This window comes from Ictidomys tridecemlineatus, chromosome 1 (assembly GCF_052094955.1).
Source record: "Ictidomys tridecemlineatus isolate mIctTri1 chromosome 1, mIctTri1.hap1, whole genome shotgun sequence".
Classification (NCBI taxonomy): Eukaryota; Metazoa; Chordata; class Mammalia; order Rodentia; family Sciuridae; genus Ictidomys; species Ictidomys tridecemlineatus.
The window spans coordinates 154,101,420-154,223,315 of NC_135477.1; the positions used below are offsets into that span (position 1 = coordinate 154,101,420).

The 121,896-nt window shown below is 37.1% G+C and overlaps 1 protein-coding gene and 1 pseudogene across 7 annotated transcripts; both read left to right on the plus strand.

Moving 5' to 3' along the window:
• Positions 1–8,805: 8,805 nt before the first annotated feature.
• LOC101977971 (aspartate aminotransferase, mitochondrial pseudogene) lies at positions 8,806–10,165 on the plus strand (annotated as a pseudogene).
• Positions 10,166–44,649: 34,484 nt separating this feature from the next.
• Cnot6 (CCR4-NOT transcription complex subunit 6) lies at positions 44,650–121,595 on the plus strand. 7 transcript variants are annotated; one of them, XM_021735978.3, is made up of 12 exons: positions 44,653–45,070; positions 71,762–71,875; positions 98,183–98,369; positions 100,343–100,428; positions 108,408–108,497; positions 108,596–108,664; positions 109,949–110,106; positions 110,656–110,810; positions 111,405–111,559; positions 112,658–112,888; positions 114,998–115,200; positions 117,129–121,595. In XM_021735978.3, exons 2-12 carry the CDS (start codon positions 71,764–71,766, stop codon positions 117,339–117,341), a joined length of 1,659 nt encoding a protein of 552 aa, XP_021591653.1. In that variant the 5' UTR covers positions 44,653–45,070; positions 71,762–71,763; the 3' UTR covers positions 117,342–121,595. The 7 variants fall into 7 exon arrangements, with proteins under 7 accessions (XP_077906273.1, XP_077906261.1, XP_021591653.1 ...); XM_005339333.5 differs by having other exon boundaries at positions 44,654–45,070; positions 108,408–108,512; XM_040271956.2 differs by lacking the exon at positions 44,653–45,070 and adding an exon at positions 95,917–96,002 and having other exon boundaries at positions 108,408–108,512.
• Positions 121,596–121,896: the final 301 nt, after the last annotated feature.

Here is a 121,896-nt window from a genome sequence, read left to right on the forward strand (position 1 = left end):
ATGTGATATTTCAAATGTCCAACAGCAAACGTGATTATTTGACACGTGAAGAGCTAGGAAAATATTTTAAATTTTAAATAATTTAACTGATACAGAAAAGCATAAAGATTATACATAATAATGGAATACTATTGAATATTGCAATTTGGGTCTAATTGTTTTAATGTTCTTTTCTAATGCAAATGTTGGTCTGGGTCAGTCTCAATTGTCTGATTATTTTTCTCTTTGTGGTTGTGTTTGTGTGCTCCATTGCATGCCTGATAATCTTTGACTATATGCTAGATATTGTGAATTTTGTCTTGTTGTGTCCTGGAAATTTTTGTATTCCCATAAAATAATTTTGAGTTTGATTCTGGTAGGCAGTTAAGTTACTCCTAAGGAAATAATTTGCTCCTTGTCTTGCTTTTATAACTTGTTATGCAAGTCTAAAGTAATGTTGTTAGGATAATTATTTCCTCCTCTTCAGGCAAGATATTCCTGAACAATCTACTCAGTAGCTCATGAATCTTTACAGTAGGACTATTAGGAAAACACAGAATTCCCTTCATTGATGAGCTGTGTCCCCTCCAAACCTTTCATGAGGCTCTTTCCCTGGTCTTGGGTAGTTTTCTTATATTCATATACTGACCAGTACTCTGGTGAAACTCCAGGAGGACCCTCTCCAGTCTCCTGAGTTCTTTTTTGTGATGTTCTCTTCTTTCTGCTACTCTGTCCCTTGACCTTTAGTTGCCTGGTCTTTCACTCCTAACTACATCTCTTAAACTCAGGGAGTCTACTGGCCCCAGTTCTCCCTCTTGCCCCTTGGCTTGGAAATAATCTCAATACAAACTGGTGTCATTGTAGGACTCATCTTGTTTGCTCCCCATTTTTTCAGGGATTATAATCCCGTGTTGACTGATGTCCTGTGTCTTGAAAACTATTGTTTCATAATTTTTCCTAATTTTGTTTGTTTGTGGTTGTTTTCAAAAAAAGGTAAATCTAGTCTTTATACATTCTTCTTGGCCAGACGTAGATGTCCACAACATTTTACTTTAAGATGTATTATAAAGGTACAATAATCAAGACTGTGTTATAGAAGAAGGGGCAGACACAGAAAAGATGAAAGCCCAGGGATAGAACTAAACAATTATGGTCGACTGATCTTTTACAAACATGCAAAGGTAATTTGATAGAGAATGGATAATATTGTCAATAACTCTGTTGTAAAAATTAGAAACCCATATCTTAAAAAAAGAACCTTGATCTGAACCTCACAGTATACAAAAATTAAGTCAAAATGGACCATAGATCTAAATGTAAAACAATGTTTCTTATTAGAATAAGTTATATTCCATGTATGTATAATGTCAAAATACACTCTACTGTCATGCGTATCTAAAAAGAGCAAATAATAAAAAAATTTAAAAAGAAAACATAGGAGAAAACGTTCATGGCCTAGGTTAGGTTAGACAGAGTTCTTAGATAGGTTATCAAATACATAATCAATAAAAATAAAATCATATGTTAACATGTAAAACTTGCTCTGAAAATTAAAACCATAAGATACCATCCCATACCTTTGTGAGTATCTAGAATGAAACAAACAACAAACCAAACAAAATCTTGCCAGTACCGAGTTCTGGAAATGAAATAACTGGAACTCTCATTCATTGCTGGTGTAGATGCAAAATGGCACACAGCTTAGTAATTTCTTATAAAGTTAAACATATAATAACATATGACCCACCAATTCCACTTCTAGAGAAATAAAAATGTACGGTCACACACAATCTTATACATATGCTCACGGCAGCTCAATTAATAATTTCTAAAAACTAGAAATAACCCTTATGCTCATCAACAAGTGAATGGATAAACAGTTCATTCATAAAATGAAAGACTACTCAGCAATAAAAAAAAAATGAACTGTGTCTTTCTACCAAAGGGTAGCATGAGGAGGACATTTTTTTTTTTTTTTGCGTCGGGGGTGGGGAGGGGTGGGGTGCCAGTTGTGGGGCTCCAGACATAAGCAAGAGGAGAGGCAGGGCACAAATCCCAAGTCAGAGGCATGAATGTTGTGACTCCATTTTTGGTGGCTTGTGTTGATCTCTGACCCAAGATCAGAATCCTTGTCAAACCACTCTTAGAGACTTCTATCCAATTCTATGATTTCTCAATCACTTTCTGATTGAAAATCAGTTAATTCAAACTTCTCCCCTCTCTTCTCACAAGGTGGTATCTAATTTCTAGGGGTGCAGAGGTGAAGGGAAGGAACTTGTTTGGAAGGTACCCAGCAGTGGGTGGCTCTCCAGAGTTGGTGCCTCTCACAGATACTAGGATGCCCATGCTCCCACTGGACCCAGCCATATCCTATTGTTCACCTACACTGAGGGGAGACTCAGTCTGCTTTTTCCTCTCACCACTACTGGCACCCCAAAACTCTGGATGATCATCTTCCTGGATAAGCCCTTAGTCCAACTGCACTCTGGTCTGTGGTGTTAGGCCTGACTTTTCTAGTGGGCTCCTGATCACCTGGGAGTCAAAGCTGAGTATTTTGTCTTCTGGGCTCCTTCTCTATGTTCTAGCCTTCCTTCACCCTCTGAGAGTTGACAGAAACTGAAAAAAAGGTCTCTTCTCAAAGAGTCTCTTCTCAAAGGCTCAAGTAAGATGGTTTCAATGTTATTTGTCCCCATCCTAAGAAAACTTCATGCCTGGTGAAACCTAGATCTAATCATACCAAACAAGGTCTCTATATTTGTCTATTTTGTATCGTGATAACAAAATACCTGAAGTGGAGTGTATTGGTTGGCTTTCTGTTACTGTAACAAAATGCCTGACACAGGGTACTAATAAAGAGAAAATACTTGTTTGGCTCATGGTTCTGGAGTTTCCAGTTCAAAATTGGGCAGCCCCCTTGATTTGAGCCTCTGGTGAAGGACCAGATGGCTAAGGTGAAGAGCAAATACATCATGAACCAGGGAGCAAAGACAGCTACTAAAAGATTAGAGTCAGTCCCACATTCCCTTTTGAGGACATAATCTCAAGGAGGTAAGGACCTTCCATAAGGCCTCACCTCCCAAGTTCTAACACCTCCCAATAATGCTACACTGGGATTCAAGCCTTTAACACATGGTCTTTGGGGCAAGACTGTCTCTATTCAAACCATAGCACTGGTTGACTTAAAAAGGTTTATTTGTCTTGATGATTCTGGTGGTTGGAAGGTACAAACAGCCTGGCACCAATATCCTGATGAGAGCCCCCTGGCTGCGTTATGGCCATGTATAGGAGGAACATGATTGTAAATAAGGAAGCAAGAAAGTGGGAGGGGTCCAGGCTTACTCTTTTTTGCCTGTTCTCATGGGAACTAATCCACTCCTACAAGACCTGCCCCACTCCCATGAGTTAATATTAATCCATTCATAAGGGTAGAACACCCATGACCTAATTTACCTTCCATCACCTCTTAAAGTTTCTATCACCTCCACATGCCAGGTGGGGCCCAAGCTTCTAGTAAATGAGTTTCTGGAGGACAAACCACCAACTCCAAATCATAGCAGGCTCACATTCTCTACTTTGGAAGTCAATATTCCCCATTTTTTGCACCCAAAAGCCTTTCTTCTATAGACTTTATATATATATGAAGAGCAAATACATCATGAACCTCCACTGAGGGGAGACTCAGTCTTATATATATAAAGACAATTGGAAATGGGTTTAAATAATACCTTATGGACCTCCTAACCATGTGATCTTGGCAACTTCTTAATCCCCAGCAATTGTTCCCTTAGCCATAAACTGGGAATGCAGACAGAGATGGCTCTAGGGACTGATGTGAGGAGCCAGAGATGAGGTGATGTGTCACTTGGTGACACACTTAGCACATGGTGGCATGAGCAGGGCATGTCATGATGGCCGTCTCAGGCAGTAAGGATCTCAATAGGAGACACACTACAGGGGTCTTAAATGGTTATCAAGTACTGGGTAAATGGGACCCATCGATAGTGGCAAGCCTGAGCCTGAATCTGCCTATCTTTGTCTTACACTTTGCATGGTTCGCAGCCCAAGACGAGGCCCTTGCTGCTCCCATCTGTGGAAGCCTAGGCCCTAGGATCAAAGGTGCCATGAGGACAGACCATGGAGCATGGTGATTCTCCCAAATAAAAAATGGAGTATAGAAACCCAAAGCAGGACAAATTAACACTGGGGCACCAGTACTCATGATTATTCCCCCTTTACAGAGGAGTTGCTAATGTCTGGTAGGCAAATCTTTGTTGGGCTCCATAGAAACAGACTCTGAGAGATGGAAGTACGTGAAAGTGGTTAACTGGGTGCCAAAATTAGACTACTTAGGTACAAGTTCCCAAGAAGCACTCTGAAGGAAGGTTGAAGTCAAGTGAGGGAGGAAGAGATGCCAATAAGAGTGTGTAAATGAGAAGATTGCTTCTGGGACAATGACTTTAATTCCCTGGGGCCTTCTCAGAGAATTGGAGGCAAATGATTTGGGGTCACCAAGAGGCAAGGAACCTATGATATTACCTACTGCTATGGTTTGAGTGAGGATTGTCCCTGCTAAAACTCAGGTTGAGGCTTAATACTCCATTGCAACTCAATTGAAGTGGTCGAGCATTTAAGGGAGATAATTAGCATCACTGTCATGAGAGATTAATGCCCATATCCAAGAGGTCAGTTAGGTCTTTTTTAGGACTGGATTAATTACCAAAAGTGTGGGTTGTTATAAAAGAGGAAGGAAGGATGGTCCTCCTTGTTTCTTCTCTTCCATGGGATCTCTTCCATGTGTACTGTTCATTGTTCTGCCAAGTTGTCACATAGTCAGAAGGTCCTCACCAGATGCTGAACAGGTTGGGCCCTCTGATTTTGGACCTCTAACCTCCAAAATCTCTTTTCTTATATAGTTCCAGGTATTTTGTAATAAGGAACGTAATAAGGAACCCACCCACTTCCTTCCTGGGGCATCAGTTTTCTAGCACTTTGGGCCTACCCTTGGGCAGAGAGATTCATGAGTGTTGTGTGACCTTAGGGTAATGTAGGGTAAACCTCCGGATGGGCATGCACCACAAAAGAGGTATGCCAGGGGGTCCTTGACAGCTTTTGACCTTATTCCTTTTATGATTTCCTGCTCACCCTTTTGTCAAGTGTGTTAGACAGAGCCATTCCTCAGGGGAGATTATGAGGATTCGGACATGCCCATGAATTGCTGGTGGGGTTTAAGCTGGCGCTGCCTTTTCTGCAGGGCAGTTTGGCAATGGCCCCCTCTGGTTGTGAGGAACAGGATGCCCGCCATTCATGACTCAAACCATTGTAGGGAGTGGACATAGAATCTCAGTAACAGAGCTGAGGACCCAGGCTCTCTTCCCTTTTAATTTCCTCTTTTAATCTAGTTTATTGTCCCCAAGACAGCATTCCAGAGACCCCCCTCCCCAGCCAAAGTCTAGTGTTTCCAGAGCATGATGTAGGAAGAAATGACCTCACAGGAATATCTCCTTTGTGTTGGGCAGGAAAGTCTCTCCTCAGATCTTCCCACCCCCTTTCCGTAAATATCTCTTCCATCCCCAGATCCAGGTTTGTTCTGACCAACCTGGTGGAATAAGATTAGGTAGCACTTCTCTATTCCGCACTTCAACCTTGAGGGGATCTGGAGCTTGGGAGGTGATGATAGATCAGGCCAAGAGGATCATAGACTGCCAGTAGCAACCAGTGCCCCACACCACCAGCCCAGCTCAGGGTCAGTCTTAGGTTCAAGATAATCTACTTTCTGTTGCTGTAACAAATTAACGGATGCAGGTACTTTATACAAAAAAACTCATAGTTTTGGAGTTGCAAGAGCATGGCACTGGCATCTATTTTGGTTCTGGTAAGGGACTTCTTGCTATACCACAATTGGCAGAATGGCATCATGGTGGGAGTGCATACAAAAGGGAGCAAGACAGGAAGCCTGCAAGAAAAAAGTAGCAGTCAAACTTTCTCTACAATACAACCCATTCTTATGAGAACTAAACCACTCTAAGGGGCCAACCTTAATCCCTTCTGACTGTAGAGTTCCCATGACCTAATTATCTCGTACTAGGGACCAACCTTCCAGTACATAAAACTTTGGAGGATCCTTACAAACTATATCCAAACAATAGCCATAACTCGGGATTTAATTTTGAGCACACACCTAGCTAGAATTCAGCTTCTGAATTCCATCTTGACCCCACCTTCTTCTGGAGGAAGACCAGAGAGAGTGTGCCTGGGACAATGGCCCCAGCACATGAGGGTCTGCTACAGGCTTGGTCCAGTGCTGGGGTGCATACATTTCCACTCCTATATTCTTCAGTGCTTGCAGTAGCTGCAGAGTGAGTCCCAGGCATCCATCCATCCCAGCTTCCCTCTGTGCCTGGAGTATCCCTGAACCTTGGCAGCCTCCAAATTGAGATAATGGCAGCCACCACATTATCTCTGAACAGCTTTCCCATTCACAGTCTTCCTTTGGTAACCATGGGGGAGTGGTTCCAGGACTCCCTAGGGATACAAGATTCTGCAGATGCTAATATCCCTCTTAGAACATGATACATCCCTTTTAAAAAATGATTTTATTTGCATAAAAGCCATGCATATAATCTCCCATATTCCTTATCTCTAGTTTCAGCCTGATAACTAATACAATGTAAATGCTGTATAAATAGTTGTTACACTGTATAGTTTTTTATTTGCATTATTTTTATTGACATGTTATTATTCTTTATTGATTTACCCACATATTTTCAATGTACAGTTGGTTAAATCTGCTGATTCAGAACCTACAAATATGGAGGGATGACTGTGTATTGTTACATTAATTTCAAACACTCAGATAATGCATGACCATATTTTTCTTATACGAATGAAATTACTTCAATAATACTAAGAAACCCTCGACTGCTTCCTCCTTCCTAAACTCCTTCTAAGGAAGGTCTCTCCTTGAAGAATTTTCCTGTGCATTTACACCCACCTGTAGCATATATGAAGCATTTCCATGTGTGTGTGTCATAAACAGCATAATCTGTCCATATTGTTTTGCAGCTTGATTCTTCTCACCAGACACCTGTCTTGTTGAGTGAAGCATATGTTGGCATGTGGCCCTCTGCCATTCTTTTACTGGCTGTTGTGTTTCCCAGTATGAACAGACAAGCTGGTGTAGTCTTTCTCCTATTGGTGGATATTTGGATTCTGGGTATAATTCTGCAGTTTCTTTCTGCTACAGAGTGAAGGTTTGTGTTCCCTCCATATGTTGATATGGAATTCCCAATGAGATGGTGTTAGGAGATAGGGGCATTGGGAGGTGATTAAAGCATGAAGGTGGAGCCCTCACGAATAGGATTAGTGCCCTCATAAAAGGAACACCAGAGAGTTCCCATGCCCCTTCTGCCATATAAGGATATAGTAAGAAGTCTGCTGTGTGAGAGCCAGGAAGAGAACCCTCACTAGACAACAGGTCTGTTGGTATCTTGAACTTGGACTTTGCTGCTACCAGAACTGTCAGAAAAAAAAATTTTGTAGTTTAAAGAAATGTATTTATTTACCCAGTTTATGCTGTTTTGTTTTAGCAGACTGAATGAACTTAGACGTGTTCCTTAAGTTAGAATAATGGAGGCATTAGACCCCATTGACCCTTCACTCTCCATAAAGCATGGCTATCTCTTCCAATGCCCAGCCTCAACTCTTATCTCTGTGCGGGGTGACCTTCACCTGGCCACCTCTACTGGATGGCCCTATAAAGAGGTCGTTTTGTTTCACAGGAACAGGGATTGTGGCCAGTATCCATTTGCTGAATCAAGGATCTTGTTGATCATGTTTATTTCTTTATAGAAGAAACATCTAAGGGCAGCCTTAGGGGAGCATGTATATGCACTGACCCTGTTTCTGTGTTACTACTGTCTACAAGCAGCCAACACAGGGCTGGCTATGATCCAACACAACCTCAACTGAGAGAAGGAAAATGCCAGTGTATTAGTACGCGCTCAATAAATGCTGGCTTCTTTTCTTTCCAGATTTGTCTTTAACTGGAAAGAATTAATGAATGAGTAAACACTGAGTCACTCCCCCCGCCCCCCGCCCCGCCATGGCATAGAGCTGATGAATGGATCCTTACTGACTGCTGAGCCACAGGAAGCAAGCATTTACCTATAGAAATCAATGATGTTATTATTGACAGAGAAGCATCCAAATGGGATATAATAGGAAGTTCCCATTCCTGCCTGAAAAGTTTTATGCCAAAAATGTTGAGCCTACTTCCAGTTTTGAGGAGGAAGAGGAGATGGAGAATCTGGTTAAAGGGCACCTCAAGGTAGCCCAGATGAAGTGGGAAGCAGGAACATTTATTTATAAAACCTCTGACTTGGCTCATGAAGCAAATCCAAGGCAAGAAGGGAAGAGGCAGGGTGTGTGCATGTATATGTGTGTGTGGGTGGGGGGGTGACACTCAGATTAAAAGAGAATTAAAAAGCATAATGCCTAAATATCATGTGTGGTCTTTATTTGGATCCTATCTGAGCAGAATACACCAAAAGATTTATTTTTGAGATAACGGTAACATGACTATAGATGGGGCTTAGATGACACCAAAGACTTCTTGGTCATTTAGTGTCATAATGGCATTAAGATGATGTGGAAGAAATGTCCTTACAGTGTATGTAGGAGTAAGATAGGATTTCCACCCCCCCCTCCTTTTTTTTTTTTGAGAGTACTATGATGGCAGACTGAAAAATTGGTTATTTTGTGTAGGATATCTGCTTATCAGTGACCTGTTTATAGTATAAGAATATTTGAGGTTCAGGAGCCCGCGCCTCTGTGTCTGCGGCCACTTGCCCTCTGCTCCGTCTTGCGCTATCTACTGCCCTCTTGCCATCCACCATGGCCTTGCTGCACTCAGGCCTCATCCTCTCCGGGGCCGCTGGCGCCTTCCACCAGGGCCTTGCCGCCGCAGCCTTTGCCAGAGCCAGCTCTTGGTGGGCCCATGTAGAAATTGGACCCCCAGATCCCATCCTGGAAGTCACTGAAGCCTACAAGAGAGACACCAACAGCAAAAAGATGAACCTGGGAGTTGGTGCCTACCGAGATGATAATGGAAAGCCTTATGTGCTCCCTAGCGTTCGCAAGGCAGAGGCCCAGATTGCTGCAAAAAATCTGGACAAGGAATACCTGCCCATTGGTGGACTGGCTGAATTTTGTAAGGCATCTGCAGAACTAGTCCTGGGTGAGAACAGTGAGGTGTTGAAAAATGGCTGGTTTGTCACCGTGCAGACCATTTCTGGAACTGGCGCCTTAAGGGTCAGAGCCAATTTTATGGAAAGATTTTTTTAAGTTCAGCCGAGATGTCTTTCTACCCAAACCGTCCTGGGGAAATCACCCACCCATTTTCAGGGATGCTAGCCTGAAGCTACAGGTTATCTGTACTATGACCCAAAGACTTGTGATTTTGACTTCACAGGCGCCATAGAAGACATTTCGAAAATGCCAGAGCAGAGTGTTCTTCTCCTGCATGCCTGTGCCCACAGTCCCACAGGAGTGGACCCTCGTCCTGAGCAGTAGAAGGAAATAGCATCTGTGGTAAAGAAAAAGAATCTCTTTGCATTCTTTGACGTGGCCTACCAAGGCTTTGCCAGTGGTGATGGTAACAGGGATGCCAGGGCTGTGCGCCACTTCATCGAACAGGGCATTAATGTTTGTCTCTGCCAATCATATGCCAAGAACATGGGCTTATATGGTGAGCGTGTGAGAGCCTTCACCATAGTCTGCAAAGACGCTGATGACGCCAAAAGGGTGGAGTCATAGCTGAAGATTGTGATTCGCCCCTTGTATTCCAACCCTCCTCTCAACGGGGCTCCGGATCGCCTCTACCATCCTGACTTCCCCAGATTTGCGAAAGCAGTGGTTGCAGGAAGTGAAAGGCATGGCGGACCGCATCATTAGCATGAGGACCCAACTAGTCTCTAACCTCAAGAAGGAGGGATCCTCCCACAACTGGCAGCACATCACCGACCAGATCGGCATGTTTTGTTTCACAGGCCTAAAGCCTGAACAGGTAGAGCGACTGACCAAGGAGTTCTCCATCAACATGACAAAGGATGGCCGCATCTCTGTGGCAGGGGTCACCTCCAACAACGTGGCCTACCTTGCCCCTGCCATCCACCAGGTCACCAAATAATTTCCTGGTGCAAGAACAGAGACAACCTTTCTGTCGTCAGCCACATCCACATGCAGGATGAGGGAGGGTGGGTGGTGGAGAGGGTCATTTCTTTCAACCACAGTGCATAACACTTAGTGATTGGATGTGTTTCTCAGAAAACAACATGTAGTAAGATAGGGCAGAGGCATCCATGGCTGGTGTCTGGAACTCTGTGGCTTTAAACCAAACTCCCCCATCATCCTTTTATCTCCAACTTTTTTGAAAGAGTTTACCTGTATAAGAAAGTTACAGCACCAAAAACTTGTCAGATGTTGCAATATTTCAGAAGCTTTAATGAAGCACTATGTGGTGGAAAAGGGGTTCCTCTGCAGATCCAGCTTGAGACATAGCTCATGCTATAGGCTGAGTTGTCATTAACAGTCCACTTCACATTTGTCCCCCCATGGTGGAGCATCCTATCAACAGACCATATTGCACAAATTGTGCTTTACAAAAACCAATGAGTCTGTTGCCACTGCAGCAAGAAAAATAATAGATGTTGTTTCCTGTCTTATTTAAGAAAATAAGGAAATGTCTGTCTCTTCTTACCATTGCTGTTCTTTTTTTTAACACAAAGATCTATAACTAGCCTAGATTTCCATCCCATTCTATTGCTTGATTAACCATGAACCCCATCGTATCAGGATCTATTTAAGAACAGAGAACATAATTTTCTGCTCATGCCATACCCTCTTTCTTGGTGAAGAATAGTGGAGGGCAAGTGACTGCACTTTATGCCGGCATCCTCATCAGTGACTAATTGTCTCCTCCTGGGGTGCTGCCTCTGCCGGCTGGACCTCTTCCTTCATTCCATGTGGTTGTGCAGCCACTAACTTCACTTCTTGAGTCAGGCAACACAGGTTAGGATCAGAAAGGAGATAGTCTGGGATTTGTGTGCTGCCAGCCAGGCTTAGGCTTCACTCTTGGAACGATAACCACCATCTGCTCTAATCATGTAGACTTACTACAGCTTGGTTTCTCTGTTACAATAAAATTACTGTAGATCCAAAAAAAAAAAAAAAAGAATATTTGACAAGCAATTGTTTTTAATTTATAAAAACAAAAGAGTAAAAATATTTTCAAAAATTTCCAGAAGTTAAGGATAAAAATCAAGGCCAGTAATGCCGTAGTGAAACAAATATATTCACTTATTGATAGCCAAAATATATAAGCACATGGGGAAATGATTTGGCAATAAGCATCCCAAACCATAAAAATATTCATATTTTCTAGCTTAAGAAGCTGACTGCTGGGAATTTACTCGGATGCAATAATTTGAAAGAAGGGGAAAACCTCTCACTGCAAGGGCGCGGCTCTGTGAGTTACATGTTTTGGCTTGATGGTATTAGAAAGCAAAGTTCCGAGGACTATGTTGCAACTTGGAAGCTTGAACTAGAAGCTGGGATGTGCGCTGTGATTACAGCCACGAGAAGGCATGTGTGCTTGGGGCCCCTGCCAGCAGAGTCTGGAAATGTGAGGGTAGGTCTTCCAGGAAGCAGGTTTGGGGCGGGGAGGGGGAGTTGGTGTAGGGGGTGTTTTCATGCTTTTTGCAAAATTTCAAGCTGGTACCATACTGCTATGGCCACGTGTGCAAACTGGGTGGAAGTAAAGTGAAAACTTAGAAACTCAACCAGCCTCACACTGGAGCAAAATTGCACTTTTAGAAGCCTGGGGAGGTCTTGGTCACCCCATTTTTCTTTGCCAGTCTTGGGGCCCTGTGCTTACAAATCGAATCCAGAATATTGAGTATGAAAGGCTTCATCATATGGTATGATGTGTATTTTTTTTTTTTGGTGTAATACACATAACACACAGGCTTCTCCCAATAGGATGGGATTGTCAGACCTTTTCCTGAAACCTCCGGTGGGGAAGGATGTGGTCATGATGGAAGGTATGGAAGGAAGGGCTGTGGAAGAGAGATGGAACAGAACTGAAAGATTTAGGAGATTTATCGGTACTGTGTTCCTTATATACTTATGTTGCTGCCTCAAATGTGGAATGAGGCACAGTATAAACTCTTCACTATTTCTTCTCCATAGTCTATGGTGAATATATTATTATTCCCATTTTACAAATGAGGAAACTGCAGTTCCAAGGGATTGATAATTTCATGAAGGTTTTCTTGGCTTTTAGGTGTAAAATTGATACTAACCTGGATCAGGTGTTGGGGCCAGAATCTTGGGAGCAGGTAATGAAGAAAACCAGGGACACAAAGAACCAGTCCTGGGCTGGGGTTGTGGCTCAGTGGTAGAGCATTTGCCTAGCACATCTGAGGCCCTGGGTTCGATCCTCAGCACCACATATAAATAAATTTCTAAAAACGAAGGTATTGTGTCCAACTATAACTAAAAACTAAATATTTAAAAAATGTGTATATATAAAAAAAGAACCAGTCCTTCACCAGTTCTCTTTGTTTTCCTTTTTCCCTGATGTCTCTAGACAATTACTGTACAGGAAAGTGAGGCTGAACACTTACAGGCTTGAACAGGTGACTGAACTTCCAGCCCCAAGATCTGATTCCAAATCCCACCCTCAGAATGCTGGTTCCTCAAGTTCCATTGTATTATGTCCCTAAAGGCTGATGGAGCTTTCTCTTCCCAAGCAGGTGCTTAGTCCACTCCACTAGATCCCTCAGAGAGAATGCTCAGAAAAGAGACAGAGACAGGATGTGCCCAGGTTCCCACAAAGAAGTGAAGGAACCAGAAGTTGAATCCAGTCCATGGAATATAAAAATGGATGTATCATATGGTATAATGCTTCTTTTTTCCTTTTTCTTTTTGCTGTGGTGAAATACAAATAACAAAGCTTACCACTTAAAGCATATATTTCAGTGGCACTTAGTATATTCACAATGTTTGTTCAACCATATAATTCCTAAGCTTTTTCATCATATTAAATGAAAACCTCATACCCATTAAGCAGTTTCTCCCCATCTTTCTCTCTCCACAACCCCAGGCAACTATCTGCTTTCCTTCTCTATGCATTTGTCTGTTCTGGATAGTTCATATAAATGGAATCATAGAATATGATGCTCTTTGTATCTGACTTCTACTTAGAATAGTGTTTTCCAGATTTACCCAAGTGGTAGTATGTGCTAGCATTTCATTCCTTTTTATGGCCAAATCATATTCTACTGTATTTATACACTACCTTTTGCTTTTCTACGTATTGAAAAACATTTGGATTGTTTGGGCTATCATGATTAATGCTGCTATGAACATTTATATGCAAGTTATGGTTTGCCTGTTTTCAATTCTTTTGAGTATACATACCTAGGAGTAGAATTGCTGGGTCAGATGATAATTCTATGTTTAACTTATCAAGGAACTGCCAAACTATTTTGCACAGTGACCTCACATTTTACATTCCCACCAGCAATGTGCAAAGGTTTCAATTTCTCTGTATCATTATCAACATTTGTTATTTTCCACGGCTGCTGCTGCTGCTATTGTTAGTATTGCCACCCTAGTGAGTGTGAAGTGGTATCTCATTGTGGTTTTGATTTGCATTTCCCTAATGATTAAGGATATCTTTTCATGTGCTTGTTGACCCTTTGTATATCTCCTTTGAAAATATATACATTCCAGTTCTTTGTTTTTTAATTGAGTGGCCTTTGTTGTTGACTTATAAGAGTTCTTATTTAGCCCAAATACTAGATCCATCTCAGATATATGATTTGCAAATACTTTCTCCCATTCAGTGAATTGTCTTTTCACTTTTTTATAATGTCCTTTGATGCAACAAGGCATTAATCTTCATTAAGTACAATTTATTTTTCCTCTTATTGCAAATGCTTTTGGTTGTTTCTAAGAATCCATTGATAATGTCATGAAAATCTGAACCAGTGTTTTCTTCTAAGAATTTTATAGTTTGGGTTGTTACATTTAGGTTTGATTAATTTTGAGTTAACTTTTGTATATGGTGTGAGGTAAAGCTCTGAATTCATTCTTTTGGACATGAACATCCAGTTGTTCTAGCACCATTTGTTAAAAAGAGTGTTTTCACATTGAATGATTTGGGCACCTTGTTGAAAATCATTGACCCTGATGTATAGGTTTATTTTAGACCTTCAGTTCTATTCAATTGATCTATATATCTATCTGCCCCAGTACCATATTCCCTTGCTCACTGTAGTTTTACAGTTAGTGTTGGTATTGAGAAGTATAAGTCTTCTGACTTTGTTATACTTTTTCAAGATTGTTTTTGTTATTTATGGTATCTTTAAAATTCCTTTGAGCTTTAAGTTGGTTTTTCTTTTTGTGCAAAAAAAATGTGATTTTGATAGGATTTATATTAAATCTGTAGATCATTTTTAAAGTATTACTATCTGAACAATATTAAGTCTTCCAACTCATGAACACATATGACCCTCTCTTTATGACTTCTTTAAACTTTTCAGCAATGTTTTATAGTTTTCAGAATACAAGTTAAATTTATTCCTACTACAAATAAAATTATTTTCTTCATTTCCTTTTGGATTGCTCATGATATAGAAATGCAACTGACTTCTGTGTGTTGATCTTTTATCCTCATACTTTTCTCAATTCTGCCCTTTGAGATAGGTGTTCACTAAGTTCCCAGGCTGATCTCAAACTCTTGGGCTGAAGGAATCCTCCCACTTCAGTCTCCAACTAGCTGGGACTACTGTCACATACAACACTGTGCCTGGGTTCTGAACTGTTTTTTGAGTTCTAGTAGTTTTTTCCTTGATGCTTTATAATTTTGTACATTTAAGATCATGTTATCTGTGAATAGAGATAATTTAACTCCTTTTACTCCTGGATGTCTTTCAGTTCTTTTTTTTTTACATCATTCTCCAACCACAACTTCCAGTAAAATGTTTACTAGAAGGTACAAAAACAAACATCCTTATCTTGTTTTTGATCTTAGGGGAAATACATTTGGTCTTTCACCAAACCTGTTAACTGCAAATTCTCCATTTCTGATTTTTCATTATGTCAAGAAAGTTTCAACCTATTTCTACTATTTTTTTCATGGTGTGGTCAGCATTTTTATCACAAAAGTGTGTTACATTTTATCAAAACTTTGTCTTCTACTAATGTGGTGTATTATGTTGTTTAATTTTTATATGATGACCCATCCATATATTTATTTCTGGGATAAATTCCACTTGGAATGACATATAATCTTTTTAACATTCTGTTTGATTTGGTTTGATAGTATTTTGTTAAGAATTTCACATTTATATTCATAACAGATGTTGGTGTACAATTTTTTTTTCTTAAAATAAAGACTCATCTCGCTTTGGTATCAGGGTAATGATGGCCTGATACAATGAGTTATGATGTGTTTTGTCTTCTTACAATTTTTGAAGGACTTTGAGAAGGGTTGATGTTAAATCTTCCTTAAACGATTGGTAGGACCAGTGAAGCCACCTAGTCCTGGACTTTTCTTTATTGGGAAGTTTTTGATTACTAATTCAATCTTAACTTGTTTTAGGTCTATTCAGATTTTTTTATTTCTTAAGACAGATTTTTGTTTTCTAGTAATTTGTCCATCTAATTTATTAGTATACATAGTATCCACTTATAATATTTTCAGTTTCTGTAATTTCAGTGATAATGTTCTTACTTTCATTTATAATTTTAATAATTTCAATCTTATATTGCTTTTAGTCAATTTAGCTAAAGCTTTATGAATTGTGTAAACTTTTTTTGAAGAATTACCTGTTGGTTTTACTTTTTCATATTGTCTTTGCATTCTCTATTATATTCATTTATCTCCACCCTAATCTTTATTTCTTCTGCTAGCTTTAATTTTACTCTTTTGCAGATTTTGTTTGGACACTCCTTCCATGCTTAGCTAGGCCATTTACAACTCTGCCTTAGTCTTCACTTTCTGCTAGTATGATGACTGAAAGTCAGCAAATGGCAAAAGTTTAGGAGTGTATGTGTGTGTGTGTGTGTGAGAGAGAGAGAGAGAGAGAGAGCGCGCGAGAGAGAGCGCTCATGAATCCTTCCTTCAGCATGCATGATTTTTTAGATTAAGTTTCATACCTTAGAGCTTCTCAAATCCTTTATCCCCCAAAACTTTTCTCCCAAATTATTACCATGCCTATTGTTTGCACCAAATATTATCCTCCTCCTCCTTCTGTAGCAGTAGTTTGTTCAATTGCCTTCCATCATGTTTTAGAAATATTCTCTATAATTACCTCATGCCTGAGAGTCCCAAAGACAAGCCCCTTGCATTGGTTTCTTGCATTCCTCCAGGAAACCCTCATATGGGTCAAAGCAAACACAAATCCTTAGGAAGAATGTCCAGTTTGGTCCACCCTGAGAATGTGGACTGTCACTTTTGAAACTGCTGCTGGAGTTAACTGACACAAGGCTCTCCTATCATGTTTCAGCAGTCTTTATTCCAGTTAAACATTTACTAGTTGCTGTAAGTCTTTGACTATCTTCTAGAGTACTTATAAAGTTGCCTCTGACCATTTTTAACAAGCTTTTTCAATTTTTATGGGGAATAAGGGCCCCAAGAGTCCCCTACTCCACCTTTTTTAGTGATGCCACACATATTTTACTTTTTTAGAAAATGCCAAATTGTTTTTCAAAATTGATGTATCACTTAATATTTCTACTAACGGTGTTGAGAGTTTCAGTGTCTCTACAAACTTCTTTGTCAATACTTGGTATGGTCAGTCTTTTTAAATTTTAGTCATTTATCATGATTTTGCGCCCATTCATCCAGTTGGCGAGGATGAGTTCCTACATAGTGTGTGAAAACTCAATATCTGACACTGAATAGACAAGATTAATAGCAGTTTATTAGTCACATATACAACCCAAGTGAAGGGGACAATGTATATCCTGCAGGGCCACATAAGAGTTGCACTCAGGAGAAGAATGAAACAACAGGGTCTAGGAGAGGCAAGCTTTACAGTGACAAGAGGGTGAAGTGAACATTAGTTCCTGTGGGAGGAAGTGATTAGTTTATTTGAATAATTTTGTGAGCTAATAGGGAAAAGCCATAGGTTGAAGACCAGGTGGGATGTAGCTGTTCCCCTGATAGGAAACCATCTGGTTGGGAATCCTTCCATTCTGGATGGCAGCATAACTGTCAGGGGAACCCTTGGTCTTTGGGGCCCTGTGAGGCTCAAAGATGTCAAGAAAGCATGTGGAATTCTGGGCCTTACAACATGCCATGCTAACAGGGAATAGTGGCATCTCTTATTGGTTTTAACTTACATTTTCCTTGTGACTAAAGTTACTGAGCATTTGTTTCTTTGCTTTTTTGCCATGTGTGTATTTTAGTGTGATATCTGATTAAATGGATCAACTTGGGGGAAATTGACATCTTAAAATTATTGAATCTTTCTATCAATGAACAAGGTATATCTTTCCATTTATTAAAATGTCACCCAGCAATGTATTGTTGTTTATAGTGTACATGTGCTATGCTTTCCCCAGTGCATTTATCAGGGTAACTGCTAATGTTAACCTTGATCATTTGGTTAAGGTGGTCTCTGCCAGCCTTCTCCATCAGAAAGCTACTACGTTCTCCTTTGTAATTAATAGGAATCTTATGGAGGAATATTTTGAGATTATGAATTTTTAGTATTCATTAATGGCTCTTACCTGCAATACTTGTTATAGTTGTACTTTCCAAGTAGTGATTTTCTTTTTCCAACATTCTTTCTACATTATGAATTAGAATTCTACTATAAAATATTTTCTTTCTCCTCCACTTAATAATCTATTTAAATATGTATATCAATAAGGGTCCATGGCTACTTATTTTATCATACAGTTTAAAATCCATTATTTATTTTGTTGCTCAAATGTTCCCACATTTGGCCATTCTGGTTGACTCCTTCACCAGAGGACCATCTTTTGATTTATTGATTTCCTCTGCTGTGTATGTAATTTGCCATTTTATTGGTTTCTGCAGTCAGCAATGACCTCCTTTCCTTCTAATTTAAATTGTTCTTTTTTCTATTTTTTTTCATATAATCCTTTAATTCCTTGAATTTCTTGTGGTAGCTGTCTAAAAACCAATTCCAGCATGTTTGTCATCTCTGGGACTTTCCATTATTTTTTATGTCTAATAATAATATGCTAGGCATTATTATGCAACATTATTGTGGGACGAGATTATGTGGTTTCATTTAAAAGTGCTGTGTTTTGTTTTCTTTTATGGTTATCTTATCTGAATATTTTACATTCAGTAACTTTCTAGTTTGGCTGTTTGGAACTGCAGTTTCTTCTAAAACTGACCTCAGGAATTTCAATTCAGCTCAGTCTCTAGGTAGCTTTTCTCTGATTTGCCTCATAAGGTCTTATCTAAGCACTGCAATCTAACACTTGGCCAAAGACTAAAGGGAACCACTATGCAGATTTCTAAGTGTCTTCTTTACACTATTCCGTCCTATATGTGATTGTACTTCACAAATTCTAGCTGTTGCAGCACTCTAAACTGTAATCTCCATTTCTTCTACTCAATAAGACGAATGCATGATATTTCAAACATTTTGTTGTTTGAAAAGTGCCCCTAGGCAGAGAGCTGGAATGAAACCACATGTGTTTCTCTTCTCTTAAAATCATTTCTTTGTAGTATTTCTGAATATATTTTCCACAGTGTTATTGTTGTCTAAGACAGAAGGGTAAATCCAATACTTATTTCTCTGTCATGAAAGAATCTAAAAATCCTTATTCTTCTTTTCCCCATTAAATATAAATGAGTAATCAAGGATTATCATTTATATGAGAAAAGCTTTTTACATTAAGTCCAGAGAACAAAACTAACAAGTAAGCAAGTCAACAAATAACTAAAAGGAGTCAGAAAACATGCTTGGAAAGGCATGGAAACCTAGTATTAATATCCCCAGAGAGACACCGAATCCTTGATCCAAGAACAGAACTTTATATTTTAAAATAATGTGAAACCATTCAGAGAAAAATTGCTTTTAGACAATGGAAATATGATTCCAGAATACAAAGTTTAACAAAGAGATGGAAAATATGAGGGAAACAAATATTTAAAATTTATGACCCTTCCCAAGAAGTCTAACATGAAGAATAGAGTTTTCAGAGAGAATAAAGAATGCAAAAAAGGACAGATATAATAACACAACAACAATCATTCTATAAGTAGCCCCCCCCCAAAAAAAAGCCTCTAGAACATCCAGAATGAAAAGAATATGCTCCTCATGACGAATGCTCTGCACAATAGAGGAAAATACACTAGCACCAAAGGGCATGAATATAAAACTTTAGCACACCAAAAAAAGCATGTATTTTAAAAGCTCCAGATAGAAAGGGAAAACAACAACAACAACAAAGAAACCAACAAAAAACAGGCTCCCTTAAAAATCATCAATGAGGGGCTGGGGTTGTAGGTCAGCAGTAGAGTGCTTGCCTAGCACATGAGAGGCACTGGTTCCATCCTCGGCACCACATTAAAAATAAAATAAAAATATTGTGTCCACCTATAACTAAAAAAAAATTTGAAAAAAATAAATTAATAATAATAATAAAATAAATAAAGGTTAAAAAATTATCAATGATAATGCTTCATATGTCTCAATAGTATCTCTGGAAGAAAACAGACATCTTTAGAATAAGGGGAAAATATGCTTCCAACTTAGATATCTATATTCAAGAAAGCCACTAGCCACATATAAAGGTAGATTAAAGACATTTGAAGACATACAAGTTATCAAAATAATTATCTCTCATGCTTTTGACTTCTAGAAACTATTATAGAATGTGCTTGTAATATAAGGAAGAGACTCAGAAAAGAGGAATGCTTGGGGTTCAGGAAAAAGAGACCCTGACTTAGGAGAGAGGCAGAGGAGATCCCTGGAGTGATGGTGAAGGGAGGCTGGTGGGTGAAAGCCATATATCACAAGGGCTGCCCTTCCAGACTGGAACACATCAGGAACCTCTGGGAGAAGAGTTCATCGAGAAGTTTAAGCCACAAAGACATCTAATGTGTTTTTACACAATCCAAAGTACATTTATCTAATGGGGAAGGTTTGAGGATAAAATTAGTGACAAGTACTTACAGAAATAGATGATAGTCATTACCTCTAGTGCTAACAAAAAGCTGTTCTAGGAAAGGAAAAGTAATTATGGTACCACATGGTTCAGCTGTGAATAGCATTGACATAGTCACTCTGATATTATTCCTGAATAGCAATCTAACTAAAATGACAATAAAAGTGGAGAGATGAGGGATTAAAAGTGGATGTGGGGAAAAAAAAAAGTGGATATGGGGAAAAAATGTAGATGTGGGGGTTGGGGATGGAGGGGGAAGTCAAAAGCTATATTTTCATCTTACATTGTGGAAACACAACAAATGAATCTTAAAAGAAAACAGTCAAGACATAGCAATATAAGCATGCTGTTTAAAGACATGAAAGTTCATTCCAAAAGAATTGAATAGGAAATGAAGGGACTGCTGTTCTTGATATGATTCTTGCAGTTTCTTAAGTCTTTTCATTGTATGCATGCACAGCTTAATGAACAGTATTAAAATTAAAATGAGGAATACTGGGAAGAGCACTTTTAGGCAGAAAATTTAGTGTTTCTTTATGTTTATTTATTTTATTTTATTTTTGGTGCTGGGATTGAACTCAGGGCTTCATGCATGGTAGGCAAGTGCTCTACCATTGAGCTACACTCTCAGCCCTTTTTTAAAAATTAGCATTTCCTTCAAAGAGTGGATTCCTGGAAGTGGAAGCATTGGGCCAATGGTAGACCCTTTTTAAAGTTTTTGCCACATTTGCATGCTTTTCTCTAAAAGGTTGCATCAACTCCATTCTATGAGCGATCTACTCTGATTTGGAGTTTCAAAGCACTTCTTGAATTTTGCACTGAGCTCTAGGAGACACTTAGCATTGGGCATCTCTGCTCCAAAGGCTGAGATGATTAAGGCAGAGGAATATTGCTGCCTGGGGTGCGCAGGCCAGAGAGAGGAGACAGAGCTCTGGTTAGTGTGCATATTGAAGACATGCTTCTGACTGAGCCTTTTCTAACCTCTAAGAATGGGCTGAAACCAAGAAAGTCTCTTCCAGCTCCTCCATCCCCTGCCCTCCCCCCACCAAAAAAAAATTAAGATAGCAAAACATTAATAATATATAAAAGATTTAAAAAGTAAGCAATTCAAAAGCTAATTTGAATTAACTGTAGGACACATATGAAGGGCCGGAAAGAGATGGCCTTAAGGACAACTGGAATCAGTGATGGGAAAGCCAGCACTCCTCCCTTTGCTCTCCATTTCTTTCCAAATATGTGTTGGCTTCATTCACTTAGACACAAGTTACTCCTTGGGTGGAAAATGACAGCCTCAGCTCCAGGACCAAAGAGCAAATGGCTTCTCTTCATAAGAACTTAAAAGAGCACCCAGTACCTGACTTGAGTGGAAGTCCTTCCACCCCTAAAAGTCAATCCCTGTGACCAGGGGTGGACGCTAGTTAAGCCAGCAGGTATCGAGGACCTATTTCTCTGCCTGGTGGGTGTTGGCTCATAAGGATGTAGCTGAGCATAGTCCCATTTCAGAGCCTCTAAATTTGTAATTGGTCTTCCTTCTGGAAGATTTTTTTTTTTTTTTTTACCTCATATAGCTGCATTGCCTTCCCCTCTTGCTTCCTCCACGTATCTGTTCAAATATCCCCTTCCTGAGACCCTCTGTGGTCTCCTTATAAAAGTTAGGCCCTTCACTGTTCACTAAGTCAGCCTTTTGTTTCTCCCTGGCAGTGACCACCAACTGGCTATCAAATTTTTTCTTGTGTTAAAAGATAAACTTAGGCACATCAAAATGGTAATGCGTTTATCTGAGCATTTAGCAATTCACAAATCAAGCAGCTCCGGACCATAATGGTTCAGTACTGAAGTGGTTTGAGGGGAAAACTTTGGAAAGAGTTGGCAGAAAAAAAGAGAAATTATTTGAACGTGTTAAAGTGGGAAATCCCTAGTTAGAGATTAGCTTGCCATTTCTAATTGGTAAAGTCTGTAGTTAGGAGTTGTTTGACTCTATCTGATTGATAGAGTCCCTGGTTAGAGATTAGTTGGCAGTTTCCTGATTAGTCAAGGTTAAGCTTTATTTTCATGGGCTATCATTGTTCACTCTGAGTAGATTTACTATTTGATTACATGGGAAGCCAAGGCACTAGAGTTTCTCAGCTCAAATAGCCTCCCAACTAATAAGATGTTAACATTTGTGTACTTGTTCATGGGTAAGTACAAATCCTCCACTAGAATATAAGTTCCATGGAGCCACAGCATTTGTCTGCGTTAGTCACTACTGTTTCTGGAGTGTGCCTATATGGATGCCTAGTGCCTTGTACGTGGTTGGTAAACGTTCAGATCATGTGACTGAGCAATGGGTAGAAGTGAATGTAGTTGAGGCAGTGATTAGGGATGGAGGCAAGCCACTTGTCTGGAGTCCTCAAAGCCCAGGCTTAGCCACAGCTATAGCATCTGGGCAGAGCACAGACCAGCCATGGCGATTGTCCACAGAGTTCTTTGGCTCCTCAGGCTTCCTGGTGTGGAGACCCTGGTCACTATCACTAGAGGGCTGCAGATCCCATCCCAGGAGCCATCTTTTCCCAGGAGCCCAATCATGAACAACAGTTTTGATGAGGGGTAATCAATCTTGAGGCCCAGGAAAGGAATGTGGTTGGCAAAGTAATGGTCCCCAGATTTACTGAGGACCTGATCCCTGGACCTTAATAAAAATAAATGCTGATTTTGTGGCATAAAGGCACTTTGCAGACATGATTAAATTAAGGATCTTGAGATAGGGAGATTATCCTGGATCATCTAAGTAAATCCTAAATGCAATCACAAGTGTCCTTTAAGAAGGGGACAGAGGGAGATTATACAGAAGAGAAGGAGGTGATGTGACCACAGAAGTAAACATTGCAATGATGTGGCCATAAACCAGGGAATACCAACAGCCACAGGAACTAGAAGAGGCCAGGAATAGCTTCTCCCCTAGAGTCTCCAGAAGGGATCAGTCCTGCTGACACCTTAAGTCTAGCCTTTTGAAACTGACTTGGGACTTCTACCTCCATAACAGTAAGAGAATAAATTCATGTTGTTCTAAGTCACCAAGTTTGTAGTCATTTTTTCCATCACTCTGGGGCATTTCCTACTGGAAGCTATGACCTAATGTCCTGGCTACTCTGTCAGCTAGTGGAAGGGTCTATGAGGCACCTGGGGAGGAGTTATCTGGGAATTGATCCCAATGCTAGCAGCTTCACAAACCTTCTCTCCTCCAGTTTGAAGCAATGTTTGTTAAGAGTTGTTGTCAGTTATCTGATAAGCTGGGGCCACTCAAATAAACTTCAGAGCAGATGCCTTCATGTTGGTAGAGATGGTTGCCAGGGGCACCTGCAGCCCAATTCCCTTGAAGGTCCCCTTTATATCCTATCCTGGCCTGAGAAATTAATGATAAGCTTAGGCAAGCTTTAGAAGTGAGCTTCTAGAAGTCACAAGCCTATGCTAAGCATCCTGTCCAACTCAAGATCCCACAACCAGGTATCTCCACAACCAGGCTCATGATATTTCACATTTCAAGGTCTCCACACTTGTCCCTAGACTGGGTCTCCCTTGAGTCAGAGATTTATTCCTTTCTGTAGCAGAAGGAGTGAAAATTAACTCTCATCATTACCAGCTCCTGCACAGGTCTGATGTATTAGTTCATTTTGTGTTGTTGTGACGGAATATCTGAGGCTTGGTACTTGATAAAGAAAAGAGGTTTATTTAGCTCATAGTTTTGGAGGTTAGGAAAAAAGTCCAAGATCAGATGGCCTTATCTGTTTGGAATCTGGTGACAGTCCACTTGGCTATGTTACAGTATGGCAGAGAAGCAGAAAGGGAAATAACTGCATGAAGAAGGGACCAATCATATGGGATGACCTTACTTTATAACTACATACTCTCACAAGAACTAACTTACTCTGAGAGTCCAGCATTTACCTGTTCCAAGACAGTGTCCAGGTGACCTAATTACCTTCTACTAGACTCCTTCTCTTGGGTTCCATTACCTCTCAACACTGCCACAGTAGGAGCCAAATTTCCAGCACGTAAACCTTTGGGGAGGGAGCACACTCAAACCACATCCAGATCGTAGCTTCTGGGCAGACAAGGCCTTGGAGCCTGTGGGCAAGAATACTTGCGGGCTGGTATGAAGACAAGGACTGCCTCCTCTTACCATTGAGAGCCCTGAAGGGTAAGGACAGGGCTGGGTCTGATCCAAATCCTGTACTCTATCTCCCAGATATGGGGGGTGAGTCTGCATGTTTGTCGTGTGGACAGTTCCAGCAGCCCCCAGGAAAACTGCTTTATTCAGGATTACATCAGTGCCTTATTCCCAGTCTCTTTGTCCATCCTGACCCTTACTCCACTGCAGCCTCCTCTCCTTCCCACTACTGGCAACAAATCTGGGCATTAGCGGAGAGGAAGAAGCCCGTGTGTCTTGATTCTGTGACGAATCCCTGGACCTCCCCTACCTCTTCTCCTTAGAGCCTCTGGTCCCGACCACAACTTCCTTCATACTTTTGGTTCGGTTTCCTGACTCTCCCTGCTCTTTTGCCCTTGCACATGTATCTCCAAGGCCACACTTGTGTCCACTTGGCCTCTGCATTTAGCTTCCTGTATGGATTCCCATGATTGTGCTCCATCAGGACATAATGATCTGGCCTCAAACTATTGGGCTTGAGCCCCACTGGACTCTTCCTGCCAGGGGTAGAAACCCAGTGAAAACTAAATCTAAGATGAAGGACCTGCATTACTTGGGTTAGCTAAAATGACATGAGGTGTTTAGATTCCAGGGATTGCCAGTCAGGAGGCTGTCCCTGTCCCTAGACCTGTGTATCTCTCTGCTACTCTATTTGTCCCTGGGCTCTGCCATGCTCTGTGCTTGATTCACTCTTGGACAAGTCCCAGCATTTTGGACTCCCTTGTGCCTGGCTTAATAAACCTACAGAAAATACCCCTTACAAAAGTAGCTGACTGGTGTCCTTTCATGTTGGGTTGAACCCCTGCCCACCTCAGAAGCAATAACTCTGACAGGGAATAGAGTTCTTTGAAGCCTTGGCCCTGTGCCTGGTCTAGGGTACTGGGAGGCATGATCTTGCAGCGGAACTCTATCTACTAAGAGTGGAGCAGGAAAGATCCCTCAGGGAAACCCACCTTAAGAGAGAGCAGAGGGCTGAAGATGTGGCTCAAGTGGTAGCACGCTCGCTTAGCATGCGTGAGACACTGGGTTCGATTCTCAGCACCACATAAAAATAAATATTGTGTCCACCTAAAACTAAAAATAAATATTTTTTAAAAAAATAAATAAATAATTTTTTAAAAAGAGAGAGCTGATGCATGGTGGTGGATGCTTGGAAAGCAGAAAGATCAAATGCTTCATCAAAAGATGCCCAAATCTGCCATATCTCCTGCAGGTCTCCCCAGGCACACCCCACATTTCCACTGTCAACAACAGGATGTCCACACCTGGTAGTGGTGCTGTGCCTGGCCACTGGGCATACTATTTGTCTCTAGTCTATTTGCCCAGTTTGTCAGTGCCTTGGTTCTGTTCTGAGCTGATGTGAGGATGGGACTGAGCCAGCTGGGTCCTTCCATGGAGCTCTCCTCACCTTCCTCAGTGAGAAGAGGCAATGGGACAGCAGCAGAGTAGGGCAGGACTGCCATTAAAACCCTGGAGAATTAAGCACAGATGATCCTCAGCCTATAATAAGTTTTTGTCCTAATAAAACCATCGTAAGTTGAGCATGCTTTGTACCTATCCTACAGAACATCTTAGCTTAGTAACACCGTGTACGGTAGATTATCAGTTGTGTTCCCTCATGATTAGGGGTTGATAGGAGCTATGGCTCGCTGCCACTGCCCAGTATCATGAGAGACTTATAGTGCATATGGTTAGCCTGGGAAAAGATCCAAATTCAAAACTTCAAGTTCAAAACTATAGTTTCTACTGAATGTGCATTGTTTCACATCATCATAAAGTCAAAAAATTCTAAGTGAGCCATTGTGAGTGAAAGACCTTCCATAGTAAACTCTGACTTCGGTTTTCTCATACCTCCTGTGCCAGGGTGATGATAGCTATTGGAAGATGCTTGCATGCTAACAGGCACCATTCAAATATGTGCTGGTCCATGGATCTCATGGGCAATTCCCTGTAAGTGGCACTGAACTTGGAAGACATGCCTTGGACCAAGGTCCTCTGATGGGCAGCTCCAGGCTAGATTCCTCCCTGTAGACCAGATGTCCACCTGTTAATTTTCAACAGTCTATGCCCTGGTACATGAAAGGCTTCCAGCAGAGGGTGCCCTGGAGCCTGAAGCTGAGTGGAGGGAGAGAGACTAGGGCTCCCAGCCTAGGAACAAGAGGCACCCGCTGAGCACAACAGTGCCCTCCATAGTCTTCTCAAACCCACTCTCTGGACAACACTTAAGAACCCTATGTTTGAGTACAGGCCTGGTCAAGGACCCCACTTGCAGAGTCCTCTCAGGAGGGGATAGCATTTTGTAGCAACTTCTGTGGTAGATCAATATACCCCATTCAAGCTTTTAAATTCTGAATTTCAGGCCTAATTGACTCCCCAGGGAGCAATACTAGAGTGTATCTCTACTGGTTCCCAAACCCTTTCCTTAGCCATACACAAACCAGTGTGGTTGCTCTCATCTTCATCCCATCCAGAAAGCAGGAGGTTTCTGGGAAGATGCTCAGAGCTCAATGTGGAACACCTTCTGTGTGTATAGGGTACAAGAGAGGTGATCACAGCAACCCCCAAGCACTGGACACTTGGCCAGACAAAAAGAGCAGATCCTACTCCCCACAAAGCACTGAATCCATGAATGAAGTTTGCATAAAGCTCCATGTTATTCATTCCTGGGGGATGGGATCACTGGGGAGGCTCCCCAGAGGAGGAGGCAGTGCCTGGGACTGAGACTGAAGGGCAGTGGAAGGTGTGTGTGGGTGAGGCTCTGGTGGTGCTGGGGAGAGGGTGAGGCAACTTAGGCTGGGGCCAGTGATGAGTTTGGAATTCCCAAGGGCTTTCCAGAAGCCAGAGGGCCAGGGTGGAGTAGTGGGTTGTCCCTCCTGTCTTGTCCTCCAGCACCGGTCACTGCTGGGAAGCCCTGGGTGGGTGCTCATGGACAGCTGGTACACTCCACTTTGGCCGAGAGCTGAGGTGGGCTGGGAGAACTAGTAGGAGGGAGAAGAGGTATCCTAGGCCCCAGGGTGAGGCCTTGCCCTGTGTTGCACTCAAGATAAGAGTCAAAGGAGCTGAGGGGAGATGGTGACTAAGGCAGCCACCTTGCCAGCTGTGGTGCAAGAAGAAAGGCATGTCTTGGTTCAAGTTCAGGTTGGAGGGGACTGTTTTTTGGTCATAGGTCAGCCTCAGCAGGTCCTCCCTTCCCTACTGGTCCACATGGTCTGAGAGGAGAAGGGAGGGAAAACATTTCATATGGTAAGAGAAAAACGTTCCTCACCCCATTTTAAAGACAAGGAAATTGAGGTTCAGAGCATGACTACAGCATCAGAAGGGCCAGACAGGAGGGAGCAGACGGGAAGTGACCCAGGATTGCTGCCCACTGACTTCGGACTTGATGAAGAAAGGGGTGGATGCGTCCATGTTGGGATCGGCTCAGTCATAATTACTGACTCCGGGAGAAGGAGGTTTGAGAGTCAGGATGTTCATGAGAGTTGGAGCAGTGAAGCTGCTACAATTTGTGTTTCCCAAAGTTCATGTGTAATCCCAAGGCGACAGTGTTAAAAGGTGGGATCTGTGATAGGTGATTAGGTCATGAAGGCTCTGCCCTCCTGAGTGGATAATGTCATTATCATGGGAATAGATTTCATCATTTTAAGAATAGATTTGTTATGAAAGTGAGTTTGGAACCTAGTGTGATGGTGCTGTAATCCCTGTGATTCTGGAAGCTGAGGCAAGAGGATCACTAGTTCAAGGCCACCCTGGGCAACTTAGTGATACCGTGTCTCAAAATAAAAAAAATCAAAAGGGCTGGGGATGTAGCTCAGTGGTGGAGCAACCCTGTGTTTAATCCCAAATACAAAAAAAAAAAAGAGTTTGGCTTCCTTTTCCTTTTGCTTCTCTCTCCCCTCCACCCACCCCTTCCTTATCTTCTCTCTTTCCCATGCAGGCATAGGATCACTTGCTCTTCTCCCTTCAACTGTGGGATGAAATAGCCAGAAGCAAAAAGGCCCCACCATCTTGGACTTTCCAGCCTACAGAACTGTGACTCAAATACATTTCTGTTCATTATAAATTACTCACTCTGTGGTATTCTACTATAGCAGCACAAAATGGGATAGAAGTTGAGTTGAGCTTAGACCAGGGTGGGACATAATATGAGCCACACTCTGGACTGAACCAGAGTGCTGGAGTCAGGAACAAGGCATCAAGGCCATGGTCAGGGTATCCAGGAATACCTGGACTCTGCTTAGAGAACTTGGTTTTTTCCGGTGCCATCCTCATTCCTCTGATATTTGAGGTCCTGTGTTCACATCCCTAACGCTCTGCAGTCACACCCACAGCCAGCCCCCTTTAGCCAGGTCAGTTTCTTCCATCTCCTATAAGCACACTTCAGTCTCATCTTTCACTCTTATCCCTGCCTAAAATAGTCTAGACTTCCACAAAGCCTGACCCTCCTTCCAGCTTTATCTCAGGAAGGCCCTTTAGGAAGCTCTTCCTGACCACTCCAACCAGAGGGACCTGGAATGTCTCTGGATCCTGGAACATGTTGACCAGTCACTCAACACTGGCATGAATACAAGGATATGGCACCAGCCATCCTGGAGAAAATATCATCTACTGTCCTCACTGCATGCAACTGACAGTGATGGGGGAGAGACAGACAATAACCAGGGAGATGAGCAAGTACACCATTGAGAAGTTTCCTTCCATTGAAGAAAATATGGTCCTTATGATGTCCTGGGAGATTGGTTCCAGGACCTACCATGGGGACCAAAATCCAAGGATGCTCAAGTCCCTTCTACAAAATGGTATAGTATTTGTATATAATTTACACACAATTCCCTATATATCTCAAATTATCTCTAGATGACTTATAATACTTAACATAATGTAAATGCTATGTAAACAGCTGTTATTCTATATTGTTTAGGGAATAATGACAAGAAAAAATGTGTACATGTTCAGTGTAGCCACAAATTTTTTTGAAATATTTTTGATCTGTGGTTGGTTGAATTTTGATGTAGAACCTGCAGATATGGAGGGCCCACTGTACTCAGTGTACTGAGAAAGAGCAAACTTCTGGGTTTGGAGGCTGGGAAGGAGCCTACCACGGAGGTATGAGGACACACAGGAAATCCCAAGAATGAAAAGAACCGACCTGGCTGGAATGCAAAAGGAAGGCTGGGGAAGCTGTTGCCAGGAAGAGGGGGAGTGAGCCAGGAGGTATGGGAGAAGTTGCTGGGATAGACATCTCATGGGCTAAAGACATGGTGACAGGTTTGGGCTTTATTCTAAGAGCAATAAGAAGCCACAGCTACAGTCTTACATAGAAGCATGTAGTAACATATTTACACTGGGGGATGTTACCTCTAACTGCTGTGAGCAGACTGAATTAGAGAGGTTAATAATGGATTCTGGGACACCACTCTGAAGCCATGACGTTTGTTTGATTCAAGATAATGTTCCTGGATCAGAGTGGTGCAAGTGGAATGAGAATAGATGTATTTGGAGAGCAGAATCCACAAGACTTGGAGGATAAAGAAGGGGAATGCCCAGGATTCTGACACAAGCAACCAGGTACTGTGTGTAGTCCACTGAGGGAGGAAACTTAGCAGTAGACTCAGGTGCAATGGGGAGGAGACCATGGGTTCCTTGAAGACTCCCAATATTGCCATCTGCTATAAGCCAAGAGGATGCAGTCAAGAGGTGACCCACACTGAGCCTGCACTAAGTCATTTGGACTTTGAACCTCTAAAACTGCAAGATAGATAAACCTCTCTTAGCTTCCCAAATTTCTTATTTCTAGTATTTTGTTATAGTGACAAAAAGCTAACAAATGCCCAGGAGAATATATGGCATCTGTCTGTCTGTGCCTGACTTATTTCACTTAACATAATGTGTTCCAGGTCCATCCATATTGATGCAATGATAAGATTTCAGGCATTTCTAATAAGTTTCCAGGTGCTGTTACTTTTACTGTTGGCCCTTAAAGCATAGTTAAAGACTGAGACTTTTCTAGAACTTTTCCACTATCCTCTCCACCTTCATAATCCTGAATCCTTTCCTTTCCCCCTACAAACCTGAGTTCAGGTCCCATCATCTGTAATCTGGATTATTTCAACCATATCCTTGACACATCTTCCTTTGGTTAATATTTCTGACAGGTGTTCCCAAGAGAATCAAATGTTCTATGATGGATATCACTTATCCAGTGGCCTTTCAACTTGGGGGTGTGGTGACTCCAGGCCTCCACCCTATGGCCAAAGGCAGCTCTTTTAAGATCAAATTGCTCCTCACCCACAGATGGTATACATGGGACTAAAGGATGCATACAGAGGTGGTGCTCTGGAAAGACAGCCAAGATCAAGACCAGAAAATGTACTCTAACAGAGGCCAACAATGAGCCTGAGGGCCCTGGGCCAAATTGAGGAAAGGCTAATGGCAGGGCCCTGCCATTCCAAAGAAGGAAAAGGGAGGGAAGCCCATAATCCTTTACTTGGTGCTATTAAATTGTTCTCAGATTTTTATAGGGTGGACTAAAATCACTTGTTAAAGCACACATGCCCTATTGTACAAAATGGTAACTATAATGAACAATAGCGCATTGTACATTTCAAAATTGCTAATGGAGTAGATTTTAAATGTTTTCAGCCCCAAAAATTATAATTATGTGAGGTGATAGGTTTATTAGTCTGATTTAATCATTTTGCATTATAAATCAAAGTGTCACATCATATGCCAAAAATAAATGCGATTATAACTCGACAATTTAAAAATGTACATGCTGTAGGGCCAACACCAAGAATTCTGATTCTGTATCCTTGGGGAAGCCATAATTTTAAAATAAAACAAAACAAATAAAAATGATTCAGGAGCTGCAGATGCGCAATGTTTGAGTGCCGCTGCTCTTCCTCATTGGTGCCAATGGCTCCACCTAGTGGCCTTTCGCAGGAGTTACACCACCTTTCTAAAGGGAAATTAACTAGTACTTTTCCCGTGGTCACTTGCACATGGAATCTCTTCTAATTCTCCCAACAGCTTTGCAGAAGAGAGGCCTATTCCTGTTTCACTGATGGGGAAAATGAGACTCAAAGAGTGAGGGGTGATCTTTCTAAAAATCACACCTGAGAATCAGAGGAGAATCTCAATCTAAGCCCTGCTTTCTGTGTCAATGGTTTATAAATCTCTGGTAGTCAAAATCATCCAGGAAGCCTTTTTGAGTTGGAGATGAGGCCTTCAAAATCACTCACATATATATGGCTCCTTACCCTCATAAGCAAGGGTGTATTAAAAGGCAGGAAGATATTTGCCACCCAGATCAGGGACTGGCCTGTATTTGGAGTGGGCTCTGGAGGCCCTTCCCTATTGGGTTGTTGAAAGTGGGGGATGGAGTGTTTCACAGAAGGAACTGGGGCCATGGGGGACACTTGGGGCTCGGGGAAATTTCTACTTACCAACCATATTCTTGAGCATTTAACAATTAAGATGTGTGTTTACCTGGGATACACACACACACACACACACACACACACACAAGAGTTTTTTGTATACAGTTGACCCTCTAGGAATTTGTGGGTCTCACATCCATGGATTTAATCAACTGTGTATCAAAAATATTGGGTAAAAAAATTGCCTGAACATGTGTAGACTTTTTTCTTGTCATTACTCCCTAAACTACATGTATGAAAACTATTTACATGGCATTTATATCATATTAGGTATTATAAGTAATCCAGAGAGAATTTAAAGCATACAGGAGGATGTATACAGGATATACCAATACCATGCTATTTAGAAAAGGAACTGAGGATCCTCAGGTTTTAGTGTCCAACTAGAGTATCCCCCAGGAATACAGAGGGATAAAGGTATACACACACACACACACACACACACACACACACACACACACACGCATGGAGAAGAGAGAAGTGGAAACACCAGCAATTCAACTTTTGCAGCTGGAAAACAGAAGATACTGAGTGGTAACAGACTTAGCTACGCACACTTGTTCTCTAGTTGAGGGATGTTTTCCCAAGACCTTGAGAGGATGAGAGAAAAGGCATGTTGGTCCTCTGATTCCATAACACATTATAAAGGAGGACATCAGGGGCTGGGATTGTGACTCAGAGGTAGAATGCTTGCTTAGCACAAGTGAGGCACTGGGTTTGATCCTCAGTACCATATTAAAATTAATTAAGGAATAAATTAATAGATATTATGTCCATCTACAACTAAAAAAAAAGTTTTTAAAAAAGCAGGGGACATCAGCAGTTAAAAGTTTCCACAAAGGAGTAGGGAACAGGTGAACTGGGCTATGACAGTACCCTCAAATGTCCTCAAGATCCCAATGAAGAGGGAGTTTAGGCAGCCTACCCAGCTGCTTAGCAAGGCCCAACAGTCTCAAGCTAGGAGAAGGGTATCTGCCATCTGCAATCCCAGGGACAAAGTCAGCCCCATGCTAAATATGTGCCTGACTGAGTGTCAGTCAGGCAGTCCTACCTTCAATATTATGACTGTTTCTTCCATATAAATCTGAACAGAAGGATAAAAGCCAACTGACACTTGCGGAAAAACAGTTTCCCGAAAGTGAAAGATCAAGAAAAAGACACTAAAACTATGATTCTCATGGATACAGGTCAATTCTGGAAAGAGAAAAGAAATTGCAAAGGAAAACTCTAATTAGAATCCTCAGAAAGATTACAGGTGAGGTTGCATATTTTATCATCAGCTAAAAGATGTCTGCAACTTGCTTTTTTCTCTCAATATTGTTTTTGAGCTTTAGTCATCATAAATAAATCAAGTAGTTAATCTGTTCCACTTTCTCTGTGTGCATGTTATACAGTGTATTGAATGACAGTTGATTCTGGGTTCTCATTTTTGTGTTATTTATATTACAAACGATGCTCAACAGCCCTGTGATCTTGGGAAATTACTTTTTAACTTCATGGGGCTTCTGTGTATAGACACCTACTCTGTTTGTACATACTTACTTGTAAAATGAGGGTGACAGGAGAGCTTACCACATAGGTTTGAAATGAGGATTAAATGAATTCATAAAAGTAAACCCTTTAACAAGTGTGATGCTTCTCAACTAGGAATAATTTTTGTACGCTGAGAATAACTGGAAATGCCTGGAGACATTTTTGGTTGAAAAAACTGGTGGGGATGCTACTGGCATTTGACAGCTAGCGGCCAGGGATATTGCTAAACATCCCATAATGCACAAGGCAGCCCCCTCATAACAAAGACTTACCCAGTCCAAAACAGCAACAGTGCCAAGGGTGTATTGTCGGGTGCAAAATAAGTAGTCAATAAATATAAGTCCTTTTTTTAGAGCTGCAGTGAAATTTATTTTCCTTATTGTCTACATACAAGTCTAAAGGTCTTTAACAGAAATCATTACTCCTTTCAAATAAATAATCATGAAGCATTTACCAAAATTGTTTTACTCAGCCATAAAGAAATCTAAGTAAATTCTAAAACATAGGATTTGTTATCAAGCTGGGTTTTTTGTTTGTTTGTTTGGTTTGGTTTGGTTTGTCTTTTGGTATGGGAATTGAACCCAGGAGTGCTTTACTAGTGAGCTATATCCTCAGTCCTTTTTATTCCAGGCTGACCTTGAATTTGTGATCCTCCATTTCAGTCCCTCAAATTGCTGGGTTTACAAGCATGCACCACAATGAGTACTGTCTTGTCTTTTTTTTTGGGGGGGGGGGTACCGGGATTGAATTCAGGTATACTTGACCAATAAGCCACATCCTCAGCCCCCCTTTTTTTATATATATTTTTTATTTAGAGACAGGGTCTCACTAAGTTGCTTAGTGCCTTGCCATTGCTGAAGCTGGCTTTGAACTCATGATCCTCCTGCCTCAGCCTCCTTAGTCACTGGATCACAGGCATTCGCCACCATGCCCACCCACCATGCCCGGCCCAAGAACTGTCTTATCATGAGGTAATAACTGAGAAAATAACTACAAAAAGGAGCTTCACACTGTTTCACCTTTACCCTCCTGATGCTTTCCTAGAATTCTAAGACTATTCAGAATTTTTAAATTTCAGAAATATATGTTAAAGAAGAAACACAACATGAAATATTAATTCATAATATAATATTGATGAGAATATTATACCTTAAAAATTATTGAATACAAAATACAGACAAAAGAAAATGCAGGAAAAGGAGTCTCGTGGAATTTCATAAAATAATGGAAATTGAAAACAAAGGAAATAAGCATTCACTTCTACAAATAAAATAAACCAGACTGTAAATATTAAGAGTAGGAGGAGAAAATTAATGAAGATAAAAAATAAGTTAATGACATACAAACCAACTGCAACCTTACCAAATGACTATTTTCTAAAATGCCAATAAAAATAAATAATAAAATGGATAAAACTGTGATTCAAAGTCTGACTTTAAGGAAAGGGAAAAGCTAGAAATAGAAATTAACAATATGAGGAATGACAAAAAGATATATATAGACCATTAAAAATTATAAGAAAGGTCTGGAGGTATAACTTAATGGTAGAGCATGTGCTTAGCATGTGCATGGTCCTGAGTTTAATCCCCAGCACCAAACAAAAAAATTAGAAGAAAAAAATCTGCTTAAGATGGAGAGTTGAGGGGCTGGGGTTATGGTTCAGCAGAAAAGTGCTTTCCTAGAATGTGTGAGGTCCTGGGTTTGATCCTCAGTACTACATATAAGTAAATAAATTAAATAAAGATATTGTGTCCAACTACAACTAAAAAATAAATTTTTTAAAAAGTTAGAGAATTGACTATACCCATCTAATTTCAAGAATTCCCTGAAACCTATGAAAACTGTGGTAAAAGAATGAAGAATGGCAGTGAACAACAAAATGAGAAGAAAAGAGAGTAGGATACAATAACAAAAATTTGGAAGCTGAAAAACAGGTACTTGAGTCAGAGCTGACTTAGACTCCCAACGTTTAAACTAATCCAGGAGGGAGGAAAACTGAGAAACAGGATTAAAGCCTCAAAATATGGGCCCTGCACTATAAGCTGGGACATCCAATCCAGCAACATCGATACAGCAATGAAGTTCTGGGTCACCCCAGCTAGTATTCCACAGCCAGAGCCCTGACTCTGGTACTATCCACCTTCAGCAGCAGCAGTATCCCAGACCCTGCTCTATAATCAGGTCACTGGTGGACCTGCATTGGCAGCATAAGCAGAGTTCTGTGTATCTCTGCCCTCCACACAGTGACATACGGAGACCCCAGGTTCTGTCCCTTCTTCCCCAAAAGGACAGCTAGCAACACCCCAAGCAAACTTGAGAGTGAGGCCTGCTACCATAGAAGGCACAAGAAGAAACAGTGAAAACCCCAATAGTACTAGAAGAACAAAGCAGACCAGAATAGGATTGCAAGACCAAAATATCATCAGAACTCAAGCTCACAAATGTAGACAGAACCTACATGCTAACCTGGATAACTGCCTGCCAAAATAGAAGATTTAAATAGGATTAAGGATCCCTTGCATAATAACCAAAATATGAAGGGTGCAATAGAAAAATCACTCATCATGTCCAGAACCAGGAAAACCACATTTTGAATAAAGGAAAACAATCAAATGACACCAGTACTAAGATGAGTCAAATGTTGGACAAGGATTTGAAAGAAGCCATCACAAAAAATGCCTTAATGACTGATTACAAATCTTCTTGAAATAAGTGAAAAACTAAAAATCTCAGAAAATAAAAAAGAACCAAATGAAAATTACAGAACTGAAAAAAAAAAAACCATACGAATCACAATTTAAAAGCTCTCTGGACAGACTCAAGAGAGGAGGACCATGACAGAATAGAATTTGTGAACTTGAAGGCAGATTGATAGAATTTATTCAATCTGAAAAACAGAGAAAAAATAGATTGAAACAATAACGAACAGACTCAGGGACCTAGGGTAATTCATTAGTTGTTCCTTGTCTGCAGTTTTACTTTCCACAGCTTCAGTTATACAGTAAACTGCAGCCTGAAAATATTAAATGGAAAATTCTAGAAATAAACAATCCATAGATTTTTAAATTGAACACTGTTCTAAGTAGCATGGTGAAGTCTCATGCCATCCTGTTCTGTTCCACCCAGTCAAGAAACATTCCTTTGTCTAGTGTATCCATGCTGAACATGTTACCTGCCTGTTAGTCACTTAGTAGCCGTCTCAATTAGCAGTGGTATTGCAATGGTGGTAGTGGTATTACAGTGCTTCTGTTTAAGTAACTCTTATTTTACTTAATAATGGCCCCAAATGCAACACTTTTTATAGCATATTATTATAACTGTCCTATATTATTAGTTATTATTTTATTTATCTCTTACTGTGCCTAAATTAAACTTTACCATGCATATATTTGTGTAGGAAAAGTTTGGTGCTATCTGCAATTTTAGCATTTACTGGATAGTAATTCTTTTCTATCCAGTAGTTTCCTCTTATCCTCAGGAATTACTATCATTAGAGTTTCTGAAGGAGAGGACAAGAATGTGAATCCAAAAAGATATTCAAAGAATCAGTAGCTGAAAACTCCCCAAACTTGGCAAACGACATAAACCTAGAGATTCAATAATTAGAAACTCAAATCTTTGAGAAAGTCCAAAGAAGTTCATACTAAGACACATAATAATTAAACTTCTTAAAAACAACAGAGAAACCTTTAAAATAGCTAAAGAGAAAAGAGGCATTATCTATTAAGAAATATATTTGTTCATTATCTATTAACAAATAGATAACAGCAGATTTCTCACCTGAAACCATGGGGCAGGAAGAAGTGGTACAACATATTTTTCAAGTTGCTGAAAAATATATCAACTCTAAGGCTCTATGATCTTGTAAAATTGTCCTTGGGGATGAAGGGGAAAAGAACAATATCTTAAGGTGAAGGAAAACTAAGTGAATTTATTGCAGCAGATCTACCTTTAAAGAAAGGATAAGGGAGACTCTCCAGAAACAAAGAAAATGATAACTGAAGAAAGCAGGGGCCTTTCTCTGAAAGGAAAGAACAATGAATGGGTGAATAGAATTAAACATAATAGACCATCCTTCACCTCACAGATTTTATTTATTTTTAAAAATATTTTATTTAGTTGTAGATGGACACAATATCTTTATTTATTTTTATGTGGTGCTGAGGATTGAACTTGGTGCCTCACACGTGCTAGGCAGGCACTCTACCACTGAGCTACGGCCCCAGCCCCTCATAGGTTTTATTAATCACATTTTATGGTTGAAGTAAAAGTAGCACTGCCTCACATGATGCTCAATGTATGTAGAACAATGACTTAAGAAAACTATAATTTTAAAGTGGGTAGGGGCTTAGGGTGTAGTTCAGGGTAGAGTATTTACTAAGCATACACTAGGCTCTGAGTTCTATCTCCAGTGTTGCAAATTAAATATAAATAAAGTGGGGCAGGTAAAAAGACCAAAATGGTAAAATGACACTAGTAGGTTGTGATGTTATTTGTATATATAGTAATACCTAGAACTACTTCTTAGAAAAAAAAAAAGATACTCTACAGCAACTTTATAAAAATAACAAGTAGAGCTGAAAAATATCCCAGCAACCAGGAAGAAGGCAAGAAAAAAAATAAAAAAAATCAGAGGCACACTAAACAGAAGGAACAAGAAGAAAACAAAACATAAAATGGCAGACTTGCTCTAACAAATCAACAGTTGCTTTAAATGTAAATAGTCTGAATGCACCAATCAAAAGACACTAGAACAGTGAATAAGAAATCATAGCCCAATTATGTTTTCTACAAGGAACTGACATCAAACATAATGACATAGATAACTGAAAGTAAAAGGATGGAAAAAGAAAGGATCTCCAAGCCAAGGTAGTTTCAATGAAGCATATCACCAAATATAAAATCTGTTTCTCGAAATTGAAGAAGGACACTTCCCAACTCATTTTATGGGCTTATTTTACTCTGATACCAAAACCAGACATAATAAAAATGAAAACTACAATGGACAAAAATACTCAAGAAAATGTTAAGAGAATCAAATTAAAAAATGTTTTTTAAAAACGTACCAAGTGGAATTTATTCCAGGTATGAAAGGCGAAAAGTCAAAATCTGGGTGTGAGGGTACACACCAATTATTCTAGCAACTTGGGAGGCTGAGGCAGGAGGATCACGAGTTTGAGGACATCCTCAGCAACTTAGTGAGATCCTGACTCAAAATATAATTTTAAAAAAATGACTCTGAATGTAGCTCAGTAATAAAGTACCCCTGAGTTCAATCCCCAGTTTCCCCCACCCCTGAAAAAAATAATTGAAAAAATAAGTCATATAATTGTATCAATTTAAGGCAGGAAAAAGATTTGACTAGATGCAGCAGCCACTTATGATAAAGCATTTATGATAAAATTCTTAGCACAACTAGAAAAAAGGGTAACTTCCCCAACCTTATAAAAAAACATACAAAAACCTTTAGCTAGCAATGTACTTAGTGGTGAAGACCAAATGCTTTCCTCTGAGATTGGTGACAAAATAAGGTTGTCTACTCTTTCCACTTTCATTCAACACAGTACCAAAAGTTCTAACAACGGCAAGAAAGCAAGAAAAATCAAATGAAAGCAGAGATCCCAAAGGAAAATATAAACTTTAAAATATCTTGTGATCTTCACCTCCATAAAAAGAAAATAAAGAAAAAAAGAATTGGAGAGAAAAATTCTTCCTAACAATTGTGAAGGATATGAAAATATCTGGCTATAGTTTCCACTGGTGATAGTTAGAGATACTGCTCATCCTACTGGAATCTGTTACCTCTATAGTCCCCTCTCTGTTGCTAATAATAGTATCACAGACTGATTAAGTCATAAAGAAAAGAGGTTTATATCAGCTTATGGTTCTGGTCCAAGTTTGAGGGGTTGCATCTAGTAATGGCTTTCTTGCTGGCAGAGTATCAAGATGGCACAGGGCATCATATGGTTTTATAGTTTGGATGTGGAATGTCCCCCAAAGGCTCATATATTGAAGGTTTGGGCCTCTGTCTATGGAGTTATTGGGAGGTAGTGGAATCATTAGGAGGTGAGGCGTAGTGAGAGGAAGTTAGGTCATTAGTGCATACCTTTCAAAGGGGTATTGGAACTCCAGCACCTTTCTATCTGTCTCTCTGTTTCCCAGCTACAGTGAGTTGAACAACTTCATTTACCATACATTTCCACCATGATATACTACTGCCTTGCTGCAAACACCAAGAATACAGCCAAGTGACCATGAACTGAAACCTTGAAACTGTCAACCCAAATAAACTTTTCCTCCTTACAATTTGATTATTTCAGCTATTTTGTTACAGTAATAGAAATCTGACTTATACACAGAGCAAGTGATGAGGGATAGGGAGTATGCAAGAGATCTAGCCAAACTGGCTGTTATATAGCAGAACTATGCTAAGATAACCCATTAACCATTTAATCTATTAATCACATGAATGGATTTATGCATCTACTAGGGTAGAGTCCTAATCATCTCTTAAAGGTCCTACCTGTTCCCACCTCTTAACATATCATAATGGGGATTAAATTTCATTTAGAGTTTTGGAGGGGAAAAACCATATTCAAACCATAGCGTCATCTATTACTAAAAATTGCAGGAAATGCTAAATTTCTTCCCATCCTGCCTGGTTCACAGAACCATTTCCTGAATCCCATTCATACAGCTCTTGGTACATGAACTGCAGAATAAGAAGGCCTACCATAGAACCATAAGTTGGAAGGGACCTAGGTCCCTGAATCTCTATAATGAGGAAAATTACCTGGTGACTAGGAACACTTCAATGAAGTGTTATCAAGAATAAATCATCAGTGTTTTAAGCCACAGAATTTTCAGAGGCTCTGTTCTGATATTTCATTTAATCTTCAGATGACCCTGTAAGTATCATGACCTCCAGTTTACAAATGAGGAAACCAAGCCACCATGAAGTTCAGCAACTTGAGGGGATGCAGATGATGGGAGTGGAACCAGGATATGAATGTTTACTTCATCTGTTCATTGCAGTGCCTAGCTTTACATTGAGCTAATGAATTCCCATTCCTGCTTAAATTACTTGCTATTAGGTTTCTATTCTAGAAACTGAATGAGTTCTAATAAAATTCAGACTGTGGCCCATCAATAAGGCTATGCATGAGGAAACCTGAATGTCTGTCACCTGGTCCCCTGGATAGATGAAGTCCCTACGGCCCCTATCAAATTCTCTGTATTTCCTCAGATTTTTGCTTTTAGCTCCTCTTAGGTCCCCCGTAGAGACTCCTCAGAGATTCTGGACCAATCCACTGCCCAAGGAGGCAGAGGAGTAGCCCATAGGGCCATCAGTTTACTGTAGAGGAATATTGTGAGTGACTTCAAAGTGAACATCATTCCTTAGCTGGCTTACTATGGCTTCCCAGAGGGCCTGGAAAATTAGGCTGACAAGGTCAGTTTTTAGAGAAACTTAACAGGCCTCATGTTAAATTCACCTGCCATGAACAAAATCACCTTTTACTAAACTCTTTTAGGCCAGTATCTGTAATAAACATCTTTCAAAATCCCTCCCTAGTTCAGCCTCCAACACCTCAACATTCCATAAGTAGTAATAATAAGTAAGATAGCTCAAAATGTTTTTCACCCAAGGGAGTATCAGTGATTAATCTGCTTGTAGGCACTGGCATCTTGCAATATCTGAGTGGGAGGAACTGCCAGGCTTTCATTAGAACTCACAATGCCAAAACAGAGTTCCACCCATTGCCTTGAACGTCAGAGCTGACGCCAGCTGCTCAGACCAAATGCCTGAAGGACATCCTTTACTCTCCGTCTCTCACTCCACACATCCAAACCATCAGAAAACCATGGAAGGGTACAATAAATATAAAGCAGTGTCCAAAACTGTCTGGAGTTGTTTGGTTCTTTTATGTTTTTTCCCCAGATTGGATAATTGGACCCATTTGTTTAAATTTAGAGCTTCTGAAACGGTGTCTGTAGGTTGAAGAAAAACACTTGGGCATATTATTTGAAATATTACTAACATACTGTTTAAAAACAAAGTTGTTCTGTTTCTAGATGTTTCAGGCACACTTATTAAGCCTTAAGTCAAACAACATGTTATGGCCATGCCTAACTGGACTTCTAGTCCTGAGAGTAAGTATACTTACATAGTATGGGTGATTGAGCCTCAGATGTTTTGTTTTGTTATTTGAGGCCAAAGCATTGTGATCAATTCAAATGGGGAGTGTGGCGGGGGTGGGGATAGAAATAAATACTTTCTTCGTGCCTTTTGCTTTTTTAACATTTTTTAAAACCATGGCTACAATTTTTTTTAAAACAATGGAAAATGAATGTTAATCTTTTAAAGAGTGTCATATACTTAGAAATAGACTTGCTGCCTCTTCCCCTTTCCATCAATTCTCTAAGGTGAATCTTCAGGGAGCATATCTGAGCTCTGAATGTAAGCCCTCTCTCTTCCACATACTAGGGCATTGAGGTGACTTCTCCTAACTTCACATAATTGCAGTGAAACCAGGACAAGACAGTTACCTGGAAAAGCAGCTGGCAGGAAGCCTGTTCATGTGCAGGTAGAGTCTTGATAGAATGGACCTCAGGCCTGTGCCTCTTCCTGCCTTTCTGCTTCTGTTCTACTTTCTTTCAAAAACATCTCCATTTTTTCTCTGCCTCTCCCTAACCCTTTGCATATATGCTTTGGGTGAAGTTGAAGACTACTGAACTCCAGGAGGGGGCATTCAACTTCTTCCTGGCCACGGTATGACAGTCTTCTGAATGTATTCGGTTCATCGTTGGAAATGAAAGTCAAGCCCAGGATGTTTATTCAGTTGTCAAGGGGGAGCTCTGGGCTTGAACCTAATAGAAGCAGACATCCATTTTGATTCAATATGGCACCTGATATTAAAGTCACTATGGAGGTATGCTTTTTCTGATCTTTCAAAGCTATTTGAGCCAACTAATTCCTTTTCTTTTTTCTTAAGATGATTGGATTTCCAATCATCTTAAGACTAATATAGTAGACCCAGAGACAAAGAGTAATATGAGAAAGATAAGATTAGGACCTGAAAATTTGTCAATTATACTAGGCCCCATCTGAGGAAAACTGCAGCTTGGAGGCCTTGAGCCCCCAAAAGGAAAAGTAGATAGCTAGAATGTGTCATGTCCTTGGCACTGCATAGGGGTGAATCTTTTAGTTCTAAAGAGGTGTCAGACTATTAAAACTAAATAGTGTGTATATTTGAGGTTCATCAGGAAATCTCTATTTTGGCTTGGCCTTGTTTGTGCTCTTCTACTGGAAAAAGATTCATGGATCTTCTACCATAAGCATTCTGGTCTCATAGCAGTTCAGTTGTCTTGCAAATCAACCTGGGACCTGCTACATTTGGCAGTCTCTTATGAATTTTCATCGTTATAGTCAATCTGCTTAACAATGCCTGTTTCAGGGAACCCTGGCATTTTGTGGAGGTAGTCTACTTATGTGGCTTCAAATAACTCCATCATTCCATGTATGTATATGCAGCTCCTCCCTGGCTTATGTCCTCTCCTCTTGAATTTAGATTAGACTTGTGATTGTTTTCATGGACAGAATACAGGGGAAGTGACATTCTTCAGAAGGCCTGGCAACTTCTACTTCCTTCCTCTTGGAACCCTGGGTTGCCATGTGAAAAAGGACAGCCAGAAAAGTGAGAGAATGAGGTACTACACAGAGATGCCTGGTTGGGGAACACTGAGGTGCCAGACATCCAACATTGAGCCCCCCTGAGGCACAGGCATGAGAAAACACAAGTGAGACCAATATAACTGTCCAGCTGAGCATGTGAATCATGAGATATAACCAAATTATTGCTTTATGCTGCCAAGATTTTGTTATGCAACTAGACTTCCCCTCCTCCATACACACTGTGCCAATCACAAAAAAAGCAACTCCTTCTGGACACATGAATTACAAAAAGGCCCCTCTTTCTCTACACTAGAGCACAGGTTGCCAGGGCACAGGAGGAGAGAACCAGCTGGATATCTGTTCCACTGGCCCCTCAGGCTGGTACTTTATGAATAGCTACACAACTCCAGTAGTCTGGGGGCTAGAGGTTGTGTAGAAGGATGTCTAAGTAATTAGTTAGCCTGCACTTGTTCCCATGAATCCCTTACTTGTGCTGAACTTTTGCATTGCTTTGCCCTTGACCCGTGTCTTGTGGAACTAGAGGCTTAGGCTGTCACTGCTGTCATGGCAAATAGAAGGCAATGATCAGCTCAAGCCAATGCTGAGGAGAAGCAAGTACAGAACTCTTGTTCTGAATAGATCATTTGGATCTTTGAATAGTTTTTGTCCCTTAATCCTTTTCTCATCCTGTCAACTCTTCTCTGTCCCAGGCAACAGTTATCCATTTTGCACATTCTTAAGCAATTCTTTGTGAGGGCCAAATGATATTGGTTGCTATCATTCGTTCCTGCAACCCATTTCACTCTCATTTCTTCAGGGTTGATGTTTCAGGAAGGAGCAAGTAGTCCATGTTAGATTGCCATGCAGGTGCGTGGTCAGTTATATTCTTCAACATAGTCTCTAGTGCAATTTAACAGTCTGCTGGGTGTTACTCTTCCCTAGACTTACTCAGAACAGGGTGGGGTCTGATTCATCTCTGTGCCCAGACTATCAGTCGACTATTGCTTACTGATGCAAGCATCACGAATCAGATTACTCCTTCTCTACTCACCTTCAATCACTACAGTTTGTCTTGAACAGAACAGCCTGATCTTTGAACACAGCTGTGGTCAATAACTCAAGCGAGGGCCTCAAAACTAGTGGACCGAAATGGGCCATTAATTTGTTTTCTGCAAAACTGAAATAGGAAGAATTATTCGACTTGTTAAAGACTGAGTATTTGGTCTTTAGGCAGATTAAGACACTGGCTGAGGTTAAAAGTCTGCAAGCTGATCTGTGTTCCCAAGCGATTGACAGGCGAAGGCCTGAGAAGAAATCGCGAGAAGCAAAATAAAAGAAGAAAGTGAAGAGATAAAAGTGAACCACCAGAGACAACAAAGGAGAGGAAACAAGGGAGGATCGTTAGGAAGAAGAGAAAAATAGAAGCAACGGTGCAGGAAAGGAGTGAGGAGAGCGGGAACAGAGGGTTGGAGGGCGGTCCCCGCAGCGCGCCGGGCCGGCTCAATGCTCCCCAGAACAGGGAAGAGGGGGCGGGGCTTCGGGCGTTTGAAGAGCGACCCCCCCTAACCGGACGCAGGATGGTTGCATCTGGACGCAGCGACCAATGGGCGGCCGGGATGTTGGAGCGGCGGCGGCGGTCGGGGCGCTAGCTGGCTGGGGGACGGCGGCCGCCGCCATGATGCTTGTTTGCTTTCAATGAAAAAGAGGGGGGCGCGAAGGAGGAGGCGTCGGCGTCGGTGGCGGCGGCGTCGGCGGCGCGGAGGAGAAGGCGGCGGTGGGCGCAGCGACGAGGGCGAGCCAGGGGGCCGAGAGGGCGGGAGGGCGTAGTGGTGGCCCGTCGGGGCGGCTGAGGCGGGCAGCTGAAGCGGTAGCTTTCGGAGTGGAAACAAAGACCGGCGGCTGAGGCGGCAGAGGAGCGGCGGTGGCGGCGCTGCAGCAGCGGGCGGGACTGGTATGGTGGTTCCACAGGTCAGACCCCGCTGCACTCAAAGGGAGGAGGCGGTGGCAGCGGCGGAGGAAGGCGGCGCACCTCGAGAGGTGAGCGAGACGGGCCCGAGGCCCGACCCGGGCTGCTCCCCGACTAGCCGCGCACGGCCCTTCAGGTCGTTCTGCCGCTTGTAGCCGGAGCACGCCGGGATAGGTTGCGGGCAACTTTAGTTTTAGGGGTGGCAGTCACACTCGCTCTGCCAAGCTGGCGGCTGTTGGGGGCGCCCTCTCGACGCGACCGCCTTTCCGGGGCCGCGCCCCCGTGCCGAGTCTGGAGGACGTTGATTGACGGCGGTGGAGGCGGCGCGCAAGGGGCGGAGGCGGGCGCCCTAGCTCTGGGACCCAGGCTCCGGTCACCCTCAGCAGCCGGTATCCCTGTTTCGTGTCGTGGACGGGTGGCAACTTTGGAAGTGACTCTGGGAGTGCGCGCTGTGGAGTGTGGAACTTCGCACTCCGTAGCCGCAGTTACCGCCAAGCGGGAAACCAACCGCTCCCCCCTCCCCCCGAATTTTTAAAATTCAGTTTAACTCAGATATTTTTTTGGGGAAGCGGTGAATTACATGCTTAAAAAAGCACTTAGCACCAGATAAAAAGAGATTTATAGTATGGTTTTGTTGAGGTCACGGAGTACTAATTACTTAAGCAATTTTCTCCAGTAACGCAGATTAAATCTTGGCTTTTCATTTTTCAGCACCAGTCATTTACTATGGGAACCTTTTTTTCCCTTTGACTCTTAACACCGCTCGTTCCCTGAGAGAGCTTGCTGATAGATACCTGTAACCTTTTTTCTTTAACTGTTAACCAAACGACAACATTGTGAATGGTCGTCTTGCTTGATCTTGGATTTGCTGTTACTGTGTTAAGCTGACGTTGTTGAAATAATCTGCTTAAATTTGAGTTCTTATATTTACCTGTTTTCCAGGTGAATTGTCTCATCATTGCTAGTACTGAATATTTTTGCTTACTTGCGCCTTGGAATTTAATTTTGGAGAGGAAGAAAGTAAATATGAATAAGACAAAAATAAAATGGTGTGTAATGGCACTTTGTATTTTTCATAGTACACTAAAATTTATCACCACTCCAGAACAGTTTTGAAGGGCTTAGGAGCTGTTGTTGCTACTGATCAAAAGGTTTTGAAGACTTTCTTTTTTGGTAATTGTTGCTAAGATAGTTACCACAGTCCTTAATGTGTGTGAAGACTTTTAAAATTCAGAATAAAAGTTACTTAATGTCTTTAGTTCAGCTATCTAGTCCAGTCATATTGCTGTAAACAAAATATTTGAACTGCTGCTCATGAAAAAACTGAGACCTAGAAAGGTTAAATTGACTTTTGTCTTAAGATATAACAGTTATGTGGAGGGCATGAAAGTGTGATGAGAGTGTGTAATTGTTGATGATTTGTTCCCTTGGGAAAGAAGGGTTTTTTTTTTTTTTTTTAATGGATAGAAGTTATTTAAGGTAGTTATGGCTGGTTAATTCTCAGTAGAGGAACAGGATGGTTACTGAAATGGTCAAAAGAGACTGTGTGATAAAGATACTTTTTTTTTTTTTTTTTGAGACTGAAGTTTCTCCCTGAAAGTCAATCCTTGCATAATTTCAGATGATAAGTGGTGACATAGCTAAAGAAGCCTCCTTTTGAATACCTGTTCAATCCGTAGGCATTTTCATGTTTCTTAAATCTTGTTGGCAAAGTAAAACTGCAGTTGTTGGGAAATTTCAGACTCCTTCATTTGAACAGACATGAGCTTGGTTCTGACTACAAATAAAGACATTGTAGGAATTTGTAAGTATGTATTTTGATTAATGCTTAGATATTCCACTATACCCCTATTAGTCTTTGTATATTCTTTAATGCATACACCTTTTTTATATATAATGCAACCAAAAAGGGTAATGTATATAAGGCATATTGAAATAAATAGGTAAGGCAGCTCGCAGGTAAGGGGTCAGTATCTTCAGCATGTTTGTAACTCCTTCCCATATGCAAGGTCCACTGGTTGGGAAGCTCTGGTTTAAAGCATTTTTCACTTTAAAAAATTTCCAAATAGGTTCAGGTAAGAATGTGTTTTACTGGAGAAGGTACTTTTGTTTGTGGGTATGTCGTACTTTCTACAAGTTTGTTGTGTGACTGGAACTTAATGTATTATTTAGAAAAGAAAGTTCCCCAACTTTAATTTTCTAATTTTCTAGTTGTACAAAATATTCTGATGTAGTTTTTTCTAGAGGTAGCCATCTTAAATGAAATGTGAGTAATAAAACACTGTATATGAAGTTAAGAGATCCTGAGTAAACTAAATTGTAATTATACTATACACATATGTGCATTAGGGTACAAAGGAATGTGCCAGATTTTGGTATTTGAACAAGTAATTAATGAGGAACAGAATAATTATTTGGATCTGGGATTGGGGTGGTCTTGGCTGCCTTAACTTTACCCTCTCTGGGCTCTTTCTCTTTCTTATCTGTTTATATTTTTTCAAAACTTAAATAACATGTCAAGGAATAGCGTATGCTAGCCATAGTGTTGGACACTGAGAATTAAAAAATAAATATACTTAATTTTTGCTATATAGGCTTAATAGATGTACAGAGTGCTGTGGAAGAACAGAAGAATGATTAAACTAATGGAAGGTCTGGAACTGGTTTATAACACTAACACTGAATAGGAGCTTGTCAAACTTGGGAGGGAGTCCTTTCAAACAGAAGGTTTGTACTGAGGTGTCAGATGTTGGAGTAAGGCTAGTGGTAAGGTGTTATTGAAACAGTGGGAGTGACTTGAGAGGAACTGGCAGAGGTGTGTCTGACCTAGATTTTGAAAGACCATGCTTGGGAAGATAGAAATGAAGTTTATTCCTTTCTCAGCAAAGTAAGGAGTCAAAATACTTTGAACAGGAGAGCAAAGTGATTTAGGTATCAATTTTGCATCAGTGTGGAGAGTAGAGTGGAGCCAACACAAGTTAAAATCAAATCTCGTTAGAGATAGATGTTACTGACAGTTTCTTCTTTTTCACTTGGATGTGGTGTGTCTCTTGTCTGTGGTCCCTTGTAGTGGGCTTGAGGGCTCTGCTCAATTACTGTAGAAGAGAGGGTCACTTAAAATAAAAATGTCAGTATTTTAGGGAGAGATGTTAAAAGCAGCCAAAAAATGAAAGCCCTACATGAAAGTTCAGGTTTGAGAACTTTCTTTCTGAATTAGGCTTAGGCAGACTAGAGAACTTAGCTGGAAAAATTAACCTTATGCTCACCAGACTTCAAAGCCACCAAGTTAAGGTTATGACTGTCCCAATGGTTTTTTAGGATTTGGTCTGTATATGTGTTGTGAAATTTTGGGAAAAGACAGAGTTTTCTCCTTGGTAAATTAATGAAATTGGAATATTGAAACTGTATAAAGCCAAAGAACTCATAAAGCTGTTAATTTATAGTCAGTTCTGCTGTAAAGCAATGTATAGATTCCTTAGAGTCACTGTGCTGTGCAAAATTGTACTGGAGAAACCACAGGTCTTATGGGAAAGAATGAAATTAGGATACAGCACTTAAAAACTTTGGCAGTGACACATTAAAAAAAAAAACACCTAAAAATTGGTTGGAGCTTTTTATACATGTTAAATAGTTAAGATGTAAATACACAACAAATGTGGTAATTTAAGGTGAAAAATATCTGATTTGCTTGTACAAATGGACCTCAGAAGGGTTGTTGCTTATGAATTATTGTGAATTGGTGGAAGGAGAGTTACCTGAAATCAGATAAAAAATTGTTCACCCCAGAAATGAATGGTCACTCATAACACAGGGTAAACTGACTTAGCTAGTGAGTGTTTAAATGTGTTTTATGTATTTCTCTTCATCTTATTTCAATTGGGTGCAGTTTTCTACTTTTACTTAGTGTTGTTTGCAGACAAAATTGCACATAAGCAAATGAGAAATTTGCATTATATTCATATTGTTCCCTAATATATCATTCATGTTGGAAAAAATTCACATTTTCAAAACAATTGTTTTATAGCATAACTGATAATACTTGAATATAGCACTTGAAAATAGTACTATAAGCTGGATGTGGTGGTGCAGCCTGTAATCCCAGCAACTGGGCAGACTGAGGCAGGAGAATTATAAGTTCAGGGTCAGCCTTGGCAAAGTGAGACCCTGTCTTAAAAAAAGAAAGAGCTGTGTACCGTGTCATAAGCCTGTAATCCCAGCCACTCTAGAGGCTGAGACAGAAGGATTGGAGGCTGAGACAGGAGGATCTTAGGCTGAGAAAGGAGGATCGTGAGTTGAAAGCCAGCCTCAGTAATGGCTCTAAATAAAATAGAAAAAATAGGCTGGGGGATGTAGTTTGGTAATTGAGTGCCCCTGAGTTCAATCCCTGACACACCCGCCTCCCCCCACCCTCAGTCAAAAAAAAAAGAAAAAGAAAAAAAGGGCTGGGGGATGTACCTTAGTGGATTCAATTCAATTACGTGGATTCAATTACCTGGATTCAATTCCCAGTACAAAACAAAAAGCAAAACAAACCAATAATAATAGTTCTATAACTCAGTTCCAAAAATACTTAATGAGCAACCCTTGTGTCCCAGGTACTGTGTAGACACTACCTTTGTGGGGGTTATGGTCTTGTTTATAATGGTGTGAACAGAAAGACAAAAAGCACAAATCAGGTTATATCAGTTAAGAATATATAAACCATTTTGGGCATGCTTAGAAAGGAAAAATTTAATTCTCGGGAAACTTGAGGGAGTGACCTCAGATGTCTTTGAGCTGGATCTTGAGGAATAAATAGGGATTTGTCAGGCTGAGTAGGATATTTTAGGGAAAAGAAATAGCATGTCCAAAATCAAATTTACAGCTTGGGTTATGGAACATAGGATACAAAGATGAAAGGAATAAGAAGAGATCAGAAACAGCTTGTACATAGTGTTAGGTGTTTTCTTAAAGTGTTAGAACTTCTACCTGTATAGAATGGGAATCCACTGAGAGTTTTGGTAGATAGGGTGGAGAAATGGTGTATATGACATCATACATTTTCATGGGGTACATAGTAAAAATGTGGAAGCTGGATTAATGGGGTTAAGATACTGGAATTAGAGAATATCATGTAAATACTGCATGATAACACTTACATGTAGAGTGATAGTTCATTTAGATCTTCCTAAGAAATCAAAGTCATAAGAGATAGGAAAGTATATAATAACTTTGATATTAGAATTAGAGATAGACAAGCAGTCAACTATAAAAATAGGAAATGTATGATTCAGAAATTTTTTACCTTTGGAAACTTGTTAGGATTTAACTTGGGAAATAGAGGAAGAAGAGCAGATTTGGACAAGCAAAGTGGTAGAGTTTGAGTAGTTTTTCTTAACTCTTGAATATTTAGATGAGTATGTCTAACAGGTATGTAGATTGTATGTTGGTGGGAGATTTGATAGATTTGATCATTATGTCTTTGGCATTGGAAGTTAGGCTTTTGTAGCAGAAGTAAAATATTGAGAATTATGGACACTGCTGGAAGAGTGTAAGTATGCAAATAAATAGCTGTGAAACTTAATATAGAACAGGAAGAGGAGAGGGCAGGGGGACCTCTTAAGGAGCAGGTAGCATTTAGTTTTTGGCAGAATTAAAGTAAAGTGGTTAAGGAGATAAAAGCAGATCAGGAAGTAGCAACATTACAGAGGCCAAAATTGATAAGAGTGCTGAGAAAGAGGAAGTTTTCAGTGGTAATAAATGGTCTCCTAGTTTAGGGGAGGATGAAGTCTGAAAATGGGTGGATAGGATTTGCCAGGTAGGTGAATATAAGCAGAGAAAAATTTTATGGGACCAATATAGATTGTGGATTGGGCACATGGGAGGTTATGATGAAGACTCTTGTTTGAAAATGAGAGGAAAAGAGTAATAGTTCAAAGAGGAGGCCAAAGTAGAAAGAAGTAGACATCTGTGTTAGTTGTCAATTTTTTGATTCCTTAAGGTCAAAACTTAGGAAGTAAATTTCTAATGTATATTTACTTACCTATTTTTCAAACTTTTCCTTGATAGTTTGGCTGGAATAATTGAATTTTTATTTGGTCATATGCATTTTTTTTGGTGGAATTGATTTCAAAAACAAAGTTATTCCTCATTAGAGGTGGAGTATATCTCGTGTGAAATAATAATAGTAGAATTTTCAGTCTTCACTTACTAGAAGATGTAGGATTTATTTACATGTTCCTTGTGATAGGTTTGTACTTGAGCTCCATAGCCCAAAGTTCATTTGAATTTTTGGTGCAGGTTCTTTTGGCCAGGATGGGGGGTTACTAGGGATTGAACCTAAGGATGCTTTACCACTGACCTACATTTCCAGCCCTTTTTATTTTTTATTTTGAGATGGGCCTTGCTGAGTTGCTTAAGGCCTTGCTAAGTTGCTGAGGCTGTCCTTGAACTTACGGTCCTCCTGCCTTAACCTCCCAAATTACTAGGATTATACATATGTGCCACTAGTCTTAAATATGGAATGAGAGCAAATGGGAAATCATTAGATAATTTTTTCCCCCTGAAGTTACTTGTTACAAACTTGGAGACCTAATGAATTAGGCAGTGGGTCTGCTTCAATCTATGTATATTCATTGATTGTATATAGATTTTTATTCTGTAGATTTTGAGTATGGAGTGATAGTTGTATTAGGAGGCCCAGCTCATTAAAGACCAAACAGAAAAGAAGATATGACACTCTAAAATTAAATAAAAAATGACTTGAGTTCAGCTTATTGGAAGGTAAAATATTTTCTTTCATAAGATTATGTGTAGTTGTAAGTAACCCGCAGTGTCATAAAGCAGTATCTGATGAAGCTAACTTCTGTGTTTTAGACTGATAATTTCCTTTATTACATTCTAAAATTTTTGGAAATGAAAACTCTATTTTGGACATCTAAAGAATTGTCATTTGTTTCACAGTTTTAGGGAAATTATTATAGGAAATCCAAAGATTTAGGGTTTGTAGTCATAGAAAGAAAAAAGATTTTTATCTGAATGTTGATAATGTAATGAGCACTGTATTTTACATGTGTTATTTAACCCTCTCACCAAAATTGTGAACAGATAGTACTGTTTTATAAGTGAAGATATTTAAGCCTTAAAGATGAAGGTAAACACATTGCAGAATTAGGACTTCTCTAATAGATCTGTCTGAGGTCAGTTTGTATTCTTAATGACATTGTGTTGTACTCTTCCCTCTTTCTGCTGAACACACTGTCATGTTGTTGTGGCTTGGAATGGACCTTTGTTGTAGATTTGATTGTATAGGGAGACCCACTTGCCCAAATTTATGACCATTTGCACTGGTGGCTAATCATGTTGACACACAGTTACTAATTGGCAGACTCTTAATACTTTTTGATTATGGATCAAAAACCTCACTGGAGTCCACATAAGAATATTTGTCATGTTGGTAAAATATATACACCATGTATCTAGTCTGAAAGCATTCTGGGAAGTGTTTTGTTATTTTGGAAATGGCAGTCCCAAAGCAGTATGTAGCAGATCTTCACTAGAACACAGGTGTTTTAGGTGTGTTTTCAAATTTTTTGAAACCTTATCAGTGACTTTTGAGTAAGATTCCAGTGTTATTGATGCTTTGTAAGGTCAGCATTTCATGGAAAATATTCTTTCTTAGTTTTAGTGGGGGAAATGACTGGATCAAAACTGATTCCTTATATATTAAGAACTTCCCAAATGAGTATTTGAATGTTGATAATGTGATGAGTACTGTGTTTTACCTGTGTTATTTAGCAGCTAGAATAAGTGTGGAACGCTGACAGAGACCAATTCCCTCTAGGTACTGGTAACTAGAATATTATGATTTGTTGTAGAAAGAGGGTACCAAGTAGAATTGAAAAATCTTGCAAAACATAAGAAAAATGAAAGGATTTATGTTGATGCCTATCATTTGGTGCTGAAGCTAGGGACTAGGTGATCTAGATGCTTGTCTCATGCTAAGGGAACAGATTTAGGTTTGATAGCCTCCTGCTCCTTACCTTTAGTCTTGGTGAAAATCTTACCACACAAATCATAGTTTTGTTTTTGTGCTGTGCATGTTAGTGGACATACATAAAAGATATTTGCAAAAATATAAAACTGTTGCCCTTCTCAGTAAATTTTTACTTGTTTTTAAAAAAGTTACTTTTCATAGCAGGGTCATTTGTTAATATGATAAATTGTTATTTTTGAGTTTATAAATATTTTTAAGTTTCTCAGTTCTAATTTGATTGGTTCTTGATAGCTACAACTCACATAAAGGAGAGCTGCTTGAGGTACCAGTTAATTTTAAATTGTAAAAGGATCCAGAGATGATGGGTTTGAGATCTCTTTAGAGAGAGATCAGGAGTTGAGAATATAGTGATAAGGTTAGCTTGGGAAAGATGATAAGCCTGAGACATAAATAGGGGCTCATGGTTCCTGAAACATTGTATAATGGAAAATTGTATTTAGAGAATGAACTTGTTGGTTGATAGAATCCTATAGAGTAGTTTGAGGCAGTGATGAAATAGAGAGGCTTTGGATCTAGATTGTTCTAGCTTGACATCTCAGTTCTGTTGTTTATTAAGAATATAAGACTGGAGGGAGATTAATATTTAAAATCAGACACAGTTTCCTTATCTATAAACATAAAATGAGGATGGCTTCTATCTCATGGGTTGCTGTGAGAATTATATTAAGATAATAAGGTCATTATTGCATAGTAGTTGAAAGCACAGACTTAGATGGGTTGAAATAGCTCTGTAGCCTCAGATAAATTACTCATTCTCTGAATCTTCCTTTCTTAATATAAAATGACTAATAGGGTGTACTTACAAGATTATTTGAGGGTTAAATGATATAACATGTAAAGTGCCTAATAGATCTGACAGGTGGTAAGTGCTCAAAAAAAAAAACAACAACAGTTAAATGTTGTATACTTAGTGTAGTACATAGCAGATAGGTGCTTAACACATTTTTGCCATTACCTGCATCTGTTTATACTTGTATTTGGCCATAACATGACACTGAGATTAAAGTTTATATAGTTTGTTCCCTTGCTTCTTATCCCAGGCTATCCTAGAACCAATGTTTTCTGTTTCCTTGTATACTAGGAAGGTTCTTTCTGTTTGGTTTCTCTGGATTTTGTCTTCAACATTAGAAACCAAGTTATCAGTGTTTCATATTCTTGGTAAGATAGTCACAACTTCTTTTACTTCTCTTAGCACTCTTGTAAAATGGTTGCTTTTTTTTTTTTTTAATTTAACTACCACCACTTCCTTCCTTGAATTCATGTAAACATTCACTGAGTATCTACTGTCTGCCAGGCTAGAGAGATGTAAATATACAAATTTTATGGAGCCTATGTTTTTGTAGGGTGAGTTAGATATATTCAAAAAATTAAGGTGGTATTAATGAATACAGCTGTAGACATTTTCAAGGTTGAGAATAGTTCAAATCAGGAAACAGTATACTGTTTGGGAGGGACAGGGAAGAAGGTTGTAATGGACCTTTTGAAATTAGATATTCATGTTAGCATTTGAAAGATAACTAGGGATCTTTTGATATCTGGAGCATTTCAGGCAGAAATAATACCATATGCAAAGACATAGAGATTTGTAAGCGGTAAATAGAAATTGGGGAGATCCATTATGAGGCTAGAGGCACACAAGGGGCAGGCAGGTCACAAGCACACATTATTTTGTGATTGAGTATGAGTTTCCTCTGGTATTTTAGTTTAACATAGTGTTAGCCCTCCATATTTTCGAACTCAACCAACTACTGAAAATATTGGAGGGAATATTGGATCTGTACTGAACATACACAGTTTTTTTTGTTTTTATTTCCTAAGCAATCTAACAGCTGTTACACAGATAGTACTTACATTGTTTTAGGCATTATAAGTAATCTAAAGATGATTTAAAATATATGGGAGGATGTGCATAGTCATATGCAAATACTGTGCTCCTTTATATAAAGGCTTTGGAGCATCCTCAAATTTTGCTATCTACTGAAAATCTTGGAACCAGTCGTCCTAGGACCGGTTGCAATTACCATGTGATGACTGTATTTGATCTTTTGTATTAGGTGCAGTGCCAGATTCAAAGGGTACTAAGATGAATAAGATGTAATTTTAGGACCAAGAATGGTATCTAGGATGAATTATGATGATGGAATAGCTCAAGTAAATACTTCAGGAATTAAGGCGGAATCAGTGAGAGATTTAGGAGTTGAAATGGGCTGGAACTGGAGACTGTCATACTCATTTTTGTTTTGAAAACTGGGTGGGGATCATAAGAATAAGGCAGATTTGAAGATCAAGGTGATAATTTCATTTTTTGGTACAATCTTTTTGATAACCTTGTTTTTTTCCCCACTAACTGCTTTTTCTGTTCCTCCTAAGGCTATTCAGGTACTTTGTTTCTGAGACATTATCATGGGTTGTTAGATACCTGCCATGGTATTTTCAGCTATTTAAAATAGCAATCTCAAAACCCAGCTAGGACTTAAGCTTTTCGTTTTAGACAACCCATCTTTTTCAGAAGAGTTGTTATTTTGTAGTTTTGTTTTCTGACAGGACACTAATGGTACTTATTTTGCCACTAAGGACACTTGCTAAATAAGGTTTATTATTGTGTAAACTCTTTAACTAGTCAATATATGAAACCTAGCTAAAAGGAGAAAAGGAGTGTCATAACTTTGAGAGGCAGGATGATTTAGGTTTCCAGTGACAATAGAAGTACGTAAGTTGAATTGAAGTTATAAAAAAAAGATTAGGACTGTAGTCCAAGGGAGCCAACTGGTTTTATCTATACTAGATTCAGACTCTAATGGTTTAGATATGTGGTATCCCTCAAAAGCTCATATGTGAGACAATGCAAGAAGATTTAGAGGTGAAATGGTTGGGTAATCCAATCAGTGAATTAATCCCCTCATAAGGATTAATTGAGAACTTGTCTTAAAAAAAGTTAAGATCTGGGGGTGTAAATCAGTAGTAAAGTATTGATGGGTTCAATTCCCAGTACCACCAAAAAAGAAAAATGTGTGTTATGCGCCTGCCATCTCAGCCATAAAATAATCATATTTATCAATATATTGTGTTTACATAACATTTAAAATGTCTTAGATACTGATGGAAATGTTCCACATCCTTGTGGAAACAGAATATTATATTCTCTTAGTGTATATTATATTCTGTTAGTGTTAAACCTAAAATATTTTAACGTACCTGTGAATGAGTTGTCATTTGTGGTATATTTTAAAAGAGAGTGAACTGGGGAGGGGTTCAAAGTACAGGCCTAATGGCTTTTTTATTTTTTATGAAATGAAAAATACCAAAGTTGTTTTTATGTTCAACTTCCTTTTTTGACTATTTCTTTTTCCATTTTAATTATATCACTGTTTTCCTACTTCTCTTTCCATTGAAAGCATGGTTTGGAACTCATTTCTGTTCCTGTTTTGAAATTTGTGCACTTTTCATTGAGTTCTCTTTTCACTGTAATGTATGGAAATAATGGACTGTAATAAATTTGGCATGGGATTGCTATAACCACAAGTTTTGTATTTTGGCCTAATTCTGAAAGCTAGAATGTTTTTTGAAGGACATTCAACAAAATTCTATTATTGTTTTGTCTAATCTTAGTTTGTGGACAGCATTCATGGTTGCTTTGTTATGGAAAAACAGCTTGTGCCATTTATGATTGTGGAGCATAACTGAAGAATGGCAGTAAGTCTGCTGATTACATCAGAAGGTATAGAGAGATATTGGAATAAAGGTCTGGAAAGGTAGAGCATTTTGAATTTAGAACTGTAGAGTTTGAATTTATTTTCTCTTAAAGCAATAGAGATCTTAAAAGGGAGTAGAAGAGATGACAGATTCATTAGTTTCAAAGCTTTTATAGGACCAGAAGTCAGTCCAGTTAAATCTTCCATCCTTTGTGGCTCTTTTTACTGAATTTTGCAGTGTAATTAGAATTCAGTCTTAGGAAGAATAATTTGAGTGTGGTATATAGGTTAGTTGTAATTTTAAAAGCATGAGTACCAATTATAAGAACTTGATTACACTGTTGTAAGATTTTTGTTTGCCCCTTCATAGATTAAACCTAAGAATTTATTTATTCTTTATTTCTAGCACCTAGCAGAGTCCTTAGCACTAAGTGCTCAGTAAATAACTTGGTGAATGAATAATTTTGTAAAGAAAGCAAGTATGGAATGCACACAACTGTGTACTGAACTTTTGTCTTTAGGAAGGGCTAGAAGATGTAATAAGAGTTATTTGAAGTGTGAGTAGGAGTTTAGGTCTTTGGTAAAGGAATTCGCATTTGTTGAAAGACTGTGACTTAAAAGTAGGGTTGCTCTAATTTAGGACTATTAGTGAGGGGGATGTATAGAAGTGGCTGAAGGGTGGGAGAATAGCTAATTTCAGTGCAAAAGACTTGGGAGACCAGGTATGATGGTGCTCACCTATAATCCAAGCTGCTCAGGATGCTGAGGCAAGAGGATTGCAAATTTGAGGCCATTTTGGGTGACTTAGGAAAACCCTGTTTCAAAAATAAAAAAGCTGGGAGGTGTAATTGAGTGGTAAACTGCTTGGCTAAGGGGTCCTGGGGTCAATCCCCAGTACTGCAAAGGAAGAAAAAAAAATTGCTTTTATTTATTTTTTTAAGTTTGCACTTTATTTAGGTAGCCAGGAAGAGCCATTTTACATTTTTAATAAGGAGAGTGCCATGAGCAGGCATGTATCAGGAAGATGATTATAGTACTCAAAGAGGGATTGTTTAGTAGTTGAAGTTGAAAAATACGTAAGATCTATATTAACCTCAGTGGCAGTGAAAATGGAGAATACAGATTAAGAACTACTCGGTAGGTAAAAGTAATTAGAGTTTAGTGAAAAATTGGTTGAGACATTGTTAAAAATGCATTGGAAGAAGTAAATTGGCATTGAGATTAGTTTTTTTCACTACCTTTTCAGGTCATTTCAGCTCTAGCTTTTGGTAGGCCTGAGAGGAGTCTGAGTCATGCATAGGGGCTTTCTGCACATGAGTTTCTTTCTTTCTGTTTCTCTCTCTTCCTTTCTTGTCTTTCTTCCTTTTTTCCTCTGTGATGATTGGAAAAGAAATAAAGCTTGAGGATGGAGAAGGAGAGATGGCACAGTGGTGCACACCTGTAATCCTAGCAGCTCTGGAGGCTGAGACATGAGGATCTCCAATTCAAAGCCAGCCACAGCAACAGCAAGGCACTAAGCAAGTCAGTGAGACCCTGTCTTTAAATAAAATACAAAATAGAACTGGAATGTGGTTCAGTGGTTGAGTGCTCCCTGAGTTCAATTCCCAATTCAATTTCCCACCCCTCGCTCAATAAATAAAGAGTAGAGACAAAAGAAAATGTAGAAAATGTCTAAAAGAAAAGAAAGATTGCAAATTTAGTATTTTCTTTATCATATCAAATGAGACTGGCTGTAACTCAGACTCATTTCTCCTTTGAAGAAACTCTAGCCAACTAAATAAGTTAACTTCAGAAAGCCTTTAACAAAAACACATTTTGTACCTTGTCAAAATACACATTTATCACATAATTTTAAAATATTTTAATATGAACTAGTTTTTTAAAAAAATTTATTTGTTCTTTTTAGTTACACATGACAGTAGAATGAATTTTAACATACATAAATGGAGTATAATTTCCCATTTTTGTGGTTATACATAATGTGGAGTTACACTGATTGGGTAATTCATATGTGAACATAGGAAAGTTATGTCCCATTCATTCTCCTATCTTTCCTATTCCCATCCCCCTTCCTTTCCTTCATTCCACTTTGTCTAATCCAGAGAACTTCTACCACCCTCCTTATTGTGAGTTAGCACACACATATCAGAGAGAACATTTGGCCTTTGGTTTTTTTTAGGATTGGCTTATTTCACTTAGCATGATAATCTCCAGTTCCACTCATTAACTGGCAAATGCCATAATTTCATTCTTCTTTAAGGCTGAGTCATATTCCATTGTGTGTATATACCACATTTTCTTTATCCATTCATCTGTTGATGGGCACTTAGCTTAGCTATGGTGAATTGAGCTACTATGACATTGATGTGGCCATGTTACTATATTATGCTAATTTTAATTCCTTGGATATATCCTGAAAAGTGAGATAATTGGGCCAAATTTTGATTCCATTCTAAGTTTTCTGAAGAAATTCCATACTGCTTTCCTTAGTAGTTGCACTAATATGCAGTCTTACCAGCAATGTGAGTACCTTTTTCCTTATATCCTCACCAGCATTTGTTGTTGCTTGTATACCTGATCATTGCCATTTCAACTGGAGAGAGATGGAATCTCAGTGTAGTTTTAATTTGTATTTCTCAAATTGTTATGGATGTTGAACATTTTTCATATATTTGTTGACCATTCATATTTCTTTTTTGTGAAGTGCCTATTCAATTCCTTAGCCCATTTATTGATTGTGTCATTTGTTTTTTTTAGTATTAAGTTTTTAAAGTTCTCTATATTTTTTGGAGATTAAAGCTCTGAGGTGCAGGTGGCAAAGATTTTCTCCCATTCTGTACGGTCTTTCTTTGTGTTCATGATTGTTTCCTTTGCTGTAAAGAAGCTTTTTAGTTTGATACCATCCCAATGATTGATTCTTGATTTTACTACTTATGCTTTAGGAGTCTTGTTGAGAAAGTCAGGTCCTAATCTGACATGATAGAGAATTGGGCACGCATTTTCTTCTAGTAGGCACAGAGTCTCTGGTCTAATGCCTAGGCCTTTGATCACCTTTGAATTGAGTTTTGTGCAGGGTGAGAGATAGAGGTTTAATTTAATTTTCCTACATTTGGATTTTGTTTTCCTAACACCATTTGTTGAAGAGGTAATTTTTTTCTCCATTGTATGTTTATGGTGCTTTGTCAAGTATGAGACAACTATTTATTTGGGTTTGTCTCTGTGTATTCTATTCTCTATCATTGGTGTTCATGACTGTTTTGGTGCCAATGCCATGCCGTTTTTATTACTATAGTTCTAGTGTAATTTAAGGTCTGGTATTGTGCTTCACTTTCCTCACTAAGGATTATGTTGGCTATTCTGGGTCTCTTATTTTTCCAAATAAATTTTATGATTACGTTTTCTATTTCTATGAAGAATGTCATTGGGATTTTATTGGGAATTGCATTAGATCTGTTTAGTGCTTTTGGTGGTATGGCCATTTAAATTTTATTATTTCTGCCTGTTCAAGAACATGAGAGATGTTTCTGTCTTCTAAGACCTTCTTTAAGTTTTCTGTAGGGTTCTATAGTTTTCATTGTACAAGTCTTTCACCTCTCTTTTTAGATTGAGTCTCAAATATTTTCTTTGAGACTGTTGTCAATGGGATAGTTTTCCTAATTTCTCTTTCAGTTGATTGATTACTAATGTATATGAACACAATTGATTAAAGGGAGTTAATTTTATATCCTGCTACTTTACTTAATTTATTTATGAATTCCAAAAGTTTTCTGGTGGAGTTTTTTGGGTCTTCTAAATATAGAATCATGTCGTAGCCAAATAGGAATAGTTTGAGCTCTTCTTTTCCTTTTCATATCCTTTAATTTCTTTCTTTTGTATAATTGCTCTGGCTAGAGTTTCCAGGCATATGTTGAAGGGAAGTGGTGAAGAGGACATCCTTGTCTTGTTCCAGTTTTTAGAGGGAATGCTTTCAGTTTTACTCCATTTCGAATGATGTTAACCTTGGATTTAGCATATATAGTTTTTATAAAGTTAAAGTGTGTCCCTACTATCTCTGGTTTTTCTAGCATTTTGAGTGTGAGTGGATGCTGTATTTTGCAAGTGCTTTTTCTCCATCTGTTGAGATAATCATTTGAATTTTGTCTTTAAATTTATTGATGTGATGAATTACATTGATTGATTTACATATTTTGAACCAACCTTGCTTGATCATGGTGCACTATCTTCTTTTTTTTAATATATACATCTTTCTTTTAGTTATAGAGGGATGCCAATACCTTTATTTATTTATTTTTATGTGGTGCTGAGGATCAAATCCAATGCCTAATAAATGAGAGGTGAGTACTCTGCCACTGAGCCACAATCCCTGTCCCTGCACTGTCTTTTTAATAAGATTTGTATGCAATTTGCCAGAATTTTGTTAAGAATTTTTACATGTATGTTCATCAGGCAAATTGGTCTGAATTTTTTCTTTCCTTAATGTGTCTTTGTCTGGTTTTAGAGTCAGGGTGATACTAGCTAGCTTCAAAGAATGAGTTTGGAAGGGTTCCCTCCTTTTCTATTTCATGGAGTAATTTGAGGAGGATTGGTGTTCTTTGAAAATCTGGTGGAATTGAGCTGAAAATCCATCTGGTACTGGGCTTTTCTTTTTGGTAGGATTTTGGTGGTGTATTCAATTTCATTGCTTGAAATTGGTCTGTTTAAATTTTCTATGTCCTCCTGATTCAATTTGGATAGGTATATGTTGTTAGAAATTTGTCAGGGTTTTCTATTAGAGTATAAATTTTCAAAATAGTTTCTGATTATTGTCTGAATTTTAGTAGTGTCCATTGTAATATTCTTTTTTCATCATGAATTTTAGTAATTTAAGTTTTCTTTCTCTTCGTCAACTTGGCTTAAGGATTTATCAGCTTTATTGATCCCTCTTCCCCCAAGAATCAACTTTTTTGTTTTGTCAGTTTTGTTTGTTTCAATTTCATTGATTTCAGCTCTGATTTTAATTATTTCTGGTCTTCTGCTTTGGTGTTGATTCCCCCAACCCCCCGCCCTAGGGCTTTGAGATGTAATGTTAGGGTATTTATTTGGTGACTCTCTATTTCCTTAATGAATGAACTCAATGCAGTGAACTTTCCTCTTTGAACTGCCTTCATAGTGTCCAAGAGACTTTGATATGTTGCATTACTATTCTCGTTTACCTCTTAAGTATTTTTTTTAAATTTCATCAGCTATCCATTGTTTGTTCAGTAGCATATTATTTAGTCTCCAGGTGTTAGAATAGCTTGTATTTTTTATTTTATCCTTGATTTCTAATTTAATTTCATTATGATCTGATAGAATATAAGATATCTTTCCTTTTTTTTTTTTTAGTTTCTTAAGAGTTGCTTTTTGGTAAGTCTTAATAGAGAGAAGGATCTGTGTGCTGCTGAGGAGAAAGTGTATTCAGTCATTGATGGATGAAATATTCTATATATATATATATATATATCTGTTAAGTAAATTATTAATTGTATTTCTTAGTTCTATAGCTTCTTTATGTACTTTTTAAAATCTTTATTTTAATTTGTTATATGTGACTCAGAAATGCATTATAATTCATATTACACAAATAGAGCACAATTTTTCATATCTCTGGTTATATATAAAGTATATTCACACCATTTGTGCCTTCATACATGTACTTACGGTAATGCTATCCATCACATTCCACCATCTTTTTTACTCCCATGCCCCCTCCCACCCCTTTGCTGTATCTAGAGTTCATCTAAACCTCCTATGCTCCCCCTCCCAACCCCACTATGAATCAGCCTCCTTATATCAGAGAAAACATTTGGCATTTGGGTTTTTTGGGGATTGAATGTTGGCCTGGGGCTTAGCATATATAGCTTTTATGATGTTGAGATATATTCTTGTTATTTCTAAATTTTTTTAGTGGGTGCTGTATTTTGATGAGTACTTTTTCTGCATTAATTGAGATGACCATATGATTCTTTAAGTCTATTGGTGTGATGAATTACATTCATTGATTTTTGTATGTTGTACCAATCTTGCATCACTGGGATGAACCCCATTTGATCTTGGTGCACTATATTTGTGGTATGTTTTTGTATTCAATTTGCCAGAGTTTAATTGAGAATTTTTTGCATCTATGTTCTTAGAGATATTGGTCTACAGTTTTTTCTTTCTTTGATGTCTCTTTGCCTGATTTGGGAATCAGGGTGATATTGGCCTCAGAATGAGTTTGGAAGTGCTCCCTCTTTTTCTATTTCATGAAATAATTTTAGAGTATTAATTCTTTAGTATCCATCTGGCCTGGGCTTTTCTTGGTTGGTAGGCTTCTGATGGCATCCTCTGTTTCCTTGCTTGAAATTGATTTGTTTAAATTGTGTATATCATTCTGATTCAATTTGGGTAACCCATATGCCTCTAGAAATTTGTTGATGCCTTTGATATTCTGTATTTTATTAGAGTACAAGTTTTCAAAATAATTTCTGTTTATGTAGATGCTCTCCATTGTTTGGGGTATATTTAATTGTTATGTCTTGTTTTTTTTATTATTATTGGTTGTTCAAAACATTACAAAGCTCTTGGCATATCATATTTTATTATGTCTTGTTGATACATAATTCCTTTAGCCAATATGAAATGTGCTCCTTTGTCTCTTCTGATTAACTTTGGCTTGAAGTCTACTTTATCTGATATGAAGAAAGAAACCCCTTTGTTTTATTAGATCCATGTGAATAATATTTTTCCCATCCACTTACCTTCAGTCTGTGGATGTCTTTGCACCTGAGGTGAGTCTCTTGGAGACAGCATATTGTTAGTCTTTGTTTTTTAATCCAATCTGTCAGTCTGTATCTTTTAATTGATGATTTTAGGCCATTTGCATTCAGTGTTATTAAGAAATGATTTTTATTTCCTGTCATTTTTACTTATTTCTGGTTTTTAATTTGAATTAGTTTCTCCTTTGATTGACTGTTCTTCTAATGAAGTTTCTCCCTTTATTGGTTTTCACTTTTATTTTTTCACATCCTCTTCATGAAGTATCACATTGGGTATGTTTGGTAGTGCAGGCTTTCTAGTTGTGAATTCTTTTAACTTTTGTTTGTCATGGAGGGTTTTATTCATTGTAAATTTTGAAGTTTCATTTTGCTGGGTATAATATTCTTGGCTGGCATCAATTTTCTTTTAGATCTTGATATATATTATTTCAAGTGAGGGTCTGGGTTAAGAAATCAGCTGAGATTTGGATTGTTTTCCTTTTAAATGTTACCTGTAATTTTTCTGTGGAAGTTTTAAAACTATTTGTCCTTATTCCGTATGTTAGGCATTTTCATAATAATGTGCCTTGGTGTGGCTCTGATGTAATTTTATTTATTGAGGGTCCTGTAAGCCTCTGGAATTTGATTTTCCATTTCATTCATCAGTTTTGGGAAATTTTTATAATACTAGTTCATCAAAAAGATTGTGCATTCCTTTCGTTTGTATATCCAAGCTTTCATCTATCCCGATAAATCTTACACTTGTTCCTTTCAACTTAGCCCATATTTCTTGGAAGTTCTATTCATGGTCTCTTAACATCTTTACTGCCCAACTTTATTTTCAAGATTCTATATTTTGTTTTCATTGCTGGAAACACTTGTCTTCCAAGTGATCTAGTCTGTTGATTATGCTTTCCATTGACTTTTTAATTCCTTCATTTTAAGGATTTCTGCTTGATATTGTTTTTCAGAATATCTATCTTTTTTGGAGTGATCTTTTACTTCCAGTATTTTCTCTCTAATTTCACTGCTGGCTGACATCGTCCTTATCTTGCAGATTAGTTTACCTATGTACATTTTAAACTTCTCTGATATGACTTCCACTGTGTTATTGATGGATTTTGGTATTGGAGTATCTTGAGTTTATTTGGAGTGATTTGTTCCCTTGCTTTTTCATGTTGTTTGCATGTCTATCCACCTAACAATATGGGCCTGAGGCAGAAGATTTTCTATCCTGTAGACTTACAGTGTCTCTGAAGGTTTCCAGTACCTCACCATTTAGGGGGGAGACATATAATAACAACAATCAATGCAAATAATATACAACATTAAACCAGATAGTTCCTGCTGTGGCATAGTTGTCACAAGAAACAAATGATTTGATCAGTTTTTGCCTAAAATAAAAACATTAAATTCGCAAAAGGGTTTACAATTTCAAATGGTGGACAGGAAGAAAACAGAAATAATATAGGATGTGATGATTATGAGGGAGTAGGAGAGATGATAGAAGTTACAATTAAAGGAAGAGTGAAAGAACAATAGAAATTGGCTGTCAGCAGAAGATGAGAGAAAGAATCAAGGGAAACTGTGTGATAAAAAATATATAAAGTAAAAATTAAAGGAATATAAAACAAAGCTGAAATGGACTAATCAAACATCCTAGTCATCAAAAAACTGATCAATGAAAAATAACTGCCTTCAAAAATGCTAGAAATGAGAATATAAGTATATATAAATGTCCATGAATCATTAAAGTCACAATAAAACAGAAAAGAAAAAAAGAGAAAAAACAATCTTGATAAAAAGTTAAAGAATTATTTCTGTTGGAGTTCAAAAGATTTTCAGCTTCTCAAAGTGTTAGGTGAGGCCTTCTTGAGCATGATGTCCCACTCTCTGGGTGGATTGTTGGAATGAGAGAGGTAATCCTGTAGGTGGAACTCCTGGAGGTGGGGTTTAGGCCTAGGTAGGCCACAGGCTTTTCACTGAATACCATTTGGTCTGGAGATTTTACATCAGCATACTTCCAGCAGTTGCTGGTCCACACTGGAAGTTTGCATCCCAAGGATCTCTTGAATTCCACATGTGTGGTAGAGGAGCCAATTCTTAGTACACTACATCACCTATGGACCCCATATTTACTGGTCTTGTGTTCAGTCTCCAAACTCGCCCCTGTCCCCACCCTTTCGAATTCCTGTCCTGGTATGTCTCTCCTAAAAGCAGCTGGATTGGGGACGCGGGGGGGGGGGGGGGGGGGCGGGGTGGGGTGGGGGAGATGAACCAGGTGGAAACCCGGCCAGTATTCCCTGTACAAACCTCTCTCCTCTTTTGATTTTTTTTCCCAGTCGCTTAGGCATACTCTATGTCATTCAGTGTGGGTTTACCAGGCCTGCATTTTGGGCCAAACTCAGGTTTGCCAGGAATTGGCTCCTACAGCTCCTGGCTCCTACACCACAGCTGCAAAATGGTTTCTTCCTTTGTCCTCCTCATGCAGCCAGGAAATATGGGGCTTCTTTTTTGCACAAGGATATTGTGCAACACACCTTTTAGTTTAGTGAGGTGTGGTGTCTTTGATCTCTAAACTCTCTGAGACATGCTTCAGGTCTCCTAAAAGTGTGGGTTCCTTTAATTTTTTTATTCCTCTACTTTGCTCATGGAGAGACTGCTCTGCCTGGTCCTCCAGCCACAGTATCAGCTGTGGGCACTGCAGATTTCTTCCTTATTATGTCCAACCTCTAGATTCCGATCTGCTTTGAATGTCCAGTATTAAATTCTCCTTTTTTTCCTCTCAGCTTGCTGAGAAGCTGCCTATTTTTTTCCTTGGTTTCACACCAGAGCAGCCAGGAAAGTGACCTTCTCTATACTGCTGTCTTGAAACCTCAGCTTAATTAGTTATTAAATATTTTCTCTGTTCACAAATTGTTCTTTAATTTTGATTTATGAATCCAGTGTAGGAACCATGCATTGCATTGGAATATGTCCCTTAATTTTCTTCAAATTTAGAATATTCTTGATACCAGCTTGTTGAAGACAGCATAAAAGTCTACCTGCAAAAAGTCCCACATCCTCATTTTGTCTCATTGTTCTTTTGGTGTCGGCTGGCCAGTTCCTCTAGTTTTTAATCAAGACATGAGCATTGATGACCCAGTATCTGGTTTTCCCAACAGTAGTGTTGATAACATTGACAAAGTGCAACAGTTTATTCCTCCATTAAACATTGTCAATAAATTTGTAGCCTGTGTGGTAATGTTACTTTAGCCTTACTGGCAGTGCCAATATTTAATCCAGTTTATATTTCTTACCTGACTAATGTTCATTAGGAATTACAAAATGATTGTACATCATAAGATTGCTTTTGTTTTTTAATTCTTTCATACTTAATTTACTAGGTATCATTCATTAATAAAGTAAGACTCCTTCAACTTGGCTGTTTTGATTACTCAGAATACAGTTCCCTTCTGAAAAGATAATCACTTGAATCTTACTAATTTTTAGTTTATTCCCTATTTCAAATGCTGTGTGCACATTCTTTCTTTCCCTCTTCACCTTGCCTTTATTACCATAGTAGTTTTCTGTGCTAATAATTCATCATTTATATCACTGCCAGACCCTTTTCTGTACCATAGATAGGATCATATTTTCCCTCCTTTTTATTGACTTTCTTTTTTTGAGGTGCTCATAGATTTTTATTAAGTGTATTTCAGTTTATTATAATTGGGATTCTTTTTGCTCAAATTGTCATAACTTTGGCCAGTAAGGAGGATCCCTTCTAGCAATTCTTGTTTTATGCTGACATGATGACCCTATTAGACTTAGCTTTTTGGCACTGAGAGATGCCCCAGGGTGATTTCATACATTTCTTGTCCCACACTTATAATTGGCTATTTTATATAGAACTTTGCTTTCTTGATACAGTAATCCCCCCCACCCTCGCCCCATCACAATTTCTCTTTCTGAGGCTTCTTTTATCCATAGTCAACCATGGTCCCAAAATAGTAAATGGAAAATTCCTTAAATAAAGAAATAAAGTTTTTAATTGTACTCTGTCCTGAGTAATGCATGATGAAATCTTATGCCATCCTATGCCCAGAAAGTGAATCATTTTTTTATCTGGTGTATTCATTCTATATGTGCTACTTACTCATTACCATCTGTAATATCAGATTGACTATCAGTACCCCAGAGCTAGTGCTCCATTAACTTTTATTTTATTTAATAATGTTCTTACAGTTTAAGAGTAGTGGTGTTGGCAATTTAGATATGCCAAAGAGGTTGTAAAGTGTTTCCTTTAAGGGAAAAAATGAAAGCTCTTAGGAAAGACAAAAACAAAATTGAATGCTGAGGTTACTAAGATCTAAGGTAAGAGTGAATCTTCTGTACTTGAACTTATGAATAAAGAAAAAGAAATTTGTGCTATTAAACCTCAAAACTGCAAAAGTTACAGCCAATCTAAGAAACTCCTTAGTATATTAGTTTATTATAATAGTTCATTGTGTATTATTGTATTAGTTTATGCAAATAAAGTGATTGGAACTGTTCACCTGGTGATCAGAAGTTTGGAACTTTTAGCCCTGCCCACTGACTTTTGGAAAGGGGAATAAAGAGCTGGAGATGGAGCTATGTTAACAACTATTGAACAATAATCTTTGAATGAGCTTCTTGGAGGTCTTAGGAAATTGACCTGCCTTGATAGGACATGGGAACTTCTCTGTCTTTCCTCCATATGACCCTGTGATACCTCTTCACCTGGCTATTCATCTGTATCCTTTATAAAATCCTTTGTAATAAACCAGTGAACTTAAGTAAAATGTTTTCCTGATTCTGTGCAAATTAATTGAACTCAAGGAGGAAGTAGTGGGAACTCCAGTTCATAGCTGGTTGTTGGTCAGCAGTATAGGTGACAGTCTGCTACTTAATATTGCATATGATGGATGGGTACTATGGGAATGACCCCTTAAACTGTGGGGTCTTATTTTTAACTCCAGATAATGGCAGGAGTGGGTTGGATTATAGGACAGTCAATTGATGTCCACTGAAGAATTGCTTGGTGTGAGGAAAAACTTTCATACCCCAATTCACAGAAGTGTTTATGTGAAATATGAGAGTAGAGAGAAAAAATGGTTAGACCTTTCTTTTATGGTGGGTTCTTAGCACTTCTATTTTCCCTGTAGAGATTTGTTTTGAAGGCTGGGTTTTTTCTTTTTGCTCATAGAGGTAGGGAGAGGCAAGGCTGTGGCATGCCTTTTGACTAGGGTCAATCATGATTAGTGGGTTCAGCTCTTGTTTTTATGTATGGGGAAAGCTCCAATATTTGATTGTCCCCAATTTTGGTTGAGCATAAGTTTGATTCCTGGTTTAAAACCAAAAAAGACCTGAGACTGTTTACTCTCCTTTCTGATGTTCCTATATTCAGCAGATATTTCTTTTCACTTGCCTCTGAACTAGAGGAAATTAAAATATGCAGCACTTAATTTCAGGGCTCTGATTAGGGAACTGTTAATCTTATAGGGATCTATAGGGGACTGAACTAACAAGGTGAAACTTTTTATACTTGTCTTTTTTGTCTGTATTCTACTCTACTCCCCGCCCCTTTTTTCTTTTAGTCAGCTTTTTTGCTGCTGTGACAAAAAGACCCAATAAGAATAATTGTAAAGGAGGAAAAGTTTATCTGGGGGCTCATGGTTTCAAAGGTCTCAGTCCTTAGGCAACAGCAGGCTCTATTCCTTGTGGCTTGAATTGAGGCTAAATATCATGGTGGAAGAGTGTGGCAGAAGGAAGCAGTTTACATGGTGATCATGAATTAGAGAGAACTCTATTCACCAGATACAAAATATATACCCTAAAGCCACTCCCCAATGACCCACCTCCTCTAACCACACCTTACCCACCTATAGTAACCACCCAGTTAATCCCATCAAGGGATTAATTCATCGATTGAGTTAAGGCCCTCCTAACAGTCATTTCTCCTCTAAACCTTCTTACGTTGTCTCACACATGAGCCTTTGGGGAAACACATCCAAACCATAACGTGAGCCATCCTTAATTTAAATGCCACAGAATAGTCTTTTTTATCTGTTGTGTTATGATTTCTGTACTGTGCTCTACTGATTTTTCTCAGGATGGTTGTAGATGAGTCTTTAAGCTGCTTCATAAATATTTAGTTATGAAAGCATGTCTTTCTAGTAACTATGATATTTAATATTATTTGTTTTTCTTAATGAAATAATTATTCCAAGACAATGAAAAAAAATATTATCTCTGAGGTCTAGATCAGGGATGGATTTTATGTTGCCAGGATCAATAGTGTTGTCCAGTAATGGATTGGTAGAGTAGGAGATTCAGTAATTAGGTGCTATGTATCTGCTGACTCTGGCCTGCCTATTCTGTGTGTGTGTGTGTGTGTGTGTGTGTGTGTGTGTGTGTGTGTGTGTTTGTGTGTGTGTTGCGGGGGACCAGGATTAAACTCAGGGCACTCAAACACTGATCCACATCCCCAGCCCTATTTTGTATTTCATTTAGAGACCAGGTCTCACTGAGTTGCTTAGTGCCTTGCAGTTGCTAAGGCTGGTTAGCTGATCCTCCTGCCTCAGCCTCCCAAGCCATTGGGATTACAGGCATGCACTCAAACGCCTGGGTGGCCTATCTATTTTTAAAAAATATTCTTTGGTAATTCTTTTTGAAAGTTTTCAAGTCTTTTTTGAGGTGGAGGACTTATTATTTTTAAATTGTAATCTTCAGTGACATACTGTGCTTTTTTTAAAAAAAAATATATATATATTTATTTATTTATTTTAGTTGTAGATGGGTGGGCACCATACCTTTATTTTATTTATTTATATATGGTGTTGAGGATCGAAACCAGGGCCTCATACCTATTAGGCGAGTGCTGTACTGCTGAGCCATAATCCCAGCCCCATACTGTGCTTATTAGAGGATAAGTTTGTTGATTTCAAAACCTTGGGGAAAATCCTCAAAATTTTATGTATCCATAAATTGTTTTCTCTACCTAATCTCAATGCTGTACTTTGTTGGATTCCCAGGAAAATGAATAACATGGTTGACTGGGCAGATGTGCTCTTGCTGTTCCTTCTTGCAGGAGCTTGATTGTTCAGTGTGCTATAACTTTTTAAATTTTATTATATATTTTTTTCACTCTTTAATCCTCAATTTCAAGGATTTGAGAAATAGAGATGTCCTTACTGCTTTGGAGTTTAGATTAATGAGTGTCTCATATTTTCAGGTAACCATTCTCACATGAAAAAACAAGAGAGTGACTAGCTACCTTGGCAGAAATTATGACTGATGGAATTGAATGATCACAGGTCCAGGCCCTGGTTTTCAGATCTTTTTAGTTCAGCAACACTTCTCTAAAGTGTGATCAAACATGGGGATTGATTCACACTAAAGTCACATAAGATTGGTAATCAGACTTCTGAACTTTCACTGAGAAGTCCAATACATAATAGGACCAAAATATTCAACTGTTTAGAATAAATTTTTACAATTTCTTGATTTTATTTGGAAAGCTAATGAAGATTAAATGATTGTTTTGTAAATAGAATTTGATCAGAATCATGGCATTTCAGTGTTATCCTCAAGCTCTGCTAGCACTTATACAGCATTTTATATTTTCTAGGTTATTAGTTGTATATCGATATCATTCAGAAAGGGCACTTTAACAGATTCTCCTCTATACAAAACCATATCACTTTTTGTATTGGATTTTAAAAATCAGTCTAAAAACTTTAGTTATTTTTTCTTCTACACACACACAAAAAACACTTCCATGTAAGAGAACAGTTTTGTTTTATCAGTATATAGCAAAACCATGTTTTAGATGTGCTATTGTTTCTTGTGCAGTCTCATCATTTATATTCTTCATTATTTCAGACAGCTTTTAAAAAAGGATTATTTACCTTTCTGTGCATTGACTAAACAAAATCCATTACTGTGCTTGAAAAAAATAGTTCTGCTTCCCATCAGCAGGGAGACAACATAATATAATTTTAACTTTTAGTCAGACACACAAAGCTTGGCTTTCTAACAGTAGGGAAATTTCTTAAACCTTTTTGGGCTTCTGTTTTCTGTTGGTAAAATGGAGATAATTTCAACCCTGCAAGGAGAATTAGCAAAATGCTAAATCTAGAGAAGTGGAAAGGGAAACTAAGAGAAATGATATCCTGGGAGCCAAATGAAATGTGTCTAGGAAGGAGTGATTACATCAGATGCTGATCATAAAACAAGTAAAAACACTGATAAATGGTCTTTGGTTTCTTTTTATAGGCATGCCCAAAGAAAAATACGACTCTCCTGACCCTCGGAGGATGTACACAATCATGTCCTCTGAGGAAGCAGCAAATGGAAAGAAATCACATTGGGCAGAGCTTGAAATAAGCGGTAAGACATGGAAGCATGAACTTATGGTATGGAAATTAAGATATGATAGAAAATTAAGTTTTATAATGCCAGTACACAAAAGAAACAATAATTATGGTTTATATCTATTAATTTCTGTTTGAAACAGTAAAGTTCAGTGGAATGACCATGGTTGAGTCAAAATTCAAACCCCATTTGTTATTTATTCTCTCAATATATTATTCTTTTATAAAATCAAGATGATAATATCAAAGATGAAATGATGATAATTTGGGGAGTGTTTAGTGTCCAAAAGTTCTGATGGGAAATGGCTATTCTGTATAGGTTTGGGGATAGATTTATTTCTCCTTACTCATTTGCATTTCAGTCTCTCAGGACAGCTTTATTCAAAAACAAAATCTTAATAATTTACAGCAGATAAGTTTCATTCTGTTTTTAGTGCAACTTGGATATATTCAAAGAAATATATATGCCTGTGGACCCACTAAGAATATTTGCCGGATTTCTGTTCTCGAGACTAAAAGGCTCAGGGATTACTCCAGGGAAATTGGGCTGACTGGACTGTGCAAAATAACCACACAAGAGACACAAATACCTTTTTCTTTGGGGTGGCTGTGACAGCTTCTCTGACCTTAAGGGTCCGCAGGAAGAAAGAGAGAGAGAGAGAGAGAGAGAGAGAGAGAGAGAGAGAGAAAACGCACTGACCCCTTTTATTGAGGAGAAGCTATTCAAATGAGGCAAGGGGTCAGGTTTCAGGGGACTGAGTCTATCTTCATGATGTTCACTGTCAGCAGGTTGACTGACATCTAGGTAGACCCACACCCAAGGGCACAGTAAGAGAAGGGGACATACACAAGGCACTTCCATGGAACATTCTATCCTAAACAGGGCAAGGGGTTATATTACAAAGGAATAGGTCAGCATAGCTCCACCCATGGGGCTGTAAGAAGACATGCCCAGGAATGAAGACAGTCACTGGAACCCTAGAAGAGCAGGGCAGTCTAGCAGCATGGGTGGCTGATGCCACATCGCCCAACAGGGGAGTTAACTCAGTCAGATGCGAGGTTGGTCTCCCACAAATATTCTTTTCCCCAGTGCCCCTACTCATGGGTATACAGCCTCTTTAAATATTTCAAGGTAGTAAAGGGACATTGTTACTTCTCAGGACAACCACGCTAAAGAAGTTCTGTGTCCTAATATGCTTCCCTATATTTTCTTTCAAGGATGCCTGATTTTTATCTGATAAAAAGTACAGAATATTCTCTTCTTTTGACTGACCTCTCTTGTTTATTTTAATTTAAAGCAGCAGACATACTGAGTAGATGTTGTGTATGAAAATTTTTTACCTGGCACTGTGTAGATGGGAAAAAAACAAAAGTCCCTGTGTTTATGAGCTTATGACATATTAGGAAATTAGAGGAAGGGAGGATACAACTACAAATAATAAACAAAATATAATTATCAAATCTAAATGTAATAGTGCTATACCTGAAGGAAAAAGAAAGTAATGATGATAATAATTCTTTGTGAGCTCAAAATTTCTGATTTATCTATTGAGTAAACTTAAATACCCTCATCTGCTGCCATGTTGGAGATTGATACCACCGATGTCTCTGGTTTTCTCTCTTTTGATATCTAGAATGCTGTACCTAATTAAACCAAGTTCACTTTGGTAAAACTCTGATCGGATTCAGGTTTAAGCTCTTTGATAGGCAGCTGTTTTACAGGTGGTAGCCTGTAGGTGATATTGTATTTTTTCTTTATCACATATGGGATCTGAACGCCTTCTTTTCTATTTCTGTGTTTTGCCCATTGCCATTAATTCTTTGAGAGCTGCAAATAGTGATATTCTAATTCTAGCATTTCTTAGAGATATTTTATAGAGACTTCCCTTCCTTTACTATTTGATGTTCAATTTTTATAGGAAAGAATATTTGTTTTTTTCCTTTTATTTACTAGTCTTCAGGATAAACTGTCATCCTTTGAGGATGACCAGTTAGGTTTTTTGAAGTATTAGAATTAAGTAGTGTATTTAAGCATTTGGGTTTCAAACTTATTTGGTAAGTTGCAATTATAATAAAATTGATACTTAAATTGTCCTGTTGTTGGCTAAGGGAGAACCTCTATAACTGAGTTCTTGATATAAGTCTTGTTCTTTGGTAGTTTCCTTTCTATCTTGTGTGACAAGATTTTCTTGGCTCATCTTGTGTATTTTTTTTTTTTTTTTAATCTCAAACCTAAAATAAGCCATTTTTTCCAGGACATTTTTTTTAAGTTGGAAATGTTATTTCAAGATCATAAGCTAGGATATAGGATACCCCCCCCCTTTTCATATGTATACACACACACATGTTCGTATACATTTATGAATAAAAAATGTGATATGTAAGTAATATATACATGTTTATATGATATATATGACAAAAATATTTTGAAGTACAGTTATATTTAAGGTTAATATGAAAACATACTGATACTTTGGATTCAAATTTAGGATAACAAGGTTTAAAAACTTTTCTGTAATTATTATTTATTTATATCTCCGTACATCCTGGGGTCCTGGTTCTCAGGTATATGGGATGATAGAATTTGAATATCCCATATTACTTTGTTATCCCGTATTATATACACAAGTCTCAGAATAACAGTATTAATCATTCTATCACTACCCAGTGCCCTCAAAAAAATAAAATAAATATTTGGGTAATCAATCTAAAAAAAGAGGTGAAAGACCTCTACAGTGGAAACTATAGCACACTAAAGGAAGAAATAGAAGAAGACTTTAAGATGGAAAGATCTCCTATGCTCTTGGATAGGCAGAATTAACACTGTCAAAATGGCCATACTACCCAAAGTGTTTTTATTTAATGCAATTCCTATTAAAATCCCAATGACATTCTGCATAGAAATACAAAAAGCTGTCTTGAGATTGGTTTGGAAAAATACGAGACCCAGAATACCAAAGAAATCCTTAGCAAGAAAAGAAATAGGAAGTATCACAATACCAGACCTTAAATATACTACAGAGCCATAGTAACAAAAATAGTATGGTATTGGCCCCAAACGGATATGTGTAGACCTAGGGGTATAGAATAGAAGAAACAGAGACAACCCCACATAACTGTTATTTCATACTTGACAAAGGTGCCAAAAACATACATTGGAGAAAAGACTGTAAAACAAATGGTGCTGGGAAAACTGGAAATCCATATGTAGTGAAATGAAATTAAACCCCTCTCTCTCATCCACACGAAAATCAACTCAAAGTGGATTAAAGACTTAGGCACTAGAACAGAGATCCTGCGCTTAATAGAAGAAAATTAGGCCCAAGTCAGCAAGATAACAAGATTCCTAAAGTGAAAGAAGTAGTATCTAGAATCAATAAATGGTATGTAATCAAACTAAAAAGGTTTCTTCACAGCAAAGGAAACAATCAATGTGAAGAGAGAGCCTACATAATGGGAGAAAATCTTTACCACTTGTACCTCAGAGCATTAATCTCAAGGATATATAAAGAACTCAAAAAACTCAACACTAAAAAAACAAATAGTACAATTAATAAATGGGCTAAGGAACTGAACAGATACTTCACAGAAGAAGAAATACAATGGATGAATGGATAGATGAAAAAAATGTTCATCATCTCTAGCAATCAGAGAAATGCAAATTAAAACTACACTGAGATTCCATCTCTCCAGTCAGAATGGTAATAATCAGGAATATAAGCAACATTAAATGTTGGTGAGGATGTGGGGGAAAAGGTACACTCATACATTGGTGGGACTGCAAGTTGGTGCAGCCACTGTGGAAAGCAGTATGGAGATTCTTCAGAAATCTTGGAATGGAACCACCATTTTGCCCAGTTATCCCTCTTCTCAAAGGACATAAAATTAGCTTAGTATAGGGACACAGCCACATCAATGTTTATAGCAGCTCAGTTCACAACAGCTAAGCTATGGAACTAACCTTCAGCAGATGAATGGATTAAGAAAATGTGTATGTATATAATGGAACATGACTCAACCTTAAAGAAGAATGAAATTATGGCATTTGTCAGTAAATGGATGGAACTGGAGAATATTATGCAAAGGGAAATAAGCCTATCCCTACAAACTGATATGTGGATGCTAATTCATAAAGGGGGAGGGAGAATAGAGGTACTTTAGATTAGACAAAGAGGAGGGAAGGAAGGGAAGGAACATGGGGGTAGGAATGATAGTAGAATGAGTTGGACATTATTACTCTATGTGCATATATGATTACCATGACCTGTGTAACTATATATCATGTACAACCAGAAGAATAAGAAGTTGTACTCCATTTATGTATGATGTGTCAGAATGCAGTCTACTGTCATGCATAACTAATTAGAACAAATTCTTAAAAAATTAAAAAAAAATACCATCACCAGAGTGATTACTCAGAGTAGATAAATCTTTACATTTTATTATATTTGTGCCATCCCTCACTTTTAAATAGTTGTACGGTTTCTATTATTATCAAAGCATGTAGCCCTCATACACACTGTCAGCATTCTCAAATATTTAACCTGCATAACCCCTATTTAGTCATGGTATTATATATACTAAGTGGCCCCAGGAGCTCACATGTCTAATCATTTTCAATGTCAGCTTGTTCTTTAAGTCTTTAGAAAGAGTTCATGGGAGGGCTAGGAATACAGCTCAGTTGGTAAAGCGCTTGTCTAGCATGTGTGAAGCCCTGTGTTTAATCCCCAGCACCAGAAAAAAAAAAAAGGAAAAAAAGAAAGTGTTCATGGTAATAGTATTCCTTAAGTTTCTTACATGTTAATAAGTTTGTGCTCTTTATATTTAAAAGTCAGTTTTACTGAATTTAGAATTTTTTTTTTGAGAGAAATTTTTTAATATTTATTTTTTAGTTTTCGGTGGACACAACATCTTTGTTTGTATGTGGTGTTGAGGATCGAACCCGGGCCGCACGCATGCCAGGCAAGCGCGCTACTGCTTGAACCCTGAATATAGAATTCTTGCTTATTCATTTCTTAAATATGTTTGACTTATTTTTTTCCCCTTTTTAACATGACACAAAGCAGTCTAGTGTAATTAGATGGCAGTCTAATTTTCTTGCCCTTGTTATTTGCTTATATTGCCTAGAGCCCAGAGGGTTTTTTCCAGCCATAAAATCAGTAATTTTATATATCCTGATTTTTTTTTATATTGTATTCTCAGGTATATTGTTTTCTTTTAATGTTTAGTTGATTTTTTTTTCTTTAATGCAGGAAAATTTCCTTGAATTATAATTTTTAGTAGTTGTTCTGGTCCCTTGGTTTTCAGAGTTCTGTTCTCAGTGTTGTATACTTCCTACAAGTCTTTAAAATTTTTTTCTTAAAAAGAAATTAGAGTATAAATTACATATAGTAAAACTCACTGTTATACAATTCTTTTCCAAATATGCATTGTTTAACCACCAGCCACCACCACAGTTATAATATGGAGGAGCATTGTCATTATTTCCCAAAATTTCCCTGTGTTACTTTGTTGTCAGACATTTCCCCCTACTCTCAACTCTCACAACCACTAGTTTTAATTTTATTTTTTTGGAGAAGCAGTTTTACTTTCATAAAAAAAAAAGGGAGCAAGTATAGAGTTTCCATAAACCCCTTACCTCCACACTGGTCTCTCCCACTGTATCTGTACCAGTGATACATTTGTTACAGCTGATGAACCTACATTGACACATCATCATCCAAAATCCATACTTTTTGTTAGGGTACCTTTTGTGTTCGGCATTCTGTGAGTTTTAACAAGTCTATAACTGCATGGATCCATCATTATATATTACACAGTAATTAATTTCTCTGCCCTAAAAATTCCTTTTGTTCCCACTGTTTATTTTTCCTGTTCCCAAGCCCCTGGCAAATACTGATGGTTTTACTGATTCCCTAGTTCTGCCTTTTCCAAAATGTGGTATAGTTGGAATTGTTTCAGTTAATAATATACATTTAAGGTTTCCTTGTGTTTTTCCATGGCCTAATAGCCCATTTCTTTTTAGCACTGAATAATACCCTAACGTCTGGATATACCAGTTTCTTGCTTACTTACTTAACTGAAGAACTTATGTTATTTAAAAGTTTTGACAGTTTTGAGTAAAAAGCTGCCATCAACATCCTTGTATAGATTTCTGTATACATGTAAGTTTTCAACTCTTTTAAGCAAGTACTAAGCAGGCATGATGGCTGGATCTTATGCTGAGAGTTATGTTTAGTTTTATCAGAAACTGTCAAACTTTCTTCTGAAGTGGATATGTGCCATTTTGTATTCCCAGTGGATATGTGCCATTTTGTATTCCCAGTGGCAGCGAATGAGAGTTTCTCTTGCTCCCCAGTCTCCTGATAATTTGGTGGTGGTGTTTTTTTTGCCATCCTGATAGGGTATAGGAATTTGGGGAGCTGAAACTCCCAATCTTGGTTCTTATGTTTCAATGAAAAATTTTAAAGATATATGCCAAAAGTCATGTAAGAGAACTTTATTATAAGTTTAAGTAAAGTAAAAGCAAAGTGAGGCTTAAGCAGAAAGAGAGAGAGAGAGAGAGAGAGAGAGAGAGAGAGAGAGAGAGAACACGTGCACGAGAGTGCTGTTCCTGAATAGAGAATAACAAAGGAGACAATGATGTCTCCAAGTTTATTGCTATTTGATGTTTACCAAGAGAACTGGGGATCACCTTCTGTACACTTTGCCAATCAGGTGTTCACCTCCTTCTTCACTTGAGGTTATGGAGTTTTTGATCTTAGTTGGTTTTCTCTGGAACTGTCATGGTGACCATCCTATTTGGGGGGCGCAGGGCCTTCATCTACAAGTCAACCCCATGTTATTGTGGGCACTGGGGTCAGTAGCTGGTCAGAAGTTATCTTAATGCACCTGTCATACTAAAGGAATCTTCCTTCCCAGACAAATGGAACACTTATAGCTATACACTTATAGCTCACTGGACCCTGTCAAGAGTTAGTCCATTAATCCTTTTCTCGTAACATATTCCCAACAACTCCCTTGCTTCTGTTTATTTTCTACAAATTAACTACCACTGTTTGCTCTCTTGTCTACTTTGGAAGTAGTTTAAAGAAAATCCTAAAGTAATTTAAAGAACACTTGTGACCTTGCTTGTATTTTCACTGCTAATTTGCTAGCTACTACCTAACTGTGTGATATTTCTTTGTTTTTAACTTATAGTTGACTAATGACATTGCATATGCTAATTTACTATTAATGTATCTTCTTTGAGGGGGCATCTTTTCAGATCTTTTTTGTCATTTTTTTATTGTTGAGTTTTAAGAGATCTCCGAATATTTTGGCTAATAGTTCTTTTTCAGATATATCTTTTTGTTTTTTATTTTTCCCAGTGGTGCTAGGGATTGAATTCTGTAAAGCATCCCCTGGTCCTGATGTGTTCCTTTGCAAATATTTTCTCCTGGTCTTTGGCTTGTCTCATTCTCTTGACAATGCTGGGGAGAAATTTTTAATTTAAATGGGATTTTGATTAGGATTACATTGAATCTATTAAATGTTGTGAAGAAATGACATCTTGACAATGTTGAGTTGTCTTGTATACAATCTAGTGTCCTCATATATCTTGTAGCTGTAGCTTGACAGCTTATATCTTTGAGTAGTTTAAAGATATCCCTTATGCTTCTAATCCCAACAGCTCAGGAGGCTGAGGCAGGAGGATCAAGTTCAAAGGCAGCCTAAGCAAAAACGAGGTGCTGAGCAACTCAGTGAGATTCTGTTTCTAAATTAAAAAGTACAAAATAGGGCTGGGGATGTGGCTCAGTGGTCCAGTGTCCCTGAGTTAATCCCTGGTTACCCGCCTGCCCAACACACACAAAGAAAGATATTCCTTTGCTGTCTTTTGTTTACATTGATTCTAATACTGTCAGTACTTATTCCTATCCCCGTTTCTTTTTATGTATGCCCATTTTCTGAAGTTAATCAGTGTAAGTATGGTATGTCTTTGGCGTAGGGTTTATTTTTTCATTTGTAGGTTGGTATTACATCATTTTTCTCTTTTTCATTGTATACCTGGTGATTTTTACTTGGACATAGTACATTGTGAGTACTCATATCTTTATGAGTGCTGGATAATTTTTATATTCTTCAACATATTTGTGAACTTTGTTCTCAGATACAGTTAAGTTATTGGGAAACAGTTTGATTCACTTAAAGCTTATTAGGATCTTCCTGAAGACCCTGAGTTAAAAGGTTTTCCACTCTGATATAAATACAGACAATTCCTTGCGATCCCCAAGGATTGTTTCCTCTACTCTTCTCAGTTTGTCCATGCTTCCCCATCCCTAGCCTCAGGTTATTCCTCATATGCATTTGCTGGATACTGAGTCTCAGCCAAAGTGGGATGGGGAGGAGTCTTTTTCAGATCTTTCTTTGTCTTCTGCACTCTGTCCTGTAAACTTCAACTACCTTGACCTCTCCAGACGTTCAGTTTTATTCCCTCAATTTATGTGGACCACCAGCCTGCATGGGTTCTGTACCTCTGCACATTTTCATGAAATAGTTAGCTGAAACAGTGATAAGGGCTCATTTCCCCCGCCCCCCCCATCAGTAACTGATGTCCTGTGTTGCCTAGTGTCTAATGTCTGAAAATGATTTTTAAAATACATTTTGTCTTAAATTTTTTTAAAAGTTGTTTTAGGTGTGAGTAAATCTGATCCTGCTTCTCTCTTGGCTGAAAATAAAACATGTCATAGTATTTTAAAAGACTGGTGACTTCAGTATCTTATTTTCCTTTGGGTTTTGTCAGTTGTTTCTCTTTTTCTTCTGGCTTTTCGTCCTTCAGTTTGGTCATTTTATGGAGTGTTGGCATTCTCTTCCTTAAGGAGTAAATTTACTTATGCGTTTTCCAGGTAGTTGTGGTAGGGATGGTTGACCTTACTCTAGTCAGGATTCATCTGATTTGAACCAGGTTGTGAGCATTATCTTATTGCTGGATCACCCGTTTGATAGCTGCCAACTGAAATCTTGTTGTTTACAGTGTTTTTTCTTCCAGGTTATATATGACAACTAAAAGTTCTGGTCTCTCAGTCCCTGCTTTTAGCTGTTACTTATGATTCTGTATCTTTAGAGGTAAAGTCTTGGGAAGTATCCCACTTAATATTACCTCTTTGTGTTTCCCTTCTCTACAGGTTCTTCGTTTATCATGTCTTTATTGTCTTTGTAGTTCTCCAGTGCTTTCAAACTTGTGTTTTTGTTTTTTTAATACACTTTTTCTTTCTCCCAGTGGGATGGTTGGTCAGCAACAGACGGCTCTTGTTTTGGTAATCTGAAACAGATGCGTGCACTTTAAAATTCTGCCTGAAGATATGAAGATACCAAATAACTCTTATGTTCCTTTTTTTTTAAAAAAAATTTTTTTTAGTTTTAGGTGGACACAATATCTTTATTTTATTTTTATGTGGTGTTGAGGATTGAATCCAGCGCCCTGCGCATGCCAGCCAAGTGCGCTACTGCTTGAGCCACATCCCCAACCCTTATGTTCCTTTTAAAAAATATTTATTTATTTATTTTAGTTGTAGTTGGACACAGTACCTTTATTTTATTTATTTATTTTTATGTGGTGCTGAAGATCGAACCCAGCACCTTGTGTGTGCTAGGCGAGTTGTCTACCACTGAGCCACAACCCCAGCCCCTTATGTTCTTTTTCTTTTGTTTAGTAGTGTGGGGCCTCACTGTGGTTGCTCTCAAGGGCTATACTTGTTCTAGGCCTTTGCAGTGGCAGCCTATGGCAGGGAGAATTGTACTAACTCAGGAAGCTTCAAGAAACTGGGACTGAACATCTAAAAGATCTTTGGTGTTTTTTTCTTTTTGTTCTTTGCGGAACTGGGGATTGAACTCAGTGGTGCTCTATTGCTGAGCTACGCCTATAAGATTTTTGAACCAGATGCCTATGCTGTATGCCATACATTAGCTTTTGTACTTCGTGACATTCTCCAACTTGAGCTTACTGAGAAAGTTAGTTCTATTCAGACTCATTTTTCTCTGGAGATTGATAGCCCGTGTCTCTCAAATTTTAGATCAAAGTTTTCTGATTTTTTTTTTTAAGAAAATATTAGCCAGGGATGGTGGTACATACCTGCAATCCCAGTGAATCAGGAGGATCACAAGTTTTGTACAACTTGGCAAAACTCTGTCTCAAAATAAGAAGGATTGGGGATGTAGCTCAGTGGCAAATTGCTCCTGGATTCAACACTAGTACTGCTTTAAAAAAAAAAAAAAAAAAGATTGATTATTTGGCCAGGCATAGTAGCACACTCCTGCAAATCCCAGTGATTTAGGAGTCTGAGCAGGAAGGTCTCAAGTTTAAGGCCAGAGTCCACAATTTAGCAAGACTGTGGCTCACATTTTAAAAAGGACTGGCGATGTAGCCAATGGTAAAGTGGCCCCAAGATCAATCCCTCGTATCACAAAGAAAATACTGTAGGTAGCTCATTTTGATAATTAGGATAAGTATAATTCAAGAATCAGGTAGCTTTCATGATGTTACCAGTTTGTGCAGCTGCTTGTACTCTGTATAATAACTGATTTATGGAAATTCAAAGTGGGGATAGGTGCCTGGAGGAAACCCAAGTATAGGCAGCAGATACTGAATGGGAGTTCTGAAGCCATCACTTATTCATTTGTATATTCTGAAATTGCTGATGCAGTAAGTGATAAAACAAAGATTTCAAGAATCTCACAGATTGTAGGAGGAGATTCTTATACAAAGGTATTTATACAACTATGACAAATACAGAACAGAAATGTTTGGACTATTACCTTTTTCTTAAGAAGGTCTTAATCAGCCTGCTAGGATCAGGGAAAGCATCCTACTTTCCTACATCACTACTGAGATAATGATATTAGCCAAGTGAATAAAACTATGACAAATACAGAACAGAAATTTTTGGACTGTTTTACCTTTTTCTTAAGAAGGTCTTAATCAGCCTACTGGGATCAGGGAAAGCATCCTAGAATAGCTCACTACTGAGATAATGATATTAGCCAAGTGAAACTGAGGTTAAGGGCATTTCAGGATATGGATACGTGAAAATATAAAAAGAATATGCCTCTCAGCATACATGTGCATGTGTATATGCGTACATATAATTTTTTTTAAGGGTTTTTTTGCATCCCTTCAGAGTTCCTTTGTGCAAGCACAAATGCAAATGTAAATTCCACATCTCATTTTTAGTGTAAAATTAGTATATTTATGTACTTTTATACTCTTTTTCCACTTTACATTATTTTAGATTAATTTCGATGATACTTTTTGATTATCATTCTGACAGGCAGTGCTTTAGTAGATTATTTGTATCTTTCCTATATAGGTCAAAGGGAGTGTGCATTTGTAATTTTGACATGTTATATTTGGCTGGTTTTTATATATAATGAAATTCAGAATTTAGTGCTTGTCATTATGATGATCATGTTAGTTTATAAATTAAGATGATTTGTCCATTTTTTCTTTTTAAAAATCCCTCAATCTAATATGTTTATTACATGTAATTATATGTATCCATAGGAATTATACCCCTTTGTGTTGTTATATTTTAAATAAGGTATGTTTTTTTCCTCTTCAGTACTGGGGGTTAAATCTATTTTTTCTTACACATGCTACGCAAACACTTTACCACTTAACTATATCCCTAGCCTTTTGGTTTTGATATAGGGTCTCCTAAATTGCCCAGTCTGCCTTTGAACTTGGGTTCCTCTTGCCTGTTCCTTCCTAAATGCTGGTACTACATCCAGGGACTCCACCATACCTTACCGTTATGCTCATTTACTTTGAACATAATATTTTCTTTTGTCTTTATCCTAATACTCTTAGTCTGTTTTCTGTTGCTGTAACAAAATATCTCAGAACTATATAATTTATAAGGAAAAGGTTTTTTGACTTATAGTTCTCTAGGCTGAGTAGTCCAAGAATGTGGTACCGGCATCTGCTTGGCTTCTGCTCATGGCCTTCCTGCTGCATTGTATCATGACATAGGCCTTCATACATATGAAGCCATCAGTCCTATTATGGAAGCCTCACCCTAATGATTATAATCCTAATTACTTCCCAAAGACTCCACCTTCAAATAGCATCAGTATATAGATTTGAGGATTAAGTTTTCAACCTTTAAAATTTGGGGACACAGAAAGCATAGCACTTAAATTTACTGTTTCCATTCTCAAGTTCTAGGATTATTTTTAGTTCTAAACTTTCCTTACTTAAATCAGATGTGTTCAATTTGAACAGTCTGTACCCTTGTATTGAAGTTAGAACAGTTCCTTTTCACCTTAGTTCCTTTAGGATCGAAACTTCCATTTATTAACTCATATGCTTTGGTGCATTCATTAAGTGTGTTTCTTTCTTCATTGACTTTACTGTTTTTAATTTAGGCATTATTCTGGTATTTACTCTGTCAGATGTTCTCTCCAGTGCCCTGTATGTAATTTAATCTGGTCTCTTTTTTCCTCTTAATCTAATTTGCAAATCTCATGACACAAGTCTTCCTTTCATGAGGTTGCAGTTTCCATTGCTTGTAGCAGTTGTGACTTAGGAGAAGTTCAAATTGTTATCTTTCCCAGTTATAGTTCATTCTCCCTTTTTTTTTTGCAAGTAATTATGTTATATAAAGTTACTGTGAATACTGAATGAGTGAAAAATGAACCATTACTCCCAGTGGAAATATGGGGTTTAAGTTCCTGTGAGTCAATGGTCATATTAACTGATCAATACTATGCTTATTTTGTTTCTTTCATGTTTACAGGCCCCTTTTTGATAGATATTAATAGATTTATTAGTATTAAACTTAGCATCCAATAGCAGTGTCATTCATCTGAACAAAGTTTATTTAACACCTTATTTTCTCAGTAAATTACATCACAACCCTCTTGTGCTTTTGAACCTTAACAGTTCACCACTCTGCTTGGGGGTATTTTAAATAGCAAAATTACCAATAAAAAATATAAAATGCAAAAAAAAAGCATTTATTACACTACAGAAAGGACACTTGTTTAGAGTACAAGACTTGAAACGAGGAACTGTCAACTGGTTAAACCTCATCTGGGAACATGTGCATTGGACAACGTTTTTTGTTTTTGTTTTTTTTAATCTCTGAATGACTGATTTGGAAGTTACAAATACGTTTGAAGGAGTAGTATGGTTTTCAAGTATAGAATTGGCACATAATCAGCTATGATTCTTCTGTTTCTTCCAAAATGTCACTGCTTTAGATGTCTAAATATTTTTTCTTTTTTTCTAAATCTATAAATGTATATATTAGTTACTGTGATTTCTTGGTAGGCACACTAATTAAACCTTTTAGGGTTTGCTAATCACCGTCTGATTTCAGGAAACACTAATTAGATTCTTCTTGTCTCTTTGGTATTTAACATTAAAGGATTCTGGAAACTTTAGAATGAAATCACTTATTAATATAGGGCTCTTAATGTAAGCTAGGATAATCTCAGTCTTTCTGAAGTCCCTAAACTGCTTAAAAGCGAATGCAGAGCTGAGGTTGTGGCTCAGTGGTAGAGCACTCACCTAGCATGTGCAAGGCGCTGGGTTCAATCCTCAGCACCACATAAAAATAAATAAATAAAGGTATAAGAAATTATATATAAAAAAAAGTGAATGCAAATTTTTGGGTGCTTAGGAATATAGTCATGTGCCCTTTAAGGACATTTTGGACAACATATATGATGAAGGCTCCATAAGATTGTATTGCCTTGTGATATCATAGCCTTCTTAGTTTGTATAAGTATAATCTGTGATGTTTATACAAAGACAAAACCACGTAACAATAAATTTCTCAAAACATTCCCATTTTTAAGCAACACATGGCTGTATGTACACTTTTATGGGGAAGAAATCAATGGATAGCATCAGATTATAAAAAGACTTTTGCTTATTGTCTTTCCTAGGAAATTAGGAAACTTAATTTCTTAGTTCGGTCAGTAGAGATTTATCTTTCTCTATTACATTCTTTTACTTTTGTACCTTGATCTTTTAAGTTATGATATCATTTTACTGGAGTACTATGTTTTAAAATTTTATTTTGCTTCTCTTATTGTGAGTATCTTTCACATTGATACACATAACTATGTCATTCTAAAAGATAATGGCTACAGAATATTGTATAAATGTTTCATAAATAGGTCTTATTACTGATCATTTATATAATTCCTAATTTTCCCCTCTACCAGCAGCATGTATGTTAACATACTTGAGCAAGTATTTTTGTAAGGTAAATCACAATGTAACAGTCATTTATATTTTATTAGGTATTACAAGTAATCTAGAGATAATTTAAATTAGAAGAGAGGATGTTCCTACATTATATGCAAATATTGTGCTGTTTTATATAAGGGACTTAAGATATCCATGGATTTTGGTATCTGCAAGAGTCTGAAAACAGTTCTCCAAGAACACTGAAGGATGACATTTACTGTTTGAATCCTTGCCTCTTTTATTTCTGAAAATGCATGTTTGTTTTCATTTGCCTAGCCCTGTGTCTTCCTTCCTGCTTGCCTTTCCATAACGAATATGTCTTTTTCTTCCTTAGACTTTTCATTATTACTTATAGTCTTTTTATTTTGCTATTTGCATAAGTAGAAATGAGTTTTTTTTGTGGTTCTTCTGTTTCTAAATTTTGAATGCCTTCTATTACATTACAGTACTAGGGATTGAACCCATGGCCTCACATGCAGGGCAAATATTCTGTCACTGAGCTCCAACCCACCCTTTCTTTTACTTAAGTTGCTTACCAGTTATTACTTGTTGTTTATCTTCTAGTTGCTGTGTTATTTATTTTCTTTTATCCTTCATTATAGAGCTCACATAAAAAATCATGAGGACAGACATTGTTACCATTCTGTCCCAACACCAATATGGTAAATACTGAAAAGTTAATTGAATTAATGAATGTTATCTTCTTGGCTCCCACATATGTTGATATGTCTATCATATAGAAGTTTTAAATTTTAATGATTTCAAACTGATAATTATTTTCATTTTGGATCGTGGGATTTGAGTTACACTTAGAAATATTCTCTTCCATTAGTTATCTGTTTTGGTGTTTAGACTTATTCCAGATTTTTCCCCCTTGTTGGATCTGAGTCCTCCCTTGTTTCTTTCTTCTACCCCATGTGTAATTTACTTATTTACATATGAAATCTGACATTTTTTTTTAGTTTTGCTTTTTATTTATTTATTTTTTTAAATTTACATGTATGATTTTACTTCAACATTCAAGGTAATCCTCTCCATAAACCCAGTCCATAACTCATAATTCAACCTAACACTACCCATATCCATGAGGCTTTTACAAAGAAATTATAATTATCACTTTGAATACCCATGTATATTTTTACACATATATTCCTATATATGTTTATATACATTCATACACACACACACACACACACACACACACACACACCCTCTCTTGGTAACCAAAATACTACATGTAAATTTTCATACATTTTTAGTTACATATTTATAACCTATATCTAAATCAAATTGTAAACATCCATCTCAACACAAAACTAACTATATACAATTCCAGATACATATAAATATTTTAACGTACATTTTACATATATATCCATATTGTATTTATATATTGATATAAACATTCAAACCCTAACTCTAACCTTAACACTTTGTTACAACATAGGCCTGTCCCTACAACTGTAGCTCAACAGAAACGTCTACACATATAGACAAGATCACTTTACATGAATATACCTATATATTTGGGGATATAAATTTTTAAATTCAAACATAAAATCATTTCCATAGGCAAACCCCAAATTTAACACATAACATAAAAATATTGTGTAACTTTAAAATATCCATAGGTAAAATTATGTGTATTTATAAACTTTCATATGTAATTTTAATTCTGTATTCATATTTATATGCATATATATTGGTATATGTATTCCAGTGGTAAACCTCACCGTCAACCTAGTCCCTAACTCAAAACTAAACCTAACCTACCCATAACTATCAGTCTTCCATATAAAAATTATAATTATTACTTTGAATACTCATATATATTTTTACATATATATTCCTTTATGTTTATGAAATGTATACGTATGTTCCCTAATGCTAAACAAAAATCCTACCTATAAGTTTTCATATATATTCAGTTACATATTCATAAAATACATCTAAACAACAATGTAAACATCCATCTCAAAAAATTAACTATATACAAATCCCTATACATTTAAATATTTTCTCTTATATATTTATACTGTATTCATATATTTGGATAATAAAATTCAAAACCTAAACTAATGTTATCTTTCTACACTTACTCTCATACTTACCAATATACCTCACAGAAAACTTTATACATATAAACCATAAAGTTTACATGACTGTACCTATATATCTTCTGCCTTTTTTTGTGGAGATGTCATTTTGTCATTCTGGCAAATAGAATTGCCCTGTGTAGGAAAACAATATACAAATTTATAGGTTTTTAAAATGAGCCTCCATAGATCCATAGGAGTTGTGTTTCTGTGTAGAGCCTTTGTTTGCTTCTGAAGTTATACTCTTGCCCTCTCTTTAAGTGTAAAGGACTAATGCTTACCAAACATGGTAGGTGCTCAGTAAATCATTTGCTAAAATATTAAATGCTTTACTCATATAAAATACTAGTTTACCTCCAAGTATATGAACTGAAAATAAAGTGAATAAAGTTTGCTTTATAAATAGTCTATGCTGTAGTTTCCACTGTAATTATAAGGTATTGGGAGGAAATATATTTTTGTGTCAAGGCAGATTTTACTATACAGCTTTACTGAGATATAGCTGACTTGCAAAAATCAACATACATGTAAATGAATAATGTGAAATATTTTGATCTATGCATACACCAGTGAAACCATCACCACAATCAAGAATGAACATCATTACTGAAAGTTTGGGGTCCTTCTCACTTCTCCCCCATTTTATTCAATCTCCTTCCCTATTCCTATGCTACCATTTTGTTTTCTAAGTAGATTTGTTTGCATTTTGTAGAATTTTAACATAAATGAATCGTACACTATGGACTTGACTTATTTTTTAGTCTGCTCTTATTCTATATACTTACTTTGAAGTCATTTATATTGTTGGTTTTCAGTAGTTCATTCTATTTTTTCTTTTTTGGGGGGTGGTTCTGGGGGGTTTCTGGGGATTGAACTCAGGGCTACTCAACCACTGAGCCACATCCCCAGCCCTAACTTTTTGTATTTGAGAAGGGACTCACTGAATTGCTTAGCACCTCGCTTTTGCTGAGGCTGACTTTGAACTCAAGATCCTCCTGCCTCAGCCTTCTGAGCCTCTGGGATTATAGGCATGTGCCACCATGTCTTGGCAATAGTTCATTCTTTTTCTTGCTGAGTAATGTAATAGTGTATGGATATGCCAGCATTTGGTTATCCATTCACCTGTTAAATGCATTTGGGTTATTCACTGTATTTGATTATCACCAATGAAACTACTGTGAAGAATCTTTGGACACATGTTTTATTTCTTGGGTAAATATCTAAGAATAGAGTTGGCCATATGGTAAGTATATGGTTAACTTTTTTAAAAACACTGTGAAACTATGGCAAAAAGGTCCTGTTTTACATTCCTACTAGATATCTTTGTTCTATACCCTCATCAATTTCTGGCATGGTGAGTCTTAAATTTGGCTACTCCTTTGGGTACATAGCGCTATCTTATTGTGATTTTAATTTGAATCTCTCTAATGACCTGTGATGTTGAACATTTTTTTGTGTCTTTGAAGAAGTATCGATTCAAATTTGTCTTATTTTGGAAGTTGTTCTTTTTCTCATACTAAATTTTGAGAGTTCTTTATTGTTTTAGTCCTTTTTACATTGTTTAATAACACAGAATGGGTAATTTTTCAAAAAAAAAAAAAACAAAAGAAAATTATGTGGCTATGGTTCTAGAGGCTGGATTAAAGGGCTGTACCTGGTAAGGACTTTGTCCCTGTACTTAACATGGTAGAACACATCACCTAGTAAAAGGGAATGTGCTTTTGAGAGAGGAAAAAAGTGTTCCATACTCCCTTTTATAAATCCACTCCCATGTTCAGAACATAAATCTACTATGACCTAACACCTTCCATTAGGCCCCTCATCTCAACACTATTGCCTCAGGGATTAAATTTATAAGATGAATTTTGGGGGACACATCCAGACCGTTAGTATTTATCATATTAAATCCTGAAATAATGTAGTAATAGCCCTCCAGTTTTATTCTTTTTTTAAAGTTGTTTTGGTGTTTCTGAGTTCTTTTCATTTCCATATGATTGTGTGTGTACTTTGCTGGATTTGAACTCAAGGCCATCTTCGTGCCAGATGTGCATTTTACTACTGAACTGTACACCCTCTAGGCCCTCCGTATGACCTTTACAGTCAGTTTATCAATTTCAAAATAGCTGGTATTTTGATTGGGATTGTGTTGACATTGTAAATCATTTGTGAAAATCGAATGCCTTAGCAGTGTTGAGTTTTCTGATCTATGATTGATATACATTTCTTCACTTACAAAGGACTTGAATTTTTCTTAGATTGTTTGTAGTTTTCAGTGTGCAGGCCAGATTTATCACTGTTTTGTATGTAATTTTTTAAAAAATATATATTGTTTTTAGTTGTAGTTTGACACAATATCTTTATTTTATTTACTTATTTTTATGTGGTGCTGAGGATCGAACCCATGTGCTAGGTAAGTGCTACCACTGAGCCAGAACCCCAGCCCACTATTTTGTAATTTTGATGGTGTCATAGATGATATCATTTGAAATTTCAATTTCTTGATCATTGCTAATATTCAAAATACAACACATTTTTTCATATTGATCTTCTACATGCAACCTTGCAAAACTCACTTATTGATGGCTTTTTTTTTTATATCTACCATAGAATTTTTACATAAATAATTACATGATTAGCAGATACAGTTTTACTTCAGCCATCTAAGTCGTTTATTTTTCTTGCCTTATTAAACTGGCTGGAACCTCCAGCATAATGTTGAGAGTGGAGAGAGTGAACATTCTTGCTTTGGTTTTGAGTTTAAGGGGGAACCATTAATTCCTTTACCACTGAACTTTTTATAAATGTTCTTTATCATGCTAAGGAAGTTCTGTTTTTAATTTAGTGAGTTTTTTTTTAATCAAGTGTGGATTTTGCATTTTATGAAATGCTTTTTAAATTGCAGCCATCAGATGATCATAAAATTTTCTTTTAGCCTTGTAAAAATTATGAATTTACACTGATTTTGGAATACTCAACAAACCTGGAATTAATAGCATAAACCTTACTTGTTCATTATTTTTTTTAATTGTTGAATTTGATTTGACATTATTTCATCCTTAAATGTTTGGTAGTATTCGCCAGTGAATCTATCTGGTTCTAATGTTTTCTTTGTGGAAAGCTTAAGTATAAATTAAATTTCTGTAGTACACAGTGGTCTGTTAAAGCTGTTTTTTTCTGAATGTGCTCTGATACTGTCTTTGCATTGTCCATTCCATCTAGTTTGTTGAATTGATTGGCATAATATTGTTCAAAATATTCCTCCATTATCTTTTTTTATAGATTTTTTTTAGTTATGGATGTATGCAATATCTTTATTTTTTTGTGGTGCTGAGGATCGCACCTAGTGTCTCACATGTGTGAAGCATTCATTCTGCCACTGAGCCACAACCCCAGCCCCTCCCTCATTATCTTTTTATAATTTATTAGGGAATGAATTATCTACAGTAAATTTTACATTTTATATTGTGTGTACTTCTATGTGTTTTCACAAACATACACAGTTTAGCTACCATTAAAATCAGGATACAGAATAGTTTTGTTACCCACACAAAATCCCAGTGACTAGTCAACTCTCCACTCATAGTCTTTGGTAGCCACTGATAACTTTTTCTGTTACTGATTTTTTGTTTTTTTAAGTACATCAAATACTCTTATCCCTCAGTATGGCAGTAGTGTCTCTTAGGGATTCTAAAATCTGCATATGCTCAAGTTTTATATATAAAAAGGCATAATATTTGCATATATCCTATAGACACATAACTTTCTGTATACTTTAAACCATCTCTAGTTACTTTTAATACCTAATACTATGTAAATGTTATGTAATAACTGTTATACTTTGTTGTTTTAGAATAATGACCAATAAAAAGGCTGTACACGTTCAGTACACATGCAGTTTTTTACTAGATATTTTCAATCTACTGTTGGTTGAATTTATGGATCCCAAACCACAGCTACAGAGAACCAACTGTAAATAGAATATAGCTTTTTGTATTTCATAAAGGTTGTGTGAATGAGATTTCATCATGCAGTAGAATTCCTGTATCTGTGTACATCTTATCCTAGGTGAAGAACATTCCATTTGGGGAAATTTTGAATAAAGCCCTGTAAACATTTTATGATCCATATATCTTTAATACATGTAGAATATGTAGTGATGTTTACATTTCTTTCCAGATAGTAGTAATTTGTGTCTTTTCTTTTTTTCCTGATCATTCTGACTAGAGGTTTATGACTTTTTCTATTTCTCAGAGAACCAACTTTTGGTTCATTGCTTTAGTCTGTTTTTTCCTTGTTAACATTTCCTTGACCTTTGCTCTTAGATTTCACTCCCTTTATTTGCTTGCTTTGGATTTCTTATTTTCTTATTTGCTTTGGATTTCTTATTTTAAGGTAAAGCCAAAGATATTTATTGACTTGAAACTTTATTTCTTTACTAATATGGGGATTAGTACTACAAACTTTCTTTTTAAAAAAATATTTATTTTTTAGTTGTAGTTGGACACAATACCTCTATTTTTATTTATTTATTTAGTTTTATGTGGTGTTGAGGACCGAGCCCAGGGCCCCCCATGTGTGAGGTAAGCACTCTACTGCTGAGCCACAATCCCAGCCCCGATAAACTTTCTTTTAAGCATTGCTTTAGCTTCATTCCACAAAGATTGATATGTTAAGTTTTCATTTTCATTCAGTATAAGATTCTTTCTAACTATCCTCTTGAATTGCTTCTGACTAGAAGCCATTGAGTTGATATTCAAAGGGATTGATACTTGGGATTTTTTTGAATAACTATTGGTTTCTAACTTAATTCCAACATAATTTTATCAGAAAGCATCCTTTTATTTTAATCCTTCTTAATTTATTGAGATTTGTTTTATGACCTAGTACAGAATTTGTCTTGATAAATATTTCTTTTGCACTTGAATGTGAACTCTGCGGTTACTAGGTAGAATATTCTATAAATACTAATTTGGTCAGGTTTGTTGATAGTATTGTTCACATCATCTATATTCTTTCACATTTATTTCTTGTAAATTTAGGGAAAGGTTCTGAAATCTCTGATGGATTTGTCTCCTCTGAAGTTCTGTCAGGTTTTGCTCAAGAATTTTGTCATTTGTTGCACAAACATCTACCATTGACATAACCACACCAGCTTTATTTTTATTAGTGTTAGCGTTAATATTTTTATTATATTTTTCATTGCCTTTTTCCCATATGCCTTTATATTTAAAATGTATTTCTTATATGTAGCATATGTAAGTTGGGCTTGCTTTTTAAAAATGCAAATCAGCTATTCTTTTCAGGGTATTTAAGACATTTAATTTTAAATCGACTGTCTATGACTTTTTTTATTCATCCCAGTTATTCTTCTGTATTCCCCCACCTCTGCCTTCTTTTGAAATAATTACAGGTTTTTAAGTGTCTAACCCATCACAGAATACCTTTTAGTAATACTATCTCAATCCTACCAAATGTGAGTACCTTAACAGCAATACACTTTTATATTTCCCCCACCCATCTTTTATTCTTTTATTGTTAATTCTGCTTTAAATTATCAATTGTCTTTTAAAGATATTTAAAATATTTTCAAAGTATGTTATATTTATCTATATATTCATTGCAGGTTGAGCATCCCTAATCTAAAAACCAAAATCCTCTGAAGTCCAAAACTTTCTGAGTGCCCACATTCAAAAAGTTCTAGACCTTCAAATTTAGAATGCTTAGCTGCTAAAGTCCATATGCAAATATTTTAAAATCAAAAACCTATGAAATCTGAAATGCTTCTGGTTCTAAGCATTTGGGATAAGGTACTGAACCTTTATTCTTTCATTCTCCATTCCTGTGTGTTAATGCAGATTTTCATTTGATATTGTATTTCTGGTTCCTAGAGAATTTTCTTTTATTTCTTATTGTGTTATTGCTAGCAGTGAACTCTTTCAGCTTTTCTATATCTGAGAAAGTAGTGAGCTTTTAAAAGATATTTGTGCTGGATTGCTGGGATATTTTCTTTACCAATAAATAAATAAATAAACCTTGTTAATGCAGGAATATACATAGGTGAAATGGTCAGATCATGAGAACTGTAATGTAATCGGCCCATACTAGTTGGAATGGACTTGACTGGATGATAACTATGGGTGGGTGGGGGGGGTAAGTCATTGGGAATGTGTCTTGGCAGGATGTCTCTGCCCTATACCCCACCCCACCTCCCTGACTCTTCCATGAGCTGAGCAGCTTTTCTCCTCTGGGCCCTTCCTCTATGATGTGCTTGTATTACCTTAGGCTCAGAGCAATGAATTTGGCCTTTGACCCTCTGAAACTATGAGCCCCAAATAAACTTTTTCTCTTCTAAGTTGTTGTCGGGTGTTTTGGTCACACAGCAAAAAGCTGGCTAAAATACTTATCTTCTCTTGTTTGATTTGTAGCTAGAATTCTCCTGACATTTTATCTTGCTTCTTCTATATGAAATGGACTTTTATTTTTTCCTTTCTGGCTGCTTTTTGGATTTTCTCTTTATGCTTTCTTATTTTATGGAATTTTCAATCATCTCCCCCCCCTCCCATTTTGGGAATTGACCCTAGGGCTTCATACTTGCTGAGCGAGTGCTTCACCACTTACTCAGCCCCCCTTTTATGGAATTTTCATATGTTTGGGTTCATTGAGCTTTCTGTATCTGTGGGTTTATAGTTTTCATCAGATATGGAAAATTTTCTGCCTACCTGAATCTTTTAACAGCTTGAAATACAATTCACCCAATTAAAATGCACTTTCAGTGACTTTTAATTTTTACAGAGTTGTATAACATTTACTGCAATCAATTGATAATATTTTCATCAGCCCCAAAAGGAACCTTGTGCTGTTAGGAGACATTCATTCCCCTTAACATCCTACAACTCAGCAACCATTAATCTGCTGTCTTGGTGGTTTTTTGACTATCCTGGACATTTTGTAGTAGATGGTATATAATACCTGTTATTTTATGACTACCTTCTTTGATTTATAAATGTTTTTGAGGTTTATCCATGTTGTGGTATGTATTAGTACTTCATATAGTATTGTTATGTAGAAATACCATATTTGTTTATCCATTCACCAACTGATGGACATTTGGATTGTTTCCAGTTTGGTCTCTTAAAACAATGTTTCGATGAACTTTTATGTGGATGTGTGTTTTCATTTCTCTTGTGTATATACATAAAAGTGAATTGCTAGCCCATATGCCAAGTCTGTATTTGACTTTTTAAGGAACTGCCATACTATTTTCCAAAGTGTCTGCATCACTTTTTTTTTTTTTAATTTCCACTGCAGCATTACAAGGGTTCTAGTTTCTCTGCTCATTGCCCATACTTATCATCTGTCTTTTTTATTATGTACATTCCAGTGTGTTTGAAGTAGTATATCATTGTGGTTTTGGTTGCATTTCCCTTGTGGCTAATGACATTGAGCATCTTTTCATGTGCTTTTTAGTCATTTGTGTAACTTCTTTGGAGAAATTCAGATTTTTTTGATCATTTTTAAATTGAATTGTCTTTTTTTTAGTTATAAAAATTTTATTTTAAATATATATTCTAGATGTAAGTGTCTTATCAGATTTATGGCTTGCAAATATTGTTTCCCACTCTGTGGATTCTCTTTTCCCTTTTGATATCCTTTAAAGCACAAAAGATTTTTAATTTTGATGAATGTAGTTTTATCTAATTTTTCTTTTATTGCTTGTGTTGTTAGTGTCACATCTAATAAATCATTGTCTAATCCAAGGCCACAGAAGTTATGTGTGTTTTCTTCCAAGAGTTTTCTGAGTTTTATATGAGGTAAGGCCCATCTTCATTCTTTTACATGTGAATTTTTTTTTTTGTCCTTGCCTTTATTTCTTAAACTTCTTTTTTCTCCCCACCTCAATCCTGTTTCAGGTGCTACTAAACTGGATTGTTTAAACTTGTCCTAGACTTCATTAATGTACTTTTCATTGTTTTCCTTCTTTAATTTTGTATAGTTTCTCTTGCTATGTCTTTAAATTAACTAATTTTCTTCACTGTCTATGTGCTATTAATCTCATTCTGGCTGTTTTCATTTTAGATCTTGGATGCAACTTTAGAAATTCATTTTATGTGTCTTGGCTACCTGTCATTTCTATTTCTACTTAACATAATTGGCTAGCTTTTTGACATATGGAGTATAACTGTTTAATATCTACAAATGTTATTATTATCTTTTGACTGGTTTATTAGGTTGATTTTTTTTTCTTCATTATGGATTTTGTTTTCCTGTTTATCTGCTTGGTATTTTTTTAATGAAGTGCTAGATATGAATTTTTATTGGATGATACATATTTTTGTATTCCTATTACTAGTCTTGGGGTGCAGTTAAATTACTTAAAAACAGTTTGATTTTTTCAGAGGCTTAATCCTAAACTTTTCTATGTGAGACCAGAGCAGCCATTAGTGTAATGCTAATTTTGTACCACTAATAAGGCCCAGTGCTTTGTGAATTAAGAGATTTCTCCCTTTGATGGTTGGGAACACAGTCTAGCCTTGGTTCTATGTGAACCTGATTGTTGCCTTACAATCCTTTTGAGTGTTTTTTCCTCTCTGGCTCTGGCAGTTTCTCTCATTCATGTGATAATCAGTGCTTGAAGGAAGCCTTCTTGAAAACTTCTGGGAGGGGGCTTCTTCACATTAACAGACTTTTGTTCATTTCTCTCTAGTACACTGCCTTCTTGAATTCTAAGTCACCTTGGTTTCCCTGGACCTTTTCTCCAGAACTGGGGAGATCACTGTGCTCTAGTTGGAATCCCCCTCCCTGCTCTGCTTCTTCCTGTTATAATAAGAAGTTAACTGAGACTACTATAGGGCCTACCTAGTTTGTTTCCCTGCCTTTGAGGGATAACTCTGCTACACCAGTAGGTTTCTAATGTAAATTTTGCAGGTGGGATGGTAAATGTTGTCCCTGTTATTCCACCTTGATTAGAAATCTCAAAGTTGCTTTTTAAGGCATCAGAGGATTAGTCAGTTCTCAAAAGCTCTATTTCTGTCACATCTGTTTGTTTCATTCACATTAGAATTTGAACCATTAAGGAGATTATAGAGAAAGTTATCAACTTGTACAAACTGTTGACCTCTTAATCAAGAAATGCCAAAGTACCGATTTAATATTGCATTAAAAGATGTTGTCATTCTATTTTTAGTTAAATCCTATGTCTACTAGATTCTGTAGTTAAACTTAGTATCTGAAGTATTTCTGGACAAGTATGTTTGTTTTTACATAGTACAGATTTTGTTTACTTAAAGGATTCTTGAAGTAATCTTTGCTTGGACACTCTGATTTTAAACTCATCTAGACTGAGAATATTTTGTTTTCCTTTTTGTTTTGAGGCAAATTATTTTCTGAAGTACAGATAAGAACAGCTTCTGAGATACTAGAAATTGATTTTCCATAAATCTGAATCAATCATGATCAGATGTTGAATTTATCATAAATTATTCATATATTTCACTCATCTGAGATCATTTTAAAGGCAAATTCTTGCCCATTGTATTTGAAAAACATATAGTCTAGCTGGATGTGGTGGCGCATGCCTGTAATCCCAGCAGTTTGAGAGGTCAAGTCATGAGGAATGGCAAGTTCAAAGCCAGCCTCAGCAGTTCAGCAAGGCTCTAAGTAATTTGTCTCAAAAAAACAAACAAACAAAAAAATTAAAAAGAGCTGGGCATGTGGCACCCCAAGTTCAATTCCTGGTACCCAAAAAGATAAAATAATTAAATAAATAAATATATTGATACAAAGCTTTTAAAGTTTTTGTTTTCATCTGCTAAGTAGAGAGCTTATAACTTAATGATAACAGTGAATTGTTCTAGAATAGATAAGATTTCCTGTTAACCCCTTTCCCACAATTTCTTGGATAATAATTTAAGTTGATCAAAATATGTATTTAATTCACAGATTAAATTATAAAGACTACTATGTAATCCTTGACTTTTTTTTTCTCTTACAGGAAAAGTAAGAAGCTTAAGCTCATCTTTGTGGTCACTAACTCACTTGACAGCTTTGCATCTGAGTGACAATTCCCTGTCCCGCATTCCTTCAGACATTGCCAAGCTTCACAATCTGGTGTATCTGGACCTGTCCTCTAATAAAATCCGTAGTTTACCCGCAGAACTCGGAAACATGGTATCACTCAGGTATGCAGACGAATTTTAGTACACATTAACTATATACCTCCTAAAACAAAATATAGCATTTGTTTTGTTAGGAAACAAGATTGTCCACTTGATGGTGTTTCAATAAAAGTAAACATTAACTGTATTCTTTATTAATTAAAGTTTTTTGAGAAAATTAAATACTGGTTCAGTAGATCCATTGCTTGAAATTTTTTTATTGCTGTTTTTTTTTTTTTATATTTATTTTTTAGTTCTCGGTGGACACAACATCTTTGTTGGTATGTGGTGCTGAGGATCGAACCCGGGCCGCACGCATGCCAGGCGAGCGCGCTACCGCTTGAGCCACATCCCCAACCCTTTTATTGCTGTTTTGAGTAATGTGCTTTATATTTTAACCAAAAAAATTATTATTTTTTTTTTTTTCACAAAGTGAGGTTAGTAACCATAAGGCACTTGTATTTTCTCATATCATCCTTAACACTGGGTCTAGGTAACATTGACATTTAGACCTTTTTTGCCACCCCAGGGCTTTTATGTAAAGTCTGGACATGAAAGAAGCTAGAATTAGTTATTCAGTTTGAAGTCCTTACAGTATGATAGATAGGATTTGGAGTCAGAATTCAGGTTTGAATCTTGACTTTGCCATTTACAGGCACGAGTCTTAAACTGAGATAAGGTTTATCTGAGATAATGAGTAAAAAGCTACTAACACCCTGCCTACACCATATTTTAACATACGGTAATTGCTATTTTTCATTACCTTTTTAAAATAAGGTATATCAGATCTACCCAAGTTAAATATAAAGCCACATTCCAACTATTGTATTAATTCCTATGTACCTCCCCTTTTTCCCTGGCTTTTTTACTGCTTTCTAGTAAAGACAAATGAAGACTTTGTGGAAGTTTATTTGCCTCTAAATTGCTCTTAGTCCAGATAAAAATGTCAAGGATTATATAGTAGTCTCTATAATTTAATCTGTGGATTAAATACATGTTTTGATCAATAAATTATTATCCAAGAAATTGTGGAAAGAGGTTAACAGGAAATCTTATCTATTCTAGAACAATTCACTGCTGGCATTTTTCTAGACTTAATTATTGAATTTTATGCTGTAACACATTAACTTACAGGAACTCTTTTCCCGTGTAATGTATTTGGAAATAAACAGGAATCAATTGTTCAGAACTAGTTTTTCTTGTTGAATTATGGCTTCACAGACCTCTGGTTTACCAGTGTGTAACCAAGGTTCATTTAAATTTCAGCAAGGATTGTAAAAGTAGTTCTCTTCACACTTAAAATGTGACAAATAAAACTCAATATAGGAAATCATCAGTATCTCAGTATTGGGTCTCTAGTTGTTTTCTTCCCTTTTAAAGATTCCTATGATATTTATATTGTGGTTTTCTATGCAAAACAAATCATTAAACTAGTCATTAGCTGCTTTTATTTCTAAAGTGAAACTTCAGTAAATTTAGAAAACTAATAACCATAAACTTGTTATTCTCATTTGAATTGGCACTCCATGATCATTTTAGTTCTCTTGTAACAATGCACATGTTAGGCTTAATCATTTCCACTGTCTTAAACTTGCTTAGTAGACCACACATGTGCTTGACTATTCCCTATAGTCTGTGGACTTGGGTAAGTTTGTAAGCTGTGCGTTTCCAGTCTGCAATGAGATAAATACTGTGATTGAGAGGAATTTTTTTATACATCTGCCCTTTTTTCCTTAATTCTTCTAGTAATTCATTGTTTTCTGTATTTTACAAATTTGGTTCCTGTAATTTGTAAACCATTTGTAAACCAATGCTAAATATCTAGCATTGGGCTTCTCCAACCTCATATGGCTGGAGAAGCCAATGCTAGATATTTAGAATATAATATAAAACTTTTGTTGTTCTTAGATACTTAGTTTCCTAGAAATTACATTGTTAATCTTAACTGTTGAAGGTAAAATATGTCTTCTGACTTCCTGGAATTTTTACATCAACAGGGAGCTCCATTTAAATAACAACCTGTTACGAGTTCTACCTTTTGAGCTGGGAAAACTGTTTCAGTTGCAGACTTTAGGCCTAAAAGGTATGACTTCCATATTTGTGCTTCTTTTAGAAGAGGTCAAGTAACTTTGCCATTTTTTTTTCCATGATGTAATCCAGCTTCTTTGAGTGATATTCTGCTACCTCACAGGCTAGCGTACTTCAACTTACATACTTTTTTTAAAATTATTTTTTTATTTTTTTTTATTGGTTGTTCGATACATTACAAAGCTCATGATATATCATCTTTCATACATTTGACTCAATTGGGTTATGAACTCCCATTTTTACCCCAAATACAAATTGCAGAATCACATCGGTTACACACTCACATTTTTACATAATGGCATATTAGTGACTGTTGTATTCTGTTACCTTTCCTATCCCCTGCTATCCCCCCTCCCCTTCCCTCCCATCATCCCTCTCTACCTCATCTGCTGTTGTTCAATTCTCTCCCTTGTTTTCCCCCCCTTTCCCCTCCATCCTCTTCTATGTAATTTTGTGTAAAATTGAGGGTCTCCTACCATTTCCATATGCTTTCCCTTCTCTCTCCCTTTCTCTCCCCCCACTCGTCTTTGTTTAATGTTAATCTTTTCCTCATGCTCTTCCTCCCTGTTCTGTTCTTAGTTGCTCTCTTTATATCAAAGAAGACATTTGGCATTTGTTTTTTAAGGATTGGCTAGCTTCGCTTAGCATAATCTGCTCTAATGCCATCCATTTCCCTGCAAATTCTATGATTTTGTCATTTTTTATTGCTGCGTAGGACTCCATTGTGTATAGATGCCACATTTTTTTTATCCATTCATCTATTGAAGGGCATCTAGGTTGGTTCCACAGTCTAGCTATTGTGAATTGTGCTGCTATGATCATTGATGTGGCAGTGTCCCTATAGTACGCTCTTTTAAGATCCTCAGGGAATAGTCCGAGGAGGGCGATAGCTGGGTCAAATGGTGGATCCATTCCCAGCTTTCCCAGGTATCTCCATACTGCTTTCCAAATTGGCCTTACCAATTTGCAGTCCCACCAGCAGTGTACAAGTGTACCCTTTTCCCCACATCCTCACCAACACTTATTGTTGTTTGACTTCATAATGGCTGCCAATCTTACTGGAGTGAGATGGTATCTTAGGGTGGTTTTGATTTGCATTTCTCTGACTGCTAGAGATGGTGAGCATTTTTTCATGTACTTGTTGATTGATTGTGTGTCCTCCTCTGAGAAGTGCCTGTTCAGGTCCTTGGCCCATTTGTTGATTGGGTTATTTGTTATCTTATTGTTTAATTTTTTGAGTTCTTTGTATATTCTGGATATTAGGGCTCTATATGAAGTGTGAGGGGTAAAAATTTGTTCCCAGGATGTAGGTTCTCTATTTACCTCTCTTATTGTTTCTCTTGCTGAGAAAAAACTTTTTAGTTTAAGTAAGTCCCATTTATTTATTCTTGTTATTAACTCTTGGGCTATGGGTGTCCTATTAAGGAATTTGGAGCCCAACCCCACAGTATGTAGATCGTAGCCAACTTTTTCTTCTATCAGACGCAGTGTCTCTGATTTGATATCAAGCTCCTTGATCCATTTTGAGTTAACTTTTGTGCTTGGCGAGAGAAAGGGATTCAGTTTCATTTTGTTGCATATGGATCTCCAATTTTCCCAGCACCATTTGTTGAAGATGCTATCCTTCCTCCATTGCATGCTTTTAGCCCCTTTATCAAATATAAGAAAGTTGTAATTTTGTGGATTGGTTTCTGTGTCCTCTGTTCTGTACCATTGGTCCACCTGCCTGTTTTGGTACCAGTACCACGCTGTTTTTGTTACTATTGCTTTGTAGTATAGTTTGAACTCTTGGGTAATATCGCCATTTTGAAGATGTTAGTTCTGTCTATCCATGAACAGGGTACATTTTTCCATCTTCTAAGATCTTCTTCTATCTCTCTCTTTAGGGTTCTGTAGTTTTCATTGTATAAATCTTTCACCTCTTTTGTTAGGTTGATTCCCAAGTATTTTATTTTCTTTGAGGATATTGTGAATGGAGTGGTTTTCCTCATTTCCATTTCAGAAGTTTTGTTGCTGATATACAGGAATGCCTTTGATTTATACGTGTTGATTTTATATACTGCCACTTTGCTGAATTCATTTATTAACTCTAGCAGTTTCTTTGTAGACCCTTTTGGGTCTGTTTATCATGTCATCCGCAAATAGCGATAATTTAAGTTCTTCTTTTCCTATTTTTATGCCTTTAATTTCTTTTGTCTAATTGCTATGGCTAGAATTTCAAGAACTAAATTGAATAGAAGTGGTAATAGAGGGCATCCCTGTCTTGTTCCAGATTTTAGAGGGAATGCCTTCAATTTTTCTCCATTTAGGATGATGCTAGCCTGAGGTTTAGCATATATAGCTTTTACAATGTTGAGGTAAGTTCCTGTTATCCCTAGTTTTTCTAGTGTTTTGAACATAAAGGGATGCTGTACTTTGTCAAATGCTTTTTCTGCATCTATCGAGATGACCATATGGTTCTTGTCTTTAAGCCTATTGATGTGGTGAATAGTATTTGTTGATTTCCGTATATTGAACCAGCCTTGCATCCCAGGGATGAATCCTACTTGATCATGGTGCACAATTTTTTTGATATGCTTTTGTATTCAATTCACCAGGATTTTATTGAGAATTTTTGCATCCAAGTTCATTAGAGATATTGGTCTGTAGTTTTCTTTCTTTGAAGTATCTTTGTCTGGTTTTGGGGTCAGGGTGATGTTGGCCTCGTAGAATGAATTTGGAAGAGCTCCTTCTTTTTCTATTTCTTGAAATAGCTTGAAAAGTATTGGTATTATTTCTTCATTGAAAGTTTTGTAAAACTCTGTGGTATACCCATCCAGTCCAGGGCTTTTTTTGGTTGGTAGTCTTTTGATGGCTTCTTCAATTTCTTCCTTTGTTATTGGTCTGTTTAAATTGTGTGTGTCTTCCTGACTCAATCTGGGAAGATCGTATGACTTAAGAAATTTATCGATATCTTCACTGTCTTCTATTTTATTGGAATATAGGGTTTCAAAATACTTTCTAATTATCTTCTGTATTTCTGTAGTGTCTGTTGTGATATTGCCTTTTTCATCCCGTATGTTAGTAATTTGAGTTCTCTGTCTTCTCTTCATTAGCATGGCTAAGGGCCTGTCGATCTTATTTATTTTTTCAAAGAACCAACTTTAATTTTTTTCAATTTTTTCAATGGTTTTTTTTTGTTTGTTTCAATTTCATTGATTTCTGCTCTAATTTTAATTATTTCTTGTCTTCTTCTACATTTGCTGTTGTTTTGCTCTTCCTTTTCTAGGTTTTTGAGGTGTAGTGTGAGTTAATTTATTTGTTAGTTTTTTCTTTTTTTGAGGAAAGAACTCCAAGAAATGAATTTCCCTCTTAAAACTGCTTTCATTGTGTCCCATAGATTCCAGTATGTTGTGTCTGTATTGTCATTTGTCTCTATGAATTTTTTTATCTCCTCCTTTATGTCTTCTGTAACCCAATGATCATTCAGTAACATATTGTTCATTTTCCATGTGATGTAGGATTTTTCCTTTCTTCTTTTATCATTGATTACCAGTTTCATTCCATTATGATCAGATATGGTGCATGGTATTATCTCCAGGCCTTTATATTTACTAAGAGTTGTCCTAAGGCATAATATATGGTCTATCTTTGAGTAGGATCCATGTGCTGCTGAGAAGAACGTGTATCCACTTGATGATGGTTGATATATTCTATATATGTCGGTTAAGTCTAGGTTATTGATTGTGCTATTGAGTTCAATAGTTTCTTTATTCAGCTTTTGTCTAGAGGATCTGTCTAATGGTGAGAGCGGTGTGTTGAAGTCACCCATAATTATTGTGTTGTAGTCTATTTGACTCTTGAACTTGAGGAGAGTTTGTTTTATGAATGTTGCAGCTCCATTGTTTGGTGCATACAAATTGATAATTGTTATGTCTTGTTGGTGGATGGTCCTTCTTCATCCCTTTTGATTAACTTAGGTTTGAAGTTGATTTTATTCGATATGAGTATGGCCATTCCTGCTTGCTTCCAAGGGCCATGTGAGTGATATGATTTTTCCCAACCTTCAGCCTGTGTATGTCTTTTCCTATCATATGAGTCTCCTGAAGGCAGCGTATTGTTGGATTTGTTTTTTTGATCCAGGTTACTAGCCTATGTCTCTTGATTGGTGAGTTTAGGCCATTAACATTTAAGGTTACAATTGAAATATGATTTGTACTTCTAGTCATGTTTATTTATTTATTTATTTTAGTTTGGCTAGTTTTTACTTTTTGATTATTTTCCTCCCCCTTTACTGAGATACCTCCTGCTGTTAGTTTTGGGCACTATTTTTCAATTCCTCTTCTTGTAGTATTTTGCTCAAAATGCTTTGCAGTGCTGGTTTTCTGGCTGCGAATTCTTTTAGCTTTTGTTTATCGTGAAAGATTTTAATTTCATTGTCAAATCTGAAGCTTAATTTTGCTGGATACAGTATTCTTGGTTGGAATCCATTATTTTTCAGCGTTTGAAATACATTGTTCCAGGATCTTCTCGCTTTCAAAGTCTGTGATGAAAAATCAGTCGTTAACCTAATTGGTTTACCCCTGAATGTAATCTGCGTCCTTTCTCTCGTAGCTTTTAATATTCTCTCCTTGTTCTGTATGTTGGCTAACTTCATAATTATATGTCTTGGAGTTGGTCTATTACGGTTTGAATGTTTGGGGTCCTGTAGGCTTCCAGGATTTGGCAATCCATTCCATCTTTCATCTCTGGGAAGTTTTCTAGAATTATTTCATTTAATAGGTTGTCCATTCCTTTGGTTTGATTCTCTATGCCTTCTTCTATCCCGATGACTCTCAAATTTTTTTTTTTTATGACATCCCATATCTCTTGAATAGATTGCTCGTGGAATTTAAGCATCTTTTCTGTGTTGACTATATTCTTTTCAAGTTGATAAACTTTGTCTTCATTATCTGATGTTCTGACTTCTACTTGATCTAGTCTATTTGTAATATTCTCGTTTGAGTTTTTAATTTGGTTTATAGTTTCCTGCGTTTCTAGGATTACTGTTTGATTTTTTTTTAAGATCTCTATCTCCTGATAAAGCTCGTTCTTTGCCATTTGAATTTGTTTGTTTAATTCATTTTCAAAATATACTTTTATTGCTTGGACTTGCTGTCTCATGTCTTCTCTAATATTCCTTTCCATCTGAGTTAGGTATGCCTTGAGTTCTTTCCCTATCCCTGTTTCTGATGCTTCTAGGTCCTCATGTAGATTTAAGTTGTCCTGCATTGTTTATACTCCTTTTTTCCCTTGTTTTTTCATTATGTTCACGCTACTTTCCAGCTCTATTTGATTGCTATGTTTCTGCTCTCTTCTATAAATTTGTTTTGGCTTTTTATATCTCTGTTGTCTCTTGTTTGTGTTGGTAGACTATGCTTGCTAAAGTGGATTCTTCTGGGAAGGAATTCCGATGGCCAAGCTCCAGTGATGTCACCTCTCTGTTATGGCGGGCCCCAGGCTCCTTACTGGGGTGTCTGAATGGAGGGGTGGGACTGGACTGTCTCTGGTTGGTTTCAGTTCCTGGACGCCGGCGGCCAGGCGGTCTCCAGCCGCCCAGTCGTGCGGATGGACAGCGGGTGGGCTGTTGCTGGCGGGCGGGGGGTGATCTCTAGCCGCGCAGTTGCAGGGTGGGTCGCCAGCGGGCGGGCGGTTTCCAGCCTCCCAGTCGCACAGGCTGGCGGGCGGGCAGTCTCTAGCCGCCCAGTTGCGTGGGCAGCCGGCGGGGCGATCGGTCGCCCTCAGGCATGCGGTCTCCGTCGCAGGGGCAACGGGCTGGCTGTTGCAGGCGGGAGTGCGGTCTCCAGCCATCTAGTCGCAGGGGCAATGGGCCGGCTGTTGCTGGTGGGCAGACAATCTCTAGCTGCCCAGTCGAGCAGTCGGTCGCCAGTGGGCGTGTGTTCTTCAGTCGCGGGGGCCTGGCCTTTAGTCCCCTGGTTTCTCCTGCTAGTCCTGGTTTCTCCTGCTAGACCAGATTTCCCCTGAGTGATGCCTCTTGGCAGTTCAAACTGTACTCTGGACCTGCCGTTTGTTGGGTGTGGAGGGTGGCTATTGAGACACCCCCCCACACTCTATTGTTTTGATTTTTTCCACTTGCCCCTCCCCCCACGCTGGCAATACAAGTTTCGTTTTCCCCCTGCTGATGGGAGGGGGAGTTGAAGGTTGGGTGTCTCTAGTTTTCCCCTCGTCTTTATGCAGGCTTGCTCTGATAATCCCTCCCCCGGAGAGCCTAGGAGAGATTTTATTCGAATTCCCCGCTCTATGGGAGATGAGCTGAGTAATACGCTCCTGTTTTATTGTTGCAATCTGTCGGAGAGTGGCAGTGGTTACTTTAGCTCTCCAAGATGGTGGCCGCTGGTTTCCTTGGTGGAGGTTCCCTTGTGGGGGATAGAACTGTCCTGCTTCCTTCCCTGTCTGAAATCCCAAACTCAGCCCGGGGCTCCGTGAGTGCTCAGGCAGCAGGATTCCACACAATCTGCAGCAATCTCCCTGCTTGCTGGTCGCTTCTCGGCGGCTCCCCGCAGTCTGTAGCCGCGGGGCAGGCCTCGCGGATCAGTCAGCCCAGATGTTGGGTCGCACAGTTGGCTCAAGTATGAGACTCAGTTACCGGATCTTGGTGCTGGAAATCCTTCCTCTAGGTTTCGGTGCACCCCCGTTTTGCTGTAAGTTCCTAACAAGATAGTTTTTTGTCGTTCTAACTCGTTCTAACTCGTTATTCACCCGCGCAGTGGCGCGGTACACGGGGTGTGATGCACTCTATTCTTGGCCATCTTGGGAATCCCACCTTAAATACTTCTAATACTTACCAGTGTCTTCTGAATTAGCCTTTCCTGTTAGATCCTATTCATTTGTCCCCATTCTGCCTTCTGATTCTAGTATTCACAAGAGAATGGATGAAAAGCCACTTTTTTTCCTGTGGGCTGTGATGATTCTGATATAAGTATCCTTTCATTTTTCTTTGCTTGATGTAGTTAATAGTTAAGATCATTGATAATTTTATCTGCTTTCTTCAGTCTAGACTTTCTAGTCTGTTATGTGAGCTGTGGCTCCAAAATAACACATACTACTTGTGTAGCATGAATAGGAACTTGGCTGATTGAAACAACACACTGTGCTATAGTTCTCATTTGTACATAAGAAATTACTCTGAGAGGATTTGCAGGCCCTTGAAGTTACTTTTAAGTCATTTTGTTTGTTTTTATTTTTGGAATTTGCATAATAGTTGTTGAATTTACAAATGGCTCATGGCCCTGGCCCCAGATATTTTCCCATTCCTTAGTAGGTTAGGTTTTAAAGCAATCTGCCCCATCTTGTTACTTAGTTCAGTGGGGTTTTTAAAAACTTTGTGCAGTACTTGTATTTGCGATAAAGATGTTTTCTTGAAACCAACAGTTTATGGCATTCTTGAATTTTCATTTCTTTAATTTGTGATAGTAGTTGTCATCTTTCCCTTCTCTGTTCCTTCTTTCCAACCTGTACCATTCATTTTAGATCATTGTAACCATCTCTCTTACTGAAAGTGTTGATGAGGCAGGGTCAAGTACAGAGCGTTATTAAAACAATTCTATTTTATTTTAAAATTTTTGGTACTAGGGATTGAATCTAGGGGTGTTTTACCACTAAACTACATCCTCAGCCTCTTTATTTTTTGACACAAGGTCTCACCAAGTTGTTGAGGCTGTCCTTAAACTTAGGATCCTCCTCCCTTAGCCTCCTGATTAACAGGGATTACAGGTGTAGGCCACTGGGCCCTGTGTCAAGCAATTCCAGATTAGCATCAAATCATTAATAATAAAATTTTTTTAATACCTCTGTAGAGCATGGTAGAAATTTTTATTTTCACATCAAAACCTGAAAAAACGATCTTTTCTATAGTTTGGTAAGTTACTAGTAACAATAACATCAGATAATTTTGAAATATTTTTATACTTATCTTGGTTTCATTTACATATTCAGGAAATCCACTTACCCAAGATATATTGAACCTCTATCAGGAACCAGATGGAACAAAAAGGCTACTGAATTATTTGCTTGATAATTTGTCAGGTACTGCAAAAAGAAGTAAGTGGTCACTTGTTTCAACCTTTTTATTAGGAAGACATTTAAGAATATTGCTTGATTTCATATTTTTTATATTCAACTAGTTTCAACAGAACAACCACCTCCAAGATCTTGGATTATGTTGCAAGAACCAGATAGAACAAGGCCAACTGGTTGGTATCCTTATTTCTTATCTCTTTTTATTTGTCTCTATAAACCTAACAGTATTTTGGGCATGCGTTAGATTATGGGTAGTGTTGTCAGAACTATTTTTGATTTGGTTTGAAGGGTAATAATAAAGACTTAATAACCAAGATAATATCCAAGATAGAGATTTAATTCTTATTTATCTGGCCTCTCTGTATATAAGCTATAATAAATATACTGCCATGCAGTATTTCTCAAATGGGGGCAATTTCATTTTCCAAGGGCACATTTAGCAATGCCTGGGGACAATTTTGATTAGCAAAATTAGGGTAAGTGCTACTGGTTTCTAGTATGTAGAAAAAACCAGGGATACTGCTAAACATCCTTTGGTGCATAGCCCAGTCCCTCGCCCATAATTTTAGTAGTGCCATTATTAAGATACAAAGTATCAATTAAATTAATTGTAATAACCACACAAAAATATTTCTGTATTGGAAATTTACACATCCTAATATGTTCCAATATATGTGACATTGTAATATTGTAAGATAAGTAAATCCTTAAAAGAATTTAGGCAGCTCCCATGGCATGTCTAATAGGATTTGGTTTATGGTACTACTCCTCTTTTGTATTAATCAGTACTTTGATACCTCATTTCATTGTACTTTGTTTTATTGTGCTTCGAAGATACACTGCATTTTTTTTTTTAACAAATTAAAGGTTGTAGCAACTCTTTGTCAAGTCTGTCATTGCCATTTTTCCAGTAGCTTAGATATTTATTAGCAATAAAATTTCTTTATTATGTGCAGTGTTGTTTTTAGACATAATGCTATTGCACTCTTAATAGACTACAGTGTAAACAGCTTTTATGTGCACTGGGAAACTTGAAATTTCTCTGAGGGGGCTACATTTGCTTTTTGGAAGAAAACTAGACATTTCTATTAAGGAAACTACCTGTCAAGTTTCCACTTTCTTCATTAATAATTAATGATGTGGAAGGATTATAAAATTAAGGAATCTTGGTTTAGAGGTTGAAGGGCTCATGATCTTAGTCTTCTAGTTTTCAAACTTTCTGTGTATACCTCTGTAGAAAATAACACACACATTGTATTCAGACTTGTTCACATATTTGTCCTTTCATTGTTCATTCTTTATAACCCCACCACCACCATATCTGTATGGCTTTTTAATGAATATAGATTGAGTGAATAAAATCAAACTTAAATGTTAAATGTAAACTATTACTGAAATTAATTCTGTTTTTTTTTTTCTGCCACGTGTGTGAATAAGTAAAGTTATCTTTCCTACAGCCTTGTTTTCTGTCATGTGCTATAATGTTCTTTGTGATAAATATGCGACCCGGCAGTTATACGGCTACTGTCCATCATGGGCACTAAATTGGGACTACAGGAAAAAGGCCATTATTCAAGAAATCTTGAGCTGCAATGCTGATATTATAAGTCTTCAGGTAAGTCATACAGAAGAGTGTTTAAATTTCATTAATCTCCCAGCATTGGCAACAAAAGGAGAAATTACAGTGGAATAAGTTAAACTGACACATTTGAAATCCTAGCTTTAGTGGTTTTAAAATATTGCCATTTATCATGAATAATAATTCAGTCCTAGTGGGAAAAGGATTGAATCTTATATACACTAACTTTGGCTTCTCAGTTCAGCCCTTATAATAACAATCTTAGGCAAGTTACTTGAGTCTCATGAGTCTGAAATTGAGATCTGTGAAGTTCTTCTATTTCTCTGATTCTTGTTCATATGCATAGGAGTATGCATTTTCCCATTTGTTACTCCTAAACAACGAAGAATTGATCTTGGCATTTGGTACTTATAAAATGTGATCTGGTTGATTTCAGGTAAATTACATTGGAAAAATGTTTTACTCTTTAATCTGCATCTCAATCCTTTGAAAAAATTACTTTAGGATTTCAAACTGTGACTACAGAGCTAATATGTAGAACTAATTTTGTCTTGTGAAGTAACTTTACTGTTTATAATTTTTTAGGAGGTTGAAACAGAACAATATTATAGTTTTTTTCTGGTAGAACTGAAAGAACGTGGTTATAATGGATTCTTTAGTCCTAAATCTCGAGCTAGGACAATGTCAGAACAAGAAAGAAAACATGTTGATGGCTGTGCAATATTCTTCAAGACTGAAAAGTAAGTCCATCTTTTTTTTTTTTTTTTTACGAAAATGTTCACAATATTTGCAGGGTGGGAGCTAAGGGTGCAGAAATTAATTGGCAAATAAAAGATTAAAACACGTTCATTATTGCTCAGAGAACGATATTAACTTGGGGTTTTGTTTTTAATCATCAAAATTAATCTTGTTTTAGAAACATATTTAAAATGCTGTTGTTTCTTCAGGTGTTTACTAGGGATTTAACTCCAATTGTTAATTGAAGCACTGTGTAGTTAACATTCCCTCTAAGATATGAGAGGGATTATTAAATCCATACTTTGCAAAATAGTTTTAAAAGTTAAAAACTAGAATATTCCAACCTGAAACCTAAACAAAAGTTGACTTCATTAATTTGTAAAGGTATTCAAAGTATTGTATGTATCAGTAACAGACTGAAAAACAACTTTAAATGGATTTGGGAATCTGGTGCTAAATGTATGGAAGATTTTCCATCGTGATTTAAGTGCTGTCATTTCTCCTAAGGAAGTTTGGGAGAACTACATTTCCCACAAAGCTGATATCTTGATACTCCCAATTCTATGTTTGATTGTGTGTTTTTGTTTTTGTTTTAGATTTACTTTGGTTCAGAAACACACTGTTGAATTTAATCAGCTAGCAATGGCAAATTCAGAAGGGTCTGAAGCTATGCTGAACAGAGTCATGACAAAAGATAACATTGGAGTTGCAGTACTGCTAGAACTTCGAAAGGAATTGATTGAAATGTCATGTGAGTGACCTTTTTCACTTCCTGTAAAATTGACCTTCAAAATATAATAGAGCTGATTAGACATCTTTCAAAGGAATTATAGCAGAAATCATATTATGTATTAATTATCTTTTTTAACACCTGAAGAAACTCAGTGAGAATTTGTCTTTTCTAAATACTTTACATCTTTATCACAAAGTTTAAGATGAAAAAGCATTGCCCAGAAAAGTTATTACAAACTTTGAAAAGACATAAAGTCAAAAAAATATATTTTTGCTCCCAAGAATTTTTCATATAAAAGAAATAACTGCTCAGGGATAAGAATTTATAATTTCTTATCAGCAAGGAAGTTCTGTAACTTAAACTTCTCTTCCTGGCCTACTTATAATAATTATGTTAAAGGTCTTGAGTTCTGGGAAATGGGCCACTTACTTCAAATTAAAAGTATATTGAGAAGGGCTGGGGCTGTGTCTCAGTGGTAGTGCACTTGCCTGGCGTGAGTTAGGCACTGAGTTTAATTCTCAGCACCACATGTAAATAAGTAAAATAAAAATCTATCAACAACTAAAAAAAAATTTTTTTTAAGTATATTTAGAGTAATCGTCCTGTTGAAAACTAAAGCTTCTGTCACTTGAACAATTAGAACTGGGATATTTAATGGGAAGGATAGCACATATGAAAGACCTTAATGGGTGCCTCAAAACATACTCAAGAAAGAGCATTTACATTTAATTTTGAGAGGCTTAATTTAGGACATATAAACTAAAACCAAATATTTCAAGGAGGAAAAACCTATTTAAAAATCAAGCTATCCCAGATAGAATGGCTTATTTTTGTACAGATAGTGAATTTACATTGTGTTGGATGAATGGGTTATTTGTTTATAGTGAATTTACACTGTGTTGGAAGTATCAGCCCTGAAGCTTAGATAATCTATTTCTAAGGTTTGTTGAATGGCATAGTTACTGATCAAGTGGGAAATTATTAGATATATTTGAGGGTTTTTTTCTATTCTGAGACTCTTGAGATTTATCACTTGCTTTTAGATTCTAAGAATCTGTGGGCTGATGGGAGGGTTTTGTCTGTTTTTTTTCTTTTTTTTCTTTTTATCTAATGTAGCTGGAAAGCCACATCTTGGAACAGAAAAACAACTTATTCTTGTGGCTAATGCTCATATGCATTGGGACCCTGAATACTCTGATGTAAAATTGGTACAAACTATGATGTTCCTCTCAGAAGTAAAGAACATTATTGATAAAGCTTCTCGAAGTCTCAAATCCAATGCATTGGGAGAATTTGGAACTATTCCACTTGTGTTATGTGCAGATCTTAATTCTTTGCCTGACTCTGGTAAGAATATTATTTTATGTAGAATGAATTTTTTTGACTTAAAATGTTTTTATAATGTATTGTTTCTAACAATTCCAAGTTAGAAATCCAAATGAAATTTCAGTTTGTGGTGGCATCCATGAGGAGGTATTAAATTTTGTATGTGTGTAGTGGAAAATCATTTGGGGGGAAGAAAAAGGTGGTATTTGGGGAAACCTAAAGAGGGAGGACATTAATCATCTTTGATGAATAAGTGATATAGATTGAGCATCCCTCATTCAAAAATATGAAATGCCACAGAATCCAAAAATTTTGAGCTCTGACATGATGCCACAAGAGGAAAATTCTACATCATGAAACCTTGTTTTATGCTCACAGTTATTTAAAATATTAGAAAAATAACCTTCAGGTGTACATGAAATAGAAGTGAATTTTATGTTTAGATTTGGGTCCCATTCTCAGGGTCATTATGTATATGCGGATATCCAGAATCTTAAATTTAAAACACTCTGGTTCTAAGCATTTTAGGTAAGGTATACTCAACTTGTTATTTTGAAATTATATCACTTCAGGTGGAAATTGAAATCCTTTATTTACAGTCAATTAATCTTAATAAAAAAGAGCAAGGATCTTTATCCTAAAGTAGAAGAGTACAGAAAGCCTGATCTTGAATAAATAATTTACCTGAAGATGGTAGAGAGAATAAACCATAGCCTTTAGAATAGCAAACTACATTGTTGTTGTTCTTTGTGTTTCAGCTCCTTGTTTATACTATCATACAATATACACGTTTATATAGATAAATTTTTTAGCACATTATTGCCATCACAAAAGAGCCACAAAGAAGAAAGAAACAATCTTAATATTTGTTTTCTAAGATCTGTAATTCTTAGTCCATCTCATCAGGCTCTCAGGATACTGCTATTGAAGCGGTTGAGGGTTGTTTTCTGGCAATTTCTCTACATGTTTGTGCCTTCTGTAATAGCTACAAAATATCTGAGAAGCAAGAAGAGAAAAGTACAGTGTTTCAAAAGCAAAGATGTGGGAAAATTCCAGTCTTGCTAACTAATTACATGAAAATTAAAATATATTTGCAGAGTGCATTTTATATTTAGTAAATTGGAAAAATAGTATCCAGGATGGTGAAGTAACTCAGTAATTAACTGGTGGCATTCTCTTTCATAATTGACAGGATTATAAAATGACACACAAAATCCCAAGATTAGGATTAATTATTTTGGAAGTAGGTTAGCATAAGCAAAACCTATGTACTAAGATGTTGATCGTGGTGTTATCTTTCTTTCTAAATAGTGCCAATAACCTGGATTTTGAAAAACAAGGAACTAGTTTAAACTCCAACCCTTTTTTTTGGCAGGGGTGGGTGGGTTGTAGGTGGACATAATACCTTTATTTTATTTATTTATTTTTATATGGTGCTGAGGATTAAACCCAGTGCCTCTCACATGTCAGATGAACACTCTACCATGGAGCACAACCTCAGCCCCAACCCAATTGTTTTTCTTACAGCCTTTAAAGGTAATTAGGAGGCACATCTGTTTGTGAGCTAGTTATAAATGAATAAAACAAAGTACAAAATGTTGGTACTATGATTACAACTACATAAAAATGGATTAGGACAAGTTATGGCAAGTGAAAAAATGGAAAGTGGGAATGTGAGTGGTTTTTAAAATTTTTTACTATTGCATTTTTTGTTCATTATAGTTATACATAATATTAGGGTCCATTTTGACATAATTATACAAGCATGGAATATAATTTGCTCCAATTCTGCCACTAGTACTTCCCTTTTTCATCCCCATCTTCTTCCCTCTGTTCCCCCTTCCTCTACTATACTGAACTATTTCATTTTTATAGCTTTTTTTAAAAATTAGCACATTGTGGACATACATAAAGGTAAAATTCATTGTGGTATATATTCATATATGTACATAGGAAAGTTTGATCAGATTCATTCCACCATTTTTCCCTTTTCTTATCCCTTCTTTCTTCTCCTCAATTCCCTTACTCTGCTCCACTGATTTCTGTTTTCTGCATGGTCTTTTTAAATTATATTTTGCTCACTGTATGTTATACTTGACAATAATGAAACCTTGTTTGTCTTCATTTTAGGTGTTGTAGAATATTTGAGCACTGGTGGAGTAGAAACAAATCATAAAGACTTTAAGGAACTGAGATATAATGAAAGTCTTATAAACTTCAGCTGCAATGGGAAGAATGGAATGACCAACGGAAGGATCACTCATGGTTTCAAGTTAAAGAGTGCCTATGAGAGTGGCCTGATGCCTTACACAAATTACACATTTGATTTCAAGGTGTGTCTTAAGATTCATAAGCTTTTAAAAACCTCACTTTTACCAGCAAGTCTTGTCATTTCAGTTAAGTTTTAAAATGTAGGTATGTGTTCAAACTGGAATTAAGCAAATTCTTTGAAAGCAATATACTTTTAATTGCTCTTCTGTAGAATTCCATATATGATTAATGTCTCATCTTTATTTTCTCAGTTCTGTGGAAATATTTCCCAACGTGAGAAGTCACATGAAATAATGGTAGTAAATCAATTCCTGAGTTATCTTTTACCTTTTGGGAATAATTATGTTTCTTACTTGTTCATTACTAATAGCTGTATATGCAGTATTATAATACTGTTATCAAGTAAGATGAGGCATCCTTTTATAGTCTATTTTAAATGAAACTGTAATTCTTTGAATGCCATAATATGGTTTATATTAGCCAATTTTAAGTGTTTCTAAAATATATTTGTGTCTCTTACACAATTAACAGCTTGTAGTAGTGGAGCATCTCTCTTACATTTTTGGGATCATTGATTGTTTAGAGCTATGTCACTTTGTTGCCATTTTTAGTTATTTTCTGCATTTCTGTTTTCCTACATCCGAGTTTCCATTTTTGTCTATTAGAATATAAACGAGAGTTTAGGCAGAGTCTTAGGAGCTCTTGCACCTTAAAATGTGGAAATTATGACTTCTGTTGTCCTTAAGAGCTCCTTCCTTTTAGATTCTTAGGCAGACGATTGAAGAAAGACAAGAGTAATAATCAAAGGGTGGGAGAAAGTATAGATTTGTTTGTTTCCCCTCTACCCTCCCTCTTATTTCTGTTCCTACTAAAGAGATAGGAAGAAGGCATTTGTGTTCAGTGCTTTTGGTCAAAAGCAGGTAGAGAAGGGGCTGAAGTTATGGGAAGAGAAAGGCAAAAATAGCAGATCCATAATTATGTGCTAAATACTATAGAGACAGGTCTTATATTAGTCAACTTCCTGTTACTATAACAAAATACCTGAGATAATTTTATAAAGTTTTATTTTGGTTCACAGTTTTGGAGGCTCCTAGTACATGATTGAGTAGCCCCATGGCTTTGGAATCTTTGATGAGGCAGCAGCAAGCACATCATGGTGGGAGGGGATGGCAGAGCAAACTGATTCCCTCAAAAACCAGGAAGCAAAATCAGAGAAAAAGAAAGAAGAAGGATACCGATCACATAATTCCTTCAAGGCATGCCTTCAGTGACCTATGGACCTCTCATAAGACCCTACCTCTTACAGGTCTATAGGATCACCCCCAATAGAATTCCACTCTAGAGACCAAGCCTTTAAACACATGGACCTTTGGGGGACAGTCAACCTGAGGACTGTAGTAGGTTTCAGTCACACAAAAGAAGATGTAATTACAACTTGGGATGATCATTAGCAAGGGAAGAAAATTAATGGGTCAAAGTATTGAGTGGGAACAGGATTTAGGAAGCTCTTTGGAAAATGAACCCAACATTTGAAGAATAAGAGTAACTAACCAGATGACAAATAAAAGAAAGTGTTTGGGGCAGAAGAGGTAGCGTGTATGTAAACCCTGGGACAGGAAAAAATTTAGCATCTACAAGATACTTTCTTCCTCCACCCACCCAAAAGGTTTCTATGGTAGTAGAGTAATGAGCAAGGGGAAGTTAACAAAGCAAAGCAGAGGTAGTATCACAAAGATTCAGTATCACGAAGTTTCAATAGTATATTTGGTAAAGATCCAGATAAGAAGAATGTTTTGTTGTGCTAAATTTGACTTTCTTGGGACCATGTGGTTTCTATAATACTACCTCTTCCCATAAGCTAGTAAATTTGTTTTGTTTACCAAACATGTAAATGTAAGGGTATGTCTTAAAAACATTCAGTATTTCAGCGTTATCTTACGTGAGGTCTTGTCTTTTTTTATTATTTTTTTTCTTGTTTCTTGTTTTTCAGGGTATAATTGACTACATCTTCTATTCTAAACCTCAACTGAACACTTTAGGCATCCTGGGACCTCTGGACCACCATTGGCTAATTGAGAATAATATCAGTGGCTGCCCACACCCACTTATCCCCTCCGACCACTTCTCACTTTTTGCACAACTGGAGCTCTTACTGCCTTTCCTGCCCCAAGTTAATGGCATTCACCTTCCTGGCAGGAGGTAGTCAAGTACCTACAGAGGATAACCTCAGTTTTATTTGTAAACTTGTGAAAAATCTGAATATAGGGAAGTGAGGTATTGCCACTAGGGATTTTTCTTAATGATGATTTGAATTTTCAATCTGATTATTTGAAATAAGGATAAAGTATGAAAGCCAGGTGCTAGCAACAGACAAATTCTGAGCCCAATATGCTTTATATTACTGCTAGACAGGGATTGGTGTGTTTGCACCTATCTTTAATTTGTTACAAGTAATTTTCCTGTTTCTTCTATCCAGTATAATATTTTCATGCCTTGAAATAGGAAAATGTTTGAACAGCATATTCTCTTTGCACAGAAATCTGTAGCACTACTTTTTTGAGGCCAGTAGTAACATCCAGAGACCATTCTTCCAGACTTCCTCCTTTTTCAGACTTGTTTATAAAATATAGAATTTAGCCTTGATGATTGTATATGATCCACAGAAGACCTGATTTATGAAATTTTTATACTTAAAAAAATCAGATTTGAAAATGATTGTATTGTAAACTAAGGCTAAATTTTTTTTTTTTTTTAATCCTGTTTCCTGTGTTCTGAAGGCCAGCTTGTAAAAGAGTTGCAACAGACTTTCTCTGCAATGATTTGCACTGTTAGGGTTTTGTTAGCCCTTTTGTACTACTTTATTTTTAAATTGAGAACAATTGTTCTTTAAATCTAAGTCTGCTTTAAACCTTAGGACGTTTTCTTGGACCAGCAGCAACTTATTCATGAATTCCTGAATTTTTTCAAAAACTCTCTCTCTACCAGGACAGATAAGCTGAACAGTGATCTGTAGGCATTTATGGTCTGAATGTGATGGTTGATTATATGTACATTCTGATATTTTTAAACCTTTAACTGTTTTTAAGTTATAAACTTATAGCTGCTTAGGTACAGCTTCTTAACTCCTCTTTGAGACACTTCCTGTCCTATCTCCACTGTGCCTGCCTAAATTTGTTCTCACCAAGCACTGCCTGTGCATGCAGAGAAAAATCTGTGCATCCTCTTTTATATTTTTTAAATACTGTTTAACATTTGTGAGAATTTTATGAAAATGCTTTTGTATGAGCTGTGGCTTTTTTCTCATTGTGAAGCATTGAATATCATATTTTGGAATATGTTCATAGGGTGGGTCCCTGGGTCTTTGTACACCAGACCCAAGCACTGCTTCTAGGTGTCATTACACAGTGCTGTTTGTCACCCAGAATACTATTATCATGTGAATTATTTTTGGTTATCTATGTATTCCTTATGTATGTTTTTTAATCATTCCTTTTTTAAGAAAAAGTAATTTTCCATTCATGAAGCAGTATGAATTAGATGTGTTTTCAAAACAGGTCCCTAAGGCAATTCTTCAGATCATTTTTAAAGTGACTAAGTCATTTTAGTGTCAACCAAGATAAAAGTTATATGTACCCTGTGTTTTGCCCATAGTGCCATTAGTAGATTTGAGATTAAAGCCAGCTTTAACTGTGCAAAGTTAAATTGTATATGTTCTGTTCTCATTCATTCTTCTCTCAAAAATCAAATGAATTCAGAGGGAGCTAACTGCTTTTGTTTCAACTGCAGGCAGGGGAGCAAAAGGACACCATGTGAGCATTAAGAAAAAAATTGTTGAGTGTTATTAACAATTTTTATACAGAGAATGAGTCATTTTGGATAATGACTTAAAATTTTATGAAAAACATTCAGCACTTAAATGTGCTTATTCTGTTTTTTAAGAGAAAAATAAAATTATATACTGTTTAAATAAATGATTTTTTCTTTTTCTTTTCTTTTTTTTCCCTGAAGAAATTCTTCAAAAGGTTTTGATCTTGAATCTTTTGTCTAGGACCTGGTTTTTCCTTTAAGTTTTGTTTTGTTTTATTTTTTTAAAGATTTTGTTGTGATGGTTTTTCTTTCTTTCTTTCTTTCTTTTTTTTTTTTTTAAGTTTTAATGACACGAACATATCCAGTTTATAATCAGTACATTGGAAAACATGTAGAACCAGTACATAACTTTTTATGGTATGTTAGTTTTGGTTTGGTTTGGTTTCTTTTTTCTTTTTTTTTTTTTTCTAAGTGTGAATAAAGGTGTGTTTACTTATTTTTCCTAAACACTGTGTTGGTAACGTGTGCATCATGAGAATTTCCAGTTTTCCAGTGAGGGTGAGCTGGAGCTGGTTGGACTGATGAGACCAAGGAAGCCGCTTTTCCTATGACCTGCATTATGTAATCACGGGTCCAGAGAGCTTTGTGGAAAGGGAGTGGAGGAGCACTTAACTCATTTTATATGTGTTAATGAAATATGTATTCTTTTCATAGATGCTGGAACTAGAGTGCACTTGTTAGATGCTAAAGGTTTGAGCTTTACACATAATGTTTTCATCTGTATTTGTTATTCTCTACAATATATTTGAATTTGGGGACAGCATATTAAGATATAATGGCCTGTTATGTCTTGAAAATACTTGGCTTTGCCTCTTTCAGGCATACCACATTCTGTGGGTCAGCTTGAACAGCCTCTGTGTAGATAGTGATAAATTGAACCAAGAGTGTTGTAGATTTACAACTATAACCTTCAAAAGAGAAAGAAAATATTTTGAGTCTATAGAGAATAAACAATCGCACCAAAATAGATTATACTTTTGTTAAGCAAGGTCTTATGTTTTAATATTTTCTGTGTCCCGAATAATTTCCAGTAATCTATACTTACTAAAATGCAATAAAACTAGTCTGTTTTCACAATGTAGATTATTTTTCAGAAATTCTGTCAGGAACATACTTAATGTTTTGCCATAATGTAATTTCAGTGTTCCTGTAGGATAAATCCAAATTAGGAATGTTTTACAGAAAATATGAGGTGTGTTTTCTGTTTTAAAGATAAGAAATTTGGAGGCACTCAATTCCTTGTTGTAAATCTCTTGAAGTACAGTTTACCATATTTGTGGTGATTATTTATGCTTTGAGAATTTAAAATAATGTTCATCAAGATTAATTTATGGTGTAATTTAAACTACAGTTATAGAAATAAATTGATTGCAACTTTAATAGTCCCAGAAAATAAGCAAAGAACATCTCCAAGAAATGTGTTTTTGTTTGTATTTTTATTTGATTTGGTAACAACCAGTAAAACATTTTTAGGGTTAGCACTTTTGAAACCTAAGGACATCATTAAATTTGGTAAAATGCACTTCTGAATATTGAAATTGTAATTTCAAAGCTCTTCTAAGATTCAGATTTTCAAAACTAACATTCAAATTTTAGAGTTCCGCATTTTTACTATTTAAACTAAGGGAATTAATTTCCATCATGATAAGAGGGTTGGGGGCCATGTCATATAAGGACAAAAGCCAATCTAGGCAAAGTAGTCTTTAATTATTCATTCAGAATATTCAGTACATACATTGCAGATAATTCATAGAACACCTTAAGCAAGTTTTTCTCCCCCAATCAAAAGCAGTATTTTAAGATGTTTGCTTTGCTCTTCTTTATGGTTACATAAATTTTAAAAACTGGTATGTTGATGTGGTGTCTAAAATAGAGTATCTAGTCATTTTACTCACAGTACATTATATTGTGTAATGCACTGGACTATCTCTTGTTTACCATTCATATATCAAAACCCAGCACATTATCTGCACTAAGCTCTAAGAATGTCACATTTGCCTAGGCAGCTCTTTGATAAGGGTAATGGGAAACTGAATTTATACCATATGGACTGGTGGTAACAAGGGCTTTTACTGTTCTTTTCAGTGGAACCTATTTGGTCAAATTGTAACTAGCTAGTATTATATTTATATACAGGGTCTCTTTTCTTTACCGATGTATTTTCCTACTCATAGCCAACCAATAAATTCAATATCTGTTTCAAATATTTTAAAAGTGTAATTTGTATAGTTGTAGTACTTAGGTTTGAGAAAAATAACTGTTAATCAGCAGACCACATATTTAAAATTTTCAGTCATCTGGGACAGGGTTATAACTCACCCTTTCAAAGGGATGAGTAAATGGGGACAGGGCCACGATATGGGGAAATGGTGTAAACATATGTATTTCCTTATTGGCTGTCTTATTCTGTGTAACACTCATATATTTGCCAAAGTTCAATGTTATATTTAGGCACCTGATGATCTTTTTGAATTTAGGATTTTTGTTGTTGCCATATACCTCATAATATAAGAAATGGACTGATGTGTCTTACGTCTTTTGGAAGGAGGTTGACATATTTTAAATAAATGCGTTTAAATACAGTAGCAAACATTGTGTTGGGATTATACTAATTTATTAAATGTTTACATGGTACATGTTTATTTTGTTGTTTGTGTAACCTTTAAAAATGTGTGATTTTCTAAGTCTTCAGATGTGGGGATAATTATAATTGAGAAAACATTGGTTTGCTTTTTAGGAACTAGTTCTCTAACAGTAAATGTAAATTTCATGTGGGTGCTGGATTAAAAAAAAATCATTTAAAATCAGGAGTCAGTTTAGAGAAAATAAGTGTTTGCTGAGATGTCCCATTATTACTACTAGTTTTGCCATATAATTGTGCAAAAACAAGT

Bases quoted from the DNA above. Each gene is read 5' to 3' on its own strand.
- Cnot6 (XM_005339333.5), top strand. From the start codon at position 71,764: ATGCCCAAAGAAAAATACGACTCTCCTGACCCTCGGAGGATGTACACA. The intron at 110,107-110,655 runs GTAAGTCATACA...ATAATTTTTTAG, and splicing joins CTGATATTATAAGTCTTCAG to GAGGTTGAAACAGAACAATA. The intron at 115,201-117,128 runs GTGTGTCTTAAG...CTTGTTTTTCAG, and splicing joins ATTACACATTTGATTTCAAG to GGTATAATTGACTACATCTT.